This window comes from Neolamprologus brichardi, chromosome 7 (assembly GCF_056152115.1).
Source record: "Neolamprologus brichardi isolate AB-2024 chromosome 7, ASM5615211v1, whole genome shotgun sequence".
Taxonomy (NCBI): Eukaryota; Metazoa; Chordata; class Actinopteri; order Cichliformes; family Cichlidae; genus Neolamprologus; species Neolamprologus brichardi.
In genome coordinates this window covers 33240806-33361737 of record NC_142110.1, presented here as the reverse complement: position 1 = coordinate 33361737, position 120932 = coordinate 33240806, and the positions used below count along the sequence as shown (strand labels likewise).

General features: G+C 39.9%; 2 protein-coding genes across 6 annotated transcripts; one reads left to right on the top strand and one right to left on the bottom strand.

Moving 5' to 3' along the window:
• The first annotated feature begins 390 nt into the window (after positions 1 to 390).
• On the top strand, positions 391 to 85030 carry npr2 (natriuretic peptide receptor 2). 2 transcript variants are annotated; one of them, XM_006803484.3, is made up of 22 exons: positions 391 to 1412; positions 14002 to 14177; positions 16767 to 16880; positions 17098 to 17233; positions 18824 to 18918; positions 23410 to 23545; positions 25545 to 25629; positions 38383 to 38503; positions 41263 to 41337; positions 42279 to 42356; positions 45179 to 45283; positions 50278 to 50349; positions 51069 to 51228; positions 51320 to 51475; positions 58499 to 58667; positions 69722 to 69868; positions 70549 to 70672; positions 75556 to 75624; positions 75867 to 76041; positions 79420 to 79518; positions 82562 to 82653; positions 84488 to 85030. In XM_006803484.3, the coding sequence occupies exons 1-22, from the start codon at positions 716 to 718 to the stop codon at positions 84548 to 84550; spliced, it is 3144 nt and encodes a 1047-aa protein (XP_006803547.1). In that variant the 5' UTR covers positions 391 to 715; the 3' UTR covers positions 84551 to 85030. The 2 variants fall into 2 exon arrangements, with proteins under 2 accessions (XP_006803547.1, XP_035769139.1); XM_035913246.2 differs by lacking the exons at positions 82562 to 82653; positions 84488 to 85030 and having other exon boundaries at positions 79420 to 80436.
• A 634-nt stretch (positions 85031 to 85664) lies between these two features.
• Positions 85665 to 99116, bottom strand: spag8 (sperm associated antigen 8). 4 transcript variants are annotated; one of them, XR_015719279.1, is made up of 7 exons: positions 98925 to 99116; positions 97763 to 97922; positions 97497 to 97542; positions 95485 to 95599; positions 95168 to 95230; positions 91151 to 92198; positions 85665 to 86188 (listed from the first exon to the last, which is right to left on the bottom strand). XR_015719279.1 is itself a non-coding variant. In XM_006803482.2 (6 exons), exons 1-6 carry the CDS (start codon positions 98991 to 98993, stop codon positions 86180 to 86182), a joined length of 462 nt encoding a protein of 153 aa, XP_006803545.1. In that variant the 5' UTR covers positions 98994 to 99116; the 3' UTR covers positions 85665 to 86179. The 4 variants fall into 4 exon arrangements, 2 of the variants coding, with proteins under 2 accessions (XP_006803545.1, XP_006803544.1); XR_015719280.1 differs by lacking the exon at positions 85665 to 86188 and having other exon boundaries at positions 90417 to 91470; positions 91645 to 92198; XM_006803482.2 differs by lacking the exon at positions 91151 to 92198.
• Positions 99117 to 120932: the final 21816 nt, after the last annotated feature.

Here is a 120932-nt window from a genome sequence, read left to right as displayed (position 1 = left end):
ATGGGCTGTTTCTTCATACACTGCAAAAAATACCAAATATTTTAACATTTGACGTGTTTGGATTTGTCATCTTCTGTGAACACTTCACGTGTATAAGCGTGACTCAGGGCACCTTCTTCTTCCTGATGCAGTTTACTTCATTTTTCCAAGCACATAAGTGACAGTCAGAGTCTGAGGTGTTTCATTTAAGTGGGCACAATGAGGTTTTTTAGATTTAAAATTTATTATAGACTGTATCGGAATCATCTTAAATCAGTGAAACATTAAAAATTACCCGAATAAAGGAAATAAACTGAGACACGCTGATTTATTGACACTGTAGGGCGCACTTCTTGCAGTGTGTGACGTGTGGGGGCCGAGCAGAGGGCTGCTCTGATTTAACTTGGAGTCATCTGGATGTGTGTTATCACTCTCCGAGAGACTGTCAGCGTAAGGATTGCGCAGCGCTGGAAAAGTCACTTTGGAAGTACCACGAGTTCACTAGCGGTGGATTTTTACGCATCGGAGACGCATGGCACAACCGGACTGCCATGACAAGATGACGCATTTACCGACTCTGTGGCACTTGTGATTGAGAAAGAGAGCGAGAGCGAGAGCGAGAGAGAAGGAGACAGTGTGAGGCAGACGGTTTGGTGTCAGGTTGCCACATCCGGCCGTGTCTTCTCTCCAAACAGTGCGCTCTCCGTTGCCGTGCGCTTTCTCTTTGAGACGAGAAATGGGATGCAGAGGCGCGCTGGGATGCTGCGTGCTCGCTGCACTGTCTTGCTGCCTCCTCCCCGGCTGCAGAGGTAACATAACCGTGGCCGTGATGCTCCCGGACAACCACCAGAAGTACCCGTGGGCTCTTCCGCGCGTCTTCCCGGCACTCCTCATGGCGCACGAGGACCTGCACGTCAAACACAAGCTTCTGCTCGACCGCTCCATCAACATCCTGAACTACAGCACGGAGGACCCCGCCGCGGGGTCGTGCGCCGAGAGCCGGGCGCAAGTAGTGGCCGTGGACGCCAAGCTATACATCCGCCCGGACGCCTTCTTCGGACCCGGGTGCGTGTACCCGCTTGCCTCCGTGGGGCGATTCGCATCCCACTGGAAAATCCCGCTAATCACTGCTGGTGGACCCGCGTACGGCTTCGACAAGCGGGAGGAGTACCGGACCATTGTGCGCAGCGGACCGTCCACCACAAAACTGGGGGACTTCGCCAACGTCCTGCACACGCACTTTAACTGGACGTCCCGGGCAGTGGTGATATTTTACGACCGGCGGCAGGACGACCGGCCGCACTACTTCCTCTCTGAGGGGATTTACCTGAACCTGAAGGAGCAGATGAACATTACAGTGGGAGCCCACCCGTACCAGGAGGACTACAAGTACCACAAGGATGTCATTACTTTTATCAAGGAGAGCGGGAGAAGTAAGTTCATGCTGAGGGAGGTGTGATTAAAAGTTTGAAATCTGGGAAGTTAAAAAATGGGTATCTTACAAACCAACAGAAACAGCAGCTCTAAAAGAGTATGATTTAAAAAACCCCAAAACATTTATTTGTGTGTGTGTGTGTGTGTGTGTGTGTGTGTGTGTGCATTTTTATCTTGAAGTAAAGCAGATCTCCAGCTGGATATTATAAAGATAATGTCAGTGGATGGAAAGCGAAATTTCCATCATACTGGATGATCAGCATGGGAAACAATTTGGTTAAGTTTGCCTGCATGCAGATTTATTTCCCAATTGTTTGAGGGGGGAAAAAAATCTATATTCAAAATGATTTAAGGGCATCAGACCGCTGTGGAAATAACTAGATGTCCACAATAGGCATTTTGCTTTTTCTCCCAGAATGAGGTCACAGTGAAGTTTTTTCCTAAGAAGATACAAACAGAGGTGGACTGGAATAGGTGCAGGGAAAGCCTGTTTACTTGGGAGTTATTACACAGGAATGTTTAGGCTGTGGGCAGTCTGCTGCTTTGGGTTTATTGCCTTGTAGAGGACCACCACCTGTGTTTTTTAAAGACACACAGAGAGAGAGGGAAGTTGTGAGTAAACGTGTGTCCTTGCAGCCAAACAGTGCTGCTTGCTTTGTAATGAGAATATAAAGGAGGCTTACAATCAATTCAGCCTGGTCAATATTTGCTGTGCAGCCAGGTAAGTTAGGTTTATATCAATTATTTAAAAATCATGTGGAGATAAAGTTTCCAAAGAGAAAAAAAATAGCAAAGCTGTTTGAGGGTTTTGCACAGGGACCCGAAAACAGAGACTCCCAGTTTATGCAGTTCAAACTACATTACTGTGCAAAAGTCTAAAGCCACCCCCCCATTTGTTCACATTTAGCTGGGAAAATATGAAATTGGTGCACAAATTTATTGAAGCTTGTGCAAACTTACATATAAATACAGTATATAAATCAAAAAAGAGCTTGTATGAGTCTAACAAGCTTGAAAAATCAATATTTGGTGTGACCACATTTGTTCTTCAGCACAGCCTGAACTCTCTTAGGAAAGTTTTCTTCTAATTTCTTTAAGCAGTCTTGTTCTCCACGGCTTCACGAAGACAGTCAGAGCTCTTGGCTGCCTTTTGCTCCATTCTCCATCAAGATAATCACACTGCTTCAGTAATTTTGAGATCCGGGCTCTTGGTGAGGCCGATCCATGACTTTCCCTTGTGTTCCCTTGTGTGATTTTCTATCCAGTTATGCTTTTACTGCATTGAGAATCTGGCTGGCATCATTTCCATCCTGAAGAGAGCACGTTCCTGTGTTCATCCCACCATCAAGCTTATCACAATCTCTAACATCCCTCAAACCACGATAGAGCCCCCACCGTGTTTTACAGATGGCTGTAGACACCCACTGTTGTACCTGTCTCCTGACCTCTTCCAAACATTTATCTGAACCAGAAATTTCACATTTGGGTACATCACTTCCTCATACCTGTTGCCACTTTTCACTTCAGTTCTTGTGTAATTTGATGTCCCTCAGTCTTTTCCCACCCTTATAAATGGCTTCTTGACAGCCAGCTGTCCTGAGATCCGTCCCTTAAGTGCTGTGTCCGGTCTTTGTTCTATTGCTATCTCATCTGTTTTAGATAGTGCTTCAGACTTGTCCTCAAAGCTTTTAAGGTCACACTGCATAGCATGCTGAGTATGCATATAGAAGTTCTTTAGGAATCAACTTGTTGGGCTCAAAATACTATGTTATGTCTGCTGAACTGTGTTATTATTCACATTTTTATTGCTTAAACTAAAGAAATGAGAGCATTATGTGTTTTTTCAACAGGTTGCTGGTAATAAAGTACCCAACGAAGATTATACTTCTTTGCTAAGTTGTCTGTTATGTGTAGACACAACACTGTTTCATCCCTTTACTTAGGTACCTTTTTTAGTCCTGGAATGATTTGTAGGTCATGTTAAGTGGTTCACCAAATAATAACTTTTTTCTTTTTTCAAAATGGTCAGGTGAAGGACTGGATGTACAATTAGTGAAAAAGCAGCCAAATGAAAACTTTGAAAGATCTCTATCACACCTGGAGAACTGCTGCTCAAGATAGGGTTAAAAAAACTGACAGGAAGGTCTGGCTATATGACTCGAGTCTTTTGCGCAGCACCTTATATAAAATATAGATAAACAACTGAAACTGTTTGCTAAAAGTCCAAACAAAACTGTAATCTAAATTTACCGGATTAATAGTTGAAATGAAGTAACTGGCTAACATTTTCAACATAAAGTTATAAATTAATTCGAATTAAACAGTAAAAACTCAAACTTCTAGCTAGGCTGATGATATGAAGAGCTGTTAAAGCTACAAACCGTACATAAATGGTTTAAATAATAAGCTTACAGCAAAAGTAGCAGCAGTATAGTAATAGTTGCTAGTAATACAGGAATGGACCGGAAGCGAATGGATGGATGGATAGTACAGGAATGGTAAGCTGAAAGTCGTGCAGATACAGGTTTAAATGAGTTTGCTGAAAAAGAAAAATGTTGAAGAGAGGCGTATTTTGGAGTCCAGGGCTGTGGGTGTAGAGGAGATGGAAAAGGTTGGGGTCCACTCCACGTTTGATTAAATTATGGGGCATTATGAAACATGAAAACACAGTTTTCCCTCAGTGGAAACAAACAGAAATAAACTGCAGCCAGTAGAAGAGCTGGAACAAGACGATACCAACAATGCCACGATGTCAGCAGACTATTAGATAGCCTTAAAGCTTCAACCTTGAAATATTTTGTCGCACTGAAAAAAAAAAACCATTCATCTAGACGTCAACAAATCATAATACTGCTATTTCTTTAAAGGCAGCAGAAGGAGGCCTTTAAATCTCTCACCACTCTTCTGTCCTTTACAAACTGGAAATATCATGAGTCCGATTTGATGATTACTGCTCTTGTGGAAATGCATTTGTGTGGTTGAATCTTCTGAGTCTTCTGAATGGTAAGGTTATCATTGGATCAGTTAACACTTTGTTCTTCACTTTAGATAAGATATTAGATCCTAATATGTTATCTAAATATTAAATATTAGAATTTCCAACTCTTATTTTTAAGACCCTCAACCCAGTTCTTCATCTGTACAGTCACATTTGTATTGATACACGTCCATGTACAAGAAATAAGTATTTTCCACTTTTTAAGGGATGAAAGAATGCAAAGTTTGGAGGTTGGAGGGGTTTGGTGGTGGATGTAATCATTTCACTCCATGCACCAGAGAAAACACTTAAGCTGTATAATTTTAAATACGTTATATATGCATTATTAATTTAAAATATGTTATCATTAAGACTATTTGGCTGTATTGAATAAAAACTATGTTGCTAGAAAATAAAAACGACTTGGTTATGCTACAGTCACACAACAGAAAACAGTGGATATTATTGTGACCGTTTGCAACAAACTTGTGATCTCGTTGCCTGTGAAATGGTTGCTTCTAGAATAGTGACGGGTCTGCAACAACTTGCAATCAGTTGCTGTTTTTAAAGTGACTTTGGTGTGTCACGACCAGAGATGGTCTGTAATCCGATTACTTTTTTCGAGTAACGAGTAAAGTAAGGGATTACTATTGCAAAAACGGTAATTAGATTACTGTTACTTTCCCGTAAGCACGCTGCGTTACTGCGTTACTAAAACCGTGATTTTCTTGCGAGAGTGTCTCATGACAATGACGTAAGCGTGTGCGACGTTCTTGGCAACAGCTGTGTGCAGATCAACAATGGATAATATATCGAGTGCGGGAGAGAGTATGAGCGTGCAGCGTTTAAAGCGTGGAAGTACTGACCTTACTTTGAGTTTGATTCCGTAAAAAGTGACAAAAACATTAGCGTCCGCTGCTCACTGCGTGGGAAGAAAACTTCTCTTTACAGCGAAAAAAACCCCTAAACTTCCAAGCAAGCACAGAGTTGAAAAAAGTAATTTTCACTGTCAAGAAGAAAAACAAAATCATATCCAAGAATACAAACAAATATGTGACTTTTTCTTGACTGTTGCACAGTTTGTAATATGAAGGCTTTGACGATGAGTGGAGTGCGTTGCATGTGGTCTTTATATTTGGTCTTCAGGAATGTATCCTGATAGTGCTAGTGTATATTTGCAAATTATTCATCTCTCTATAATTGCAGGAAGATTTGGACAGAATCACTTTTGGATTAACTCAACAAGTCAGAGCAAAATCTGCTTCAAGCGGTAAATCCTTGAGTATTATGGTTTCTGGCACGGGCAAACAAGCTTTAAACATCTGTTGTTACAGTAACAGCGTCAACAAATAGTGGGATAAACACAGTGTAAAGGTAGTTCAAGCAGGGAAAGGAGGAGAAACGTACTGGCAGCTGAAACCCCCACGCACACACCCCAAATAAATTGTGGAGCTGCCACAGTGAGCTGGAGGTCAGAGGAGCTAATGGTTTTGTCAGGGCTTGTTGTGGCTCAGCACTCACTTTTGTCCCGGCAGATATCCTCCGGGCTGTCAGCTCGGCCTGCAGACTGGGTTCAAAAAGCAAAGGCTGAGACTTTTAATGTGACGCCTTATATCACTGGAGGTTTAATAGCTTACCAAGTTACTGCATGCTATTTGAAGCTACAAAAAAAACCACTTTCACCTGTTCCACTATGACCTCCAATTTCCCCCAAATTCCTGATTTTAATATCCAAAAAATTTAGATGGGGGAAGTAATCCAAGAAGTGGTGGTATGTTTCTGTTAAGAAGGACATTTTATTCTTTGTTAGAGTATATTTTGCATCACTGAAATACAAGCACATAAAATACACTGCCTGGCCCAAAAAAACCCAAGTCGCCACCAAAACAAAGGTCACACACTCTAATATTTTGTTGGATCACATTTAGCTTTGATTATGGCACACATTATCTGTGGCATTGTTTTGATACGCTTCTGCAATGTCACAAGATTTATTTCCATCCAGTGTTGCATTAATTTTTTACCAAGAACTTACATTGATGATGGTAGAGTCTGACCGATGCGCAAGGCCTTCTCCAGCACATCCCAAAAATGATCAAGGGGGTTGAGGTTTGGACTCTGTGGTGACCAATCCATGTGTGAAAATGATGTCTCATGCTCCCAGAACCACTCTTTCATAATTTGAGCCCGATGAATTCTGGTATTGTCATCTTGGAATATGCCCATGCCATCAGGGAAGAAAAAAACCCATTGATGGAATAACCTGGTCATTCAGTTTTATCATTCAGGTAGTCAGCTGACCTCATTCTTGGAGCACATACTGGCTTGTACAGTAGGCACTAGGCATGATGGGTGCATCACTTCATCTTGCCTCTCGTCTTACCTTGATGTGTGTATCTGGTGATGTGCAGCTCCTGAGAAGGTTTGTCTATTTGGAAAAACAGGCTGAAGGTGCCAGTTTGTTGTGGAAGAGCTTAAAGAAATGCATGAATGAGTGGTGTCACAGTGGCTATGTCCATCTTTTGTACTGGTATATGGTCAAAGACTAGTTTAAGAAGCCGGAAACCAGGTTTTTATGCATTTAAGTTGATTATTTAAGTATATAAATCTAAGTTCATGTATTTAAGTTTATAAGACAATGATGTCATGAGTGCCAGTGTTCAATATAGGTCAGGCTCAACAAAATATGACTGACCAGACTCCTTCACAGACAAGTCACAGCCATCCCATTTTCAATCCCATTTCAGTTTATAGGTGTGTAACGTCACCACCCAGTAGACTATAACTGACCACAAATTTTAGAGGAGGAAAATATTTTTAACTTTTGTAAAGGAAAATCTTTTGTTTGACTGTTGGCCATATTTTAAAAAAACAAAACTGATTTAAGAGATTTCTTTTCCTTAAACCTGCAGATTAGTTGGAAATTAAATGAAATATGGAGGACCACTTTTAGATGACTGATTAGCATAGAATAAAATACTTACTGTTTTAGGATTAGGCTTTCTTTTTAGTGAAGGTTTGTTCTGTGGGGGAAACAGAGGAAACGTGAGAAGCCTTCACACAAAAATATAACAGCAGCTTTGGACTTAAATTTAAGCAATCACTCAGTGAGTGCACATATGGATAAATGAGATTAGTATTTGGACTTATTTTAAGGTTACTGGAAACATATACAGCGCATAGTCAGCCCAGTCTAAATACTGCCATTTTGAGCTTCTGCTCCCCTTTGGTGTCTTCAAATTAAGCTCAAGGTAACTCTTGGTGTCTGTGGGAAATATGAGATAGGTCTTGCGAACGACACTGGTAAATAAGCCCTCAGCGTAACATTTAAACACACGGTGGAATGCCTGTTTTTGTTTTTCAATGTGCAGACTTGATGTTGTTGAGGAGCATATTTCAACCCAAACCACAATCTTTTCCATGCAGGTTTGAGTGCCAGTGGGTAAACACAATTATTTTTACAGAGAAGGAATGACAGCGAAAAGATGAGCCAGATATACAAGTTTCTCCTTACTAACCATCTACTCCACATACTTATAGGACCTTTTAAAATGTACCCAAAATGCACTTTTGAACATTTACTCCAGTAAATTAAAATTCTTCCTGTTAAAAGGGAGTTTTTCCTTCTCACTGTCGCCAAAGCGCTTGCTCATATGGGTTCACATGATTGTTGAGTTTTTCTTAGTATGTATTATTGTAGGGTCTACCCTATAATATAAAGTGCCTTGAGGTGACAGTTGTTGTGATTTTGTTGCTGTATAAATAAAACTGAATTGAATTGAATAGCTCTTTACGTCAGGATAGCTGTCTTTTGGTTTGCGCAGATTGCCAGCATTATGATCTTTGATAAGAACCATTAGCATAGTGGGAGCAGTGGCTTGTTACCCTGTTTATCTGGGTATTGGTAAACTGAAAAACATTTAACTTCAGTGCACTGAGGCTTGTCAGGGAGTGTATTTAGTTAAAGGGTTTGTTCAACCAAATCAGCAATAGAAGAAAGATTGAAAGAAAACACGAATCAATAAATTAAAAGCTATGGCAGTTTCACAAACTGCCGTGTTAAAAATAAAGTAGAAATCGTAAAAAACTAAACAAAACAAACATACATTTTCTTGAGATAAATGCTGCGCTTTACTCCATGACTAGCTTCTGCTATTCCTCTGTGATTTGGAAGGTTTTGGACCACTTTTTTTAGATCTAGCACAGTGCCTAAACACTGAATATATTCCAGCTCCCATCACATTTCCCACTCGTCTTGATGCTTTTTACTCTGTTAATGGCACACAAGAGGGAAATTTTCAGCAATCACATCAGGCCCTGATGTGTTTTTTTTTTCTTTTTCAAGTACATATGCAAGTGATTTTCAGCTCTGATCGAGGGATGAAAAGCGTGTCTCTTCACAATGAAGCTCAGGTAGTGCCTCGGTCTAATTACAGAAATCCTGTTTCCCGTGAAAACATCTTCAACCATTCACCGTTTGTTGAGCTGCATGTTGCTTTACAGTTTTCTGTGTAAAGAAAGGCTAGAGGCTGTGCTACAAGTCATTTATTTGACAAGAGCCTTTCATAAAGATCAGAAGATGAACAAACAAAGAGCTGGAGAGGGTAATCCCACCTTAAAAAGATTCATCTACAAGACAAACATGGCACATGTCAGAAAATCCTGCATAATCCAGGCAACAAAAACAGTGAGTGCAATTCTTGGCTTCCTTTCTGTTCATGCATTTGCATGCGATTACCTATGAAGCAACCAAAACAGTGAAATAGCCCCAAAACAGACTGAAACAAAACATAGTGTGATTTAGAATGTAAGTCAATAAAGTCATATGTTATGATTTCTCTTATTTTGTTGCAAGAGGTATAAAAATGCAAGGGGTTTCTATAACTGACATCTACATAGTGGTGGATCTTTCATATTTTAACTTTTTAAACTCTTTTTTAGAGACATATGCACACTACAGAGCTACGATAAACCTGCAGTAAAATATAAGAATTTAAAATAAATAAAAATATAATAGTATGCACAGCAGTCTTGTGCTGTCTGTTATAAATCCCCGACATAAAATGTTTTTTTATGGATCCAGAAATAACAGCTGTATGACATTACACCTTTCAGTGAGCAAAGAAAACAATCAGAACAACATCTCAAATTACGACTTACTCAAGCCTTAATCAGCAACCCGTTGCCTGTTTATGAAATACACCTAAACTAATGCAGTCAAATTACAACACACAATAATTGTCGGGGTTTCAGTTTGTGGTGCTGTTGAACAGTTTTCAGCCTTATCTGTTATTTTGTATTATTTAGATTGAAACATAAACCGAACATTACAGGCTTCATAATTTAGGTAGGAGAACCGGATACGGTAATTTAATGAGATAAAATGGATCGCAGGACAGCTGTAATAAGGGTAGAAAAAATGGGGGATGTTTTTTGGTGAAGATGAAGTCAGCACTCAACTAACAAAACACTGGTTGATAACAAGCTGCACATGCTAAGCTGGAGTCCACTTCCCCATCGACTCCCAGACATCGGCTTCTGCGGTTGGGTCTGAAATTTATGCCTTACACCGTGGTTATGTCAGAATTATACCTAAAAACAGAAAATCACTTATTATTGATCTTCCAGCAATATAGTTTTAAAAATAACATAAAGACGAAGTTGTTAAATGTGATGATACTCATGCAGCAGGTGGAGCCGCTCTGCTGGACAAACTATACATTTACACAATTTTGCTTATATTCGCCTCGCAGAAGTGGTCAAATAAATTTGGTCAAATAAAGATCACAAAATAAAATACTAAAAAAAAAAAAATTCTGCATTTTATTCTGATTTAGGTTTCACATAGTTTATAGTTTTGTTTGTTCAGTTATTTTTCTTCGCTAAACTTTACTTTTTAAAAATTGTATTTCAGTTAACTAAAATGTTTCCCCAAATGTAGTTGTAGTTTCTACTTTAGTTAGTAACCTTCACCTACTGACTTATAAATTAACACAATCATTATTGTAGCATTTAAAGATATATATAGAATGGAGATGTTGGTTCTCTTTTTTAAAGCTCCGAGTGAAATTTAAAACAACGCACATTAACATTGGGTAGCAGACACAGCAGCTGCTCTCATTAAAGCACTAATATGTCTAGTCTTTAAGGATCCATCACATCATGTTTTAATAAAGAAGAGTAGAAAAAGACTAAATGATGAAATATCCCATGTTTTTGTATAATATTACATTTGTCGTTTCCTGTGAAAACTTTGCTATGTCATGTAAATTTTATGATAGACCCTACAGCATAAGTATATTTAATAGCTAATTCTGAAAGTTACCAAAATTAATTATGGTCATACAAATCATTACATAATGTATCATTAACATGTGTTAACTGTGCTCTCGATAATTGTGGCATTATGCTCAGTTTCTGCATATTATTCTTAAGACTGAAACACCATAAACATCACATTTTCTGTGTTTTCCTAAAGAGACGTTTTTCGCTTTAAGCCTTTTTTAAAAATGAGCATCATTATCTTGAAACAGCGTTGTTTGGAGGGTAAAGCGAATAGGAAGGAGTTCGTACAAACACCCGCCACAAATACATGCGTTACTGTATGTGTTATTTCAGTAAGAGAAAATACTGACAATTGTTTGTGTTTAGGTCTGGGTCAGTGTCAAAATATGTGCATGAACAAAACAGAACACTGCAGTATAGGTGGCGCATGCCAATTTGTAAAAACACAGAAGATCCTGACACAATAGCAAATGCTCTATTTTGCAATGTTTAGTAATGCTTCAAAAAAAGAAAACACAGAGCACTGAAACCACAACCTTTCTGTCAGAGGTAAAACTGAAACGCGATTATATAAATCATGAAGCCATCTTTAAAAAAACAAAACAGAACTTAAATCAAGATTTTGGTTTAAAAACAATCTTTAGAGTCACTTTTAGGTACTTTTATATAACCCTCTGTAAACACAGTGACTTCTGCAACACAAGAGGACATTTTCCGTCTGGCTGTGTAACGTGTTTATTTTGGGATCGGTCCAGCAGACAACAGAGCTACCTGGCATGGTGACCCAAGCTGGAAGAGCTGAGGGTTGAGGTTGAAGCAGCAGCAGCTCTAAAACATGAGGAAATGTCTGTTAGTTGGGAGCCTACTAATGGAAAAAAAAATGCAGCTTTTTGGGGTTAAAAAAATGACTCAGCAGCAGGAGGGTGTAGGTGGCAGGGTGAAGGTAGTAGGTAGAGACTCTGCCAGAACCTGGAAAATATAGTTTTCAAGTCTCTGATCAACTGAATAGTTTAAAGGTAAGCTTAGAGTGAGTACTGTCAGAACTGGACACATTAATTTGTGTTTTTAGACATTTTATTATGTTTGTGTTCCTGGTGCAGTGTCTTTTGCGTTTTATGTAATTCTGCTTTTGGTTAATTTACAAACATTAAAAGTGTAGGTTTCATAAACTGCTTTTTTTTTTTTGCAATAATCAAATCTATGGCCAGAATATCTTTACCTAGATAAATAACTGCTAACTTCTTACTAATCTAAATCTTGTAAAATCCTTTTTTTCATCGATTCCCAGATGTTAAAGTTAATTGTCACACCTGGAGATTAGCTGCACCAATCATTTTATTAGAATTTAATGGATTTGGACCATTTTTAACTCAGTTGGCTCAGAGACCTGGAAATGTCTGAAAACATCAGGTTAAACCACAAAACCAAGGGAAATGTTCCCTTTGTTGAATCTTGATCTAAAACTTGGGACTGAATGGGTGAGTTGTAATTTTGTTTGTTTTTTCTTTTTTAAAACCATTTCTGATTCTAGTAAATATTTTGACAGTTTTATTTATGTAAAGCTCTCGGATTATAGTTTGTGTATTGCCAAATATACTTTTTTTTATTTTTATTTTTTTATCTCCAGTACCCTTGAAATATTTATAATATTTAGTCCAGTATTCTTCTTTCTTCACTTATTTCCACTGTTCGAGGTCCTCTGAACTAATATCCACCCCAATCTTTGTACAGCTTTTCTCTCCATCTTGGCTTGCTCGTGTATTTTTTTTCTTTCCTGCTACAGACCATTTTGTTGTAGCCTGACATTTATTAGAATCAGGCATTGCAAAAGTTGAAATAAACGCCAGCTGTCAAAGTATATTACCCACTACTTAGACTGTGCTGTTCATTTCAATATGTGAAACCACAAGAAACTGTGGAAAATGTGTCACACTGCTCCGGTTTTAATAGAGATTATTGGTGTTGTCACAATGATAGCAAACAGAGATCAATTGGATTTCAAGGAACCTTATACATGTTTAATCAAAGCCACAGGAAATGTGCTGATATGAATGTCTAGCAGCATCTGAAAGCATGAACATTCAGTAAGTGTTAAAAAAATGCAAGTAAAGTAAATGTCAGTGTGTTTCCCCTAATATTGCTGAGAGCTGATGTCCCACCCTAAAGTGGTGTTGAACAGTAGTTCTCCAGGCTTTCTGAAGGTCTTTCCAAGTCTGTCATTTGTCACTGGTTGTTTTTTCACTCATTTTCCTATCCAGTCCTGATGAGTTTAAGAGGAACCTTTTTTTGTTTGTTTTTTAAGCCACTTAACACTGTTCGTTCAAGCATAAAAAGCACCTAACTCAAGGGATGGTCCAGCGTTGTGTCTACATACTGTATAACAACTTTACAAAGAACCCATTGTAAATTGTATATTTAGGCACTAACAGCCTGTACAAAATTTTCTTTAGGTGAATCTACAAAAAAAAGCCAAAGATAGCACAGTTTTACAGACATAAGAAAAAAGCTGTTAGCTGAATACTTAGAATGCCATCTAACATGTCCTTAAGAGATTTGAAAAAACTGGACCAGTGGAGGACACAAGATAAACCGTATCTGGAAGTCATGTGCTTACAACCCCCCCCCCCCCCCCCCCCCCCCCCCCAAAAAAAAAAGGAAAAAAAACAGGAAAAAGCCAGCAAAGACCTGATACATGACCTGAGATGACTGGCTCTTTAGCTGATCCTTCTACTGTTCACTGAAACGTCAAACCATTTAAAATGTAAAGAAATGAGGGGTGGCTTAAGACCTTTGCTTGGTACTGTAGTTGAAGACAAAATCCACCTTCTGCAATGCTGACAAAAAAGTTTAGCATGTTAGAACATTTATTTCCACAGTGCATAGAGCACTAGGTAAGTGAGAGATATGCTAACAGACAGTCTAAGTCAGGGGTGTCCAACTCCAGGCCTCAAGGGCCAGTGTCCTGCAGGTTTTAGATATCACCCTGGGTGATCACCTGGGATATCACACCTGAATCCAATGATTAGTTCATTACCAGGCCTCTGGAGAACTACAAGACATGTTGAGGAGGTAATTTCGCCATTTAAATCAGCTGTGTTGGCTCAAGGACACATCTAAAACCTGCAGGACATCGGCCCTTGAGGTCTGAAGTTGGACACCCCTGATCTAAGTAATCTAAGTGGTGTTAAAAATGACATGAGTGATCATTTATCTAACACCAGACATGCATCTGCTAAAATATGATCTGAACCCAGCACAAGATGGACATTTTTGATATGTTTTGAAGAAAATTAAAAACTGATTAGTTGATGCTTTTCTATTCACAGTCGTGTACATCTGTGGGCCCTTGGAGACGTTTATGACCATCATGGAACAATTTCAGAATGATATCCAGGACCCAGAAAACTATGCTATCTTCTATCTGGATGTGTTTGCTGAGATCTTGGCAGATCGCAAACCGTGGCAGAAAGCTGACTGGGCTGATCCCATCAAGGTTTTTAAGGTAAAATGAACACATACCTTTTTATGCTTGGATTTATTAGATGCTGCAATCACTGTTTCACTTGCTTTGCTATTGGAAATCACACAAGACCGCCATTTGGCATGGGAAATGGTAATCTCGCTTAATTGAGTGGCATTACCATGTTTCAGTTACCATGTCCATTGGGCTGAGTAAACTCAACATGGCTGTGGAAATTAAAAAGATGTGAATGTTTATGGTAATGACAGACATGTAGATGGAAGACTTGAATAAACTTTTACAAGCTGGTAAGATTGGTTCATCTTACAAAGTTGAACCAATTTGGTCTCTTCAGTCTCAGATGACACAAATTGTTCCTCTTCTCAGACACTTTGACCACTTTAAAGAGGGAAATTCTTGACATTAATGAATCGGGGGATGTGTTTTTACAGGAGGCCTTTTAGCCCTATAAATGAGTGCACTGACAAATAAGAAAGTAGTCACAAATGTGTCAGTCGACTAATTTATCCCCCTAAATGTCACACTGGCTCCCCCTAATTCTCTTAATGAAGTATTTTCAGTAGTTTTGAAGCAGAGTAGCCTTTGTAAAATAAATCTTGCATAATAAATAGTGGATTAAGACATAATGTACAGCATATATTTGCCTAAATTCCCAATAATAAGATAAAACATTAACTTTGAATAGCTGGAAAATGTTCTTGTACAGTCTTGTAAAACTTATGTTACAGCACGGTTTTTTGACAGTTTTTTGACTTTTTTTTTAAATTCAAGGGGTTTTAACAAAATAATTAATATTGCAAAAGTATAGATTTTATCCTAACAAATAATAAGGTATTTAAACTGTATACCTGTCCACAAGGGTTGGATTTATTTCAAGAAGGAAGCAATTTTAAGATCGCAGAAAAGATTTAATAATGAAAGGAAGTGCTTGTTTTGCAATGTTGAAACCATGAACTGATAAACACTCTGTGTCTCTATCTGTTCATCTGAATCTGAACTTCTAACCTTCTGAGCTGTAAAGCCACATTTTTGGATCTGATATTTTTCATCATGAAAGGTGTTAATTTGTCTGCATGCCGTAACAGGTCTCATTATCGCAATATGCTTCCTTCACAGCAATAATTGCTTGTGGAAGTTTGTGGTAGGTCTCCAGTAACTGTTGTAACATGAAAACCAAGCTGTAGAATTTCCAGATAAGAGCCAAAAAAAAAAAGAACTTGTTTTTTTGCGAAAAACTTGTTTTGGTGACTAGTGTATCGACAGAATGAAAGGTCAGCAAAGGTAAATATTTTCACTGAAACGTCTGGGTCAAAATTTGATTGCTAGACTAAAGGTCTCTCTCAGCACTTGTGCCTGCAGAGCAGTTTGTATTGAACCAATTTTCGAAGTCATTAAAGAAGTAACAACACACTCTGTCAGGCTGTATTTGTAATTGCACGACGAATTATAAGACCAATAGTGTTTTTATGTTTTTTCGAAACACATATTCCACACTGGAGAGGGTTTTGTCTAAGCAGCTGCTTTATTTTAGGACCTGCTTTTTACTGAATAAAGTGTGAATTAGTCACCAGAGTGAGGGATGAGTTGCTGACAGAGGTGTGAGGGGAGTAGTTCAGTTATGTTGGAGTCTAGGTTGAAAATGGGTGGATGGATGAAAAACAGGCCTTTTAAATTTTTGTTCGTTGCTTAATACAAATAAATAACTATGTATAATAAGCATACATGTATTTCATTATATTTGATGTTTAAGTTGGTACCTTGTTTTAAAACAGCGATAACCGTTCCTTGAATAAATCTGGTGCTGTGCATTATGGCCAAACACTCCACTTTGGTCTCATTACTATTCAAGAACTCGTGTTGTTTGTTAAGATGCAACTTTGTAAACCTACGCTGTGCTTCCATGTCCTAGAAAACCCTTCCAAACAAGCTGGATTTGTTCAGTGTTTCACTATTATTTCTCTCAACAACTTTAACAGCATTTATTTTTGTATTATCACAGACTGCATGTTTAGGTGGTTACACATTAGGTAACTCGGTGTATTACACAGCCAAGCTGTTTTCATTTACATTTAGTTTGTGTTTCTTTCTAATTTACTATGATAAAATTGCTACAGCCAGAGAATGAACAACTGAATATTGAGCTAGTTTGAGTCAACTAGGACTTTAAGTGTTCTAAAAGAGGGTCTTCGTGTCTCATTTCAGATATATACTATGGACTTACTTGGTTAGTGCATTCATTGTGGAAGGATGATGTTGTCTCCGATTAAGCACATCAAATTGTGCACTTAGCAGAAGTGATGATTGACACATTTGCTCGTGATTGTTATGGTCACTATGCTAGCTATTTCTTTTTTTTTGCAAAAATGTATTAACTTCTTGTAACCCAGCGCATATGTAATGCTACATTTTTCCACAGTGAAGATGACTTCAAACAACGGCAAAACACATCTAAAACATTTTGACCATTCTAAGCACACCATCAATGCTCTTGATATTTTAATTATGGAAGCTTGTGTATACCACCAGGGAAATGTAGAGTATTTTTAAGAATACATCTCTCATATCTATCTTCACTCTTTGTTAACATTTCCGTCTTTGTGCTTCCTCTAGTCTGTTTTCGTCATAACGTACCGGCCTCCTGATAATCCAGAATACAAAGACTTTCAGAAGAAACTCCATGCCAGAGCTCAGAGGGATTTTGGTGTGCACTTGGAGCCGTCGTTGGTAAGTTATCACCTTTAACATATTTGTGAGTTCTGATTAGAATTGTAACCTGCTTAATCTTTTTTTTTTTCAGATATTCTGTGCGGAAAAAAATCAATTTGCCCTGTGTCATTGTCAGCACTTAATGATAAATGATGTTTATTGTATTATGTATTATTGAATGTTTAAAAGGGCCCAGTGTAATATCCTCATGCTGCTGTTTGGTCTCTTCTTGCAGATGGACTACATCGCTGGCAGCTTCTATGATGGTTTTGTACTATACGCGATGGCCTTACAGGAGACATTGGCAGAGGGGGGAGCCCAGAATGACGGCATTAACATCACAATGAGGACACAAAACCGCCAGTTCTGGGGTGAGTACATTTCTGTAAATTTGTAACAACAAGTCTTTCAGAGGTTTCAGAAACTAAAAGACAGCGACAGTGAGCTTTTCTGTCGCTGTTTGATCTTGCATCTATCGCTGAATGTTCATGCATGAGACCTAATGCAAAGTATGGATTTAGGTCTCCACCACCACTTTAAACACTGCCATTCATTTCACCCTAAAGCCGTTACTGCACTTCAGATAACAGGGAACAGTACTCGCTGCGAGGCCAAGTGACCAGCTGCACATTATCGTAAAGCACCGTTGAACCCAGAATGCGATTAAAATGTGCCCTTTCAACATCATAATTACAGCATAATTGAACCGTTATCACACAACACTCCTGCTAATAGCCATTTGATGCTTGATGTGCCCGCTCACACACTTCCTTGTTTACTTTATCAGCTGCCAGATCTGCACTCATATCAAATGGAAATAAGCAGAACAATAGGATTTAGTTGTTTTGGCATGAAAGAGTTCAACAGCTTCTTTTTCTCAGCATGATGAGAAAAAAGCAAGAAAATAGGGGGCACGATGAGGATGTAATAGAAACTTTCCCGGCTTTATAGCAAATTTTGCTTTAACTTGACCTAATTTGATGGACACAAAAGCTTTTCAAATATCCTGTCTGCCTGTTAAGTGATGACATAACAGCGTTTTTGGGGTCCAAACATTCGATGAAAGCTCTCATCTTTTTAAAATGCAGCAATGCTTTCTCCTCTTGTTGGTTTTGTTGTTTTAGTTTATGTGCAGGCACTCAAACGGTGCTTCAGTTGTGCTGCAATTCTCCGTTTTTTATTAGGACTATTCATGTGTGGTAGATTTTACAGCAAAATTTTTAAAAACTCAGTGTCCTCGTTTCCAGATATTTGAACCCTTATGAAAAAAACATTCTTATAATAACCATAATAATAACTTTATCCAAACAGTGAAGCACTTTATAAAAGTCCCATATTAAAGATAACTTAAAAGGTTAAAGAACATTAAAGATTAAGGAAATGCTAACCTATAGAAATGAGTTTTCAACAGTCGTTTAAAAGAAACAAGATGATTAGCTGGCAAAGTCCACATTTTTCTGTTGTGGGGCTAGTTGATGTACCAGAGACCCAGCTTTGAATCCTCGATGTCACAGTTTCATTTCTGTTACTTTTATTTCATACATCATTGATTTAAAACATTTTGAATTTGGACCATTTTAAGCTATCAGTGGTGCCTCTGTGGTTCAACAAATGCACTTCTTTTGTTTAGAGGCTACACAAAAGGCTTTTGGTCAGGAGAATACTCAGCGTAAAAGCTGCAAATGGAGTTCTCGTCATGCAATTATTATATTAAACACAAGTCACAGTTACGGTTAGGATTTTCACACTTGTTGTGCACTTTTCAGCAAAGGATTTATTGCTGTTAGTCTGACTGTTGCTTATGCTATTTCCTAGTTATAAACAATTTAGAGAAAGTGCTGTCTATGAGCATTTGAAAGAAAAATATAAAACCTCCTGTGTGCATGGTTGGCTTGTTTTAAAACACCACAGATCGCGATCCACTGTCAAATCTTTAATGTGTCCGTTCTTCGTGTTTTCAGGTGTGACCGGACTTGTTTCCACAGATGAAAAAAATGCCAGAAATATTGACGTTGATCTGTGGGCGATGACCAACCAGGAGACAGGGGAGTACGGGGTAAGTCATGGTTTTAGTTTCATTGAGGGTTTTGAAAGTTATTTTAGCTGCTCATGAAGATGTTAATCTGTGACAACACCTTATTTGATTTTACTGTGATAAGTCCTCAAGGCTCCGAGAAGACTCGGACTAAATTTGTGCATTTTGCACAGTAGGGAGATTTAAAGATTTAAAGATATAGGAAGTGCTTTCCAACATATGGCACCTCTATGACAGAAACACCTAGAGGCACACAGAGTATCACAGAGCTGCCTCAGTTATCAGTAGGATTTGGCACCGTTTTATTAACGATGAGTGTTTAATACGTTTCACTACCAAACAATCATTTTCTCACAAACCCATTTCAGAAATGTAAACTTTCATTTCTCAGTTAAACCAGTTTTTGGCACAGTGTAGTGAGCAAAGACTTATGATGCATACCAACTGGTGTGCAGAGACATTGGTTGCATGTTCTTCCCCAGCTCCCGCTACCCTCATTTCTTCATATCGCTACGCAGTTGGCTTTCTAGTGAAGGCATAAAACACACTCCAAACTTGGAAACTCCAAACAAGCCTTTCCAAGGGTTAAAACGAGGATTTATTTGAAATTTAATTTGGTCCAAAAGAGGCTGAGTTTTGATACCCAGCTGTGCATCTGTGGTCATGAACCTCGAGCTCAGGGGATTCATGCACCTCTGTTGCACATCTCTAGAAGTTTCTTGTGACTTTGACAAAATACCAAATGAATATGAACAACGACATAAAAGTTTCCTTAGCGTTTGAATTTTATTTATTATTGTTAGCTGTAGATTGTTTACTTGTAAAATTTTTTAGCATTGTTCATCTATTAAAACTTGTGTCATCAGCTGGTGCCCTGGCCATGTTTACTTTCTAGCAAATGGAAAAAAGTAAAAGGTAGGGAAAATAGAGGATTTGTGCAGAAATTTGTCTTCTTCTGGTGCTGAAAAAGTCGAGATTAAAGTTAAACTGCCCTAATTCTTTTAAGGCTTCTATATTTAATTTATTATCAAAGTGGTTTACTTTTTTTATTCGATAAAAGAAAAAAACACAGGTAGCAAAGCGTTATAGCTTCTTCAAAGTATTTTTAATCCTTTACATCATCATTTTAGTTGTATAATTTCATAAAAGATGATATTATTGTAATGAAAATACAGCTTTAGTACTGAATCATTATAAATAGTGTCATTTGGAGTCATCACATGACAAAAGTTCTTAATTATACTTTTCATTTGAACTTTTTCAAAATTCAAAAATGTTTTTGTTGATATACTAAAGTTACCGTCTCTTTCTCTATATAGATTTGCTGAATATACATATTATGGCTGGGACTGAACTAATAATACCAAAGAGAGTGTTTTCAGATTCTTTTAAATAAACCTTGTCGTTCTTTCTACTGCAGTGTTTTTGCATGCAGCAAGCTTCACTGTGGTTAATACGGTGATTAATTTTTATTGGCTTATCCCTTAAATAAACTGCCTGGGAGAAGAGTCACAAGCAGTTTAGTGCAGAAATACTGTAGTGAATGCAAAACAAATTCATATTTTTTTTAATATTCAAGTTTAAGTTTATACATTTGCCTCCTACAAAATAGTCCCATTACTGAACACTTTTGATTTACACTTCTGAGGTTTCCACACAAAATGAGATGTTGACACCAAATTATAAACAAATTGCAGACAGCGAGAGTCTAATTTACTGAATGTGTCCCTAATTACTGTACATTTTTCCCCAAATTCTTCTCAGCATTATGTGCAGTTTTAAACCACAGCCTTTCCTCATGTTTGGCTGTAGACGCAGTGAAATAAAATGTTCGACATCATGCACGGAAAGTGGTCTGTTTGTTAGATATTCTGGGGTCTTGACCTCTCTAATGATAAGATGCATAAAACCTCAGTTCCCCCAAACAGTCCGATGAAAATATTTTTGTATGTTGTGCTCTGCAAACACCGCTGTGAACGGTTCCAGTGTGTTTTTTCCTCTCTGAGGGCAGAATAAGTGGGTTAGCTACACATGACTTCAATTAGAATTTCACAGTGGTCCTGAGAGGCTGTCAGTGTGACTTCCTGGTCTCATTTATCCCTGGGTTTTAATTGGTGGATTCATATTGACCAGCAGGCTGATGAAAACATCACATGAGCAGTTTTAGGTTTCAACCTTAACAATATAAAACAATATAAAAATCTATGTTCATCTTTGCACAAGGGGAAAAATCCCTTTAAGAAAATAAGAAGCAGATTTTTGTAACTGAATCGAACATAGCTAGAAGTTTTTTGTTGATACATATATGAACAAAAGGTATTCTCCTCATCTTTGATTCAATTGTTTTCAGTTGCATTGTCACAGGTGTATAAAATTAAGCAATTAGCCATGTCAAGCGTTAAAGAGAATACTGTGTAAATCCATCAACCCTCTGCTAGCTCAATAATTGCAACATCAGCACAAAAGCTAAGCGTTTGGAGCGTCTCGGCATGGGTTTCCAAGGGTTAGCAACTCCTGTAGGTGTATTGTGTAGGTGGTCCAATGATTTTGTCTATATATTGTATGAGCGGATTATGGGAAACAGAGAATTAACTAATATTTATTTTCCACTGAACAGAAACTCTCGTATAAACAAAATTTGTTTGTGGAAGTGTTCTTGTAACGTCCTCTGTTGCTTAATGTTTGAAGATATGTAATATTAACATAAAAACACAAGCTACACTGTTAATAAGTAGATTTATGTGTTAGATTTGATTTAAAAAAAGTAACATTAGCATGACTTTGGCGTAATCAAATGAAGTATTTCCATTTTATTAAGGTACTCCAAATGCATATATATGGTAGACAGTATATCATGTAATAGATGGCATTGTTACCCACTGGTTTGTGAACTTCAGGTTTGAGCTATGAATTGAGACTTTTGCCCATCACCATGCTTATATGGCATGCAACTTGCCAATCACAAGGTAGCCAAAACATGCCCAAACTCATCATTTTTTATAATCTAAATAAGAGCACAGATTCCAAAATAAACATCTTCCTGTGTCGAGGATCACGTGGAACTAGCAATTGAAACTTACCAGAGAAGAGTTGGAGTTTATAAATCAAGTGAGAAGCACGGTAATTTTCGCATTGACGTAAAAGATGGATGGCGGAGGAAGATGGATGGATTAAAAAAACTTATTTTGAATCCAGAGGAGTCACCCCCTGCTGGCCACTAGAAAGAAATGTTTTAATTTGGTACACTTTAATTATTTAGTTTTCTTTCAGCATTGTTATATATATTACCAAAGGACCAAGTTATGTTATAGCTTTACATAGCCTTCTTCAGCAAAACCAATCATTGTAATATAGGTGTAATGTTTAGGTATTTACAATTTAATAATATTTTATGAACTTTATGATACCAAAGAGTCTGTTGGCTGTGGAGTGACGTAAACGCAGCCCCTGCACCAAAATACTGGAGCTATTTCAGTGTGTGCAGCTTCTGGCTCTTCACTGAACGCATTCTGCATTGTTTTGATGACCCTGTGTAGGGGCGACGGCCTTGAAGCCTTTAGCAGAGAGGACACCACATGTTGGGATCAGGGGTGGAAAGCATAAAACTTCCTCTGGCTCGTTAGAAACACAGGAGTCGTGTTTCACAGCAGGACAACAGATGCTGCTCATGGAGCTGTCAAAATAAAGCTCTCTCCCTCGCACACAAGCCTTTCAGGATGGTCGCTGCTTGTGTGGATGTTGATCCTACAGTTCTGTATTTTCTCTTGAACGTTTCATTAATTCCTTTAATCATTACATTGCATGGCATGCAATGATCACCTATGTTATACCAGGTTAGGGGGTTAGTAACGCAAAACATATGTTGATTATGTTGATAGGTTTGCTGATATTTTGATTCAGAGACGAGACAATCACATAATCTTGGGGTAAATAAATACCTTTGTACAATTGTGATTGCAGGAAAGTAATTTAAACGAAGGTAATACAATAATTAAGTTAAAACTAAGGTAATAAAGACTCTTTGAAAACCCTATCTGTTATATGACTTGAGGAAAAACACGCAAGCAGCTCTTCTTGTAATATCAACTCAGTTGGCTCTTTTCATTTTTACCTTTTTTTGTTCATTTCTGGTGTAAAATAAAATAACAGCATTGTCACCTTGACAAATTTTAGAAGCACCACTGGAGAAGAACAAAGGTACCTGGTTCCCTGTCTTTATGCTTTTTAAGGGTAGTCGCCTACGAGCTTTGTAGCTTCAGATCTCACTATATTTATCCTCTTTAAATACTTATATTTAGCAAGTATGCTTGCCAGGTTAAACATTACCAACTCCTCAGGCATGGTGGTAACACGCAGCCTGTGGAGGGTTGATATTATATATTATTATTATATTAGTCCAAAGTATTGGACTAATTAAAATTTAAATCCACCACTTTGAGGCTAAAGAGAAGAAACACTTGGTGCTGTATCTGAGCATATTTAAATTAAGACTTTTTTCCTCTGTATTTGCAGGTTGTTGCATATTACAATGGAACCACCAAAGACATCATTTGGTCCCAGACAGAGAAGATCCACTGGCCCAGTGGTGGCCCACCACTGGACAACCCCCCCTGCGTCTTTTCCACTGATGACCCCTCCTGTAATGATGGTATGACCCGTCATAATGTAATAAGACATTTACCCCTTTCTACCTACCTACAGGTGATTATACCTGTCACAAACGAGCAGCACAAGGTCTTCTAATGGACACTAATTTCATGACAAGAATTATAAAAAGTTCACACAGTATAATAGCTTAATAGCATATTTTTTCATGACCTTGGTTAGAATGGAATTGATAATCAGGTGGATATTACAGGGCACTAATGCGCTGTTCCTATTTTAAATAAAGCTACCGCGATAAATGCCTTGTTTTTCTTCAGTTCCTTCCCAGCTCTTTGTGTCTATAAAGTAAATGGGTGAAGTGGAGTATTTACTTGAGTGACAGGCAGTGAAATATGAGCGCAGGAAGTTGTCTTTGTTGAGCAGTGACACTTTTTGGGGGATTTTTTTCTATCAGGGATGATAAACAGAGAAGGAAAACCACACTGCAATTAAAATGTATTGTGGTGTGAAGACAGGATAATGAATGGAGGCTCACTTTCAACACCAAGGATGATGAATGCTGAGAAATTTGGAGAAGCATATCAACACTTAAGAGTTTCACAACTTCAGCTTGGAGTGAATTAGATAATTGAGATGATTAGAAGCATTTGAAACCTGTAATTAATTGGCCAGAGAAAACAGAGTACAATCACAAGTTTGATAATTGCAGTATTCTGACACACATCAGAAAACGAAACAAGTAAAAAGTAACCAGACTGCTCATGGGTTTTTGTTTTTTCTCTGTTGAACTGTTGGGGTGGACTTTAATTAAGTTTAAAAAATGCAAAACGAGAACAACAGTGACATTACAAGCTGTGCTTCATGGCGTGGTGTTGTTTTCATGGAGAAATCGTCAGATTTGGAACCCGTTCCCACTGCCCTTATAAGCAAGTCTTGCCTGGGATACTGAAGGATAGATTAATTGTATTAATTAATTGAGTAATCGGATAATAGAAATACTTCAGTCTTATTAATGAGCAATAGAAATTATTCAAAAGAGACAAAACAGAGGCCTTTTAAAATGAATGTATTATTTGTTTTTATTTTAGAAATTGCAATACATACGGGGTAATGTGTGAGGAATGAAAGGATGCCACATTGTTTGATGGAAATGAAAATGATCAACCTACAGAGGGCTAAATTAAAAAACACACCCAAGTAAAAGTGAAGAAAATGGTATGTGGTCTGCATGCCTGACCATGAGCCCAGGAACCGTGCACCAGTGTAGGGGCTGACAATGAGTCTGAGGATTTCCCCTGATATGCTGAACCCTGGCTTTTGTCTGTGTGTCCCTCCATGGATAAGCCTCCCAGACCATCACTGACCCAGTGCCAAACTGGTCATGCAGCTCTTGTAGCTCGGCAGTGCTCATCTTTTTCCTGTTGCACAAATGAGCAGATATCAGTCCTGCTGATGGGGTAACTACCTTCTACAGGCCCATCCAGCTCTAATAAAGTAACTGCCCGTCTCCTGGAATCTCCTCCATGCTCTTCAGACTGTGCTGGAAGACTCAGCATAACTTCTGGTAATGGCACATATTAATGTGCGAACCTAGAGGAGTTGGACTGCCTGTGCAACTTCTGCAGAGTCCAGGTATCTCCTCGTGCTACCCATAGTGGCACTGACCCTAGCCAAATGCAAAACTAGTGAAAAAACAGTCCGACAAGATGAGGATTATTGTTTTGGGGGTTGTCTCATTGTTGCCCCTCTAGTGCACCTGTTGTTAATTTCAGTAACAACAGAGAAGCTGAAACTGAATAAAACCCCCCGCTGCTTCTTTACTGACCGACTTCCAGCAGGTGTTGTTATTAATCGTTGTTAGGGTTTTAATTGTGCGTTGGGAGTGTGGCTGTGTGTTTGTGGGGTGACAGATTTCTAAAGCACCACAGCTGTACTTCAGGAAGACACATCTGTGCGTTTTTCCTTTATTTTCAAAGATATGATTGTGGACATCTGCTGAACATATGAGAGTGTGAATTCCTTGTTTTTCCTCCTGTTTTCAGGTCATCTGCCAGTTCTGGGTATTGTAGCTGTGGGTTCCGGCTTAGCACTCATCATTTTTGGGATCTCCAGTTTCCTCATTTACAGGTGAGTTTGATCGCATCAAGCTGACGCTTCCTCTCTGTGGTGCTTTTAGCTCAAACAGCAGAAATGTGGACAAAAAGAAAAAAAAAGATTGAGAGAAAGAGTGAGAGGCAGGCTCGTGCTTGAAGCAGGATTTATGGATTGTGCTGCTTTAGGTGGTAGTTTGGTATTTACGCACTGTTGCTACAGCAACTGCTCAGCAGGTGACGGCATTAAAGCGGTGGTGAAGTGTGTTTAAGCTGCCAAGTGAGCTCATATACTGGCTCGAAACAACGCTTACTGCCACTCTCACTTAATGATCATTAGTGTGTTTGTTAAGTTTATTTTCTTTGCGCTGAAGTCAGGAAAAATGCCGCTTATTTTAATAATTCACACACTGGTGATGTCAAGTGGAAAACATCACTTGAGCTGATTATTGTGCCTCTCTCAAAGGATTACAAGTGGATTATAAAAGCCCTGCAAAATAATATTCAAAAGAAGCAAAAATAAGCCAGAATTCTTTTATGTACAGCACCACAAAAGCCTAAATTAATATTTCATGTTGTTTACAATATAAATAAATAAAATTGGCAGGACTGACACTGATAAATGTTTTATGTTTTTTCAATCCCCTCAGGGACCTCGATATTAAAAACTACTGCCTTTAAACAGTACTTCCAAGGTGTACAAGGACAGATTGGCACAATTATTAGAATTATTTAAAGAACTGAATCAACCTGAACAAGTTTGAGAATAAAAATCAACAGCTGACTGAAAGAAACAGACGAGCAGAACAGAAGCCAAAAGAAATACATAAATAAAGTGCTGAAAAAAATACAAATAAGTAAATGGTTGAACGCTATGTAAAATTGTGACTAAATGTTGGAACTGTTAGTATAAAGTGATAAAATTTTTAAAGTTATTAACTAATACTGGGCTATGGATAAATGAATTAAATTGTTATAGAACTTTATGGATTAATATGAAGTACAGATAAATGGTTAACTTTGTAAATAAATTATATGAAAACACTGAATTTAACAGAAGTAAAATCCCACAGTTGAGTAAAACTATAGCTATTTTTGTAGTGACTGACAATTACAGTAGGTAGCTAAAAACATGGCTAACAGATAGAATTATTAGCTAATAGTATGGCTAAACCAATTAAATAGCTAGCTTAATAAAATAGATATAGTTTAAATTGAAATGTTAGCTTACTGTTTAAAATAAATTATTAGCAAACCTAATGAATTTAGGATTGAAATAGTAGCTAGCTAAAATTATTTTTGCTAAAAGAAAGGGCAAACTGTTAACTAAAAATATAGATTAGCACTTGAAAGATAGCTAAATGATATGGAAATGTTTATCTCTGACAGCACAAGTTATATTGGTAAATAAACATAAACCGTAATAGGAATTAATAGCTGCTAAATGGAGAAGTAGCTAAAAGTAGTCGATGAACTGTTAATGTAGTAATTTTACACAGTTAGTTGTTTGTCACATGAACATGAAAGCTGTCTGGGGGTAGAGAAAAGTGTTTTGAGTACATCTGTGGAGTAGATGAAAAAAAATGATAAGAAGCACTGGTATAGAAAGCATATTCACTAAATGTTTTTAGAAGCAAAAGACAAAAAGAAATCCTAGAGACTGTGCACCCTATATAGATGCTACTGCAGTTTGAAGTTAAAAATAAACAGAACATTATGCGATTAGTTGTTTAAATAAGCGTCAGTGTTTAATTGTTACTGCTGCCCCTGAGCACTTTCTTTTAGTTGTATATTTAAGGGAAAAAGTAATTGCCTGCTGCTTTTCTGATGGTTCTAACTTTGTGCTCGGCATTCAGCTGTGTAAACAATTCAAATGAAATTGTTGCTCTGTCCCAAGTGGCACAGTCTACATGGTTTATGTTGTAACATTAAGCCTCATTTAATTACTCAAGAAGTAAATCATGCATGCCCCGAGAAATAAAGTGACTGGAAAGATTTCCATAGGCTGGTTAATATCATGGGTGTTATCTGCATGTAATGAAAGAAAATTCTTCTGCTCTTCCCTCTTTGCTCACATCTTCAGAGGTGTCTTTACTTAGGCAGTTAAGGATATTCTCCCTGATAAATGCACTGATTCTATGGAGGATTAACAAATCAAACTAATAAATCACACCGGTAATCTGATCCGTTTTCTAATACTGACTATTAACACAAACAAGTGTTAATCACCAGCCAATCAGAATGGATTTTGATCAGACGAATGGTGGAAGAAAGACGGAGGAGCGGCTGTCCGCCTGAGGTAAATCCACTAAACCTGAATCTGAGTTGATCATGCCCATTAATAATTAATGTGCAGATAATTAGATGCAGAGCCTACACTCATTTCTGAATAAAATTAACTTGATCGTCTCTGTTTTTTCCAGCGCCCAAATCCACAAACACATTGTGATTTCCCAACTAGCTAACTAGTTTTCCTGGATTCTTGGCTGGTAAGTTTCTTTTCTTGGATTTAGGGACAACAAATATCTATTTCTGTGATGGGAAACTCTGTGATGTATTTTTGTTCCTGACCTACAGTTTTGAACTTTGTGCTCTCAAACTATATTAAGACTCAATCTCTGTACATAAATAACAGTGTTATATCTGGAGCCCTGCTTAATAAGTTATCCTTTATTAAAGCACACCATGACTTGGAGCTTGTTCATTGTTGGCTCTGTCTCATATAAAGCTAACAGATGACTTCCTGTTTTTGCAGACACTACTGGGGCTTTGCTGATGGACAGAGAGGCGGACAGCAGAGTTGTTTGGGCCATTTTAAAGACCAACCACCTGCAGAGGGGCCTCCATTTTGCTTTTAGTGCTTGACCTACAGAAACGCCACTAAAATGTTAAAAACATTTTGGAGTTTATGCCACTATCAGTAGCTATTGAGAAGTGATTTACCCAGTGAGAAATTAGTATTTAATTTTTTATATTTTTAATAAGAAGATATATATAAAAAGAAAAAATATAATTTTAAAAGATGATATATTTACTGCTGCTTACATGTTTATTTTTAATACATTTAACTATTTTTTTAATATCCTAATTTGGGGGTGGATCTAAATCTAGTTCACAGGGAAGAAAATGTTGAATAAAATGAATTTGTTTTAAGAAATCTTTTGGCAATAGATCTCTGTTCTGACATGTACACAGACGTAAACTGATGTCTATGCAGTTTAATAAAAAGAGACTTGTATATTGAATGATATGTTTCTTTGTATTGTTTTGTGATGAAATGCATGCAGCAAACCAAATTCAGCCTTCAATTTAATTTTGTCCCCACACAAGACAGTAAAACATCTTAGGCTCAGAAATCAGACCAGCTTACTTGTTAATGGCTCAGATGTAGATATATAACTTTGCCACATTTTTCTCTCAAACTTCACCCTGGAGTACCTTAGATTTAAACAGCTGTGCTGTCAGCTGCTCGCCGTTGATTTTGGAGGCTGCTGTGCAGCAGCAGCAGCAGCGAGCGTGAGGGGATGTTGAGCAGAGCAGCAGCGACTCTGTTGTTTTTAATGAAGGGGCTGGTCCTGTGGAGGTATTCACAAATGGGACTTACCAAACAATAGGCCCAGTGTGGAGCCTCACACTTTGCCCCTCTGGCTGCCAGAGGTCTCTAAACAAGGTTCTTTTAATAGAAAAGTACTTTTTTAGTAGTGGATGAGGTACTTTAATGGCGTTTCCTGTCCTCCAAATACTAGCAAACATCAGAATTTACTTTTTGGACTCTCCAGCAACACAATTTGTTCTGGTGAAAAAGTGGCAAAGGAAAAAAAATGATAATGAGCCACTTTAGGAGCCAACTGGGATATTCTGGGGGAAAAGACTAAAAGATGATGATATGCACACGCTACAATAATTTCCCTGAAGCCATCTGGAAACGTTTTACACCTTTTTAGATTGGACTGGAATGTGTGGGGCTCTGCTCATTTTTCATTTCTAAGTGTTTCAGTCTGCCAATGAATCCACTGCCACCTTGCAAAGAAAAAAAAACCGCACAAAAGTTCCTGCGTTTTTAAAATTTATTGTTGTCGTAAATCGTGAATTGTCAAGAAGCAGCAGCTCATCTGAGATTTCCCCCAGATGTGCTGAGTTGCTAGAGTGCCTCTTCCTCTCCATGGTGCCATGTTTATCAGAGTGGTGCTGAAAAGAAGCAACACTCAGAAACTTGTCACAAAGTTCACTGATTAGAAAATGGATGAATTCATTACTCTGGTTGGGCTTTACAGACATTTAGTGGTTGTTTACCATTGTGGAGAAGTTGCTTCACATATCTGCTTTTATTCATCCACCTTTAATGGACGAAATAGGAGACAGAAGTAAATCATGGGAAACTCAATCTGGGAAATTCCTCTCTGCGCCAATTTAAACACCACAATCATTAGTGAAAAATGTTTCATTTAACAACCTGCTGACATGTGTGTGAAATAAGGATAACAAAACCTAAACTAACGCAACTCTTATCCTAATCTAACATCATCTGGAAAGCTTTTAGACACTCCCAATCTATCAGGAGTCTGTTCAATGTATCTTAAAGGCTCATTCGTTAGAGCTAAACAAGCTCAGTGCATTTACCAAGGTTTCCATCCCTCCATCCATCTTCTAAAAGCTAATCAGAGACGCTTTGACCTCCTTCTCACCTGCCAGCTGAGATCTTTCCAGCGTGTTCCAGGTCTGTCCTAGAATCTCCTTCAGGTTGAACAGCTCACCTGGGAGGCTTCCAGGACAAATCTCAGACAGATGCCCAAACTATCTGGCTGCTTTAAATACAACGCTTGATTTTTCGGCCATGACCCACAGCTTGTGGGCAGAATAGACTATATTGATAAATTTGTATGCCTTTGTAGTTTCTCTCTTGATCACTTGCGTGGCTGTGGCTGTTGGGGCAGATTGGACAATCGCTGATCTTAACGTCTGCGTTTCGCCCCTCAAACTGTCGCTAGGTTCAAAAACCTCCTTGGTTGCTTTGGTCGGCGATAGTTTGTTTTGAAGATGCTGACTTGTCTGCCAACTCTTGCTGATTAACCACCAAGCGAAAGTGAAACCTGGAAACGGAGAACATTTACCTTCAAGTAAAGGTTTCATCTCACGAGATGTTTTAAAAGGCGCAACTTTTACTTTGAAGGTGAGAATCATCTCTGTTTATGGTTTGCATCACACTTTTCACAGGTTCTTTACCACTCAGCGAGCAACTGACAAGTGTTTGCGGACAAGTCACTGTCTTCAAAACAAACTACTGGCAGCCATGGCTATCTGCTAGCCAAAGCAATCGCAAGGTGGTTTTTGGTACAGCAACCAATTACACCAGTAATTGACTGCCAGAAATCACCAGCAACAAATTACAGCTGGTTGGTATTTAATCATTTTAGCCAGTGACAGGTGGTTGCCAGGACAATTTGAATTTCTTAAGTGAATGGATTTTCATTATTTTTTAAGGAAAGCCAGCTTATTAAATTTTATGGTGTACAAAGATGGCCAGTGTAGCACAAAGCCTTCATTTGGTTTGGTCATTAAATCTGTCTTTTGGATAGCAATCATGTTGCTTTGATGTCCCTTTAGATAGTCTTTCCTAAAGTGCTCTACTCTCATAATTGAGGGTGTTATTCAAATAAAAGAAACTTGTCTTTAAAGCTGGCCTGACTGGCTTTATAAAATGGAACACAGTAAATGGACTTGTTTATGGCACACTCCTACTCTGAGAGCAGAAAGCAACAATGTGGTTGGAAAGGTGTTTCTTAACCCAATGCATGATCTTTCCTTGAGTATATATGAAAAGAAAGCTTTCTCGTTATGTGTAGCACAAACTTGAGCCATGTTAGGTACCACAAAAGAAGACTGGTTGGAGTCAAGAATTTAGGTTAACCAAGGGGGGAAGACAACAAACTTCAACAACAGGCCATCTGTTGCTTATTAATCCAGGAGTAATTTCATAATAGGCTTGACTGTTTCAACTCCCTCCTATCTGACGTAACGAAGAGTCGTTGTCTCACCTCCAGCTGGTTCAGAAAGCAGCAAATCAGCTTCTTACTGGTTCTAACATTTAAATGACACCATCTCAATCATTGTTTCTCTCCAGGGTCTCTGCTTTGTTTTAGAACTGATTTTAGGATTTTATTGATCCCAACAGAGGTCGATTATCTTGTTAATAATTTCACCTCCTCACTACGTACGACTCTGGATACTGTAGCTCCGGTGAAAACTAAGGTCTCTAATCAGAAGTACCTGACCCCGTGGTATAATTCTCAAACACGTACCCTAAAGCAGATGACTCGTAATCTGGAGAGGAAATGGCGTGTCACAAATTTAGAGGATCATCATTTAGCCTGGAGAAATAGTTTGTTGCTTTATAAGAAAGCCCTCCGCAAAGCCAGAACAGCTTACTACTCATCACTGATTGAAGAAAATAAGAACAACCCCAGGTTTCTCTTCAGCACTGTAGCCAGGCTGACAAAAAGTCAGAGCTCTTTTGAGCCAACCATCCCTTTAACGTTAACTAGTGATGACTTCATGAACTTCTTCACAAATAAAATTTTTATCATTAGAGAAAAAATTACCAATAATCATCCCACAGATGTAATATTATCTACAGCTACTCTTAGTACCATTGATGTTAAGTTAGACTCTTTTTCTCCAATCGATCTTTCTGAGTTAACTTCAATAATTACTTCCTCCAAACCATCAACGTGTCTTTTAGACCCCATTCCTACAAAACTGCTCAAAGAAGTCCTGCCATTGATTAATTCTTCGATCTTATATATGATCAACCTATCTCTAATAATCGGCTATGTACCACAGGCCTTCAAGGTGGCTGCAGTTAAACCTTTACTCAAAAAGCCATCTCTAGACCCAGCAGTCTTAGCTAATTATAGGCCAATCTCCAACCTTCCTTTCATATCAAAAATCCTTGAAAGAGTAGTTGTCAAACAGCTAACAGATCATCTGCAGAGGAATGGTTTATTTGAAGAGTTTCAGTCAGGTTTCAGAGCTCATCACAGCACAGAAACAGCTTTAGTGAAGGTTACAAATGATCTTCTTATGGCCTCTGACAGTGGACTCATCTCTGTGCTTGTCCTTCTTGACCTTAGTGCAGCGTTCGATACTGTTGACCATAATATCCTGTTAGAGCGATTAGAACATGCTGTAGGTATTACAGGTATTGCACTGCAGTGGTTTGTATCATATCTATCTAATAGACTCCAATTTGTGCATGTAAATGGAGAGTCCTCTTCACACACTGAGGTTAATTATGGAGTTCCACAGGGTTCAGTGCTAGGACCAATTCTGTTTACATTATACATGCTTCCCCTAGGCAGCATCATTAGAAGACATAGCATACATTTTCACTGCTATGCAGATGACACCCAGCTCTATCTGTCCATGAAGCCAGATAACACACACCAATTAGTTAAACTGCAGGAATGTCTTAAAGACATAAAGACTTGGATGGCCACTAACTTTCTGCTTCTTAACTCAGATAAAACTGAGGTCATTGTACTCGGCGCTGAAAAGCTTAGAAATATGGTATCTAACCAGATTCTTACTCTGGATGGCATTACCTTGGCCTCCAGTAACACTGTGAGGAACCTTGGAGTCATTTTTGACCAGGATATGTCCTTCAACGCACATATTAAACAAATATGTAAGACTGCGTTCTTCCATTTGCGCAACATCTCTAAAATTAGAAATATCCTGTCTCAGAGTGATGCTGAAAAACTAGTTCATGCATTTATTACTTCCAGGCTGGACTACTGCAATTCATTATTATCAGGATGTCCAAAAAACTCACTGAAAAGCCTTCAGTTAATCCAAAATGCTGCAGCAAGAGTACTGACAGGGACTAGAAAGAGAGAGCAGATTTCTCCTGTTTTGGCTTCCCTTCATTGGCTTCCTGTTAAATCCAGAATTGAATTCAAAATCCTGCTCCTCACATACAAGGTCTTAAATAATCAGGCCCCATCTTATCTTAATGACCTTGTAGTACCATATTACCCTATTAGAGCACTTCGCTCCCACTCTGCAGGCCTACTTGTTGTTCCTAGAGTATTTAAAAGTAGAATGGGAGGGAGAGCCTTCAGTTTTCAGGCCCCTCTTCTGTGGAACCAGCTTCCAGTTTGGATTCGGGAGACAGACACTATCTTTACTTTTAAGATTAGGCTTAAAACTTTCCTTTTTGCTAAAGCATATAGTTAGGGCTGGACCAGGTGACCCTGAATCCTCCCTTAGTTATGCTGCAATAGATGTAGGCTGCCGGGGGATTCCCATGATGCATTGAGTTTTTCCTTTCCAGTCACCTTTCTCACTCACTATGTGTTAATAGACCTCTCTGCATTGAATCATATCTGTTATTAATCTCTGTCTCTCTTCCACAGCATGTCTTTTATCCTGTCTTCCTTCTCTCACCCCAACCGGTCGCAGCAGATGGCCGCCCCTCCCTGAGCCTGGTTCTGCCGGAGGTTTCTTCCTGTTAAAAGGGAGTTTTTCCTTCCCACTGTCGCCAAAGTGCTTGCTCATAGGGGGTCATATGATTGTTGGGCTTTTCTCTGTATCTATGAAGCGCCTTGAGGCGACATTTGTTGTGATTTGGCGCTATATAAATAAAATTGAATTGAAAATTGAATTGAATTGAACTTTTAGAGCACGTATGGGTCTGGCCTAAAGCTGCAGAGCATAAATGATGACCCGCCTCTGAACTAGTTCGCAGCCCTTAGATCCTCAGTTGGCTTAAATCTAAAGGTGTCCGTGTTTTTGCTATCAGGCCCCCTCGGCTTTGGAACAGCCTGGCTGAGGAGATAAGGCTAGCAAATTCACTGGCTTCCTTTAAATCCCTTCTTAAAACTCATCTTTATAGACCTGCTTGTATGTGATGACTTTACATCTGATTATATGGTTATCAGCTTGCAGCTGTTTTGTCTAATTTTAGTTTTTCACTGTTTTAAAATTAAATCATACTTTTTAATTGTATGTTTCTCATGTGACTTTCATGTTTGGCTCTCTGTTTAAATAGACTCTTTTAGTAATCTGTTTGCCTGTCTGCCTTTGTATACTCGTAGTAGAAGTATATCAAAATATTGTATCAATATTGTTATTAAAAGATCAATACATAGTGCTTTGACAAATCAGAGACAGAACAACAGACAAGTAATTTTAGGATTTATTTCTCTATTTAAGCTTTAATTTATAGTGCATTTCTGCACCAGGACAGTCTTTTTCTACATGCATAGAGATGTTTATAGCACTTCTGACAGAGGATTTCTTTTGAAAATTAATTGGAATTTCATGTAGTCAAACAGACTGGACACTCTTTTTTAAAAAAAAATAACCTGAAAACATAGATTTGAGACATTTTAAGATGACACAAACTCATTGCCTTTACTGTACACAGATTGATTGTGCTTCCAGGGGCACTCGCCTATTCTCAGCCAGGAAAAACCCTGCAGGATTTCAGTATTTGGATCAAGTCATTTGCAAGAAATAAGCAGTGTCAGTTAAGTAGGCTGCAGCTCTTATTTGTGTCAAATACATCTTTAATCAGTGTTTAAATAAATAAAAGAATTGGCTCAAGCTCTGTTTTAGCAGATAGCCAAGACTACAGGACACGAGGGAAAGAAGAAATCACCACATATTTATTGCATACATAAAATACCTTTCTGGATGATGTTCAGTGATTGTATCTTCTTCACTGAATACTTGACCCTGTTTTTCAGTTGCTTTAGCTTTATCACAGCAATTCAGTATCCACAACTGGCAATTCAAAGAGACAGGCTGATTTGCCACACTTCTACTATGAACCACAAAAGGAAGGACACTAAAGCTTGGTCGGTATGATTTAGTAGCTAATGCACTTTAAATGATTATTACTGGGAAGCCTGGGCAGACCATGCCATTATTTTAACTTTACCCAGGTGAGCAACAATTTAAGATGATTGGTAATCACCACAAATGCTGTTTCCACTTCATAATGTCTCACTGAGCTCTGTGGTATACATCGTGGCTTACTGTGTGAGGCTTTTACTGTTTTAAATGCCAGAAGTCATGATTTCAGTGTACTCTATGATAACCCCCTTCGGTGAACTGCAACATTACGATGCTCGGTTAAACATTACCATTAATTCAGTTGAATAAGGAATCAATTAATTAAAAGATTTTTCATGCTGAGCCAAAACAACTGTAAAATACTGTAAGTTGCATTTAGTCTAAAGCTCTTAACCCTAGCGTGTTTAACTGGTCTGAAGAGTAACATTAGGAGACAATAACTTTTATAGTTCTTTTAAAAAACATAGTTCGAAACAGTGGTAGTACTAAAGTACAGTTATGGCTTGAAATTCAGGGAGTAAAAAAATAAAAGAGTGAAGTGGATTCTACCAACCAATATAATGGTTGGTTTATGACATAGCTGCCCTAAATTAACAGTAGTGGTAACTAAAAAAATTAATTCTTTTTTTTTCTGTAATGGTTAATCCACCAGTATGTGCGAGCTGTTTAATCAACATATTTTAAATTCTGAAATATGTTTTTATCAATGATTTTAAACTTTACTGGTTCACAAAAAAAATCTGAAACAGATTAGTAAAACACATTAACTTTTGATTAAGATGCCAAATTACAATTATTTACTTGCATTCCTGAACAGAAAACCTAGTTTTAGTGGTTTAATGTTATGCTTGTTCATTTTCTGACTTGTCGGAGAATTCAAGTGTGCCGGATCAAATTTGGGTATAAAGATTCAGTTCAGCGAATTAAGTAATTTTTTGTTTTAAGCAGGCTTTTGACAGATTTCTAAAGGTGGTCCAAGAAATTTGCAAAGCACTGTACCATTACTTGAAGTAGAAGATATAGTGGACATTGATTGAGGATTAACCTTCAAGTGACTGCTGTATATATATATATACTGTTGTGACACTCTCAACACTATCAGTCGAACAGGCCTAGATAATCTGCTAGCTATAAAACTAATTGCAAGGACTGCAACTGACTTTACCTTCAGCAACCACTTGGCAACTGGTTGGGGAATATAGATTTTTGCCTAGTGACTTTTGGTTATCAGGAAGTACAGACAGGTTTTTAGGCCTTAATTGAAAAATATTTCCCACCATGAACTTGTTATTTTACTACCAAACTTTTCATAGTTTGCCATCAGTGTGGCAAAGATAACCGCAAGTTATCTGGGATCTTTTCTGAACCTGGAAATATTTTTTATGTAGTTTTGCAGTGAACAATGGCTAACACACCTAGAGAAGCAAAGGGTTTTGTGGCTGACGCCTCGAGGCAGATACTTAATGACCAAAGTAACTATGAAAATAGCTCAGCAAACTCAGACATATTGGGTTAATTCCTTTTTACTTAAACATAATTTAAACTGTTTAAGGAATGACAGACACAAATAAATTATTTTATTTTTTATTAGTTATCAAGTGAAGCATTCCTGTTTTAAATGTAATGCCGTGATTTTAGCTGCTAAAATAGCCTGGTTAAGCATGAGGGTTGTAAGACAGAGAGGGAATGGGGACTTTCCAAAATTTAAAGTAACATAAATGTTGCCAAGATTAATGAAAGGTGCAGTAGGAAGGTGGCTGTAACAAGGAAATATAATAAAAGTTCAACAAGGTTATTAGGAAACGCAAATGTGAGAAATACATAAGACAAAAAGTTGACAACTTGACCAAATGACAAAAAAAGAGGAACGTGCGAACCCTGCATTCATGTACTCTTTTGTTCTATTGTACTCTTATTATCAAACATAAGCAAAACATTTCTATGCAATACATGAATTTTCAACATTAATCTAAAATTTCTTATGATTATGCAAATATGTACATTTATCTGTCATCAACTCAGCAACCCAAGATTTCCTCTTGCTTTTACTCTGGTTTGTGTGAATTTTTCCACTTGGAAATTTGTTTTCCCTAATGAATGCACTGCAAGAACAAACACAGTTCAGGGAAATAAAATGCAAAAGGAAGCTTAATTTGACAAAAACAATGGTGGGAAAAGAACAGAGACAGGAAGTTAAGAAAAAAGTAAGCTAACTTTCAAAATAGAACAGGAAGTAACTGAAAGGCCCATGAGACAGAAGGCATCATAAAAAGTGACCCAAAGGAAAACTAAGGACAATGTGCACTGTGACAATCCTTTTAAAGAAATCATTTTCTGAACTTATATTTACACTAACTTCATGCTCAGTTGATTTCACTAAATAGCAGTTTGGGTGTTTACTGTCAAATGTATTGACTGTATTTTGACTGGAAGAAAGAGCTCTTTGTTCAGGAGAGTCAAGATACTTCCCCTAAAATAGTGCCTCACTGCCAAGCGTCAATAAGTAGAGCATATGAGCCAGTAAAGTTAAAATCTAATAAAAATAAACACAGGCCTAAATGCATCACCAAATGTACATAACTTCACGTAAATGCTGCATGTGAGGCATTCTGTAATCACATCTGAGACCGCTATCTCAGGAAATACCAACAGGAAAGACAGAGATCAAACGTAACCAATGGAATTAATTTGCATTTTGTTTTAAGGTGACTTGCGAGATTATATCCAGCTTGCTTAATAACTTATAATTCTCCTGCAGACCACCTTGGCTCCGAAGGACTTTTAATCATTGCTTTAGTTCCAGCTGGTGTAGCTTTGTGGTGAAAACATCACCTCATGGCCTTTGCATCAACCCCAAACCAGTCTAGTTCTCTTGTTGTTTGTGCTGCCATGACCTTGCCGATTTCACCACCTGCTTTTTTACTTTCTGCAGGAAACTGAAGCTGGAGAAGGAACTGGCGGGAATGCTGTGGAGGATTCGGTGGGAGGACCTTCAGTTCGAGAGCCCAAATAAATACCACAAGCGTGCTGGCAGTCGGCTCACCCTCTCACAGGTAGATCACAAGATTTATGTGCAGAAAATGATGCAAAATGTTGAAATGACACCCACACGATCTCATATGAGAGCTAGCAGCCATTAAACTTTACAATCTTCATAATTCTGAGCTTTTTATCACTTTATATCAGGCTGCAATCTGTGAGGCCTAGAAAATTGTTTTCTGTGCCCTGGTCCCTATTCTGTTCTCACGGTTTCTGTGTATTTTGGAGTTTTATTCTAATTAACTCTTGTTTTTTTTTTTTTTTTATTAGTTTTTCATATATTTTCAGAGTCTTTACAGTTTCGGGTTCCTGGTTCCAGTTTGTATTAGTTCATTTGTTCCCTCAGTGCTTCCTGTCTCATTCTCCTGTGTCTTCCCCACTAAGTTTATTTATTTGCCTAGTTACTCTGTGTTTTAGTTTGGCCATTAAGTGTCTGCTGAGTTTTGTGCCTGGTTTTACTTCCTCCTGCTGTCTTATTGTTTTGATTGAAATCAGCAGTGTCTTGTTACCCATCTGTTTCTACTCTTCTTAATTACCCTCGTGTATATAAGTAGTCCTCTCCTGCTTCTTAGTCTTGATCATAGCATGCATTTACCCCACTTTGTATCCTCTCTGCTACTTTGTCAAGAAGCTTTGTATAAATATGTTCATTGAAGTCAATGTGAAAGAACCAAAAACTACAGTTCCTCAAATGGCCACTTAAGGGTAGCTCCAAAAGAGAGCCAATCCTTATAGACGCTCATGTTAGAATATCCAACTTTACAGCAGAAATAATCATGTTTACAGCTTTGAGTTATCTCAATCTTGTAAAGTTAAAAAAAAAAAAGTTAGGGTTGTGGCAGCTTTGGTTACGGGTGGTGTCACCTGTAACCAAATTCAAGTAACTAAACTGGAAATGATGACCATGTTGGAAACTTTTGCAGCTTTTTATCAACTTTTTCTAACAAACAGCATGGGTTACTGTGTTCTTTTATTTTATATGTTATCACTAAATAACATCCCTAGACTGTTGATGGGCCTTGGTAATGAAGATTGCCATACCATCCAAATGTGGTCACTTCAGTCATCGAACCACCAATCACAGTAGATTCAGCAAGCTTTTTATATACAGTCTTTTATTTTATCCCATCACAGTTTCCTCTTAACATCCACCAGCACAGTGGCTTTCAACGTGTTTTTGGGTTTTTTTACCAAAAACTTATCAAAGGGTCAGCCAAAATTTTGAACACGGATGTATTCATTCTGCAAAAAAATGCTTTTTTTGACTGTAATGTCGGATGGGGGTACTTTTGATAGCCCATTTGCAATTAGGTCAATAAGAATTTCTCAGTTAGCGTCTCCTGACTGATGAGCTGTCAGAGTGAGGCCTGCTGACATCGCCAGTCCAGCTGAACTCATGAGAAGAGTGGTGTTATTGACAGGTTTTGTTTCTTCTTTTGGTTACATTTTTAGGTGCTATGTTCTTTGCACTTGCATTAACGTGATGCCAGATATTTTGATATGTCACACTTTCATAATTCAACATCGTCCCTAAAACAGATTTAGGGAACCCTAAGTTTTTTATGCAGTCGTATGCTCCAATAATAATATATGCTTACCATAAAAACCCCAAAGCATGCCTGGACTTATCTTGTCACACCATTTGTCAACCTCTGCACTCGTCTATGATTTGAGTTTGGTTAATGTGAAAATGGATGAGACCTGTAGTTCTGAAAATCTACCTATTTAGCACGTAGCTAAAACAAAACCCAGCCCTGCCCCTCGTTAATTGTAACCTGGTGGATGTTAATTGGTAAAAATGTTGCTCATCTGGCAGGTTATTTTTGCATGCTTGGTTGGTATTTTTCATTCATACAGGCCTGATTATCAGTCTGGACATGTCACTGTGGTAAAATTGGACCCTCCAGGATTCAAAATGCTAATCGGACATGTTTGAAGTTCAGAGATTCCCTCCTGTTTACACACTGTGTGCTGCGTATTAAAAAGCAGTTTGTGGGTTTTGTTAGAAAAAGCAAAAGCTGCTGCCCCGAGAGAGTCCAAATCCTTTGTGAGTTTACACATTCCTGAAAGCTTTCCTGGTGGTTTATTGATGGTAGCTGGGTTTGCAGTGCCATATTAAATGATTGTTAAAATAAGCCTTCGCCTGGCCTCCACTCCTATATACATAATACGTCATTACGTTCTTAGTATCGGGTTCTGTTGTCTGAGGGTTAATGCATCTCCTTCGGGTTGTGTTTCATCCCACACGTGCAAGTGTTCATGAAAAGCACATGTACACACCTTTTTCATTACTGCTTTTTTGTCCATTTTCTGGGATGTGTGTGTGTGTGTGTGTGTGTGTGTGTGTGTGTGTGTGTGTGTGTGTGTGTGTGTGAGTGGAAAACACAGAGATTTTCCAAATTAGAGTATTTTCCAGTGTGCCATGTGATGCCAATATTTGCATTCTATACAAATGTGTAGTTGACTGTGCTGGCTGTATGCATGCAGTGCGCCCACTTGATTTTTATTCATTCTGTGTGCTCTGCAGACATTTGCAAAAGGACTCGAGCTGGAATCTGAAAGCACTTTATTTTCTCAAATATAAGTGAACGACGGTTTCATGTTACGCAGAGAAGTGGGGCATGTTTTTGGGTAGTTGAACCATTTTAGAAATCTACATTGCAGTGAAGTAGAAGCACAGTCTTAAAGTGAACATGATTTAATCCTCTTTGCTTTAATCTACGCACACTAACTGACATTTTTTTCTTCTCACTATCCCTTTCCACCTTCTCAGAGAGGCTCCAGCTACGGCTCCTTGATAACTGCCCATGGAAAATATCAGCTATTTGCAAAAACGGGCTATTTTAAGGTAAGGCTTAGCGAGTTCTGACATTTTCAACTCCTGCGCACTCCTTTCCCACCCACACATGTGCACACTCGCAGAGAAAAACTGAAGAGAGGAGAGAGAAAGCGAGAGTGTGGGCGAATTTAGGTAGTTGGTTTTAATGTGAGCTGCAGAATGCGTCAATTCTCTCTCTCTCTCTCTCTCTCTCTCTCTCTCTCTCTCTCTCTCTCTCTCTCTCTCTCTCTCTCTCTGCCTTTGTGTGTGTGTGTGTGTGTGTGTGTCTTTGTTTCCACACTCCCGCCTGCAGTCTGGACAGGGCCATCAACTTGTTGCTGCTGTTAATTTGTCCATTTCAGATTGAAGAGGTGTGAGAAAATGTGACAAAAAGAGGCTGCTGAATAACGAGATGGCGGGCTGTACTCTTTTTTAGCTGAATGATGCAGGGTTTTTATATAAATGCTGATGTCAGGATACAGATCGAGCATTTTGTTTATAATTAGTGTTATTGATACGCCTCTTGAAAGTCAGTACAGATCAAGGGTGATAAAATCTGTCACCAGAAATAGCCAATAATTGCTGGACAAAGAGAACCTTTCTATTCAGCATTTTTCAGGTCTTAACTGTGCATTTCATTTGAATAAAAGTTAAAACTCCCACACAAACTGCCGGTCTTGCTTCGTAGTTGCTACAGCAGCATTTTTCTCCAGTCTGTCACATCTGTGGCTCTGAGGATCATCACATTGGAAACAACAGACGCAAGTCTTCCACTGCAGCACAGCTGCAATCAACCACACATGTACCTGTAGGCTACACTGCTGTTCTCTCTCTCTGTGCTTAATACTGATTCCTATTAATTTCACGTTTTTTGTGTTGTTTTGTTTGTGCATCCATATATTTTTTTTTTCTCATATGATGAAAGCTGGTATGTAAATCTGGCTTCACCGCTCGTCTTGTGTTGCACACAGGGGAACCTGGTGGCCATCAAGCACGTCAACAAGAAGAGGATAGAGCTGACAAGACAAGTTTTAATGGAGCTCAAGCATGTAAGTGTCCCAAAACGTATTCCTTTGAAGGAGATGCTTTATTATTGCGTGTCAAAGGGAATTACAGAAAGTGCAGCATGTGACTCTCAATTGTTATTTTTATATTAAAAAAAGAGACAAAAATGAGGAAGCCATCTGTGTGTCTGTTCTCTAATTATTGAGCACAGACTGCAAAGGCAATAATTAATAAACTGCAAAGAGAAAGGGGGATGCTTTCATGGGTTACTAATTCCTTAATGAATAAAGTTTAAAATGCTATTAATCTCTCAGTAAGCATGGCAGTAACTGGATTGGCTTGGGGCAACACTTCTGACCTACTATGCCTGTGTTGTACAAGTGCGACAGGATTACTACTGTTCACAATCTGTATCGCTGCAGCTCTGTTTTCTTTCTAAAAAAGTGACTCATAATTGACTCGCACAATTTTATATTTCCTGGACTGGTTCTTTTTTCCCCATCTCATTTTATTTGTTTTCCAGCGAATATAAAATATGGGAAAAAAAATCTAAAAATATGTTATATTATTATTAGTACAACCCATCTGGCCCATGAAGACATGATTGAATAAAATGGAATTGAATTGAACTAACTTACCTATTGAACTAATTGAGTTCGGTGTAACAAACCACCTTCTGAGTGAGGTTAGATTTTTCTCTGACGTTATGATGTATAAAATTCAGGTGCAAATTAAAAGCAATGAAATTTACTTCCTTTTGATTTCTTCACTGCTGTCTTTTAGCTTTCTTGGTTCAAGCTGAACTAAACAGCAAGGGAGTGAGCAAGCTTAGAGTTGCTAAGGAAAGGAAAGGAATGCACTGGATTGGGTATTGATGGGGTAGGCCTGACCTAAAGCACATCCCACTTTATCCTTCTGTTTTACTCTAGCATCGACTGCAAATTATAAAAATGAACTTCATTGTATTCATATATATTCATATTGACCCCAAAAGCTCATAAGGAAAGTGTTTACAAAGGTAATAGATCAAATGAAAAGTACGGTCTTTTCCTATTGACTTCTGTACAACTGGACTTCTTTTGAAACCAGAGAAGTCGCCCCCTGCTGGCTGACCACTAGACGAAAGGCATTGCCTTCACTTTTCAGACTCTACCTCGATCTTTTATACACAGTCTGCGAGTGAAACAGATTCTCGTCACTCTTGAGTTTGTTTTCTTTCTTTAAAAGGGGAAAGCAAAGCTGTATTTTGAAGTAAAATGCATCTCTGAGTGCTTCCAGTTGCATCTGTTTGAAGAGAGCTTTACACTGAGTGAGACCTTGGAGGACAGAAAAAATACCCTTCATCTCAACTAGTTGTATTCAACAGGTAATTTATTTGCTCACCAAAATGAAGCAACTGTTTAAATGAAAGACCTTCATAATCTCCACCTGCTTTATGAAAGGAGGTTTTTTTTTAAAGTCGAACAATTTCAGCATGTTAGTTTTGGGTATTTTTCTCTGGCTCTGTAGCTTATCTCGTGAAAGATAGGTTAGTGTTTACAAAGACCCACTGCAGGATGTTACGGCAAAGAGTTCAGATCCTTTAAACATGTATTTGAGTGCAGCTGCTGATGGAAAAGGTCTCCTCGGCTGGGTGATGTTTACGAGTGAGCGATAAGGAAGCTGGCTGAAGGGGGAAAAACAGAAAATCTTGCAATTTATGTGGTTTGGTGATGGAAACACTGTGTGGCAAAGGGAAACCCGTAACTCGGAAATTGCACTGGTGGTAATGAAATGTTGTGGAGAAAACTTGTGGCCATTTTTTCTCTTTTCTCCAGCTCGGATTCTTTTGGTGCTTTTGGGCCTTTTTTCTGTTGCTGTCCTTCAGAGGAGAGGAGAGTTCAGGCTTCCTTGACGCCTCTGTGGCCTCTCGGTCAGTCGGCAGGCACATGGGGGAGTGAGGCTTCTGTCTGAGCTGGCAGCTTCTCAGACGCCCCGGGGGCCTGATCGACTGTCAAACCTCAGCTCGTGAAAAAGCCGACCAGATGGGGGGAAGAGACAGGCCTGCCAGTGGAAACTTAACCACTTGTCTTCCAGCGCTCTCTCCTCCCCCCTCGCTTGTGTGCAGCGGGGGAAATTATATAGGCCAAAGGGTAGCCTAACATCCCCCGAGCCGTGAAACATGAGCAACTAACACCCTGGTTTTGGTGTGAGAGCTTCTGTCACTCACCGAGGATGAATTTTCAAAGTTTTGCACCAGCTGCAGAAAGATACGCTCTTTGTTAGCACTCGTAGCCGTTTGTGTTTCTAGAAAACAAAATTACTATTTTCTTCTTCCTTTCTATTTCCACTTCGCACATTCTCATAAAATGAAACGTTCCCGCTTAATCGCCACCAAAGGTTTCTGTTTTCATTCCTTTTTTCGAACATACAGAGTGATTCATGCTTTGGAAGACGCTTTGTGTCGTTAAAACCAGTGAGTGATTATTTTCCATGTAAAGCAGTTTTACACATTCAGCCTGTTCCAGTGTGATATTCCTGCTCGTACGTCCTCTCAACACCTCAACCTTATGTTATTTTTTTCATCGCACTGAGCACACTGGGTCATTCATAACCTCCAAGGGCAATTTATGCACACGCACATGTTTCACCTGGGTGCCCCGAGCAGGAATGCGTCTCAACACGTAGGAAAAGACACGGTGCCAGCTAGCCCACTGCAAATAGATTATTTTGATGAACTGCTGGCAGCGTTATTCTCAAAACTTTGTACATAAACGAGCCGTCAGTCCTCCCTCCTCCGTCCTCTGTTTCCATGGGGTTTGGGAATGTGATGTTTGGAAAGAGTTGCACTCACAGTTGCTGTGTGTTTGTGTGTGGTTATTTTCAGATGAGAGACGTTCAGTTCAACCATCTGACTCGCTTCATCGGGGCCTGCATCGACCCTCCTAACGTCTGCATCGTAACGGAGTACTGTCCCCGAGGGAGCCTGCAGGTAACCATTTTCAACCCCTCTAAAGCTGAAGAGGGTCACGACAGGCTATTTTAACCTTCAAATTTTAATTACAACCTCAGATGAACAACACATGGCATATTACACTGTTATTACGTATTTCACAAAAACTAAGCCAAAATGAAGATAAGTATACAAAAAAAATCATCAGTAGACTTTACGATTCATTAGCTTGTGGAACTACCTCTACCACCAGTAACTTGAAGTAATCTGTTCACATGTTGGACAGAGTAGACAGATGGTTCAAAAGAGGAGTGAAAGAGGCCATTTATGTCCACTGTGAGCGACCATCTTTGAACAGAGGCGGTGGTTTACGACACCAACTGTCAGCCATCTATAATCCAGTTTTGAGATCCCTTCCCAGACGCCTTAACGCCCACTCACATCCTGGGCCATCTGACCTCAGGAAATCACTGGGGCTAGGTTTCACCCGAAACCTTGGCTGATTGTGACCTACACCCATTTTCACACCTTGGCTCATGTGATTAGAGGATCATCAGGGGTCCTTTTGTCCCTCTTTGGGGGGAAACTCCCACAGGATTTAAATATGGGACTCTCCACCATTTGACCGTAGAACTGAAGAAACTTCTCAGATGAGAGGTGAAATGTCTTCAAGCAACTTAAAGAAGTCCAGACGCTTTTCTTTCCAAGCTCCTTAGACTTTACTATTCAGAGTTCATGGCTGCAAGACAAGCCCAAATCATCACCGCTTATCTGTCCAACGTTCATTGTTCAAGAAGTCTTGTAGTTTGTTCAGATGCACCTTTGCAAGCCTAAACCGTGCCATGTTCTCTTTAGAGCAAAGGGGCTTTCTCCTGGAAACCCTTCCAAACAAGTTATGCTTATTTAGTCTTTTCTAACTGTACTGTCATGAATGTTAACATTTAGCATACCAAGGCCTCTAGATTTCACTCTTTGCAGTTTCTCTGGACACTGCACGGTCTGTCCTTGGGTTGAATTTGCTGGGACGTCCATTCTCGGGAAGACTGGCAGATGTCTTGAATATTTTCCACTTGTGAATAATCTTTCCCACTGTAGTATGATGGACTTCAAATTGTTTGGAAATCGCCTTATAACCCTTCGTAGAATGATGGGCAGCAGCAACTGCTTCTCTAAAGCTGCTGCTGTCTTTCCTCTCTTGGTGTGTTAGCACACACCTGAATGCTCCAGACCAGGCCCTCATGTGTTACACAGAGCTTTCCACCACTATCACGAAGACCAGTCTGCTTTTTTACACATGCTGATGATCAGTTAATCACATACATTTGATTAAAGGAAACATCTTATCCTCTTAATTCCAGTTTAGTTCTGTATTGTTGTTCATTTAAGGTTGTCTTGCGTCCTAGGACGCAAATCCCTAGAAACAAAAGACAGTGTAATTTATTTGTGTACTTGATTTGCCTAATTAACATAATTTTCATAATGTATATTTCAGTAATCTAAATGCAACATTTTGAATTTTTCTGCACTAAACATTTGGCACATCTATAAGGCTGCTTCTTTTCAAGGTTACTATAGTTAACTAAAACTAAATCTAGATTTAGGCTAAGGCTAAGGCTAGAAAAAAAAAACATTTTACTTTACTAAACTAAAAATAGTCTTTTGAAAAAAAAAAACCAAGTGAAATTTTGTGAACTTTAAAAGCTAATTTAAATAAAATATAAACGCAAAGTAAGTATCATCATTTTTGTATTTGTTTGTTTGGTAAAAATTTTTTTTATTACAACTTAATTGATGAGGCATTGTTATTGTGAATTTGGATGTCCACAACACTGTGAGTCAACTGTTTTCAAAAAGCTTTTTATTGTAATACCTGTACTGATTTTTCGTAAATCTTGCCTCTGACATATCCCGCCCATACTAGAATAATTCAAAAACTAACTAATTACAAGCTAATTACAAAACTGTAAGAACTCTGCTTTTTTGTGATAACAATAGCCCTAACTCACAGCCTACACAAAAATCTGTCATTTGTGTTTTTACAGCTTTAGTAAAATGGTCAGAAGGTGAAATGGACAAACAACAGCTGAGACAGCAAATATCTGGTGTGTGTGTGCAGAGGTCCGCTCCACACACCCTTTGAATCAGGTTGTGTTGCCAGATTGCACTGACAGATAGACAGAAGCTGTATTTAGTGTGTGGCTCGTGTGTCTAGACTGCAGTTTATAGACAATCTGCGTTTGCAGACGCAAACCCAGCGGGCCCTCATGTGTTACACAGAGCTTTCTACCACTATCACGAAGACACCAAAGAAGGAAATGTCTTCTGGAATAGTGATGTTCATCCCTGCAGTAGGGTTCAAGAGACCTGGATAATCATGTGCCAAGGAGCACTGAAAGCTGTCCTGTCAGCTGATGTTTTACAGACTAAACAATTCATCCCATACAATTTAACAAGCAATGATTTAAATAACTGAACAGACGACCAGGACCTTTCAAAGCCCAAAAGTGCTTTCTAAAAGTTGATCGCCACGAAGATGAAAACCTGAGATTTTTTATTTTTGTTTTTTTCACATGACAACAGACAATGAGGACTCAAAAAACAAATCTAACAAAAGCCAGCTGATGGATTTTTGTGTTGAAGTACTGTTAGATTAAGCTGTATTCCTGGCAGTGTTTGTGTCTGTTGAGCTCTGCTCCAGACCAACTTAAATCACCTTATTTAGTCTGCAGCAAGATTACAATACTTATCAAGCTAACCATTAAAAGTCCACACATTCTTTTGTCCTTGTCCCAGGTTCAATATTTGCGATTTGTCTTTTTTTTTTTTGTTCCAGTAAGGAATACATGACGCTTTAAACAAACTTGATCTTGGCCCGAGATGCTGGCACGCCAGAAGCTTTCTTAAAACGGACAAGCTGGGAAATGACGATAGAAAAAGCCATAGACTTTTATCAGTCACACTTTAAAGAAAGTCTTCTGCGTAAAAGGCAGATATCTGTGACTGATGTGATGCTGCTGGATGCTGAAACAGAGGCCAGGGAAGACAAACTGTCAGCTCTGGAGTTGTTTCTGCATTTAGTCTTTAAATAAACTTTAAGAGCATCTTGGCTGCTGATTATGGACGACCAGATTTCAGTAAATATCAGTAAAAAACAAAGAAAAAGGAAATTAGTGTTCCATGAAGTCACAGCAATAATAACTAAATGCGATAAATAATGAAATGCTACTTTCGGCTGCTACTTTGTCACAAGGCGCTGACACAGAGTAGCTCCGCATGTTTTGAATTTTGGCAGAGTTTCACACCGGATGCCCTTCCTGATCCAACCCCAGAGGGATTTGAGTCTTTGTCTGGAATCGAACCAGTTCAGTTGAATTCAGTTTTATTAATATAACGCCAAATCCCAGTTAACTCAAGGCACTTTATGTTGTAAGGTAAAGACCCTGCAGTGATACAGAGAAAGCAGAGAAAACCCCAACAATCAGACATTTTCCTATGATTAAGTTTTTTGGTGACAGTGGGAAGGAAAATCTCCCTTTTAAGAGGAAGAAACAGAACCAGGCTTGGGGAGGGGTGGCCATCTGGTGCAACTGGTTGGGGGGTGAGACAAAGAAACCAAGACCTTTGGCTTACCATGTGATTGTGTGAACCACTGCACTATGGAACCATTACATATAATAAATACATAAAAAATATAGCAATAAATGTGACACATAAGTAGACAATATGTAGAAAATTAGGGTAATTAATACAGATAAATACAAAACAGTAAAAAAAATGAATAAAATAAGATGATTAAAGTGGATAAATAATTAATAATTAATTAACAGATAGATGGGTTTGGGTGAAATGCAAATGAAAAGTAGATAAATAAATTCATCTCTCATAAATGAGAATAGGGAATGAATACTTTTTTTTTAAAAAAAATTCACAGTTTACACTCTTAAAGTAAAGCTAAAGGGTGACACGTAAATGTTGATGTCTTTTTATTTAAAAAAGAAAAGAAAAACATGAAATAAACATGCCCTGTACAGTTAAAAATAAACATGAGAAATTCAAAATGAAAATAAAAGGGATTAATCAAAAAGCAAACATGGCAATGAATGAATAAAAATATACATTTTTTATTTTATAAATATATCATTATTTTTGAATTTTACTTTTGGTGCATTCAGGGTCTGTTTTATTGGAACTTTTATTGACTTTATGCTTTAAAGATGAAGCGTAAAGTTGTAAAAGCAACTGTAGGGTTCCAGGAACACTTTACACAGATTAAGGGTTAATCATATATATATATCTATATATATATATATATGTATGTGTGTGTGTGTGTGTGTGTGTGTGTGTGTGTGTGTGTGTGTGTGTGTGTGTGTGTGTGTGTGTGTGTATATGTGTATATATATATATATGTGTGTGTGTGTGTGTGTGTGTGTGTGTGTGTGTGTGTGTGTGTATATATATATATATATATAGACTGTGGCGTGATTAGGGATAAGACACAGATGCATGTAATCACAGGTGAAAACAATCAGACAACTAACCAACCAGAACACACCTACTAAGGCAGGAAAACTCACACTTAACATGATACAGAGACACAGGAATACTATACGGTGAATTAAAACAGGAGCTAAAAACTCAGCAATATCATAATAGTCACTAAAACAATAATAAAATCAAAACCAGATTTAAAAAGCTCAAAAAATCCTGAAAGTCTAGAACCAAAACTCAAACTTGGAGTAGCTTTGGTTTACCTGTAATCTAATTTAGGCACAGATTAATTAATAACAACAATGACAAATGAATCTTAACTCATACCAAACACATGAGTGTTTTCAGACATACTTTAGCAACAATGATAGAAAAAGAAAAAGTCTTTCTGGAGCATTTTGTACTTTTGTCTGAAAATTATAGATTTGCATGCTTGATTGGTAGGTTCTCACCTCAAGACAGACAGAAGATTATATATAAGGCATTTCTTATGTCTGTAAAGGTTTTTGAGTTGTTCTTGCTTTTTATTCTTTCTTTATTTTAAGGACATTTTAGAGAATGAGAGCATCAACCTGGACTGGATGTTCCGCTACTCTCTGATCAATGACATCGTGAAGGTACGTCGCTGTCAGACTGGGTGAACAGGCATTGATTTAAAAAGTCACACATGTTTTTGAAAGATTGTCCCTTTTTCTTAGTGTTGAAAAAAGAGGCTTTGTGCACTTTGGAGATGCACACAGAAAATGTCTGGGTTACCATGGTTTCTCATGGGCAGTTTTTCAGAGTCTAGACGGAGAGAGGGAGAGAGAAATGTGCAGAAAAATGTATTTTTGGCACAGTGCACGAAACTGGAGTAAATATTTCCATCCTATAATGTAAAGCAGGAGAGAAACTCTGCAGAAGTTTTCCTTCCAGCTTAATCAAAACTAATCCTGGACATGATTTAGAGGACTCCTTTTTAATCTGTCCCAACAAAGAGGCTTTTTGTCAGAGCGATACCGAATGACTTGCATGACGAAGCCCTTCGGCTAAATTGCTCCACGCAGATAGCATCGTTTTGCAGGAGAAGAGGCGCTGGTGATTGACTCACCGTTTCCACAAAGTATTGAACATGAGTACTTCAGTATCCACCGTGCCTTTCTGTTTAACAGTAATTTCACAGAAATAACCCCCACGAGCGCCTGTCCTTGAGAAATGTTCTCTTCAGCATATGTTTGTCTGTCAGATCATATTATTTCCACATGTCTGAACATAAGATTTACTGTAAACATGGGGAAAGTAGCAGAAACAGACAGAAAACACCCTGTAATGCTTTACTTGCACTTCTCTGCACCAGGGTATGAACTATCTGCACAACAGCTACTTTGGCTGCCATGGAAATCTGAAGTCATCTAATTGCGTAGTGGACAGTCGATTCGTTTTGAAAATAACAGATTTCGGCTTGGTCAGCTTCCGCACGTCCAGTGAAAATGACGACTCGCACTCACTCTATGCAAGTAAGTTAATGCAGCAATGATTATCCAGTCACATTGTTGAGAAGAACATCAACTTTCTGCTAAAAGTTTGGGTTGTTCTGTTTTTATCTAGAGAAGCTCTGGACGGCTCCTGAGCTGCTCATATACGACCGCCATCCTCCTCAGGGGACTCAGAAGGGTGATGTGTACAGTTTTGGCATAATACTGCAGGAAATAGCTCTGAGGAATGGACCTTTCTATGTGGAGGGCATGGACCTCAGCCCCAAAGGTAAACACAACAGTTTTTTTTAATGGGCCTTAAACAGATCAGCTGACCCCTGCAGAAACAAATGTCCAGTAAACTAAAACATTTGTTCTTGTAGTTTAATTCAGCTCATTTTCTTTGAGAAAGATTAAAAAAATAAAAATAAAATACATTTGCAATGTCTTTGAAAGGTCAGAGCACCCTTTCGTGCAGCCATGTACACAAAGAACATGTGCTGACCAGATGTCAAGGCAGAAAAAAAAACACAATGTGATGTTAAATCAGTCCAAGATATGAAAAAAATAGTCGACTCTAAATGAAGATGCGATCCAGAGATCGTGCAGAAATGGAAACTGAAGGCAACGGTCATGTGTGTTATGTCTCGAAGCAGCTTTAGCTGTGATACATCTTCCTTAAGTCAACAATATGCAACGACTTGATTTTCAGAGTTTACTTTATTATTATTGTGTCATTATTAAAATAATATGCCCAACCCTTACAGGGTAGCACCACTAACAGATAACCAGAGCCAGAGCCACAAGTATAAACAAATAAAGCATAATAAACAGTAAAATGTATGAAGAAAAACAGTGCTACATCCAAAAGCCCATCTGTTCAATATTAATTATCGCAGCGCAGATATTGTGCTCTAATATCATTAATTATGATTGTCTGTGTTTTTTGAGCCAAAAGGTGTTTTAGCGTCACGGTTCTAACAGATCTTTGTGCCAGACTTGGCTGGTTTAGAAGCACTTGCTTCTGAAAGCTGCCATCATCAACACAGAGACCAGAGAGAGAGGATTTGGTTAACTGGGTGGCAAACAGTGTCCAAAGATCCCTGACACATCCCTGTTTGTCAGTGGTCTGCATGTCTGCTGTATTCAGAATGTCTCTGAATCACTTTTTACATTTTTTAGCCACGATGTAAAACATCACAGCTTAGTGATAAGGATAGAAGTGGAAAATAACAAAACAGTCAAAGCCTATGATGCTTAAAATATAATTCCATGCAACTTTTCACTATCACCGATGGACCAGTGGGTTACTGCAATAATTTTGAACTGCATGTGTAAAATCACCACTTAAATCAGTTTAAAAAATCTGGTGACTTTGTCTCAACATAAGGGTGGAAACACTTCTTCCTATTACTTCTATCACAGCTTCATTAATGTGCACTTGAAAACAAGACAACATTAATTTTACAGAAAACAAGGCTTTGTGAAATGGTACAATTGTCTCCCATCACACCCATTAAATGGTTGTGATTTGCTTATGTGTTCCTTGTTTCGATTGCTGATTGGCTCTTTAGGAGCAGCTGCCATTATAATTGTTCAGTCACACCAAAGCAAAAGAAATAGGATGGTGATCTCTTTGGTCATCCACCAATTGGAAGGTTGGTGGGAAACAATTTCCCAAGTATCCTTGGACAAGGCACTGAGCCACCAGACAGTCTGAGCGTGCAAGGGAGACCACTCATGATTGGAAATTGATTGGACAGGTTACCTGTTTTGAGGCGAGGCTAAACAATTGCATTTTGGTTGGACTGACTGCATTGCTCTCAACATGTTGCAATCAATTTGAATGAGTGCAACTCGTCTGCAAGGTGACTCTTTGCAGCAAGGGACTCAACTCAAGTGGTTGTGTTCTGTTTACTTAAATGCAAGGTTGCCAAGAATCTATGTAATTTTGCAGTTCAGTTGCAAGCCTGCAGCAACTTTGTAATGATAACAATAATAATAATAATAATAATACATTTTATTTAAAAGCGCCTTTCAAGACACCCAAGGACACGTAACAATAGAATAAAACACATTATAGAAAAATGACAAAATGAAGAACAATAAAAGCAGAAGATAAATAAACAAACAATAGGTTCACAATGAATATGCAGCATTGAACAGATGGGTTTTGAGTTGGGATTTAAACTGGGGGAGAGAACCAATGTTTCTTATGTCCAGGGGTAGAGAGCTCCACAGCTGCTTTGCTTTTTGGTCATGCTGTGGTCACCAACCACTGTTTTCCCAAACATTAAGCTGCGTACACACTGGAAGTGAATCGCAGAGACATGAGGCCAAAGAAGGTGAAATAATATTTGATGATTTTGAGCGACTACAAGGAAAATAATTGCTGTCAATGTGAAGTGGGTGAGACTGAATGACCGGTGAGTCATGAATGCCCATGATTGACATCCGGCCTGTTAGTAAATACATTAGAGGGTTACCTAGGCAACCAGAACCTGGATTGTCCTCAAGCGAAAGGCCGTCAGCTTCAAAGCGATGCGTGACGAGTGACTCGCTTCCAGTGTGGACACAGCCTTCATGTCACATAATTCTAAGATAGATTTGATGAGTGACGAAGATGTCTCCTCTTTAAGAGTGTCTCTGTAAACTTTGCGGGAAACTTGTTTCCTCCATAGGTCTCAATAAAATCCTAAACTTGTGTCACATGACTTAATGCTACTCCAATCAGGATGGAGGAAAACACATATACAAGTGTTACCTCAGGACAAGTTTTCAAAAAAAGGTGACCCTACTTTTTAGCAGCAGCAAAGTAAAAGAAAAAAAAGGAAAAAACTCAGACTACTGACCGTGTGAAAACTTTCATACACTTGTGTGAAAATTATATATTTGTGTGCTTGATTGGAAGGTTGAGCTCCAAGACAGGCAGAAAATTATATATTTAGATGACACCATTTCAGACTGATCTTAAATCTTCATTATTATGGTTTGAAGTGAACTACTCACACGTGACCCTTTGGCTTTTCCTGCACACATACTGCCTATTGCGGTTTGACCAGTTTCCCTGTTTTCCCTCTTTTGTCTGCACCTCTGCTGCTTCTGCATTAGTGACATCAGGAACAACTTCTAGAGCAACTCCAGATCAACTTTTGCGCATCCAAAGTGGATGCGTAAACCCTCCTGGAGTGCTTCATCTGTGCGATGGCTTTCATTAACCTTTTATTCACAGTCACGCTCTACACTGATCGTAAAAGTGGCTCACGCTCATCTGTAACAGGCTGTGAGCAGTGAAAGCCAGCACCTGCTCTCTAGTGTTCAGATGTGTTGGAGCCAGTTGTGAAATTGTGATTTTGTGGTTTTAAAATAACAGTGGAGTCTTCAAATTACTCTTATGGCTCTTTCGTGATGATAATACTAACAGAAAAGAGCGGATGTGGAAGAATCGTTTGGGGAAAGATGTCTCTTACAGACTTTTATAATGACATGATTAATGAATAACAGAGGGGAAAAATATCAGCAACTATAAAGAGTCAACCAGCACTGTTGAATAAATTAATGCTATACAACAGAAATAGCACATTAGCATAAGGATAACACAATAAAAGAAGCGGTGTACTAGAAATGTACTCTGTTTTAGCTCACTGAGTATAGCATCCTGTCTTCATGGGAATATTTTCCATTTGCTACAATAGTGAATGCTCATATTAAACATGAACAAAGTTTTTAAATTTGAGGTTGTGCTCTTGGGCATTTCCAGATTGCCTCCAACATGACTGATATTTTTAGATCGCTGGAAGTGACCTTCTGACCACTCACATCAACTTTATGTTTCGAATTAACCTGAATTTTATGTCGAGAATCTTCAATTGAATTCAGTTCAATTTTATTTATACAACAGCTGCCTCGAGATACTTGTTGTCGTAAGGTAAAGACCCTACAATAATACAGAGAAAACTCAACAATCAGATGACCCCCTATGAGTAAGCACTTGGTGAAAGTGGGAAGGAAAAACTCCCTTTTAACAGGAAGAAACCTCTGGCAGAACCAGGTTTAGGGAGGGACAGCCAGCTGCCATGACCTGATTGGAACAGGGAACTTCTGGTGGAGACATTTTAGCAGGAACAATATAAACTTCGTTTGTGTGTGCCATAGCACGATGAGATGAGGTTTGCTTTCCTACGACTCCGTCCACTTCTTGAAAATCAAAATTGAGGTAAACGATCGCACGTTGGGCACATTGGAGGAGATCCAGCAGCAGGCTTGATTACACTCATGTTGCAGACATGAACAGTTGTAGACCCGGCAGCTGAGTAATCATTCCTGTTTTAGTTAAGTCCACATGGAGCCTGTCGCCTTGGGCACATGCATAAATTCTCCGCAGACGAGTCTGTCCACACTTGAACCCAAGTGGACCCAAGTAGACTTGCTGATGTGGAAAGTATAATAAAGGCTTTATGGAGCACAACGGAACGGCCAATCAGAAATCTGAAAATAGTAGCTGTGCTGAAAACGATCAAGAGGTGCGCAAGAAGATGATCTTGAATCGGATTTGCCAACTCCTGTTTTCAGAACTTTTTCATATCCGTGTGAGCCAAAAGACTTTAACCTCCAAGCATTCGCTTTCTAACACTCTTTTCCCTACTTATGGCTCTGTATCATGTCATAGGGAGAGGACATTGTGAGTAGTGAAGCCATCCTCAGCAAAGGTGTTCAAACCTGATGTTTGTGAGGGGCAGCCAATCAGAGACAAAGGATGGCTTAAAGGGAAAGCAGCTAAGGGCGTGCACTAAGACCCAGTGTAAACATAAATAAAGTTTGAATGATGTGAAGCTACTCTAGCAGGGTCCAAGAATGAAAATTCTAGAACTCCTCCTCCGGATAAATCTGAAACATTATGAGAGTAGCATCAAGTTCAGTTAAAACTGTAGAAAACTGTCATCAATAAACAATGCATTGAGCTTTAAGTAGAGTTTACATGTGGCGGAAAAAATATTACCAACAATATGAAATATACACCTTTGAACACAAAGTCATCAGTCAGGGTGTTTTTGTGGTGTGAAGCTAGCGAGGCAGTTTAGTTTAGCTTTTACAAAGTAATAGATTCGTTTTTGGCCAGTGCACTGTTTTGATAAATTATGTTTCTTTGCACTGCGACCAAAGCTGAGCGCTGTTTCCAAGATGTAGCTGCTTTATTTATTAATGAAATTAATAAATAAGCACAGTGTTGGGGTCCACACAGTCCCCAGTTACCAGACTGGCAGTGTGACCAATTATCTTATTAAAAGAACATGAGAGAACCCTCCTGGGTGAGCAGCAGTGAAATGAAGTAATGTTTTTTTTGTTGGTGTTTTTTTTGTCATGAATTCCTTCTCAATCATTTAATCATTTGAGTATATCCTATCATTACTAACGGATGTCCTCAAAGTGACATCACATCACTTGTTGTTGTAAGCATTAATAACAAATTTCTGAGATGACCTATAGACTTTCACAAGATTAGGAAGTAAGATGAATTTAAGAAATACTTCAGAGAAACTGGAAAGAGGAAGAAATATCCTGGGTCTGCCCAAAGATAACAATATCCAACACACCAGTTATGTCTCAGAGAACAGATGATGACAACCCACGTTTCTCAGAAAAGAGTCTACTTCTCATTATTGATGATGACTTAGATCTTACAACTTATAAAAACATTTAATACCAATTACCAAATTTGGACTCAGGGATTTTTCTGCTGATATTGTAATAGGACCTCGAGAAAAGCATATTATATTTCACTTGCTGCCAAAAAATGCTGCACTTTATGCTCCTTGGTGAGATGGTGTACAGTGCTATGAAAAAGTGTTTGCCTTGTTCCTGATTTCTTAGTTTCTTGGGTAATGTTGCCACCCCACTGGGTGGGCGACGTGAAGGCATACGTTTATGTATGCGGTAAGTCAAGAATGAGGTGACATAGGAGCTTCAAACTGACACCATAGGTGTATCTACTTCAATGAGTTTGAATCTCAGTGACTTTGACCTCAAGTAAGTACATTTTCTGAAAATCTTGTGAATGTGATAACTTGACAACAAGGCAACGTAAGATTTTGAAATTGAGACTATTGGTGTGTCTACCAGGAGGCTGAGGGGTGTTTCTCACATTTAAATGTTTAAGATAAAACAAACATAATTAGACAAAGATAACCTGAGTAAATACAAAATGCAGTTTTTAAAACAACCCTTTAACATGGGAAACATTTTTCCACTTAACTGACAACTGGTTGGTCCACCATTTGCAGCAAGAACTCCAGTCAACCGTTTGTGATAACTAACAGTCAGTCTTTCAAATTCTTGTGGAGGAATTTCATCCCTCTCTTCTTTGCAGAATTGTTTTAATTCGGCCACACTTGGAGGTTTTCTACCTTGTTTAAAGTCATGCCAAAGCATCTCAATCTGATTTAAGTTCAGACTTTGATTAGGCCACTCCGAAACCTTTATTTCTTTTTGAGCCATTCAGCAGTGGATTTGCAGCTGCGTTTCAGATCATTGTCCTGCTGCATATCCGAAGTGCTTCTGTCTCTGGCCATCAGTGCAGGGCATGAACTAATGGCTGGACATCCATCTTCAGAATTCTGTGGTAGAGAGCAGATTTCATGGTTCCATCAATTACAGCAAGTCATCCTGAAGCAACAAAGCAGCCCCAGACCGTCACACCACCACAGTCATGTTTGACACTTGGTATGATGTTCTTTGTATGAAATGCTGTGTTAGTTTCTGCATCTCCCATGGATGTGACTTTTGCCCAGTTACTCTTTTATCATTGAATCATGAACTCAGACCTTAACTGAGGCAAGTGAGGTCTGCAGTTGTTTAGATGCTGTTCTGGGTTCTTTTGTGACCTACTGGATGAGTCATCAGTGGCCTGTTGTAGTAATCCTGTAGTAATTTTAGTAGGCTTCTCTTGGGAAAGTTCACCACTGTTCCCAAAGAAACTGTAACCCTGTCCAGACTGATAGATGTCATTTTGTTTCTCATCTCATCTGTTTTCTTGGATTGTGGGATGATGTGTTGCTTTTTGAGATCTTTTACTCTACTTCACTTTGTCAGTCAGGTTCTATTCAACTGATTTCTTAATTCAGCGGGTGTGACTGAAATTGAACTCAGCTCTCCAAAAAATGTGGTTAATCACAGTTAATTGATGATCATATGAATGTGACTAATATGCAAATATTTGTCACTGTATCTGTCTCTGTTGGTTTTCAGCTGTTCAATTGTGTCCTGACTATTATAATAACCTGCTGAGTTTCACACTTTGTCTTCTCACCTCCAGAAATTGTTCAGAAGGTGAGGAACGGTCAGAAGCCATACTTTCGGCCAACCACAGACAATAGATACCATTCAGAGGAGCTGACCATCCTGATGGAGGGCTGCTGGGCCGAGGACCCAGCAGAGAGGCCGGACTTCAGCCACATCAAGATCTACATGGCGAAACTCAACAAGTGAGTCCCACCCTATGGCAGTCTGTTCACACCTATTTCACAGCCAGCTCAATTGCAGATACATGCCTTTGCATATTTGAAACAGCTAGGTGTGATCTAGATGTCTACTAACCTTTTTCTTTTAAGCCAAATGTAGGAGTTAGGACACAAAGGCACAGGGTAGAAAAACTAAACAAGAATCCAAAACCAGGGGGATAAGAAGTATGAGGAACTCAAGAGTGAAACACAGAGTGCACACAGGAGTGACTGAGGACGAGACACAGGTTGAAGAAAAAAACAAAAACAGGTAAAGCCAATAGGACAGAACGGAATAAAAAATAAGGCAAAACAAGACACAGGAAAAAAAAAGACAAAAAATTAAAATAAAACATAAGAAAAAAGGTCTAATTTACAAGTAAAAATCACTAATGTACAAGCAATAAAACACCAAATATATGAGAAAAGAATGGAGAAAAAAAATACATTTACAAGAAAAAAAATTAAAAAGAAAAAAAGGCAAATTTACAGCAAATAAAATGGTTAATTTATGAGGGAAAAATAGCAGAATTACAGGGAGATGGGCAAATTAACAAGAAAAAAACGCCTCAAAATTATGAAGAAAAAATAGTCAAATGTATGCTTCTGTAAGTTTCTGAAAACAAAAACTGTCAAATTTATGCAAAAAAAAAAAAAAACTTCATAAAGTTTTTGGTCATTGTTTTTTTTGTACATTTTTTTTTATTTTAGTCTAGAAAATTCAAAAATGTTTCTCTGAATTGTAATTAATTTTCTTTTTTCAACAACTCCAGAACTATGACATGCAGAATAACAAAAACACGATAATAATAAAAAAAATATTTCAATCAGACTTTAACACTGTGAAAAAATGTGAATTTAAGTCTTTTTAGCTGTTTTTATTTTCAAGGATATTAATGTCTGACCAGATACAGCATAGAAAACAATGCTTACAGGGTCAGTTCATCCCCAGTGCAGAAAAACTCAAGTCAGATATTTGAGTGAACAAAGCCAAAGCTGTCTGCTACTGATGGGTCGTTCGCGAACGAAATGGCTCTTAGAGTCGGGTCTTTGAAGTGAACGAGGCGAGCCGGCTCTTTATTGGGAGCCATGAGGGTTTTTTTTTATCCTTTCTCTCACCCTCTCTCTCGCCCTTTTTTCCGCTAAACTCCGCACGCGGCCTGTACTTTGCGCTGGGCAGAGGGGGGAGGGGCATTAGTTACACTCCCAGTAGCACAGGAACAGAGCCAGAGAGAAAGAGGGCGAGGGACAACAACGTCACATTAGAAAGGTAGGCAGATGATAAAGGACTCAGAAATCATGCAGGCCCATATGACAGAGAATGTGCATTTTCTTTTTGTTTTAATATGGATGGATGGATTTTAATTTATATTTAATTGTGTTGTGGTTTGCAGTGTTTTGTGTTGTTTCACGTTAAATTTGTTTAAAAGGAAAAAGCTGAAAATTTAAATAGTTAAAAGTTTAAAATGTAAATAGTTGTTTTTTGTATTATATGATTTATTTATTACATTTTATGTGGAGTGAATAAATAAAGTATATTTATGGTGGACCTTAGAGACAAAGCATGTACAAACTCCAAAACGCGTAAAAACTCCAAAACATGTAAAAACTCAGAATCACGTACAAAAGACAACAGAAGTGCTCCAGGATGTTAGGGCGCAGTGTTGAGCTTTTATTACCTAGTGGCTACACAAGCCAGGAAGTATCAACAACCGGATTTGGTGTGTGGTAGTAACAGGTAAATGAACTTTTTTTTTTTTTTTTTTTTTTAATTATTTGAATAAATATGAGTGCTTGTCTATAAATACACAAACAATACACACATGCTTTCAATTGTGTAAGTGATCTGGGTAGCTCTGTTTTGGAAGTTCAGTAAACGCTAGAAATGTGTTTTGGAGTTTGTATATGCTTTAGAGTTTGTACGTGCTTTGTCTCTAGGGGCCATATATAAACATATATAAATAAAACCACTTTTTTTTACATTAGTAATTCCTTTTCTGCATAATTTTATATTATTGTTAATGATTAAATAATTAAAGCAACAAAACAACCTGAAGAACCGGTTCGGAGCCGAAAGAGCCGAATCTCTAAAAAGAGCCGGAAATCCCATCACTACTGTCTGCATTGCTTCATACTACAAAGGGAAAATGAGAAAATATTTTTCAGTAATTGGGAAAACTGACCTTTCGCAGCATAATAAAATTACACCGAAACAGTAGAAGCTGGAAGCCCTCTTCACAAATTCAACCTTTTCTACACGTCAGTCCTGTTTATCGGAGTCAGTATAATTGGACAAATTGAATGTGACGCTGGTTGTGTCTTTCCTGGCTATCAGCGTCTTCCCTGCCAAGCTCAGCAAGCGAGCTCCGTGCTGAGAGTCCCTACCAGGAGAACTGATAGGTTTAAGAGATTCAAAAAGGCAAACAGGAAAAAGAGTCATGTTCTGGAAACGGCTGAGACAATTTCAGATAAAAAGCTGTTTGTAATTCATGACACACTGCACTCGACAGGAAGTGCTTATGTATCAGTGAGAGTGTGTGTTTGTGTAAGAAAGGGGGAGGGAGTGAATCCATGTTTCTAGTATTGTTTTCGATATTCCAATGAATCATTCTAGTGCTTATTTGGGGTCTGAGTTTCATATCGAAGCAGGAAGCGTATGTTTTCTCCTGAGCAGGGCAGCTCTGTGAGATTATATCAAGTGAAGTGACACTGAAGCGCATCCGATGGCATCAATCCATCACGGCCAGCTTGCACTGAGGTGGTTTCAGCCGAGTGCAATACGTCTAGGATGAAAATCAGCATATTTGACCAAAGAAGTTGCAAAAAAGCAACAATATAAGTGACAAATGAACCTCGTCTGGATTGTGTGGGAGTGATTTGATCAGATTTGTCTGACAGTGACTGAACGACCCACTAACTGTTCATAATCGCTCCCTAATTGCACTGAATTTATTATGAGTTATTTTTTTAGTATTTGAGTGACTGAGTGTGTCCATTTATTCTCGATATGTGAATGAATGAAAAGGAGCCAACACCTGATGCTGCTTAAAATGAGCACAGAGATAAAAAGGAGAAATATGAGAAAGAAGTAGATTTATTTTAACTTTGGGAAAGCGGAAGCAAATATTGGGCCCATTCACCTAAATTTAAAAGCCAGAAGATTTAAACATATTTTCTAACAGTTTTCCACCTTATTTGGGTTTTTTTGGAACCCTTTGGGAATTTTAAATGGTGTAAAATGACCCTCTTTGGCATTCAGAACTACCTTAATTCTCTATGGCACAGGTGACTCCAACTCCTCGAGGGCCGGTGTCCTACAGGTTTTAGATGTGTCCTTGATCCAACACAGCTGATTTAAATGGCTAAATTACCTCCTCAACATGTTTGGAAGTTCTCCAGAGGCCTGGTAATGAACTAATCCTTTGATTCAGGTGTGTTGACCCAGGGTGATATCTAAAACCTGCAGGACACTGGCCCTGGAGGTCTGGAGTTCAACACCCTGCTCTATGGCAATAGATTCAACATCTCCCGTTTCACCACATCCCAAAGGTGCACTGTTGGATTAAGATCTTGTGACTGTGCAAGCCATTAAAGCACAGGAATGAGAAAAGAGAAAAGCACCATTTCTCTGGGTAAAACTGCCTTGTTGAGGTCAGAGGTCAATGGCCATCTGCAACAGTATCTCAAATAACCGCTTGTTGCTACCAAAGTTTGCAGAAGAGCATCTATGAACACAGAATGTAGCAGCAGAAGACCACACTGAGTGTCACTCCTGTCAGCTAAGAACTGGAAAGGGGGCTGGTTGTGGTGTAATTGTTTAAAGATTTATTTCCTGGCACACTTGGGTCCTTGCTGTGAGGTGACACCACCAAACACACGGTACTCAAATGAAAATGTGGCTTGTTTAGTTACATGAAACCATAAAACACCGTAGATAGAAAAACAATATTTGGGATTTGGGAGTTTTTACACACACCGTTTACCTTCAAGAATTCACTGAATCAAATTTAAGCTTGTTCACACTGATGAATGATGTAGCCTGCCTTAATTAATGGACATGAGTGCAGCTAATCAGGTAAAACTAGTCATTCATGATTTCCCCCCGATTTGTTTTTACTTGGTTATAGTGTTTTCCAACTCTTTCTGTGTGTGGTAAATGGTTAACAGAAACAAGCTTAACACGATATTTCAGTTGAATTATAGAATTAAAAATAAAAAGAAATAGGAATGGCTGGTATAAAAAAATAAAGTTACGGATGTTAGTGTCAACAGGCTGCTGGGCATATTAATATTTCACTAAGTCAAAAAATGTGAACAAAGCAACACTGTGAGGATAATATTTCATACAGTAAGAAAGTGTGCTGTGTTAAAGGAGTAAAAAAATCAGGATTCAGCAGATTAAACACAGCTCCTGCGTGACTGCAGAGCTGTCAGGGGGTTGTAATGTTTTGCCTGCCAACTGCACTCGATCTTCCCGTCCTGTAACTTGTGGCATAAAGATCAAAACACAGGTCATGGTTCATTACTCTGAGAGGCAGCTCGTTGCTTTCTGCAACTCATGGTGTGTGGTAGCTGGCGTCGCTCCGTGCAGCAGGAAAGAAACTGATTTACAGGCGAGCGCTGATTTTCACCTGTGGCTACCCCTTTGACAGATGTGTACTTAACATAGACTTTACGGTTATTGTTTTTACTTTCTTTAATTCACTTTGTGATATTGAGTGAAGGTGGGAAGGTTTACTGCTCGATAGGGTGACTGCTGCTCTGTAATCAATAGCCAAAGTAATCATTTTCACGGCCTTTCATTCGCTTTAACAGAGGGCGTCAGTCACAGCATGCAGTGGGCGTGCAGTTGAATTCTCTTTATGGAAAAGAAAAATCATTAAGCTCTCCTTTCCTTTGTCTGGGTTTCTCTTCAACATCAGTAACTGCTGGCAGAGGAAAACTTGGGGAAAACACAAAGGTAGGGCACTTAATTTTCCAAAACGGACAAAATTGACGTGACTAGAAAAAAAGACGTGGTATCCTTAAAAGGTCCTCCCAGGTACTCTGCAATCACAGAAGCTCCACCTACATGCTGTTAATGAGGGGCATCCAATTAGAAGAAAGTTGATTTAAAGATGACATTAGCTGCACTACTGCCCAGCATAAGATAAATAAGGATTTCTGAGTCGAAGAATAAAAATATAGAGCCATAAATAAGCATGGATTATGGAATGAGTATGGAATCTGTATGCTCTAAAAACAGCTGTTTAGGGTCTGATTCCACAAACTTCTGTATGGCTGTTGTGTGTTTTTCCTCTCAGTTTGACCTTTCCTCCGTTAGCAGTGTAATTCAGCACAGGATGAGCCCGGTGATGTATAGCTTTCCATTTGAAGTGGCCTGAAGTAGAGAGGTCTGTATGACTGATAACCATAGAAGCACTCAGTGATGCGCTTGACAGCTGAAAGCTAATTCCCTCCTCACGTGTATGACGCCCTTCACCTCTGAGGCTCGTACGCTAATGCACTGTTTGCTGGTTGTTTTCATTAGGTAAATGTATGTTGTTGACATGACGTGATGGATGAGCTGGTATATTTAGTCTGTGTGTGTGTGTTAGGGGGAGAGCCGAAGGGTGTAGTAAAAAGAGGGGCGTTCAGCAGTAAATTGTTCGTTTTATCCCACTTTTCACTCTGCTCTTCATTGATTCCCGATACTGTTTCCCACCAGGTCTGTGTCTTTTGTTGACACTGCTCACACACACACACAAACCCTAATGTAGCCACACATTTTCAGCCAAAATGTTACTTCCTGAAGAATGTTTAGCCTCTTTGCAAACAAAAAAGCACTCAGAGACAACGTCCTAGAGCCAAGATTGTGCAACTATTGACATTTGTTTTAAGAAAAGAAATGCTTGTTGTATTTAATCTCCATGTGCATTTAAAAAACATGGTGATACCAAACATAAGATCCAGGAAGTTCATGAGACAAAAGGAATCCACAAGGAGCATAAGGACTGAGAAATAAACATACAGAGCACAAACAGACAAACCAGACCCCAGGAATACGGTGGTTCTGACACTGATGCTGGAGCCGATTGCGCCAGATGCTGAATGGCAAGTTTCAAGCCTCGTTTATGGTTATCACATGCACTGAATCTGTCATCATCACAGCTCTCTCACTATTTATACCAGTGCTTAAGGAGGAGTCACTGCAATCTCCTCCTGAATGACAGGAATAGAAGAAGTAAAACAGGAAGCAAAGTGACGTCAGTTACTTCCGCTTGGAACTTTTATTGTTATGACTCGGCTCAAAAGCTGCAACATAAAGTGGAGACGGATACGAGACTTTTAGAAACATAGCTTCCACTTTAAACCACTTGAGAATCTCAGCTTAAAATGACAGCCCAGAGAGCCCAGAGAGAATAAAGGCGAGAAGTGGCATCTCCACCAAGCCAACCTCAGGTGTCCCTTTATCCAATCAGGTGTAGGCAATGGTCAGTTAAGGCTCTGCAACACCCAGAAACTGTAATTGCTGAAAGGCTGGCGCTACACTGGAACAGTTCTGCTGCGATTTGTTTTTGCTGTATATTTGAAAAGGTCACAAAGAAAGGGAAAAGTTTATATATCAAACATGCCAGACCTCTAAATTATTAAAATTTTGGTTTTTACAACAAGAACAGGATATTTAATCAAAAAACCATGTCGAAATAGTTGGGGAGGTCACGTGTGGAAAATCTCAAAAGAGGGAACTCAGAGAGGAGAAGACACAGGCAGTGGATATGGATATTTTGCGGCGGTCTCGAGGGACATTTTGGCCTGGTGTTAGTTTCAGCAGCAGGATCGAGCTGACAAATCTCCAGATCCATGCATTAGGTGTGACTCTTTGACTAGACTGTCTGCTCTTACCACAGCGTCCTTACACTCTCAAGAGACGCACACAGATGGAGCCTGCCTCTCTCTATCTCAGTAAGGCACGTAGTATGTAACTGCTTATCTGCACGAAATGGAAGACAATTCCTCAGCGTCACTGGAGAGTCAAAGGAAAGGTGGAGGTCTGAAAAAGGGAATTTCAAAAAATGACAAGCAGGAAGCAGACACATCTCTCATCCTTTGTATAAAAGATGCAGGCTAAATGTTTTATTATTACCAGCAAGTTTTTGAGAGAGCACCTGTAGCTGCTGCACAGAGCTCATCAAGGCTAGACTACCAGATGGCAGACACCTTAATAACCGAGGGCTTTGTTTAAAAAAAAAAGAAGCTAAGTTACAGCCTTAAATGCATCCCTAAAGCTTTGCACAAATGTGAAATTTCAGTTCCAAGAATGTCGATATAACCCTGATATTTAAAAATAAGATCTATTGTTAATAACACAAAATCAGAATCAGAGAAACATTTTAACATTTCAATGCATTTGCATGTGGATGGAGACTCTGTACATCTGTCTTAACTCTTATTGTCAGTTTCATTCATTTACAAAATAGAGCGGTTCGATCCTGAGATGACACAAGTCCCTTTGAGGTTGAATCAGAAAGGGCATCTGGCATACAAACTCAAATGTGTAGCTACCCGTGTTAACTACTCTGTGTGAATAACGGAGCAGCTGAAAGTCGTTTTCTCCGTAAATTAGAGACAAACACAGTTTACTGATAGTGCTTTTAAAATTTTCAATAGAAGACAAGACATTATTAGATGTCTTGTATTAAAAGTTGGACCTATAAATTCATTAAAGTGAATTATTGTAATCATGTAGAGAAAATCTGAGATAGTGACAGCCTCAAATTACAGGCTTATTTATACATATACACAAATATAGAATATTTATACACAAGTGGAAACAGCCGGGCCAAAATAAGACACAGGTGTAGACAGTTAAAACAATGAAGTGGGGGAGGAAATAAAGTATAAAGTAGAGGAGATGGTTCTTGTTTTATTTTGGTAGTCAGCTAATGCGGTGACAAAAAACCCTTATCAGCTTTCAAAGAAAACAAGGACAGCATTCAAACACAAATCAAAGGCAAAGGAAGAATAAATCTCATCAGAACCAAAGACAAGCCCATAATAATCCAGCCTCAAAATAAAGAAATCAGGACCCAAACACAGGGAAACTAAGACCAACCATTACAAACCTATAAAACAAACAAACCCAGTGGTTCTCAGTCAGAAAAAAATAGAGAAAATGAGTTTTCTAATGCTGTAATGATATTCCACCAACTTTGTTTCCGCTAATGATATAAAATAAAGATTAAAGACAAACATGTGGTGTGTGGGGCACGGGCACTTTATGGAGCTTCAGAAGTAGTGCATGCCAGAAAAAGTTAAGTGGCCTGTGAGGGAGTCCAGGAATGATTGTGAAGACAAACACAGGAAGTTAAGGTGCAGGTGATACAAAAAGAAAAGCTTCTACCAAACTAAGAAGGAAACACTAAAATCAAAACAGGAACTAAAACTTGATAATGTCACAAGAACTCAGGATCTTGGGGTTTCCATGTGATCGAGCGCTACTTGCCAGAAAAGACTCTACTACACCATCAAATGTAAATGACTGCCGATGGAAACAGACGTCTTCTTACAAGTGATATTTAATTTTCTCCCTGCTTGTGCCAAACATTCGATATATTCATTTAAAAAAAGAATTAAAAACCTTGTACCAAACTGAATTGTCCCTTCTCTTCTCAGCTTCCAGCATTACTGTTAGTTTTGGATGAATGGTGGGAAAAATATGGATGTTTGTGATGCGCGCTGCAGTAAACAGTGGTTGGCCTGTGTGATTGCATTCAGTGCATTGATACTCATCAGTCTTTCATGTCTCCTTCTGATGTTTTGTACTTTAAACTTAAACATGTGGGTGTGTGTAGGATCCTTGACCCAGCAGACACGTGGCAGGATGCCAGACATTGATGCTTTTAGCCGCCATGGTGGTGTGGCTGACTCACCTTCTTGCTCCGTCGGAGTAAATGCGTGTACCAGCATGCTTGTGTGTGTGTGCGTAAGCATATGAATGTAAAAATCTCAAGAGAAAAAAGAAAAAAACCCACACATTATACAATACATGATTTTTATAATTATAAAATAAATGTGAAGGGCAGCGGTAATAAGGAAATGGAGACCCTAACCTTTAGAAGGGAACAACAGCTGCTCTGTATGTGTGCTATATGCTGAAAATAACATATAAAATAATGGCTGCTGCAGTGCTTTTATTGTGTCTTACCTGTTTAACAGTGGTGGTCATGTTTGAGGAGGGAGAGCTACTCAAATACTCCAAATAAGACCTCTGAATTATAGTTTTTACCTCTGTTGTTTACATTTAGTGCCATTTAATCTGTGAAGTCTCAGCATAAACAGTGCGAAACTGCTAAACATAGTTCAGTAATTCCTTTAGTAAAACAAGACCCCAGTCATATGTTTATATGCTAGTGCTAAAAATGTTTCTGCCCTCTATTTCTATTAATTTTTACATTACAGGCTTTGATTTTCCACTTGTATTCACTTCACTGTGGTGTAAGCTTAAACTCTGATTGAAAAGTCCAAAAGAAAAAAAAAAGTCTAGAAAATAGAGCACTAGGGACATGTTCAGGTGGCCAGCCCCTCAGGTCTGACTGCAGGGTGAATCGACTCGTATCTCATCAGATCCAGGCGATGTTTCTGAATTCCATGCTGCAGTCATTGTAGAGGTCTGGCTCCTCACTTAGGACCAGATTACCTTGGAAGACCAGAAGGAGCTGGCCTGCCATGGAAACCCATGCCATGAAGCTTCTGGCTCACACTTTTTGTGCTGATGTTAATGCCAGAACAGATTTGGATCTCTGCAGTCACTGTTAGCAGAGAATTGTTTACTTGTATTTACTCTGCAACCCCAACGGTTATTCCCTTGAGACCTTACCCTAGACTTTACCCCCCTGAGACTTTGTGGTTGAGTTGTTATGGCTGCTAAACACAGTTGATTGTGGAATATCATCGAAGGAAGAAATTCCAAGAACTGACTTGTTGGCGTGCTATTATAGTACTACGCTCAGTGAGCTGTATGAAACAACTAGTTCATTCATACATGTCTGTAAAGACAGACTTCAATGCTAGGAGCTTGATTTGATACAGCTGCAGCAACTAGAGTAAAAACACATAAATACAAAGATTAAGGAGTGTCCCCCAACACTGTTGTCCATATAGTGTAACTCTTGAGATCAGAGCATGCAAACCCCTCCACCGCATTAAATGGGGATTTATCCTTCAGCAGAAGATCTAGGTTGCAGCTACATTAAACCACACACCCAACAAGGTAATTGCATACGCAATACACATAATGCACCAGCACAAGCACAAGCATAAACGCCTCCAACGACGTCAGCCACTTGCGTAGGTTATGTCACAGGCTCTTCAAAGAGACACCGCAGGAGTCTAAATCAGGCTGAAGGTTGTGACTCATTGGCAGGGTTGCAAGCGGACAACAACAGCTGAAACTGTCTTCCTCTTCAGTTTTTTCTTCCCTTCTCTGAAGGGCATCAACACAAGAAGGGACCAGCAGCAAAGTGGCAGCCACAGGGCGTAGATTGCCAGTGACAAAAAGCAATGATGGGTGAAAAAAATGCTTGTGATGCAAAGTCCATGTTGACTGAAGTGATTGAAGCAATTACCAGTGAGAGTGATTGATACTCTTAATTGACAAATGAGGAGGTGGTAAATACATTAGAGGTTTCCCTAGACAACCTCTGGCTGAAATATCCACTACTAACCAGTCATTAGCTACAAAACATGATGCATGATGAAGGAATTGCTTTGTAAGTGGACTAGGCTTAGGAGACATAGTCATTGAAAGATATCAGATGAGGTGGTTTGGACATCTGACGCCTCATAGGTCCACATGTCCAGCTGGGAGGAGATGTTGCGGCTCACTCAGGACATCCTCAAGAGATTTTGTCTCTGGGTTATCCTGGGAATACCTCCATGTTCCACTAGAAGAGCAAGGGACTGCTTACCCAGAACCAGACGAGCATTGGGAAATAAATGGATGGCACTATATTAAATGTTATGTTCATGTTATGTGTGTTTGTTTGTGTGCTCAACAGAGAGGGCAGCACCAGTATTCTGAACAACCTGCTGTCCAGGATGGAGCAGTATGCCAACAACCTGGAGAACCTGGTGGAGGAGCGAACACAGGCTTACCTTGAGGAGAAACGGAAAGCTGAAAACCTCCTCTATCAAATTTTACCACAGTAAGAAAGAAGAAAAAATAACAGCGTTCATATTTTTAGCCCCACAGCCAAAAGCTTAAAACTCCCAGTGAACTCGAACACAGCAAATTGGGTGTCTCAATGACACTTTGTCATTTGTGTTAAATCCCTGTATTAATTAAAGACTCCGAATTCCTCCCAGTGCTGCATTTTATTAACGGATACACATTTCCCCGCGGTGCCATCTCACTGTAGATGAAAGGGAACACAGAGAACTGACAGGCGAACCGCTCATTAAAGTGAGCCGGCAGATCAGACGTGATAGCGAGTTTAGGCATTTGGATAACACCACAGGAACAAATCCCATCTTTCTTACCCACTTATCTGCTTTTTCCTGCTTCCCCTCCATCAAAGCCAGACTGTCAGAGAAAGGCCTGAGAGGAAGGACACATTTCATTTCTCACCACACGTGTGAATTGAGTAAACTTCTTTTTTTGGCTTTGGTATCATTCGATTAACAGGAAATTAGCGTCAGCAGAATTAGCAAAGATAAACTGACATCTGGTTATAATTGAGCCTCTGGGGCATTGATGTAATTGTGATTCAAAGAAACATATCTTTGATTATATTTTAATTCAAAAACTTAACATAATTAAAATATATACATCTTGTTTCCTTCCTCCTTTCTGATTCTTGCTTTCTCTCTGTCATTGTTTATGCAGCTCTGTAGCAGAACAGCTGAAAAGAGGGGAGACCGTGCAGGCAGAGGCATTCGACAGTGTCACGATTTACTTCAGCGACATCGTGGGCTTCACATCCATGTCTGCAGAGAGCACGCCGCTACAGGTACACGCCGATCACTGCCTCATCGCAAACCTCAGTTTTGTCTGCTTCTGACAGCATTTAAGTGTTAACTTTTCTGACTTTCAAGCTAATCTTAAAGCTTTTAAAAAATCAGTGGTCGTGATCGCAGTTGCAGTGAATTCTCCCTTCTCTACTCATGCATGAAAAGTGCTCACCGGGTCTCCATCTACAGTGTGTCTCATAGTGTGTGTTCCCACACATAGTCCGCGACTGAAAATAGTACAGTTGTTAGATGGTAGAGTACGTTGACTCAGAGTTGAGTCACGTTATGCCACCACATATCTCCCTCTCACTTAAATACCAAAGTGGTTTCTAGACTTCATCTGGAAGATATGTCTGCTAATGGACAATATCACACAGTCAGGTGAACTGGAATCACCCTGAGAAAAAACAAAAATATGTTTCTCTTCCAGTGTGCGGAAGAAAGGGTTATGTTATTTGACAAAGCTAAAAAAGAAAGAATAAAAAAGGCCTTGTAGACCTTTTTTCCAAAGCAGACATCTTGACTTTTCACATGGAAAGCAGAGAAAGCACAGATGTTTTAATTGTGGCCGCATCCCCTTTACAGGATCTCGTAGATGATGGATTTACCTCTGCTGTGTTAGCCCATCATCCTAGAGACTGGTTGGCAACCTACTGGCAACCACCAGTCACTAGGGAAAAATGATTATTCCCCAACTAGTTGGAAAGTGGGGCAGCACGGTGGCACTGTGGTTAGCACTGTTGCCGCACAGCAAGAAGGTCCTGAGTTCAATTCCACCATCAGGCCGGGGTCTTTCTGTGTGGAGTTTGCATGTTCTCCCCGTGTTTGCGTGGGTTCCCTCCGGGTACTCCGGCTTCCTCCCACTGTCCAAAGACATGCCGTTTGTGGGGATAGGTTAGTTGAATAATCCAAATTGCCACTAGGTGTGAATGTGCGAGTGAATGACAGTGCGAATGGTTGTCTGTCCCTGTGTGTTGGCCCTGCGACAGACTGGCGACCTGTCCAGGGTGTACCCCGCCTCTCGCCCTATGACAGCTGGGATAGGCTCCAGCGCCCCCCGCGACCCTGAAAAGGATAAGCGGAAGCGAATGGATGGATGGATGGATAGTTGGAAAGTGGTATACCAGTTGGGGAAGATGTATATTTATACAGTCCTGAATGGAAAAACATAACTGTGATTGCTTTGGTCAATAGTTGATTGCTAAGCAATAGTAAAGTTGAGCATTTCAACATGAGACTCCATGGGAATTCAATTTTTGTGGGGAGCCAGCCCCAAGTGGCCACTAGAGGAACTGCAGATACACATTCCTTTCCCCTTTGCTTGATACCCAAAGGAAAAACTGTTCCCTGTTACACAATAAATACTTATAACTGCTTACAAACACCTAATTTCTATATAAAGAAGAAATGCATTGCTTAGAAGACAACAAGGGTTAAAGAAGAAGTAGTTTCAGATATTACATCTATATTCCTTCTAATAAAAAAATGTACTTCGGAGGTGAAGGAACTCTTTTCTTTCCCCAGCCCTGGTTAAGCTCTGGAGCCAATCCTGTCAGGTCACACACACACAATGCCAAAATCCCCCTGTCAATCAAACTCTTCACCTCATCTTGACCTGTAATTATAGCGGCTCTCTGTGCACCCAAACAGCCATTTTCAGAATGCTGTAGATTATTCCTGAGGATCATCATTCACCCAAAGTGCTTTTTTTGGACATGTGATGGATGTCACCTGCACCCAGAGTCAGCCAGTGCGGATTCTGCAGTAAAATGAAGGAGTCAGCTGTCTTGCCTACCATAAGATTTTCTCTATAATGAAGCTATATATGGTATAAATATACTGTATGCAGCTGAAAGGTGTGTGGATTACAGGTATATGTGTCGGGCCACGGAAATCATTAATCTGGTGTTTAAGTGGCAGCTGTTTTTTTTCCTACAGTGTAAATGCCACAGAGAAGCAGTAATTTAAATCATGTAATCAATCAATACTTTATTTATATTGTACATTTAAAGACCAGAGGTACACCAAAGTGCTTCTCAATAGTAAAATATGAAATAAAATCAATTACATATGGATACGATAGTAGAGTACAAACACATTTCCAGACAAAACAAAGCACAAATTAACCCGGGAGTACTATGTTAAAAGAAATATTTCACTCCTAGTGTTGAAAGTTGTAATTATCAGAGCTTTGATCAGCAGCACAGCAAAGAGCAACGCTGTGATGAGTGGGTCATTGTTTTGTTTCTGATGCTCCACTAGCACACTCAGTGACATATATACACATAAATCAAAGGGTGTTTTCAGGTTTTTCCACAATATTTCACACATTGCGTTTGTACTTCCACGACGACAGCAAAGTCGGTATGCAGTCAGGTATTAGTATCATGGTTTCTGTAACACTCAGCTTCACTTTACTACAAGGAAGGTCTTTTTAGATGTTGTAACTTCTGTCTTCTCCACAGCTGGCTAAAGGTCCAACAGCATGAGCAAGAGTAGCCCAGAGACAACTTGTTTGTGACACTGCTCCCTGGTGACAGTAGACAGTGTTGGGATTAAATAATTTGCAGTGCCTGATTAACAGATACGACACATATATGACACATACATAGAATGAGGATCTTGGTTATTTGGGAGGAGCTCAGTGTGGAGCCACTACTCCTTCACATAGAGGATAGTTGAAATGGCGTGAGCATTTGATGAGGGCCCTGAGCCCCACCTAGGTGAGGGATTTTAGTAAGGCTATACTTGGGTAAAGCTAGGACACAAGCCAGTTGAGAGATTATGCTTTGGGAACGTCTTGGGAACACCTGAAGGATATGGTTGGACAGAAGGAGATTCAGACATCTCTGTTTACTGGCAGTTCGTCGTTATCACTTTTGTGAATGGAGGTTTGTATTAAAAATGAGTCACAGCTGCTGGCTCGCGCCATGCTCTGGTGTTGTTGTGCACCGGGTTACAGTTTGTGAGAGGGTCAGTGCAGGAGCTCAGATTCCCAAATGGCAGAGAAAGTGACGTTCTGTAGAAACGTCCTTATTTCCTGGATGCTGGTTTGGCTTACAGGTCCAGGAGGCAGCCATATGCTGCAAAGCTAAATGTGACGCTGACCTGAAGCCGGTCACTACGTGACTTCCCCCAATCTCTCTCTGTCCCCATTTCGTCTCCTCTTCGCTGCGCTAATCTCATCTAATAAAGGCAGCAACCCCATCTCCCCCAAAAAAAGAATAAAAAATTATTTGTTACTTGTGTTAATATTAGTTCTGCAGTGGTCCTAATCACAGCCTACAGACAGCTTTGCAGACTGTCGTCCACATGTTGTAGCTGTTTGCCTTCGCCTAGGGGGCAGTATCACAAAAAACCTCTCCTGGCGATTCTTGATTGTGCTTTTGTTGTTGTTGTTGTTGTTGTTGTTGTTGTTGTCACTGCAGATCATCATCATCATTGTATGGAGGGCCACAAGTGCCAAAGTGAATTAAACTAATGCATAATTAAATAATAAATTAAATGTCATGAATTAAGTAAAATTGGGAATAATAATTACATATATAAATCACTATAAACTCATTTGTTTTAAAACGTTTAATAAATTTCCAATTTTAATTTTTTACACATTTTGTTCACTATTTATTGATGTATTTAGCTAATTTATTTTGACACCCGTGGCCCTCCATACTTTGTGCTTCTCAAGGTGCTTTTTTAAAAATCTTTGAGATTTTTTCTCTTCGTGGTAACTTCCACTGTCGCTCCCTTCTCAGTTCTCTTTAGCTTATCAATCAATTAGCATCTGACCTACACTCGTCCAGTGTCGAGCTATGTGCTGCTGATTTTTGGAAACTGCACACAAGCACGTTTTCAAATCTCCCTATGTAGACCTACACAGTGGACACAAGCGCTGTGACATAAATTCACCATTAGACTGCTGCTCCCATGGCCCAGAGCTTTATAAGATGTAATTTAAAAAAAATTTTTTAAATATAAAATCTGTATAAAAGATTTTTTTTTTTTATAGAGAGCACATCTTCATATTATCAGGTTTTACCATAAGATAGAAAATACAGCTGTAATTTACATGATGTCGGTTATACTAGTCATTTAATTTCATGTGTCTTTGAATTAAGCAACTGCATGAGCTTTTCTTTCATAAAGGGTTTGTTTAATGCATCCTCTGCTAAAGGAGGTAATAAACAAAGCACTGAAGCACCTTTTCTTAATATTTAGAGAATTCAATAAGCTCTTAATCCAGCTGCCACGCAGATGCTTCCTGGCCACTTCCCAAGCAAAACCTAATACTTAGAAAACTCAAGAACTTGACAACAAATAGGTCAGAAATTATATCCTGGTTCATCACAGTTCACTCAGGACCAAATGTCCCTGCTTCAAATGTTTGGTTTTTTTTAGGTTCAGAAAACAGCTGTAAAAAAAAAAAAAAGGAATAAAAAACCGAACATCTAATATGAAGCCCAAATAATAATAATGGCCTCTGAATAAACAGCCAGCCGGTGAGATTACCGCTACATTACGAGCCAATTCAATTTCCTAAATTTAAGACAGATTGTGCGTTTGTAATATTCCATCTGTGGATTTGATTTATCGTCTCGTATTTGTGTTTTTCAGTAAGCCTCAAAGCCTGGAAATCGTCCAGGGACAGAAATAATGCGAGTGGCTCTGAGGTTTTTACAGACGCGCTCGTCTCCCAGTCTGTCAGCCTTTCAACAAAAGAAAACAGGGCGCCCAGTGCTGGATTTACAGCGTGCACTTCTACATTTTTCATTAACTCATAATGCTTTGGGTTGAGAAACAGGATATGAGCTAAAAACTTCCACCTCTTATCTTTTCTTGCTGCACTGAAAACACAGAATCATGAAAACTTCTCTCTCAACAGGTTGTCACGCTGCTCAACGATCTGTACACATGTTTTGATGCAATCATCGACAACTTTGATGTATACAAGGTACGTCGGGATAATCAGTGAAGAGTCTATTATACTAGCTTTGCATAAGAAGGACGTGTGTAGCCCCTCCCTTCATCCTCTGTCTGAAATAAGCAGTTTTATCTCCCTTTCAGCCAACTTATATAGGCAAAAATCAAAGCAGATAATGTTAAAACTAAAAACATCACAGCAGCTCATAGAAATAATTAGTTGACTTATTTACTCGAAGGTTAAAACTGATCTTCTTGTGATTGGTCCCTCAGGTTGAGACCATCGGCGACGCCTACATGGTAGTGTCTGGGCTGCCGGTGCGGAACGGTAAACTCCACGCCAGAGAGATCGCCGGGATGTCGCTGGCCCTGTTAGAGCAGGTCAAAACGTTCAAGATCCGACACAGACCCAATGACCAGCTGAGACTCAGGATAGGCATACACACAGGTGAGTCTTAACTCACAAGGTGGTGGCCAGTGGAAAATGTAAAACCTGCAGGGTTCCAGTTTTCTTGTTTACTTCACCACAAAAACATGTTTTGGTGCAGTTTTAGTATCAGAAGCTTCAAGGTTTGCATTTGCAGCAGGATTTAGTAACATGCAGGTAAACATAAACATATGAAGAGCAAATGAGTGACTACATCTGTAATGAAATGCCATCAACAGTCATCGCAATAGTTTTGCTTTAATTAGATGTGCTTTTCTAAACAGGGACCGTTAGCTGGATGGAACAGGAAGCCTTATCCTCGATATTAGAGTTGGGAGCTTCTGTATAGTCAATATCCAGTCAATGTGTGTATATGTGTCTTTCTGGCTGCTGTTACAACCAAATTTCCCCTTGTGGGACAATTAAAGGATTATTCTATTCTATTCTAATATCCAATACTATCAGCAGCAGGGAGGTCACAGGGGTATCCATTATTATTATTTGTTATTTGTGCCAGCATTACTGTTTCTTCTATGTTTTTCCTGCAATTTAAGAGTGGGAAGTCAAATTCATTTTACATCAGGGCCATCCGTGCAAATCCATTTAGCTGCGCATTTAAACCCTGCGATATCTCAATATAAAGAAGTGCAATATCAACAGCACGTCTCAGTTTTACAATATAATAAAGAAACGCTGCTCTGCTTAATGGAAGAAATTTTACAGCATGACTCTTTGTGTTAAATTAAAGGTTCTCATTGCCCATACTGTCCTTTAATTATAAAGCAGAAAGTTTTTTTAATTAACAAAAAAAAATATTTTATGTATTTATTTAATTTATTCAAAATATTTTTATTGAGTATTTGTGGATATAGTTTACAGAGAAAAACACAGACTGTTTACAATGAATACAAAACAGAACTTCTCATGTTGGAACATTGTTTTCCTCTCTTATTATTTGTATTTATTTAATTTAAATGAAAACTGTTTGTTTGTTTGTCTATTACTTTGGTAATTACTTTGATATTACTTTGGTGTAGTATGGACACCTATGGTTGAGGCCTTCATTAATAGGACGAGCTGTAAAATTTATGAAAATATAGTTAAAAGTCCAAAATGCATGTTCTCCTTCACATTTTCCAAAGATCTCCAGTGGGCCAGATTGGAGTTTTTGCCAGCCTGATTCTGGCCCCGGGCCTTATGTTTGACACATGGGATTTAAGGGTATACCCCAAAGCCCTCCCAGGGAAAATTCTGTAATTTACCTAACCCTGAAACATTATTAGGTGTGCCAAACAAAAGGCCTGGGGGTCAGTACTGGCCCTGCAAGCACTCGATTCTGGATGACAGTGGAAAAATTTGAAAGAAGGCAAAAACTTTGGACTTTTAACTGTATTTTTATAAATTCTTCCTACTGATAAAGAGTTGGTTAGACATTGCTATTTATACTACAGGAAGGTAATTATGTAATAAAAAACAAAATTGATGACAGAAAAGTTCCTGTTTTTCCACTATCTAATATAGAAACTTTTTTTTTTTATAATAGATAGCTAATACGTAGTTAAACTTCCTTAGGCTGACAGAAAGGGGGGTCTATTTAGTCCAGCCCACTTAAGATCAAAGTGGGTTGTATGTGGCCTATGATATAAAATGACTTTGGTGATATAGGCCATGCAATTGACCACCACCAGTGCCAGCATTTTGTACTTGTGCTGGTGTGTCTGCACTGCTCGTCAATTTCACCACTACAAAACACCAGCTGGTGGTCGAGATGATCCATTCTCTCCCAGTCAATTCGACTGGTGGCAGAAGAAAGGCGTAGGAGGAAACAATGGTACAGAACGGGCAATCACAGTCAGTAGACACCAACATGAAACTACAGACTGGCAGATTAAATTTAATGCTACGCTAATAATAAATAATAGTACAATTATAATAAGATTAAATCCATGGATAGGAAGACCAGCAAATAGTTAACAATCACTTCGAGGGTCATCGATGATCAGAGTGATTATCGGAAACCCTAAAAAATTGCCTTGAAAGGTTAAATAAGTCGACAATACCCGATCAGATCACATATGGGACAACTGAATAACAAAAAGCGGTAGGTACAGTTGCATTGGTCTCTTCCATGCTCGCCCACTTTTTTGAGACTTTTTTCTGTTGCTGTTATTCCATTGATGTGGCTATTTTCCCCACCGTGGCAGAAGATCACAATCTCATTATTAAATGCTCTTTGAGTCTATCGAAAGTTAATTGGCCCCAGATGGGAAGCTCCCTGGTAACAAGTGACCTTTTTGAACAAATCAAAGATTCAAAAAGCTGAATCAGGCTACCTGAATCCTGCAATTATGACAGCTTGTTCAGACATTATTGGGAACTAAGCAAGGCACATTTCTCTGTCTCCACACACTCACTCCTCTTAAACTAGATGAGCGAGGCGCTTGTAGAAAGGCTGAATTATTCTAACTGCTTTTCATGCAATAAAATTAGTCAGCCTCATGTGTCTCTTTAAGTCTCTGGGTTCTGATTTCCGAACGCCCCCACTTAAATGCTTTTTAATAACTGTTGAGTGATTCTTCATGTGTATCCTGGCAAAAACATAAAAAATAAATTAATAGTTTTTGGACTATAAAAGAAACGTGTTATCCAGGGCATGAGATTAGCTAACAGTATCCAGAGCCTTTGTAAATTCCATTCTTCGAATACCCAAACAGATGGAGTTTAAAGGGGGGGATGTTATTCTTTTACTCATTTTCTGTCATATATGCATTGCCAGAGTGGTGGAGGCTCATCTTAAACATGACAATGAAATATGTACAAATAGATTCTGTGAGCTGAACAGCTCTAAATGCTTTGTTTAGAGTATTTTTTCTACTCTTAGCTCCGTATGATGTCAATGAAAAAGGACACTGCTAATATGGTCATCTCAGCAACTCTGTGCTCCGAAGTGGCTGATGAAGAAAGTTAGCTTAAAAGGAGAGGAGCTAAAATGTCTTACTTCAGACAGCAGATGAATGTCTAAAAAGTCTAAAAAAAGACCCCTCCAGTACAGAGTCCAAGAGTAGAAATTAGGAGCTGGAAATGAGCACAAGAGCCCCCCTTGTTTTGTTCTTTTTAATTTGACGTAACTTATAAGAAGCTTCTTGCACAGTATTTAGACTGTGTCAGCTCATAGAGGCACTGTTTATGTTCTAGTTCAGCAGCTGAAACGATCCAACATGCATAGGCTGGCACTCAGTGTCGTCACTGTAATTTAGAGCAGTTTCCTTTCACTCACACCTCTGTCTTCATATTTAACATTTCCCTGAGGTGCGGTAATGACAGAGCTTCCCAGCTCCTCAGGTATGATGATTGTTTTTCCTTGGTAAAATCTGACTATATTTAGTGTTTGTTTTACAGGCCCAGTGTGTGCCGGCGTGGTGGGACTGAAAATGCCCAGATACTGTTTGTTTGGAGATACTGTCAACACGGCATCCCGGATGGAGTCGAATGGAGAGGGTGAGTGTCACTGGGTTTTTCCTCTCTGCTGTCTGTTGGATGTAAAGCTGGCGTCACTACATAAATCTGGGTTTTCAACAGAAGGAGTAACACGCTTCGTACAAATCTTTGCAATGTTGATGTTAAAAAGGACTCGCAGCTTATTCTTATTCTTGTATTGCAGCTGCTCTGTATTTAATTAACTTTTCACTTCTTTTGTGCACTGCTGGTGATAAGGTCCATAAAGAAAAACTCAAACAGAAACAAAGCTGATAACACAAAGTCCAACGGTAAGCAACAAAAGGAGAAAACAAAAACTGGGAAATGTGAAAGCACGGAAGACAGAAATTAGAAACAGGAGGCTACCAGGGAGAAAAGGCAACTCTGACAAAAAGAAAACCGGAGACAGGACTAAAGGCTTCTTTCCCATTTCTCTAATCAGTGCCTCCTCATCTCCTCAGTCCTTCTCCCTGTCACTCTGTAAGTTAATCTCAGTACCCCAGGATGAAGGATGTCTTAAATGGATCATGAGGTCAGAGAAGAGAGGAGGAAGACACCGATGCATTTCCTTTTAACTTTAATGTAGAGGTGTGGCAGACAGCTGGAATAAATTAACCATAGTGACAACTCATCGTAGATGAGCAAACTTTCTTTACCTATTTGTTGGTGTGTGAATAAAGCATCAAGCCATATTATTAAAAGTACCCTTGAATTTAAAAAAGATACCATAAACACATAAAACGCAAGATTAGCCACAGGTAAAAACAATGAAGGTGGGGCGGACATTCACAAAGGAGGGAAACAGAAACAGGAAATAAAAGAAAGCTTATCTTCAAATTAAAATAGGAAATAACAAAAAGACAAAAGTTTTGTCAATTTCTATTACCAAACATGGCCACAGAGACAGGAGAAAGACAAAAGATGAGCAAAAAGAAGACTAGAAGTAACTGAAAACCAAGACGACCAGTGCAAACATGCTACATTATGATAGCGGGAAAAAAATAAGCTACTATTAGATAGAAGAAAAAGAACAGAATACGAAACACAAAATAAATGCACGAACAAACTGGCCAACATCTAGCTTGATGTGCTTCTTGGCTTTTGGAAATCACACCAGTCTTAACAAAGCAGATAAAATTGTGTCGGGCGAATCCGCACTGTAGCGTGAGGCAAATTTAAAATTGAAATATTTACACAAACACAGGTTTGCTTCTGTTGACATCAGACAGGGGGAAATAGCATAAATTCTTAAAATGAACTGAGCTGCATAAAAACTTTGCTTTGTGTTTGGTCTGAACGCGACATTAGTCTCTTAAGGATGAATTATTGTGATCCAGTTGATTTTGTCTTTGAATCTTACTGTTGGCTTTGCCTTTAATTTGCCACCCATCTGTACATATAGAAAATCCCAAACTTGGTACTGCATTTGGTTTAGTTGAATATTTGAAAAGCTTTTTTAATGGGAAACTGAAATGAGAACTTTTTTAACCTCCTAGGACCTGGTGTCCACATATGTGGACATCACATTTTGGGACATCTAGACCAAAATACAAGTTTTCTCTACAAGGGCCTGATATGCACTTACGAGGATTATACTGCCACTGTTCTATCAAAATTTGAAACAAATGTCCTCATATGTGGATCTCATTTTTCTCACAAACAAAAATTAGGTAAAAAATAAATAAAAATCTGGTAATCCTTTGTTTTTACATTCTTTAGGTCCCAATCAACCCAAATAGCAAAGAAAAATTTAAAATGCATGCCATGAAAGAGTTCGGGTCTTAGGAGGTTAAGCATATGATGAAGTATACAACTTCAGAATAGGCTGATTTTTTAAAAGTAAAATAGCTTTAATGTTTTCCAAGTTACAGACCTTCCTTGTATATAGTAGTGGGTTGAAATTTGGCGTCTTTATATTCACTTTATTTTTTTCCACATCTAGCTTATGTTTTTTAATGCTTAAACTGATATAACCGTATATTTCTAAACAAATCTCAATTTGTCAAATTGCAAAATCCACAGGGATCCCACAAGGATCTATCCTGGGCCCGTTGATGTTTAAATTATAAGTAATGAAAAAGTAGTCAGAGCTTCCCACCTCACCCCTTTAGAATAAGCTGATTTTTTTTTCTGAGATACAGGACTCACCCCAATTTTGAAAAAATGCCTTTTGGGTAAACTGTAAAGGGTTATATCACCATGTGAGACACAGTTATAATCAAACATTTACTTATAACCATCATGCGCATGAATTTCAGAATGATTTTGAGCTTGTAATGATTTCTTTGAACTGTTCTTTTTCCAGGGTAGAATGATTGTACAGCATGCATCTTTAATTACTTTAGAGAAAATCCAAAATTAAATTGTGCACTGATATTTTTTTTATTAATTAAAGACGTGTGCTTTAGCTGTAGCTGTAGGCTGGCAAATCGAGAAACAACACTGAGGTTGACATTTTGGACGTGTCCCATTGAACAAACAAGAACCAGACTACCAGAATTAACAGCAGTAAATAACAGAGCCTTTATCACCGCACGCAGGACCTGTTCATCTCTGTCTCTGACTCATTTCTTAATGAGTTTTGATGGAAGCACTCCTGAAGAAAAAATCTGATTTGTGAGCTAATTATAAGCCGCGGTGACCCGCTGCATCTGATGCTGTTCGTGCTGACATTTCTTTTCTTAACTGGCAGTGACAGCAGTAGCGTGTTATGAATCAATAACTGGATATTTTGCGAGTGAATCTTCAGATGTATTGATTAACTGCTGAGGTCCTTCCTGTTTTGTGCCTCCTCTGCTAAATAATTGATGGCACTTACAGCTAAGGGCCCTTAGCCAGCGATTAACAGTGCAGCATGAAGCTTCATGGGCAAGAATCGCATCTCACATCCCTGCACTGTGTGCATTATTAGGACAAAACAATACAGATTTTCATCACCGTTAGCATTTTGATGCATTGGCTCATCTCCACAGTTTTCCTGTGAGCTGTTATCTTGAGGTTGGAGATGAAAGCAGATATGTGAGCTGTTATTTGTCATTCACGCTGTGTTTGCTGTCTCTTCTAGCCTTAAAGATCCACGTGTCCTCGGCCACCAAAGAAGTGCTCGATGAGTTTGGTTACTTTGATCTCCAATTACGAGGAGACGTAGAAATGAAGGTAGGAACCGTCATCTGAATGAAACCAAATTAAACCTTTGCCTTAAAAGTGAGTTCATATGTATTGTGAATGTTAATAAAAATAAATAAATATGTCACTGATAAACCTACAACAAATGATTTTCATTATAGATCAGCCTGAGGATTATTGGTTTAATTAACTGATTAATATGTCAGCCTGTAAACTCAAGGCTGTAACTATCAATGAGGATGCTGGGATTGATTTTAACATCCCAAGGAGGAGAGATCAATATCTTTAAATGAGACAAGTTCTTAGGTAAATAAATGAAACACAGCAGATGTCTTGTGTTTTTAACCCTCGAGCAACAAAACTATTTTATTAGCAACTAAAATCCTTTTTTCAACAGCGTATTTGTGTTTATAATATTCATATCATTTCTTTTATCTATGACTCGTATTGTTAAATGTTCAAACGTCATTATGATTTTCTGGAGTCACATGGCAGCAACTCAATGCATTTAAGTATGTAGACATGGTGAATATAAGATGCTGAAGCTTGAACCGAGGATCAGAGAAAAATTGTGATTTAGGTGAGTTTGAACGTGGCATGGTTGGTGATACCAGAAGGGTTGGTGTGGATATTTTAGAAACTGCTGATCTTCTGACATTTTCTCACAGAACCCCCTCTAGGGTTTGCAGAGATTGGCCTAAAAAAGAGAAAATATTCAGTGAGCAGCAGTTCTCCAGGTGAAGATGCCTTATTGATGTCAGATGAGAATTTCCAGACTGCTTCGAGCTGATAAGAAGGCAACTGTAACTCAAATAACCACTTGTTACAACCAGGGTATGCAGAAGACCATCTCTGAATGCGCATGACATCGAAATTTAGGGTAGATGGGCTACAGCAGCAGAAGACCACACCAGATGCCACTCCTATATGCTAAGGAAACTGAGGCTGGCATTCACAGAAAATGGGACGACAGTAGATTCGAAAATATTGCCTGGTCTGATGAGTTTCGATTTTGCTGCCACATTTAGATGGTTGGGTCAGAATTTCGCATAAATGACATAAAAGCATGGATCCATCCTGTCTTTTATCAACAGTTCAGGCTGCTGATGGTAGTGTAATGGTGTTTGGGATACTTTCTTGGCACATTTGGGCCCCTTAGTACCAACTGAGCCTTTTTTAAACACCGCAGCCTGCCTGAGTAATGTTGCTGACCATGTCCTTATATTTATGAACAGAGCGTACCCATCTTATGATGGCTGCTTCTGTCAGGGTAATGTGCCATGCCAAAGCTCAAATCATCGTTGTGATGTTCAAACAGTTTTTTTGAACATCACAATGAGCTCACTGTACTCAAATGGCCTCCACAGTCAACAGATCTCTTCTGCCTTTGGGATGAGGTAGAACAGGTTTTGCATCCTGGATGCGCAACTGGCAAAAACTGCAGCAACTGCTTGATGGTTGCAGCAGTTGATGGAGAATGGATCAAAATCTCTGAGGAATGTTTCCAGGTCGTTGTTGAATCTATGACATGAAGAATTAAAGCAGCTCTGAGGGCAAAAGTTGTTCCAACCCATGTATGTACCTAATAAAATGTAGATAAACTGGTTACCTCGTATTAAATCTAACTTGAAGGTAAAAGCAGCAATCAAAAGTGGTTTAATAATTTTGAGAGGTAAATCATTTAGGAGTAAATATCCTTTCAAGTTTATCTATAGTCAGAATATATAATTTAAAGTGTCATATGTGAGCAAAGGGAGACTTAAAAGCTTTATAGTGTCACCTTTAAGCAAAGGTCAGCAGAGGATACCAACCCCTCCACTCTTCATCTCCATTGATGAACTTATTGATTTCTGTGTTTTTCCAGGGCAAAGGCAAAATGAGAACGTACTGGCTTCTTGGGGAGAAGACTGATGTGTATGTTATCTGAGAGGCCTGCTGATAATGTGAGAGCAGCAGTGGTGGAGACGCCAGCAGAAGCTCCAGTGGCCGAGCCACTTCTTTTATTTGTTCTAGAATAAGTCTTTAATGGTGATTTCCCTGCAGAGGAAAGGTGAATGACACCCTACAACAACAACAAAGAGGGAATTCCAGGTATATTTATTACCTGCATACTGAAACTGCAAAAAAAGCGAGATTAAAACTGTAAAGTTGTTTTTGTATGAAGAATTTCTGTCCTGAGAGTGGGTACTTTTCACTGATAAATTCTTATTTTTTGTGCTTTCTATATTAAAATTTGTATAATGTGTTTGAAAGTCAATGATGTATTCCTATTTCCATTGAAGTGTGCAGGCACGGCGCTGCAATCGATGTCACTGCAGGAGGTTCAGTCGTGTTACACAGTGCAAGATAATATGTATATATGTATATCCAAGATACTGTAAAATATTTTGTTCAATAAACTCAGTAAAACACACTTTTTTTTAATTTATGGACCAGGGACTATTTTTACATTATTGGATTTCTTTTGTGGTGTTATTGATATTTGCTTTCACAAAGGGTGTAATGTGAGAAAAGAGCCCTTTGTTTCCAGCATTACAAATCTTCCTGACAAACACCCACTTTCAACTCAGAAGCAATTCATAAATGACCTTCTACAGTCCCCCCCAAATATCGAGTGTCCCTCTAAAACATTGCATCTTTTAAAAAAAATTAAGTGCAGCAACCAATTTACTAGAGAGGCACTCTAACCTTTGCTGTTAACCTTGGAAGATTAATTGGTTAACGAGGTAGGTTGAACCAAAGCAGGTTATTCTGTTATCTGCTTTTATTTTCATATTTATTTCTCTTAACTTCTACTTCCTGTCTACCCAAGACCAACCGAACTAGTGAGTTTTCTTTTTTCGTTTCCAAATTTTGCATTTGGAAACAAAATAGAAATCAGTCACATGACTTTATTGATTTGGTTTAGTAACAAACAGCTGACTTCCTGTTTCAGTTTCAGAGGAACTAACGGAGTAATTAACCGTGTGCAGATGTCTCAGGCCAGCATTTCAGTTTTGTTTCTGAGATCAAGAACATTTTTTCATATTTCATTTATTCATATATGTTTATTTGTACTAGGAAACCAACATTATTCAATGATACCCAGACCCTTTTGCAAAGAAAATGTTTATACATCCACCCTGCTGAGGTGAGCAGTACTTCATGTTTTTCCTTGAGGGGTCAGCACAGCAGATCGTCTGCCTCCACCTCACCCTGTCTCTACTGTAGCATGCTACTCGGTCACACCAACCGTCCGCAGGTCCTTCACTACATCCACGAATCTTCTCTGTGGTTCTCTTTTCCTCCTCTATTCTACGTCCCACCTTGACCTATGGTCATGAGCTCTCGTTTAGAGGTAGGGTGAGGAGTCCAGTCCATTTGTAACGGACTCAGACTAGAGCCACTACTCCTCCACATTCAAATAAACCAGCTGAGGTGGTTCAAGCATCTGATTAGGATTCCTCCTGGGTGAGATGTTCTGGGCATGTGCCACCAGGAGGAGGTGACTCTGGGATACCCCCAGGACAGGTGGGGTTACATCTCTTGGCTGGCCTGGGAATGCTTTGTTGTTCCCCTAGATGGCCTGGAAGAGATGGTGATGAGAGAGGACACATCTGATATTAATTTTGTGAACTGTGGTCCCAATTAGTGCATGTTTTAGGACGGGACTACCTTATGATTGACAGGTTGTTACCCTATGAATGAGCAGTATTGCTGAGTTTCACTAAGTAATGGGTGTAATGGGTGCATCCATTTTTTACATCCAGTCTATCACTTTACATTTCCCTAAAATACTGAGTGCGCTTCAATAAAGCAGAGCATTCTGTATCTGCAGCCTGTGGACAGACAGCGAGGAGGAAACACGAGTCGGCAGCAGACAGCTGTGTTTTGGTTGTAATGACATCACCGCTCATTAGAGGCTCATCAGTTTTTGAGCAGGTGCACGGGTGTGTGTGCGCGCGAGCGCTCGTGCGTTGTCATCTCTGCAGGATAGCATCTTCCCCTCCTGCACGGCTGTAATTACCGCCCACTTTCTTGCAGCGACATGCCACATCCTGACACCAGTTAGAGCCACACAGAGGGAATTGAGGGTCTCCACCGAACCCCACGCCGAGCTTCCCTCAGCTGACCTGGCTGTCATCCAATCATCTGTTACGTTCTGCTTTTGCCACATATAGATCAGACCTTTTGTTACACGAACTGCTCCGAGTTTACACAGAGTAACTTTGTGTCTCTTTAAGCTCTGGAAAACAGCTCTGGTGAATTCCAGATGCAAGATATATGCATATTAAAAACGATATAACTATAAATAGGAGCAATATCAGCGTTTTAGCTTCATAGGGACTCTTGCTATTTCTGGCCACAATCTCTGTAAGAATGACGTGTTTTTATGTGTTGAACACAGAATTTCTTTGATCTCAGTGGTTTAAAGCTTTTGAGGATTTTGAAGATAGTTTCAGAGAAACAGTAAAAGCCAAAAAGCCAAAATTCTGCAGATTAAAATAAAGAGCAAAAAAATAAATTCTAGCCAAGGGAAAAACTCGAGGCTGAAAAGCAAAAAACTGCAGTTCCTCTGATGGCCGCTTGGGACTTTATCCAAAAGTGAGTCAAATCCCCTCCCATACAATAAAGCTCCTTTTGCTGCTCTGTAACTGCCAAATCAGAAAATCGTTTTCCATGTAACCTTTATGGGTGCAACCACAACTATTGCCATCTGATGGCCTTTCACGCTGGTCTCAGTTTCTGACCTCGAAGCTACATCCATGTTTTATACTGTCTATGACCCAAACTGAAGCCCAGACTTCCACCCCACAGAGATATCACAGCACCAACAACACAAACACAGCTGAGGCATCCAGTTCAGTGACTAGAAAATTCTGGAGATGAAGCCAAGCGGACGCCAGCATAAACTATTTATATAATTTTTGTTCCAGGCTGTAAACATGTTGGTCATTTATGAAGTTACTAAAAGTTTTCACCACTAGATTTCAGTAGTTTGCCACCTGCAGTCAACCAAATTCTGTTTTCTTACCCGTCACAATTCAAGTGTATCATCCTAGCTATGGCGTCTGCTATAAGACAAACAACCTTCCTTTCATATCAAAAAATCCTTGAAAGAGTAGTTGTCAAACAGCTAACTGCTCATCTGCAGAGGAATGGCTTATTTGAAGAGTTTCAGTCAGGTTTCAGAGCTCATCACAGCACAGAAACAGCTTTAGTGAAGGTTACAAATGCCTCTGACAGTGGACTCATCTCTGTGCTTGTCTTGCTAGACCTCAGTACAGCGTTTGATACTGCTGAGCATAATATCCTATTAGAGCGATTAGAACATGCTGTAGGTGTTACAGGTACTGTGCTGCAGTGGTATCATATCTATCTAATAGACTCCAATTTGTGCATGTAAATGGAGAGTCCTCTTCACACTGAGGTTAATGGAGTTCCACAGGGTTCAGTGCTAGGACCAATTCTGTTTACACTATACATGCTTCCCCTAGGCAGCATCATTAGAAGCATAAATTTTCACTGCTATGCAGATGACACCCAGCTCTATCTATCCATGAAGCCAGATAACACACACCAATTAGTTAAACTGCAGGAATGTCTTAAAGACATAAAGACCTGGATGGCCGCCAACTTTCTGCTTCTTAATTCAGATAAAACTGAGGTTATTGTGCTCGGCCCTGAAAATCTTAGAAATATGGTGTCTAACCAGATTCTTACTCTGGATGGCATTACCTCAGCCTCCAGTAACGCTGTGAGGAACCTTGGTGTGATTTTTGACCAGGATATGTCCTTCAACGCACATATTAAACAAATATGTAAGACTGCTTTCTTCCATTTGCGCAACATCTCTAAAATTAGAAATATCCTGTCTCAGAGTGACGCTGAAAAACTAGTTCATGCATTTATTACTTCCAGGCTGGACTACTGTAATTCATTATTATCAGGATGTCCAAAAAACTCGCTAAAAAGCCTTCAGTTAATCCAAAATGCTGCAGCAAGAGTACTGACAGGGACTAGAAAGAGAGAGCATATTTCTCCTGTTTTGGCTTCCCTTCATTGGCTTCCTGTTAAGTCCAGAATTGAATTCAAAATCCTGCTCCTCACATACAAGGTCTTAAATAATCAGGCCCCATCTTATCTTAATGACCTTGTAGTACCATATCACCCTATTAGAGCACTTCGCTCTCGCACTGCAGGCTTACTTGTTGTTCCCAGAGTATTTAAAAGTAGAATGGGAGGCAGAGCCTTCAGTTTTCAGACCCTTCTTCTGTGGAACCAGCTTCCAGTTTGGATTCGGGAGACAGACACTATCTCTGCTTTCAAGATTAGGCTTAAAACTTTCCTTTTTGCTAAAGCATATAGTTAGGGCTGGACCAGGTGACCCTGAATCCTCCCTTAGTTATGCTGTGATAGACGTAGGCTGCCGGGGACTCCCATGATGCATTGATCTTTTCCTTTCCAGTCACCTTTCTCACTCACTATGTGTTAATAGACCTCTCTGCATTGAGTCATATCTGTTATTAATCTCGGTCTCTCTTCCACAGCATGTCTTTATCCTGTTTTCCTTCTCTCACCCCAACCGGTCGCAGCAGATGGCCCCGCCCCTCCCTGAGCCTGGTTCTGCCGGAGGTTTCTTCCTGTTAAAAGGGAGTTTTTCCTTCCTACTGTCGCCAAAGTGCTTGCTCATAGGGGGTCATATGATTGTTGGGTTTTTCTCTGTATCTACTGTACAATATAAAGCGCCTTGGGGCGACTTTTGTTGTGATTTGGCGTTATATAAATTAAATTGAATTGAATGTTTTAGTCAGCCAAGAGAGATCAAAAACATTAAATTTAGACTGTATTGGCTATGGCCGGTGTGTTTCTATAACTGTCTGGACTTGATCGGCCCTTGAGTTTTTTCCCATCTGTGGAATGCTGCCAGTCTACTGTTCACCTCAACTGTCAACATGGGTGAAAAGCATGCACTTTTACTTACTCTGGAAGAGGCTATAAAACTTAGTGAGGACTGTGATACGGGTCAGTAATTCAGAGAAGCTAATCTGACCGATGAAAGCTGAACTGTCCGTAGTGCTGCTGATTTTGCTACTGTTAACTGCTGTTAACCCCTGTTAGCTGTTGTTAGCTGCTGTTCCCTAGCATTAGTGATACTTTCTTTGAAGTGGATGTAACATTGTTGTTTTAGTTTAGTTTTAGCTAATGATAATAAACTTACATAATAAATAAATACACTATTTTTATTTGTGAGTACTGTACGTTTACCATGGGAGCCTATGGAGACTGTGCCTCCAGCAGCCAGTAGAAAAACTCTTTTTGTTCCCTTTATATAATTTACCTCTTCAAAACAATTGTTCCAGGTTAGATTTTTGTTTGGGAACTCAGCCTTCAATTTTTAGTGAGGCTTCATGGCTTGGGCGCTTTGACTAATTAAAGCTACAGCCTATTGTGTCTCCTAGGACTGACCCGTGCTAACTGGTTTGAGTTTAAGCCTTCTATAAAAATAAATTAGCTGATTAATATCATGAGACATCGCTGCACTAATTAGGAGACATGTGTCTGTGAGTTGTACCCTTATAGTTTATGGATTCTAACCAAGCTCGCTGCCATTCGGTTGATAACTAAGCGCTCTGCCTTCTTGTCGAAATATGGCCACTGACTCAAAATGATGTCATAGTATACATAGTCTATGGTTAGGACCTGGTCAGCATTAGGATACAGTCACTTAAGTTATGCTAAAATAGCAGTTACACACTTGTGGGAACAGAACATTACCTTCTGACCTAAAAATGACTTCACTGTCTGTAGATTTCTTTTGTACAGCGTAGCTCGGTATGTATAAATAGCACAGCTGAAACAAAATGACAGTTGCTGTATCACATTTCATTTCAAATGTTGAGTACAAATCTGCTGCAAGCCCTTGTCTTTCAGAGGCAAATTGGTTTTCCTGTATGATGCTGTGAGATATTGAAATGTCTGGAGAGAAAAGCTGCAGCGATATACACTAAAAATTACTTGTCGCCATAGCTACCACCCACTAATCCCTGCTGAAAGCCCAGAAAGGATCAGCAGAGCCCGGCATTGTCCTTTGATTGACAGAAGACGTACATGAATCTGTAGCATACACTGTGTGACTCCCAGCGATGTATTGTTTTAAATCAGCATGCTGTAGCAGCACATGTGTGTGAAGAAGCTGTTGTTCCTCTTTAAGGGTGACATATTTACCCGGTGTCAGAGAAAAGTGTGTCTTTTTGCCACTCAGCACTAACTGAATGCAATAATTACAGGTTGCAAAAAGGCTGCACAGACATATTACAGAAAAAGATGAACAGAGGATGTAAACAAACTCCCGGCTAGGTGCACACAGCAACACAACAGTCAGGTGCAGAAAGTACTAAAGTTGCTGTCACACCCATCAATCAGTGAAACCTGCTTCATCCTCCGCATGGTGGGACCACAGCTAACAGTGTGAGAGAGACAGGGTGAAAGGTTTACTTATTACAGATATTCTTAGACTTTACTTGAGAAGGTTCTGGTTTCTCACCAGATCTCAATCCATCAGAGCACCTTTGGGATGTGGGAGCCAACAAATCACATCAACGTGGACCAAAATCTTCATGAAGAAGAATTACTCTAAGGCAGTTCTGGAGTCAAAAAGGGTCCAACGCAGCGCTAGGTGTACACAACAAATTGTCCGTTGGATATATGTGCACACTTTGAAAACACTGGCTTCTCAGACAGTTATGAACCATTTCATATGCTAAGTGACGCAATACGATTGGCTGATTAGAAGTAATTCACTCCTTGCAGCCAGGGGCCATCTTTAGCATCTCAAAAACCCTCCAGTCAATTTGTTGTTGTTACCTGGGGAAAAAGTGGGCAGGGACAATCTGAAATGATTAAATCTGATTGGCAGATTAATGCATATTACTGAGAATGAGTTAATCTGTCATGCCCAGCAGCTTGGAGTTTCTTCCACTGATGGCACAGAGATACTTGCTCAGTAATAAAATAATGACATCCCACGGGTTCACTTACACACTCAAAACATCCTTCTTTCCTCCCATTCCTGTGACGTGTTCATGGTGCAGATGTAAATACAGGTGCGGTCATGGTACTCAGCATCTAGGTAGCATCTTTTTAAACACTGACTGCTGATTCATCTCATCCAAGTCAGCTTTGTTGTCAATACACTGACAGTCGGGTACACAGAATATATGTTGGTCTCCCAGCTGTTGCATAGGATTTATGATGTCCAGTACACACAGTGAGTCTTGTGCAGCTCTAACTGCTGTTTTGGCGATGGCAGTTCACTTAACCAACATGAGTGCCAATAATAACAAAAAAAAGAATAGCCTTAAAGAATAGATAAATCCTTTGTGGTGCCACTATCGCTAAGAACTAAACTTAACCTTTAAAATGGATCACCATTTTAATAAAAAAATCATTAAAAAAGTGGCAGAACAGCATGCTGGTGTAGTGCCTCAATTGTCAGGTGGAAGATCAATTTCATCCAGCCGCTCAGTGATGGGCGTGCTGAACAGAGCCAACTTCCTGAAGGGTCCCTTCGAGCTCCGGGCGGCAGTCACACCCTGTGACACAAAAATACACTATGACTTGGCGATATGGCCTAAAATCCATATCACGGTATAATTTGAAGCACGTGTGGTAACGATATATATCGCGATATATTCTTTTCTTCTGTATAACGTATTTTCCACACTATAAGGCAAACTTAAAATCCTTTAATTTTCTCAAAAATTGAGAGTGTGCCCTATGTATGAATTCTGGTTGTGCTTACTGACCTCAAACCGATTTGGGCGTGCAGAAATCTGTTAAAAAATGTTTTAGTACAACTTTAGTAAGCCACACTGCTTGATGGATTGTCAGAGCATTACGGCTGCCGTAGTGAAGAGCTTTGCGAAGTAATCTGGGTCCAAAACTCCATCCTGTTCAGGTCCCAAAGTCAAACGAACACTGAGAGTTAAAAACGGTCTAAATTCTTTCATCTTTAATAAAATCATCAGCGTTGCTGCTTTACCAGGTGTAACAATTAAGTTTAACATCCAGGCATCCATGAAAACAGAATTTATTAAATTTAACGGAGTTAGAAGTTAACAGGAAGTTAGCTCGCTAGTTTCCACCTAAACATGACATACCAAGTTCTGACTGAGAGATTTTTGAAACTAATTCAAATGTACAGCTCTGCTACCACTTCCAAAATAATGAAGACAGAAAACTAAACAGCAGTGGCGTTTGCAGGGTTACTGAAGTTGGACTACCTGGTATATAATGTTGTGCTACCTGATTGCTAGCGACAGCTATGTTAGCATAACATTAGCACAGTGAAGCTGGAGGATGAACGCCAACTTTTTTTCCACTCGATAAAAGTTACCGTGAGGGATTCTGGTGGTCAGGGACAAGTGCAATCGCATAGCAGGATGCTATACACGGGCCAAACTTCAGTCAGGAGAACAACTGAGATTATTCATCCACATTACAAGATTAGTTATTAATATACTGCAATAAGATGGGAATAGAGAGAGAATTCAACATTACTGAATCAATGTTACGGAAGTGGAGGAAGCGCAGTTTTTGGCTTTACCCATATTTCAACAGTGCTTCATCTCTTTGCTATGCTTTCTACCAAAACAGGCGCCGCTTGATGACGTCATCAACATGCGCTATCGCGATAGAGCGGTATAGTCAAATGCTGTGTCCCAAAACGTCGGCTGCATCCTCCGGAGGCCGCATTTGAAGGCCAATTACGTCACAGCCAGGGGAGGAAGGCTGTCCCAATTCGTCGACTCCTTCAAATGCGGCTGACAAATGCGTCTTTCATTTCCCCGAATTTGAAGGATGGGTCAGGTGTGTCCTTTTTGACCCACCATATCCCAGAATTCATAGCGCGGCCCAGCCAAATTTCAGCTGCCAACAATGGCGGCCGCTACTAAGTTTTAAAATTACTCTTATTAATCTTTCTGGGTCACAAAATAAACTTTTAACATATTTTCAGAAAGTACCTGTGTAAATCAAATATCTGCTCGGTTTATCAAGATATCGCATATTTGCAAAGGTGCTTTGACGTTTTCGGAGACGTCTGCTACCCACCAGCTCGATAGCTAGTCGGGAGCTCGAGGGTCACTGAAGCCGCCGAGAACAGCACAACTCCCGGTACATCATTTTCAGATCACCGCGGACTTTCACTACTCAGGTTAAACGTAATATATAAGTCACTTAGACAACCTAAAAATGTTATTGTTGGGCTTTTTTCAGTGTTTTATTTGTGTCTTCCAATTTGAGTCAATCGGTTTGGCTGAGATTAAAGTTATTAGATTAGATTAGATAAAATAAAACTTTATTAATCCCCCTGGTGGGTTCCTCCGGGATTTTCACACAGCTGAATAAACGTTAAACAGAAAACTGATTAAACAGAACTGTGAGACGGTCGAGAATTTACGCCAGTGTCCTGTTATATTTTAGGCTGTATCCCAATTCAGGGTCTGCAGCCTTAAAGGCCGCATTTTAAGGCCGATTATGTCACAGCGACGCGATGAAGGCTGTCCCAATTCGAAGGCTGCTCGAAATGCAGCCCTCAAATGCGTCCTTCATTTCCCTGAATTTCAAGGACGTGGCGGTGTAGACTTCGTGGCCCAACATATCCCAGAATGCATAGCGCGGCGGTGGGTGTGGATAATTTTGCCGAAAAAAAACGGCGGATGAGGGGCGCCTGAAGAGTAAACTTTAAGTAAGTACTGAATATTATGTCACTTATTTATGTGCAAATGTTTAATAACGAAGAACATTAAAACATTACTGTTGGCCACATGTCGGCAAAGTTATGTGACATTAGTGACGTTTGTACTAACTTGGTTTTACAGCCTTTACTTTAAAATATACGCCGTCCAATAGCTGAGCTTAATCTTACAGAGAATGATCAAAGCTCATGTAGAAACAAACAAACAAATGAACAAAAGATTTTCTCCTTCATTTCTGTCAAACAAAGCTGTATGAAACGTTTCCAGCTGTTAATATCATGGTTGCTAGGCAACCTGGGCAGCGCAACGGAGGCTAGACCGTCCCATTTTACAAGCCTCGCACTTCCGGTCTTAGCGGTCTTAAAGTACGCGGCCCTTGAGGATCGTTGAGGCTGCGTACTTTAAGGCTGCAGACCCTGAATTGGGATACAGCCTTAGATAGCAAGGAGCAGACGGCCGAGTTAATTAAACTCCACCGACACAGCAGTGACGCAAATCTGAAGGCCTTCTCGGTCTTTGAAGGACCCGGCCCACGTAGGCCGCGAAGACCGGGTCCTCCGAAGGATGCAGCCGATGTTTTGGGACACAGCTCAAATCTCTATCGTTGGCCAAATTTATATCGTTTCTATCGTATATCGTTTATATCGCCCACCCCTACTATGACTAATCACAGCAGAGAGCTGCTGTGCTGTTGATCACACATAACTTTCAGCCGATAAATAAATCACTTAAATAGAACTTAAATATGGATATTTTAAAGGAGAGAAAAAGAAACCACTATGAGATAAAGCAGTCTGACTCACCTGTATCCGCTGGCAGTTTTCACTCCAGAATGTGATGGCCTGGTCAGTTTTGTAGTCATGAACCTGTAAAAAATTAAACCAGTAAAATGTCAGAAAGATTTTCAGGCATTTATAGGAGAGGCTGATGATGTACTTATTATTTTAGGTATTCTGCTTCTCACAGCAACTGTGTATTTCACATAACCAAAATACAAACAACTCAAAGAGGAGGAAATAAAAGTATGGAAGTTTATTTTGTAGTTTTGAAATCAGATTGTTGCTGTTTGGGGAGATTAAGCACACACACAAACACACACAAAGTTTATAACTCTACATACACGTGTTGTTTCAGGTTTATGAGGCACAAATCCCTCCACACAGAAATCCTTCTGGGTTGTGGTGCAGTACTCCGTTTTGGGAGTCAGTGGGTTCAGATCAGCATAAATCTTCTCACTGTGAAAACAAGAAGACAGAATCTAAGCACCAAGCAGCAGCACTTGATCCAGCACATAGAGTTTTTGTTGTTGTTTTGTTTTTTTAAGTGTAGCATGATGTAATTAAATGATTTTGTAAACAACCTATTTACTATAAAATATACTGAAAGTTGCTGCACATTGAAAGGAGCCAGCTGAAGTGGTTTGGGCATTTATGCCTCCTGTGCGCCTCCTCAGAGAGGTTTGTGAAGCCCCTGGGCAGAACCAGGACATGCTGAGGAGAGACTATGTCTCTTGGCTGGCTTGGAAATGCCTTGGCTTCCCCCAGATTAGCTAGAGGTGGAGGTGCTAGAGGGAGGTCTGGACATCTCTGCTGATGATAAACAGCAGAAAATGGATGGTTGGATGAATTCTAGGTCTTTCCTGAAATCAAAAATCAATCAGTGCTTCCCATCTGAACTCCTCAGAAACAGATGATTTTTTTCCTATAGTGACGCAAATATATTGAAAGAAGCCACACAAAAATTTTGAGGTGGGTTGAAGATTTGTGCTCTCTCTTGTTTCCCAGAAGTTCTGAAAACCATTGCATTTCAAGTACAGAGATATCCAGCAGACATGCAATATATTTTCATGTTTTATACACAAAGCTTGCAGTCTGAACAAAGAGAGAAGTCTGAGTAACATGTCCAAGTTATCATATAGAACATGCGAAGAACACTATTTCACAGCCATAAGCTGCACGTTAGAAAAGTATTTTGGAAACAAAATCTATGTAAGAAGCAGAACTTGTTTTAATCATCCAATTACCCAGTTTTCTCCATTTTCTTAAATTTGTTTTTCCATTCCTGAAATTTTCACATGGCTGCTTCATGTACTTAAGAAGCAAATTTGCCTTTAACTCCTGTGTGTATGGCCTGCAACTCAGAAAATATTCAGAATTCATTCATAATGCTAACGTTAGTATCATAAAATGAAAATAAAATCAACTGCTTCTGAAAGGAGTGATTTAAAAAAAAAATTATATGCAATTATCCATCTGCCTCATTTGCTATTAAAATTAGCCATCCTGGAATGATGTCTGACCATACAAGGATGGTTTTTGCTTTCTTCCAAATCTTTTGACTGAACGTAGCACGCAAGCTGAAGCGTTGCATTCACTGGAAATAGTAAAGTCGTCTCGCCCTAGCAGGTGCAAGAAGCACTATTAGCCAGGCGCAGTCTGCTCATGCCCACACAGTCCAGCGAAGAGCTCTAATAAATGCAAACATGTGTGGGTGAGCTGATGGTGTGCAGGGCGTTTAAGGCTCCTGGTGTAAGCATCATTTATTTGTATCGTTTCACGACACTCAGTGGCTCTGTGGTATTGCATATAGTATATAAAATATGTCATACTGGACTGAAATGAAACCCAAAGCTTGATACTCCGCCAATCTCCCATCTGGCTAGGATTATTTATACACAGTGTTGTGCTTTACATAACAGCCAATCAGCCAAATCATACAAGGCTATTGGACACACCGTTGGTGTTTGCTTATAAAACCCAGGAAATTTAGTGTATGGTTTAAAATCAAATGATGACACACTGTCTACTACTAGTCAAAAGGTTTTCATTGAAGACATTACGCTTTGCAGGCTTTTATGAGTTGTTAACTTGTGTGGGATGTTAACAACCACCTCTGCAGGGATGGACTTTATAAACGCCATAAGGGTGACTGGCCCCTGTGTAAAATAACACCATAAAGTCTGATTTAAAAGCTATCACAGCTGTGACTGAACAGTAAAACAAACCCCGACGTGTAAATATTACATCACCTTCCCCTCAAGACATGGTCAGGCAGTGCTCCTAGTCTCCATAAACAAACCACTTCCAGAAATAATTCGTTTAACATCAAAAGACTTGTTCATAGTTCATTTACCTTATCATCTGGGCAGTGTGTTTTTTAAGCAGCTCGCCTCTGATGCCTGAACCGAGGAAAATATAAAAGACAGGATGAACAGGGCATGCATAGAAAGCCATCCCCCAAAATAAAAAACTTTTTTGAATTGAAATAAGAAGAGGTCACAGCAAATAATAAAATCTTTCAGCTCTTGTAAATGCTTCTCTATTCTTTACATGGCTCTTAATGGTATGGGTTTCAACATTTTTTTTCCATTCTGGCTGGTGAAAGATAAAGGCACATACCCTGTAACCTCCCCACTGGACTCTTTGGAGCAACATAAGCTGCTTTCAGCGTAGTCATAGACTCCATCTTGGACTCCAGGTCTATTGTGAGAATCCCCTTGTGGCCATGTATGTGCTTGTGTGTCTTTGGGTCCTCTGTATGGAGATCTGCAATGGCTCTCTGAGTAAAAAAAAAAAAAAAATCACAGGATTTTTTAATCGTGTGGAAAACCATAAAAATCGACAATTTTGGATAAGTAAAAAATGTTTTTGTACTTTTGCAACTGTACACCATCACAGTGGATTATAAATCAGACAATCAAGACATGACTGCAGTGCAGACTTTCAGCTTTATTTCAAATGGTTTTACAAATGTATTGAATTATCTGGTGAGGAATTACAACTATATTGATACACAATTACTGGCCAGTCCATTAGGTACACCTGTTCTTTTTAAACTGCTTTTTAATGCAACTATTGAATTAGCCAATTACATTGTAGTAACTCACTGCATTTAGACATGAAGATATGGTCAAGATGATCTGCTCAAGTTCAAATCAAGCCTCAGAATGGGGGAGAAAGGTCATTTAAGAACATGGCGTGGATGATCCAGGTATTTCAGGAACTGCTCATCTACATGAATTTTCCCACAGAACCGTCTCTAGGGTTTACAGAGAATGGTCCAAAAAAGAAAAAAATATCCAGTGAGCAGCAGTTCTCACGGGTAAAATGACTTGTTGATGCCAGAGGTCAGAGAATGGCTCGACTGGTTTGAGCTGAAGGCAACAGAAACTCAAACAACCACTTGTCATAAGCAAGGTCTGCAGAAGGACATCTCTAAATACTACACAAAATAGCAAACCTTGAAGCAGATGGGCTACAGCAGGAGCAGACCATACGAAGAATTAAGGCAATTCTGAAGGTAGAATTGGATCCAACTTAGTGCTGGCAGTGCTAGCAAGGTGTACCTAATTCTGTGGCCCTGAGTGACGATGACTTTGAAATCCGTGTTATAACATATACTTGCTGTGTCAGGGACTCTGTCTTTCAAATATGGTTACCTAGACACCGGGTGTTAGCTCCAGGTATATTAATTATTAGATTAATTTAGCAAACGTTGTTAAGAAGTCTCGCGTGAACTTTTAACATTAGCTAAAACTCGGAAATGGTTCACAGCACTCACCTCTTCGACCCAGTTATGCAACATCGGTTTTCCAACTTTATGTCCCGCAGCGGCTGTCTGCTCGGTCATAACGGGAACAAAACTATGGAACTGGACTGAACGCAAGTGAATGGAGCTGCGGGTAGCTTCGGGATCGTCTTTCTAAGTTAAAGTTTACGAGCATCGCTTAGCAACAGCGTTTGTTCGACGGAAGCGTCGCCATGACAACAACAACAATGCACAACGTAGCACGTTGTAAGAAAAGGTCAACTTCCGGGTGGAATGCATTTTAAAACCTTATTTGGGGCCAACATTAGAAAACCCATGTTTTTAATCAGACTTGGCTGGTGATTCTACTTTATGGGCCAAGGTCATCCCACAATCTCAGCTGAGAACCAAGGCTGATCCAGCTTTTTCCGTCAGTGGACCCACTCTCTGAATCAAGCTTCCTAAGAAGGCTCACTGTCGTCTTTTAAATCCATCTTAAAGACATATACGCAGCTGTTTTCTGTGCCTCCACTTTGATTTACATTTATGTTCTCCATAATAATTGTTTTATCACCTTCCCCTAATTATCCCTTTTAATTCATTTTTTAATATTTGCTTTTAATTTGCCTGTTTTTCCATTTCTAATTTTCTTTATTCCTTGCTCTTATCTCCATTTGTTGCTAGTTTTCTTTATGTTATTTCATTCCATTTCCCATCTTGTACTGTGAAGCACTTTGTAACTTTGTTTTGAAAGGTGCCATGTATAAATAAAGTTATTATTATTCAAGTTATATATAGTCTGTCAAATATCATCCACAGTTACAGAGGAGCTAGAAAGCTTTCCTCAGAATGAAAGTGGAATAAGACATTCTTCTGCACATTCTTTCGGGTGAGCACAGAGGCAAAGCTTCTAGTCTCCAGGAGACAGCTGAGCGAGAAAGTGCTGTCCCGTGGGGTGCAATTAAAGTGAACAAAGATGACACCCCTGTCATCTGATCACCTGGTAAAATGGCTTTACAGCCATTCGCTGATTGATCCATCTAGGGGTACAGCCATCCTGCTGAGCAAGGGTTGTGCTGCCACTGGAGGAACATTTCAGGTCAGAATTTTTTTCTACCCCTCTATTGAACTCTCTTATTCTTCCATTACATACGACAGAGCTTGGTTCAGCTGTGAACAGTGAAACAGCAACTATAAATCATCAAGTGAACATGAGAAAGTATAGTTGTATTAATATGATCGATACTGGCAGATTTTTATAAAGAAACTATATCTTTTTTAGACCGACAGACTCCAAGTGCAGCCCTTAATACTTCAATGTGTCTCAGTTCAGATACACTGTCATGTAGTACACTAGAAAGCACATACTTTCATTGTCAGTAAGGTGCTGTTGTCTCAAACTGTACATGGCATGTTGTGCATTTTTGGAAAATATAATGATTTCTGCATTTGTACGACTGATTTTTAGGAACATTTACAACCTGTTCATCCACACATCCAGAGCAATATACTTTTAGATTTAATAAACAAAGCCCAGCAGACACATGGAAAGACCAGACAAAAATCTGCTGCCGGTGGAAACTGGTAGTCCCTCCCTGCCTGCTTCAAGATAGTAACGCTTGATGGTGAGGCCTTTTAAGTCTTCCACAATTGACAGTTTCCCGATACATATTTTATTTGTCACAAACTGGGCTACACAACCATGACAGAAAAAGAGATGCACAGCAAATGACAATTAAAAACCTCTTCATTTAAAACTAAATAAGCCAGGGGTGGCCAACCAGTCAGAGACCAAGAGCCACTTTTTTATTGTGTTACCGCAAATAACCACATCATACACATGGGCACACATGAACATCACCCATCCCTTCCTCCCTCTCTCTCCCTCTCTCTCACACACACACGCACAAAAAACACACCTCTGCTCAGCCAGATTTATTGTAAATGTCACACACCAACATGATAATGACAGAAATGGACTCCTACAGTACTAAAACCACAGGCCAGTCATTTTCAACAATGAACATTGTGTGCACTGTCTCACACACACAAACTCTCAGTTCAACCGAGTCCACAAACAAAAATATAATAATCTACAATAGCATTTTTCTTTTACTATGCATGTTGTTTAGTGGGACTTCTGGCATTCCTTGCCTTGAACACTCCTCTTCAAATTTGGCTTGTATTCCGTTGTTGTCACTCAAAGCAATTCTTTCACATGAGTGTCAGTCAGAACAGATTGATGCTTTGATTTCAAATATTTTAGGGTAGAAAACATAGACTTGCAGACGTATGTTGACCAAAACATTGACAGTATCTTAAGAGCAGCCCGTTTGACATTGGGGTATTTTTCCATTGGCACACTTTTCCAGAACTTCCCTTCCCATAAAGCAGGTTTCAATTGGTCCTCCTCATAAAGATCAATCATCTCCAACTCAGCCGCAGCTTCATCTGTGACTAGCGGGACTTTCAAACAGTCCGTCTCTGCATTAAATGGGTTGACGAGGAACGTAATCTGTGTCCTTTTCTATTGTAGATCACGGAACCGGGTCACAAAACTTTCCTGCAAGTTTTCAACCAGCGTTGCATATCTGGCTCTTTGCTTACTCAGGGCGGCGCTGGCAACTTAAGCAGAGTGGGAAAATGCGTTAAATCTCCCTTTTGAAGATGGACAGCTGTAGTTTGTTGACAAATGCAAACACACTTTGCACCAGGTCAGGCAGCATTTTTAACTTACCCTGCAGGGTCAGGTTCAGTCTGTCCAAATGGCACAGCATGTCAACCACAAAGGCCAGATCCATAATGGACCCTGTGCACGAGAAAATGCTAACTTCCTGGTTTGAGACCGGATGTGGGGTTGTACATTTCCGGTAGCTTTACTTTGCGGTCAATCGCTACTGCGAAGATATACTCCAAAATCATATCCAAAACTCGAAAACGGAACGATCGCGTTAAGTTACAAAGAGCAGAAGGTGGGAACACTCACCACTGTTGTGTCATAAAAATCTAATGATCAATTTTGACGTTTAAAGAGTTTAGATCGATCGGTTGTTTACATCACTAAACACAAGCAGAACTGCAGCAGAAGACACATCGTCCACATTCAGAAGCACATCTCTGTATAGTGACTGGTCTCATGATTTAAACAGGCAAATGTTCAGCATTCAAACTACAGGTGAAGAATAGTCAAACCAGATGTTTCCCCCGTTATGTCGATATCAGCTAGTCAAGTACACACCTACACAGCATGTTAACAAACCGTGAAAAAAAGCCACACAAAAAATTAATGATTGCTGGTAACGGTTTCTATACATTAGTATTTACGAAGGGTATGTTGTGACTTACCTTCAAAATTACAGCGGTCCCTCGCTATAACGCGGTTCACCTTTCACCTCGCTGTTTCGCAGATTTTTAGTGCAAGTTTGCATGCTTATTTACGTCCTGCGTCCTGATCGCTGCAGACGATCTCCTCCGTCTCTCCTGTACAGTACAGAATCGCTGCATCTATCGCTAGCAGTGTGACTCTGAAGTGCAGTACTGTATGTCCACGATGTACACGAAACGTTTTGCACCGTCAAAAAATAAAATTGGCTACTTGATTTCACATATTGCTGGTTATTTTTAGAACATAACACCCGCGATAAACGACGGACAGCTGAGAAATATAAAATTTGAATCCATTTTCTCTTTTCCCCTGAGGCGTGGGGGGAAAATATCGACAAGTCGATGAACATCATTTACAGATATATTGGGTAAATGCCCGAGACATCTATAGAAATGTGAATCGCCGCTTTATTTATTTATTTGCTTAACTTGTTTTGGACCGTAAACAGGGCGCGAATAGGATACCGGAAACAAACGTCCCCACAGGAGTTTCCGCACCGGAAGTAGCATATGCTAACGTGCACATAGTCCATCCACTTGAGGTCCGAGAGCTCGGGATAGTCCTTGTCCGTCTCTTCCATAAACAGTTTCACGGCATCCAAAAGCTCAAAGAAGCGAGAGAGTACCTGGCCTTTTGACAGCCACCTCACAGTGCAGTAGAGCGGCAGGTCACCTGGAAGCCCTTGGTCCAGCTCAGCGATGAGATTCTTGAATTGCCTGTGGTTAGGCGCATGTGTGCGGATGTAGTTAAAGACTTCCATCACAGGCTTTAAGACGTTATCTAAATTCAATGATTTAGACACGAGTTGCTCCATGTGGATGCTGCATTGGAAATTCCAAAACTCAGGAAATGTTTGGTCAGCTTTGTTTGGTCACAGCCCCACAAGCACGTTCACAGATCCCATCATGGCTGGTGCTCCATCCGTGGTTATTGCAGGTAGTTTCGTTATGAGTAGATTTGCTTTTTCAAATGCAGCCAACATGGTTTCTTTTACGTCTATGCCACAGGTTCTGTCTTTTAATGGCACAATATCAAGGAGTTCTTTGATCACACAATCGCTTGACACAGACGATTGCCAATTGAGGCTTGTCTTGTATATCACAACTCTCATCCAGTGGAACACTAAAATACTCGTGCTTAAAGGTCAGAGTGCAACTGTGTTTCAATAACCGTGTTAATGTCCGATATTCTGTGTTCAACAGTGTGCCGGACAGTTGGACGTCTGATACCATGTGTTTTAGTTTGTCGTTTTCAGGAGACAAGATTTCAACAACATCACTGAGGCATTTTTTAACAAACTTCCCTTCATTGTATGGGTTTTTAGCCCTTGCAAAGCCAGCTGATAGGATGCGAGCGTTATGGTCTCTAAGCGCTTCGTAAAATTTGGGAAAAACTGTATCTGCTTTTCTGCCTGACTTTTCAAAATGGCCAACTCGTGCTTGCGAAGTTCAGTCTCTTTTGGTAATCCCTGGTCAATGTTAGCATGGAGTGAGCTGAAGTGGCACTGAAGCTTTGAAGCTTTGAAATGCGCTAATTACATCTGACATATGAGACATGGCTTGCCATTGCGTTTAACAAAAAAATATAAACTCTCCCACTCTGTTTAAAATGTCCCGTATTCATCTTCATGTTTTCATTTTGCTGTGCATTTTTTCCCTGCCATTTTAAGGGTGAGCTTGTCCCTACTGGGAAACTTTGCGGTATTTTCATCTCACCCGCATGCGCATTTAATGAAAATACCGTATTAAACTCAAGCAAAGTGAACACGCACATTTTAAAACAACATCAACAACAAAAAAAACCCTCCAAACCCTCCACAAACTTTGATATGTGCGTAAGAGCCGCATGAAACCCGGCAAAGAGCCGCATGCGGCTCAGGAGCCCCGGGTTGGCCACCCCTATGCTAGGCTGTCACAGAGGTAGTCATACATGAGAGAGCAACATTTCTTTAATAAATATGTTAACAATCAGACAGTTTAACACTGCTGGCTTTAACATTTCTGAGTATTTATCCCTCTGGGGAGAAAAGTGAGAGAAAGGAAACAGAGAAAGAAGAAAATGACAATGACATTATTTAAACAGAAGCATCAGATGAGCCTTCAGCTGTTCGGTGAGGTTAGGTTATGTCATATGGAAACCACAGGTATTATCGAATGTGTGGCATTCGACTTATCCTACGGCAGGTTGAGTTATATCCCATTCATTATGTCATTAGCATTACCAAACAGAATTTCTGTATAGTATTCTCCTTTAAGAGCTTTACTTTATGCACCCCTTCATGTTACACCTCGGTTAGCTGCTTGTTTTATGTAATAAGATCTGCTTTGTGTGTTGTTTTTCTTATTATTTCCTGTTTGCTATAAGTTGTTAAATAGATTCATCTCATTCTATCAGCTATTTCCCTGGAGTATTTCTCAAATATTTGGTAACAATTTTTCTGTCCCAAAGTGCCTCTCCAGCTGATCAGATTACAGATGAAGGGGGACAAGCATGTGAGCATATTTTTATTATTGACAGATACATTAGCATTTCATATGGCATGACAGTGATAGTATTTTTTTTAAATCTTTCTTTTCAAGTTAAGAACCGTTGCTATAATGAATAGTTTGTATTTTTGTTATTTAATGGGTAATAGTATTTAGGTTTGCACATTTCAAAATAATTAAAATAGTTAACTTGTTGTTTTAAGTCGTGCTCTGCTGGTATATTTTATCAGTTTCCAGCACTGTAAAAATACATGGTAAGGTTGTCTAAGACATACAGTCCACCATTACCTCTTTATTAAGCAATAAAGAGGTAATGGTGGAGATGCTGAGTTGGGTGATTGGTGATGTATATAGGTAGAAGTGGGGGCCGTAATGCAAATTCTGCTCAGGGCCCCATAACACCTTGGGCCGGCCCTGGCGCAGTGCACGTACCTACAGTTGCCATGGCAGCTCCTGAAATGGCCACTTGAGGCTCCACAGACTCCCAAAAAGTATTTAATTACTTTTCTCACATTCTTTAACAAATTCCCATCACTGCTTTGTAAGTGCATGGCCTCTGTTTCCCCACCACCTACAGCAGAACATTGTTTCCCATTTTCACATGATGCTGCAGCCCTTTTGATCTGAAGGTGAATGCAATTTGCTTCTACATCAAGAAACTCCATCACAGGAACAAAAAAGCCCCTCTCAAACCTCAATTTGATTTTTTGTTATTTGGTCAGCAATCAAATCATGGACCATTTATTCATGCAAACTCTGCCAAATTTAACGCTCAGTGCTTGTTACCGTGGATATGAACCACAGAAACAAACCACAGAGAGTGTTGCTGGGAAACAGCGAGAGGAGTTTTCACTGTTAGACAGCCAGTGTGTCTGCAGCAGTCTACCCCCTCGGCATGAAGCACAGTCAGAAAGCAAATCAATGTTTTATGGATGCTCGACTGTCAAACTGTGCCTCGTCATGGCATGCAAACTAATAGGTGTCCTCCACCCGTTAGTTTATATCTATTCAACTATACGATGGCTGCATATTCCACATGTGCTCCACTGGAAGAAAAGCAGCAGTGGAGAGATGAAGTCATCAAAGAGTGTACTTTCATAGAAAGACATACTTTAAAGAATTTATTGCTTTTCAGTTTTTTGCATTTCGTCTTGGTGCTCTCCATCTCTAATCTTCATCAGCTGCTGAATCTTCTTCACATCTGTCTTCTTTACCTGGATGTGCTGTTTTCCTCTTCTGTACCAGTATGGTAGATGCACCACCGCCTCCATCTGTCCCTCCCTCACATATTCTCAGGTGTTGTGGAATAACTCATTAATTTTAATGTCATATCCACAGACAATCTTGTGAAGTGCTGAAAGTACCTCACAATAAAATCCTTATATACAAATGAATGTTTTCTGTCTGCTGAAATTCTGCAGGGGCTTTAATTTGAAGCAGTTCCAGAAAATGTTGAGCTCTAAGAATGCAACTGCAGTAATTTTAAGAGAGCAGGAAAGGATACAAAATAAAAATAAAATAGGAGTAATTGTGCTTATCAAGAAGCAATAACCTCTCAAGCTGTAGAGGATAGTTGGTATAAGATCAAATACAGAGATTTAAGGTATTTAATGATAATGTTGTGCCTTTTCAAAACTGAATCAACGCACAGTCTTTACCACTCTGTGACTATTTTAATTTGCTTTTTGTTTATGCTCTTGCATAAAATATACTTTTGTGATTGTTAAAATGTCACAGTGTTAACCAAAATAATTAATGCAGGACATAGTGGTGGTGATGCAATGAATGACCACAGATAAGGAAAAGTGGAATATGTACTTTAAACAGAATTTAAAGAAAGAGAGTGGATTAATATCACTATATAAAAGTAAAGAGCCAATTAACAACAGTAGACTGGAGGTGAATGAGGCATAGCTTAAAGTAGCCAAAGCCTCCGTCATGTGAACTCTGATGTTTTGACCTGGTCACCAGTGTCAGGCACAGTCCTGCAATATTTTGGTTGCTCAATAATTTTTCTTCTTTTAACGGAAATTTTTACACTAGACACTGAAAAACAGGACATTTTCTGTCATTTACTTATTTCTTACTTAACTACTTAGATATAGTATGAATGGCTCTGGATGGATGGAGGTCTTTATCAGCAGTACAAGCTGTAAAACTTAAAAATACCGTCAAAAGTCCCAAAATGTATGCCCTCCATCATATTTACCAAAGCCATCAAGTGGGCTGGAGTGGAGTCTTTATCGGTCTTATTCTGGCCACAGGCCTTATGTTTGACACCCCTGCTGTAAGCCTTTTCCTGTGGCTTTGCCCCTCTCTCTTTGCCATACGCCTAGCTTCCCACTAGCCCTTTCTGCTTTCTTTATCTACCTCTGAATCCCATTTTTCTTTGATACTATGGACAAGTAACTATCAAAATAAAACAGGAAGTGAGTGCTCTAATTAAACGGGCAAACACGCATTTGGAGGGATGACACAGACGATGGGAAAGCAAACACTGAGGCAACAAATTCACCTCTAAAGCTAAATTATAACAAGAACTGAAGGCTCCAGAAATACTCAAGAAACCATAAAGATCAATAAACAAAATTACGAACATGAAACACAGAATCTGAACTCAAAAATTCAGACAGACCCAGGATCATGACAATTACACTGCAGCAAAATCACTCATGCCTTTGCACGAACCCACAGCCACAGAAGTATTGTTTGTGAGTGCATGAATGTTGTAATCCTTGTGGTGGTTTGGTGGTCATGTAACATAATATGTCCTGAAGTTTTTGTCTAGTTTCAAATATCATCATTAAGAAGCACACAAAATACAGATTCTAAACTTTAGGTTGAAATTAATGCTTCGGTCTTTAACCAGACAGTTGGAGAACAATGCTAGAAATAACCACGCAAAGACCAAAACCCATCAAGTTTACATAGCAGTTTGCTCTTTTCCTCCATTTAACAGAGTAATGGACAAAGTCCTCCAGACTGACACTGAGGATATATCGAAACCCCTCTAGATGGAGACTATCAGTCAACGTTGTAACATCCTTTTTCTCCCACAAGAGAAGAGAAGGACAGGAGGTGATGCTATGTACTCTACATATGAAGTGAGTTTCCTGATCTGCCGAGGATCATCCGAAGGGGATCTGGCCTTATTTGGATTTTTAAAATCTTTGAAAACAAAGAAAATAATTCAGACTCAGAAGTTTTTTGTTCGCTCTCTGTGGCATAATTATGTCACATTTTATAAATGTCTATAGTCTGTATAGACAGGTGATAAATCTCACATACAGTACACATACAAAATGACAAAACTACTGCTGCTGTGAAGTGTTTGTAGTAGAAATCCTTGTTTCTGTGCTTCTACAGGAACATCATTCCTCCAAAAGCAAACTAAATGTATTTATTCCCATGGCAGAGGCATTCAGACCTTTTCAAGTAAAGCATGTGAGAAGATAAAAACTCTTGGAGCCTGGAGCAGGACTCTCCCTCCTCCCGTCATTAATGTTGTGGCTTACAGCATGTGTGGTCACACCGGCGGGAGTGCAAGCTGGACTCGGATCAGATTCCCCAAATCCAATTCATGTAGTTGGTGATTCAAAAACACATGTTGCAGAAGGAAGTTTTTCCAAGGCTTTCTCTCTCTGTGTGTGTGTCTCTAACTAGCAAGCAGAGCGCTTGCTATTTTTGTACCACATTGTGATTACATGTTGACTGACCATCTCCATGGCTACCAGCATCTCTGCAGATTTATTGATGAGGCATGAGAGTGATGGTCTGTTTTTCTCTTTAGCCAAATCACTCTAAGACCTGGCACCACATCAGCTTTCATCTCATTACTTTCATCTTCCCCTGCAGTCACATCTTGACCCCCAGACCGACCCACACCCTCCCAATATGAGCCTCAAATAACTAACAGCGGTCGTTGGCTTTCATCTTCAGGCTCCTCAAGGATGGAGTCATGTTGCGTGACATCGTTATCATCCTTAGTATACCTTCACGCCATGCCAAAGGTGTTCTTTTTTAAAACATTTTTTAAAAAAAAAAAGAATGAACCATTTAGCTAAACAATCTGAAAAATGCAACAACAGTTTTACGGTTTCAAAAGCCTTGCACATAACCACATACAATCCAGTCTGAGATGGACAATTATTTCACGACCCTAAAGAGGATCAATCAGCAGTGGTGTGGTGACTCACAGGGACATCGTCTTCCTCCCATTCAATAAAATATCTTCTTCAGAGATCCATCAGAGAGCAGAACTTCAAGTTAAAGGAGCCTATGGCCAGATATAATCAGACACCCGGTGTAATAATTAAAACATTAATGCTGTTTTATGGAAGCTGATGAAAAAAAAGGCTAGTTTTTTTTTTTATTGAAACAACAGCACAAACTGTGACGTCTGTGACTGACAGCCTGGTCTCAGAAACAGCCACGATGCAACAGACAAGCAAAAAGCTACATGTGCGTGTTTACAGACAGGAATTGTCACGTTTTCGTGACTGTCAGACTTTGTAACCAATGCCTTTCATGTCGATAAGCATGTATAATGTCGAAATCTCCAGTGGGAATGCATCACCATAGCAACCAAGAAATCGGAGCTTTAAATGAAGCGGAAACCCTTCTCTTTTAACCCCAACCATGATCTGTTTGTCAACTAACCAAGCTGATTTTAGTGATAGTGAATAAAATTAAATGTAAAAAATCTGTGAGGTGAATTACCTAAACTTGGGGATGCAGCGCCTCCCCTCCCCCCTCCATCCTCCAGATGTGGATTATTTTTCCAGCTTTTAAAAGTGGAAAATATTAAGTTTGCGTACATCCACATGTACGGTATATACGAGACCGGGCAGTCAGTTGATGAGATGTTGTGTTGTGTTTCACCACCTGCTGTGAGGCTGTGTTGTAAAGCCTCGGTTGATCATTTCGCCACCATAATCTTGCTGTTTTGTAACCAAATGTGACAAATAAGTGTTGGATGTGACTAATGGTGCATTTATAACAAACATGAAGCAAGTTCTGGAGCGCGACCTTTAGCTTTTTCAGAACTTACCATAAAGTCATATGATTTTACTCTGTCCTTTTCTCTTGTCTCTATCTAAAAGTGAAGTTACAGCACATAGATCGAACAGCCTGTCTCTCATTACTAAATATCGGTGGCATAGACAGAGTCCGAGCTGATGATGCAGTTTGGATTTGTAGCTGAAGCTGAGACATTTAAATTCACGGACTGCACAGACTTTTATGTAATCGCAAGTGATGTGTGGATCAATACTGAAATATCAATTCCTCTGATACCAGTAATTTATGTTCTAGAATCGATTCTGTTATAGACAGTGTTATTGTTAATGTATGTTTGGGGGCATTGCACCCCGGAACCTTCAAAGGTTTTTCAGGGTTCTCCCTGCCGGAATGTTATGTGTGGGACAGTTTCCTGTATGTGTGCGACTAGCTGTGGTTGTTTCTAAAAGTGGTCAGTAAACGTCCTAAAACTGGCACTTGAGTTTCCGAGCATTTTTATCCTGAGGTTATAACACCTTTTTGGTGACGAGGATAAAAGCCGAACGCGGACAGTTTTGAGTTTTTGCTACGGATTTTGCAGTCGGACTACCGCTTCGCATCTATGGCTACAATCGGATCGCTCACGGAGTTCGCCGAGGGAGACGGCGACTGGATTGAATATGTCGAGAGGCTGGAACACTTTTTCTTGGCAAACGACATTTCGGACAAAGAAAAAAAAAGGTCAGTTCTTCTTAGTGCGTGTGGAGCGAGGACCTACAAGTTGATACGTAACCTGACGACGCCTCGGAAACCAGGGGACTTCAGTTTCAAAGAACTGGTGACGTTGGTGCAAAATCATCACTGCCCGAAACCCTCCATGATTGTTCAGCGGTTCAAATTCCACACTCATTCACGCAAGCCGGGAGTTTCGGTGGCTGCGTATGTGACCGAGCTGAGACAGCTATCGGAGCACTGTGAGTTTGGAGGCGTGCTGGATGACATGCTCCGCGACAGGTTGGTGTGTGGTATAAATGATGATGGCATGCAGCGTCGGTTGTTAGGGGAGCCCACACTGGACTTTAAGAAAGCTTTGGAAATTGCTCAGGCAATAGAAACGGCAGCTAATAACACTAAAGACATTCGGAAAGCTAACAACAATATGCACTCAACCGAGGTGCATCATGTATCTCGGAGTGTGAGGGGCAAACCGAGGGAGCTTTTGGAGTGTTACCGGTGTGGGGGAGCACACTTTGCCAAGGACTGTGTGTTCAAAGACAGTACCTGCCATAACTGCAAGAAAAAGGGGCACTTAGCCAAGAAATGCAGGGGCACTAAGGAGAAATCAAAGAAGGAATGGAAGACAAAACACAAGCTAAACACGCATCACCTGCAGGGCATGGCGCCTGAGGCGGATGAGTGTGTTTTCAACATGTTTAATCTGGTTGGCTTTAATAAGTGCTGTGCGGAGCCCATCTATGCCACTATCCAGGTAAATGGGAAGGAGCTACAAATGGAGGTGGATACAGGGGCTTCAGCTTCGGTGATCAGCCAAGCCATCTACCACAGCTTGTGGCACTCGGGCGGGGCACCAGCTCTCCAAGCGACTGAGATAAGCCTTAGACAGTACACGGGTGAATGCATTCCCCTGCTTGGTGCTATAGAGGTGCATGCAGCATATCAGGGTCAAGAAGCTGCAGCAACACTACTGGTGGTGAAAGGGGAGGGGCCTAGTCTGCTGGGTCGTGACCTTCTGCAGAAAATCCGCCTGAACTGGAGGGAAATCAGGTATGTAACGGTAATAGCAGAGTTACTGGGAAAGTATGCAGATGTGTTCAAGAATGAATTGGGCACTCTCCGGGGCACCACTGTGAAGCTGTGTGTGGACCCTTTTGCCCGGCCACGCTTTTTCAAACCACGCACTGTACTATACGCCATGAAGGCAAAGGTGGAAGCAGAGTTGGAGAGACTACAACAGATAGGGGTCATTGAGCCAATAGAGTTCTCGGACTGGGCAGCCCCGATTGTACCAGTGTTGAAAGAGGACGGAGGGGTGCGTATATGCGGTGATTACAAACTGACAGTAAACCAAGCCTCTCAGCTCGACGCCTACCCTCTGCCTCGAGTGGATGTTTGCCACACTGGCAGGTGGTCGGACATTCACAAAGTTGGATATGAGTCATGCTTACCAGCAGTTGCTGCTGGATGAGGAATCAAAAAAATATGTGACAATAAACACACACAAGGGGCTGTTCAAGTACAACCGCCTGGTGTTTGGCGTTGCATCCAGTCCGGCTATCTTTCAGCGCACCATGGACAATCTTCTGCAAAACATTCCTGGTGTTGCTGTTTACTTGGATGACATTTTAGTTACAGGTAAAACAGAAGAGGAGCATCTGCGTAACCTTGAGCAGGTGTTGAAGAAGCTCTCAGAAGCTGGGTTGCGTTTGAAGCGCAGTAAGTGTGTTTTCCAAGCCCCTAGCGTTACATACCTGGGTCATCGCATCTCTGCACAGGGCCTGTCCCCACTGGAAGAGAAAGTGAGGGCAGTAAAAGAAGCCCCGAATCCAAAGAATGTAGCTGAACTAAGATCATTCTTGGGCTTAGTGAACTATTATGGGAAGTTTTTGCCTGACCTCTCCAGCATGCTTGCTCCCCTGTATGGGCTACTGCACAAAGACAGTCAGTGGAGGTGGTCCCAAGCACAGGAGAAGGCCTTCAGACAGGTAAAAGAACTGTTACAATCGGCACCGCTCCTGGTACATTTTGATCCGGAGAAGGAGGTGGTCCTGTCCTGTGATGCCTCCCCGTATGGCATAGGAGCTGTTCTTTCCCATCGCATGGAAGAGGGGAACGAGAAACCGGTCGGATATGCGTCACGCACGCTCACAGCAGCAGAAAAGGGCTATTCACAGCTTGAGAAGGAAGGCTTAGCAATAGTTTTTGCTGTGAAACGATTTCATCAGTACCTGTATGGCCGCCCATTTACTGTTGTTACAGACCATAAGCCCCTCCTGAGTCTCTTTAGTGAAACAAAAGGCATCCCACCCATGGCTTCAGCCCGGGTTCAGCGCTGGGCATTAACACTGTCGACATACCAGTATTGCATTGTTTATAAGGCGGGACCTGAAAATGCGAATTCAGATGCTTTCAGCCGCCTCCCCCTCCCGGAGGTCCCCGACCAGTCGAACTTGCCCCCAGAAACTGTGTTTTTGCTGGACATGTTGGCGAACTCTCCGGTCTGTGCTAAAAACATCAAAGCATGGACTGAACGGGATCCAGAGTTATCTCAGGTTAAACAGTGGCTGTTGCAGGGCTGGCCAGCAACAGTCGAGCAGGATCTGCTCAAACCGTATGCCAAGCGTCAGCAGGAGCTCAGTGTTCAAGATGGCTGCATCCTGTGGGGTTCCCGAGTCATTGTTCCGCCTCCAGGTCGGTCACAAATCATTGAAGTGTTGCATGAGGCTCATCCAGGGATTTCTCGAATGAAAAGTCTGGCAAGGTCATTCGTGCGGTGGCCGGGAATGGACAGTGCCTTGGAAGACAAGGTAAAAGCCTGTTCTCAATGTCAGTCAAACCAAAAAATGCCACCACCTGCCCCACTCCACCCATGGGAGTGGCCTGGCCGTCCATGGTCCAGGCTTCATCTAGATTTTGCCGGCCCCTTTTTGGGCCACATGTTCCTGGTGTTGGTGGATGCGCATTCAAAATGGCTGGATGCCCACATAATGCCGACCATCACAGCCCCAGCCGTCACAGACACACTCCGGAGAATCTTTGCAACACATGGATTACCTGAGGCAGTGGTCACGGACAATGGGCCCACGTTCACAAGTGGGGTTTTCCAAGAATTTATGGAGAGAAATGGAATCCGACATATCTGCACAGCACCCTACCACCCTGCCTCCAATGGCTTAGCGGAGCGCGCCGTGGAGACACTGAAAGACGGTCTAAAAAAAATGCCTGGTCTTTCCATAGAAAAGAGGCTCTGCCGTTTCCTGTTTCAGTATCGCATCACACCTCATACAACCACAGGCTTGTCCCCAGCGGAGTTGCTGATGGGGAGGAAGCCCAGATCTCATCTGGACCTTCTTCGCCCAGATGTGGGAGCCAGAGTCACCCAGTCACAAGGTGGGCAGAAGGTGAGACATGATCTACATGCCAGAGACTGTGTTTTCAAGCAGTGAGACTGTGTGTATATCAAAAACTTTACGGGTGGCTCACGGTGGCTGCCTGGCGTCATTCACCACAGTTCAGGACCAGTATCTTTTGTGGTGGAGTTGTTGGATGGCAGACAAGTTCGCAGGCACAAGGATCATGTGAGAGCCCGCACGGATGGAGCTGAGAAGAGGGCTCAGAGTGGTTCGCACACACATGGTGAAGACAGGGCTGTGGACATTGTGGGGCCTCAGAGTGGTTCACCCGAAGGGGAAGTCGTGTCAGCAGCCCCTGAGATCGGGATTGGTTCTTCAGTATCACCAGAAGGGCTGGTGGAGCAATCTAAGTCACCTGAGCCGAACCCAGCCACAGGAGCTCAGCAGGCTCCTAGCCTGGAGAACCCAGCAGCAGGACTGAGAAGGTCAAAGAGGCAGCACAAGCCCCCTGATAGACTGAATTGTTAAAATAATGTGGTGTTGAATTCTCCCTCTCTTTTTGTACTTATGCATAATTGCTATGTTGTGGGTTTTTGCTTAAGGGGGGGGGGGAAGTGTTATAGACAGTGTTATTGTTAATGTATGTTTGGGGGCGTTGCACCCCGGAACCTTCAAAGGTTTTTCAGGGTTCTCCCTGCCGGAATGTTATATGTGGGACAGTTTCCTGTATGTGTGCGACTAGCTGTGGTTGTTTCTAAAAGTGGTCAGTAAACGTCCTAAAACTGGCACTTGAGTTTCCGAGCATTTTTATCCTGAGGTTATAACAGATTCTCATATTAAAATATCGATATTTTAGTAATTTAATAACAATAATAATGGATTGCATTTATATAGTGGTTTTCGGGACCCCTCAAAGCGCTTTACAATACCACTATTCATTCACTCTCACATTCACACACTGGTGGAGGCAGCTACAGTTGTAGCCACAGCTGCCCTGGGGCAGACTGACAGAAGCGAGGCTGCCATATTGCGCCATCGGCCCCTCCAGCCGTCACTAGTAGGCGGTAGGTGAAGTGTCTTGCCCAAGGACACAACGACCGAGACTGTCCGAGCCGGGGCTCGAACCGGCAACCTTCCGGTTACAAGACGAGCTGCCAACTCTTTGAGCCACAATCGCCCCAATTTAGGGTAAATTTGTAGTTTATCATTAACAGGAACACAGTGGAAAGAAACTATATCATTCGGATTGTCTACATTGGAAGGACCTACTTTCTCTTCCGCCTTTCATAATCATGTGCGAAATACGGCTGTATAAATGTGTGGCAGCCGCTTGGCGTGCGCACTCACAACAATGGCTGAGTGTAAATGGAGTCATGCGTGGACGTATTTTACTTCCACAAACAGCCAAGACGCGGTTTAAATCAACCTCATCCTGTATTAAAAAATACTTGAAACTTGCAGCTAGGGCCATTAACCCATCAGGAAAAGTGAGAGCAAGAGGGTAATTATCTCATAGACTTCTCTGGAATCTGAGTCACCCTGCGCTCATTTTAAGGCCATTTAAACTTTTTACATGTGTAGAATATGACCTTTTTTAAAATGTATTTGTATTTTTTTTTTTTTTTTTAAATAAGCTTGTAACTGAAATAGACCATTTTATGACCTCAGCTCATTGGGGGGAAGATGAGCAGTGTTAATTAACTGAGTCCACGTGGTTTGCTCATAGTTTGGTTAATTTAAAAATGCACACATGAAAACACTGTAAAAGAAAAGAGTGCAGGGAGGTGGGGTGGGGAAAAGGTTAAAGAAAAAGCAACTTTGAAGAGAAGCATGACACATGACTCCTCTAGATAAAAACAAAAAAGGAAAACTAAATAAATAATGGATTGCATTTTAAGGCATATGACTGAACCTGATACCGGTATCGGCCTTGATACCTCATTTTCTAAAGTACTCGTACTCGTTAAAAGTCCCCGGGGACCGATACCACGGTCTGAGACCTGTCTATGTTTGAGCGGCATGTAAGGGCTTAATCACAGGCGCCGAGTGCCCGCCCCCAGGCCCCGAGTGCCCGCCCCCAGGCCCCGAGTGCCCGCCCCCAGGCCCCGGCTGCAGCTCAGAGCTGAGAGAAGGGCAGGCGAAACAAGTCAGCCGTGTGGAACTATTTCAAAGTGAACAAGACAGGAAAACAAAGGCGGACTGCAAATTGTGCTCAGCGAAATTGTCCAGAGGAGGCTCAAAAGGTAGCGCATTTAACACAAGTAATTTAATCAAGCACCAAAATCCCAACACGACAACGAGTACAAAGAGTTTACCCACACGTATTTACCCATGCTTATTAGCACAGAGGAGCATAGCTGATGCTATAGCAGTGGGACGGAAAATAGTTGGGCATTTTAAACATTCCGCCTTAGCCTACTCCCGCCTCGAGGACATTCAGGGACAGCTCAACCAGCCAATAAAGAGACTGCAGCAGGACGTACAGACGCGCTGGAACAGCACGTATTACATGCTCCAGTCCCTCATTGAGCAAAAGCCAGTGCTGGGGGTGTCTGAGCACGAACTCCCTGACTATCTCACCGCTCACCAATGGGCTCTTGTGGAGACGACTGTTGCCATCCTCGCCCCCTGTGAGGAACTAACACGCACTAGCCTCTGATGTCATCCCAGCTGTGACTGTGCTTGTGAGACTTCTAAACAGAGAAACAGACGAGTAAATACCTCTCAGCCCCATGTAGCAGTGTGGAAAGGGAAAGGCTTTTTAGCTCAGTGTCACACATTATAGATGAAAACAGAAACAGTCTGACTGCTGATAATGCAGAAAAGCTACTTTTCTTTAAAAAAAAAAACCCTGCCACTCACTTTTTCTCTCCATTAAGTGAGTCATCTTAGACTTGATGTTAATACCTACCTCAGTTGCACTGACTGCCACAGTTCTATGTTGGTGGATGTTGTTAGTTTATTCAAATATTGTGCACTAAATAGCAAAGATGTTTATTAATGCCCCTTGTGTTGTCCAAAGCGGCAGAGTTTACAATAAACTGAAAACAATACTTGAGTTGCACTGTCACTGTTTAAATTTTTTTTCATAATATTTATTCTGTAATATGTTGCATACAACATGCTTTTCATTTTAAATAAATGTTCTTAATTCCAAACCAGTCCCTTGGTTTTTTTTTTTTGTTAAATTATAGGACTAAAGCTGTTACCTGTAAATTTAAATCATGTTTTTATTAAGTACTCGGTATCGGCGAGTACTGAAATGCAAGTACTCGTACTCGTTTCCAAAAAAGTGGTATTGGTGCATCCCTACCAATTAGCATATAAATCAGTTACACTATAGAAAGAGGTGCAGTGACCCAAGACTACAACACATCTGCTATTGCTGGTCTACCAAAAAATCTGAATGATTTTAGGTGGATTATCTCAACAATTTCCCCAACCCCTCTGCAAGGGTTATTTTCCCCCACGGTGCTGATATAAAAAGGTAAATTGGGAACAAGTAAAAAGTAAAGGAAAGATGAAACAACAGGGCAAGGAAAAGGAATGTATCCAGACTAATATTTATGTAAAATCCGCTGGTAAATATGTAGAAGGACCCATCATCCACTGTCTTACTCAAGTAAAGTAATTAAATATTAGTTATATAAGCAGCTATTGCCTCGATGTGAGAGCCAACCTCACCAGTTTCTGTAAATTTCATGGGCACCGTTAAGGAAGTGCTCTGAGCATGTTGCGGTGCAGAAGTCCTTAACCTGTCTGCGAGCAAACGAAAACTGAGATTTCAATCAGTCAGACCTCAGAAATGGCTGTCAGAGTGAAGCTCCCTGGAATTTCAACAACATAACTCAATTTGCCCCTGTTAATACATTCAACACTGTCAGATCTGTGTCTTGTGTTTATCTAGCTGGAATAACACTTACAGGCTGTGCCATGTGGCCCATAATAAAGAGCCGCGCCACTGTGTACCTAAGGGAGACGGCGTTATGTCCACTGCCCTTTTTTTGTGCCCCCTTTTTTACTCCTGAGCCAAGGTCTTATGTTTTAGCTGGTCATCACATCTTTTAGAAATCCCCCTTCTCTTTTTCTTCTTCTTCTTTTTCTATTCATTGAAGTGTAGCACTGTCTGTGAACAAAAACACCTTGAGCAGACATCTGCTCCGTCCCACATGAAGGCAAACATGGAAAATGTTCCCTAACTCAGCTTTTACAGGAATTTAAATAAAAATGATTGGCTTATTTTATTAACACAAGGAACAAAGTATTAAATGACATGGAGGAGTGCACTTTTAGACATTTCAGAAGGTCTCCTTAACTTTATTTAATTCATAATAAAAATAATCTGTCAAGTATCTGGTGTAAAAAATCTGTACCAAATCAAACATGTGGAAAGAAGGAAACAATGGGACAATAATTAATGAAGCAAATATCAGCCATCTTTAATGAGTTTTCATTTGGACGAACTCCTGCTCGTCTATCCTGAACTGCAGTTTGCAACTGTACTGCTGGATCTAGTCCACAGCCTCAGGGCCAGATTAGATTCATCATGGAGCCTATGATGTTAAACTACATAAGTAGCTGACATTATTTCCAGGATTCATGTGCGTATGTGGTATTTTGTGTGTTAATTACCTGGTGTGTCATGATCCGTGGGAGCAGCTGAGGGGTTTTCATTTGTTATCAGGATGGGTCCCTGGCTACTCGCCTGGGCGGAGTCTCTGCATCACACCTGAGCTCCATCTGCTGTCAATTACAGGAGGACTACTTAAGCCAGCACTGCCTGCTCCTCGTCCCCAGTTCTTTCTGCCACCCACAGTGGTAGCTGGGCCACATCTGCACTCCACTCTTACCGCTCCCTCTTTTCGTGCTTAACTCTGTTTCCTTGTGTACAGATCTCCACACTGTCCTGTCTTGGACGCATCGCCTGTGGTAACTCTCTCTCCAGCGCTGGCTCCTTTGTTATACCTCTGTGATCTGCTCCTGCTAGGAAAACCATCATCCTGTTGCTTCACCTGCTTGTCCTCCTGCCTGCTCCGACGCTCTTGGTAAGCCATTCCTCCCCTCTTGCACTGCAGATTTCCTCTCTCTGGATTCTCCCACAGAAACCCTCTCCAGAGCTCTTCAGTCTGGACCTGCACATAAGCCAACAGCACCTCCATAATATTCACTCTGATCATCTGCTCCCTTACCTGCCAGTAATCACTTTTCCCTCTGTTGCAGCACACCTGCGGTTCGAATCGTGACCTCAGCGGACAGCCTTCCCCGTGGCCGTCCCCATTTCCACCGGCTCCCGTTCACTCTTGTTTGCCTTCGTTTTGATCTCCTTCATTCTGTAAATAAAGTTTTGTCAGTAAGTGAATTGAGTCTGCTTTTGGGTCCAGCTCTCGTGAAAACCTCGGTTCATGACACTGTGGCCCTGTCCTGGTGTTTTGTATGCTGTGCAACCTGGGTGCCCTGTCTTTGTTTTGTTTTTTTTCCAACATTCCCAGTTGGGATTTTGGACGACTGCATGGGAACATGTTTGTGGTGGGTAAAAATCCTTCTCCATCCAAATGGAAATGTACACACGGACGGAGACATCTGCTGGAACATAAATCCCACTAGTCTGTTAAACTCATGGATGAGTCCAACAACAGCAACCCAATGAGCCTCCTGATGGGGAAAGATGAGGTGCTAACTGGTTAGCTTTCAGAATAAAAGTGTTGGAATTGGGCTGATAGTAAACTGATCCCAGGAAAAAATAAAATAAATCACAAAATATACTTAATGAGCATGTGTCAGTAAATATTAGGCTAAAGTGATGCGGGGGTGTCTAGCTCAGGTACACAGAGCAGAAACTGATTTAATTTACGTTCATGACTTCCGGTCATGTTCACTGCTGCAGTCATGAATTATATAAATGTATTAACCATTTGATTGCACAGCAGACTGATAGATGCAAAGTTCCCGACTTACTTAAAAGTGATCCATGTTCTATTTCAACTTTGTGTGTGTTTCTATTTGGCTTTTCAGTGTGTAGCACTTTGCTCTCTGTATAATAGTCAATCTGGCCTTCTGAGGAAAAATGCTGCCCACCGCTGAACTGGAGCCACTCAGCTGATGATAATTAACCACACAAATGCCAAATGCAGTCCGTGCAGGTTTTCATGAAATCGGAGTTGCCTGAAAAAGCCACAAAGCTGGCATTTATTGAAGTACTTTCGTATTAAGCAAAACGTTCTATTTTTAAGTCATTTCAGTTGGAACATATTAGCTAAAAGTAGGTGCTCATTTGATGACATGTTGCTAGCGATCAGCAAGTATTATTACTGTTATCCAGGCAGATGTGTTGTTAGTGTGACATGATGCAACATTCACATGATCCAGTGTAATCTACAGTTGTTTACTGGAAAGAGGAGGTACAGTATTATCCTGGGAATGTCTGACCTAAAGCAAAATTCATGACTCAAAACACACACACATACACACACACACACACACACACACACATGCAGAGCTTTTGTTATTTATTCCAGGCCCTGCTTTTATATTTCCAAATTTATGATGCGTCAGTTCACATGGCCCAGAGCAAACCTGTGTCCTTTCTCGTTCACTTTACGTGTATGCATGCAGTCACTCTGACTAAATGTGCATTATAGTCAGTGCGGACAAACCATCTGAGCAAATGATGGTAAGAGTATTTGGTTGTGTAATGTGAACACAAGGGAGCAGGATTAACGTTATATCTCCATCCAGCAGCTAGTGTTTCCTTTCTCCAACTTAGCAGTTGCAGAGATTTAATTGCTTATAAAACCTCAAATTTGATCATCTTAAATTATTTTTTTATGGTTCTTTTTGGTTCTTTTTGGCTACCCACTGTAATTAAATGGATAACTGCCTAAACAGTAACACCAGCAACATTTTTTTGCCTTGGCCACAATCTTTCCTTGAACTTAACCAAGTAGTGCTACTTGTCTTGGCTTGAAAGAAGGTACCACTGGGGCATCTTAGTGGCATTGAGAGGACACAAATGCAGGATGCCAGAACAAAAAAGTGAGTCTTAACTGTGGCTGATACAAAATAGCAAACATTAAAGGCCAGA

Bases quoted from the DNA above. Each gene is read 5' to 3' on its own strand.
- npr2 (XM_035913246.2), top strand. From the start codon at position 716: ATGGGATGCAGAGGCGCGCTGGGATGCTGCGTGCTCGCTGCACTGTCT. The intron at 38,504-41,262 runs GTAGATCACAAG...CCACCTTCTCAG, and splicing joins GTCGGCTCACCCTCTCACAG to AGAGGCTCCAGCTACGGCTC. The intron at 42,357-45,178 runs GTAAGTGTCCCA...GGTTATTTTCAG, and splicing joins TTTTAATGGAGCTCAAGCAT to ATGAGAGACGTTCAGTTCAA.
- spag8 (XM_006803481.2), bottom strand. From the start codon at position 98,993: ATGACCGAGCAGACAGCCGCTGCGGGACATAAAGTTGGAAAACCGATG. The intron at 97,923-98,924 runs GTGAGTGCTGTG...TTTTTTACTCAG, and splicing joins TGCATAACTGGGTCGAAGAG to AGAGCCATTGCAGATCTCCA. The intron at 92,199-95,167 runs GTGAGTCAGACT...TTTGTGTCACAG, and splicing joins AAAACTGCCAGCGGATACAG to GGTGTGACTGCCGCCCGGAG.